This window comes from Moschus berezovskii, chromosome 4, assembly GCF_049115385.1.
Source record: "Moschus berezovskii isolate FMDL1 chromosome 4, NW_MosBer_1.0, whole genome shotgun sequence".
Taxonomy (NCBI): Eukaryota; Metazoa; Chordata; class Mammalia; order Artiodactyla; family Moschidae; genus Moschus; species Moschus berezovskii.
Window position 1 is genome coordinate 114,903,570 of NC_142463.1, and position 121,896 is coordinate 115,025,465.

Here is a 121,896-nt window from a genome sequence, read left to right on the forward strand (position 1 = left end):
CTCAGTTATGGGAAGAAAGGGGCTGGGACCATAGCCAGAATGCATCCACTAGGTATGAAATTGGAAGAGCTGCATTTCATTTCCACTCTGAGCTAGACTATTACTTTTGTAACAGTGCCTTTTCTCTCTAGGTCCTCAAACTCTGTACAATGAGAGCTTTGGCCTAAAACACCACTTTTCAAATTGTGTTACTTGGAAAGAAGTTCTCTGGGAAAGAGTTAGAGATTTCATCCATAGTTTCCGTCCAAAAACTTGTGAAGATTCAAACAGTTTAGAAAAAATATCTATTGCTTCTACCAGGTGATTTTTTGTTTGCTTGTTTCCTGCTTGTTTGTTTGGTTTTTTTGTAGGGCGTTCACATAAAGTCTTACTTGGTCTCAAGTTTTCAAAAACAAAAGTATGAAAACCATAATTCCATGAGGTCTCTAAGGTACCTCTAAGTTCAAAAAGATCCCTCAGTTCTGATTTCCAGTGATTATTGCTTCAATTTTTCCAGTAGTCAAGTATGGATGTGAGAGATGAACCATAAAGAAAGACGAGCGCCAAAGAATTGATGCTTTTGAACTGTGGTGTTGGAGAAGACTCTTGAGAGTCCCTTAGACTGCAAGGAGATCCAACCAGTCCATCCTAAAGGAAATCAGTCCTGAATATTCATTGGAAGGACTGATTCTGAAGCTGAAGCTCCAGTACTTTGACCACCTGATGCAAAGAACTGACTCACTAGAAAAGACCCTGATGCTGGGAAAGATTGAAGGCAGAAGGAGAAGGGGACGACAGAGGATGAGATGGTTGGATGGCATCACCGACTCGACATGAGTTTGAGCAAGCTCTGGGAGTTGGTGATGGACAAGGAGGCCTGGCGTGCTGCGGTCCATGGGGTCGCAAAAGAGTTGGACACGACTGACAGACTGAACTGAACTGAGGCAGCCTACAAATAAACAAACCCTTTAGGTGATGACACATTGAAGAGGGAGGAAAAGCCATCACAGCAGTGCTGAGGCAAGACTCCAGTACATTCAACAAACAAATACTGAAGAGCCTGACACAGAGGGAGAGAGGTTTAATCTCTGAGGCTTGCCCTTCAGGACCTGTATGCTGAGAAGAGCAGAACAGACCTCGGGGCCACACCCAGGGCTTGGTGAAGATTTCACGTGCACCTCCAACTTCCCTGGTGGTTCAGATGATAAAGAATCTGCCTGCAAAGCAGGAGACCCAGGTTTGATCCCCAGGTCGGGAAGATTCCCTGGAGAAGGGAATAGCTACCCTCCAGTATTCTTGCCTGAAGAATTCCATGGACAGAGGAGCCTGGCTGGGCTACAGTCCATGGGGTCAAAAAGAGTAACAACTGAGTAACTAACATTTTTCACGCTCGCATGCACCTCAGATATTGGTGTCCTCCAAAGTCAAGATGTCAGGACCAAAAGTCCCACCGTGACAAACCCATAACCTCAACTGGTGACAACACAGTCCCACAAGTTCACATCTCCAATGTCCCCACCAAAGACTGATTCTTATCAAAGTTATTACCAAAGGACTCCTGCTCCTGCCCAGGACAATGCTTCTGTCCTCATAGAGAATCCCTTCTTCCTCCAGACTCCTCCTCACTGTGGGGTTCCCATCCACCCATAGCACTGCAGTACCTGGGGCAGACTCCCGGCCCACACAGAGGTGCTTTGGACAAGGAGAGCTCTATAGGATCTTGAAAAACGTATCAGAACCACCCACAAGCCCACTACACATTTCAATCTTTCCTTTAAAGAGAAGGACCTCATTTTCTTATAAGTCTTAGACTATATCATGGGTGAGGTTAGTACAGACTCTGACACACGCCATGCACCAGGCCATGAGTGGCTTCTCTAAATCCACCGCCAGTGCAGCAAAGGAATAATGTGACTTGACGGGGAATACAAAGGCTTCCCTTCCCATGTCTGTGAGAGAGAAAAGGAGATAGAGGGAAAAAGTCAGACAATGTGGAACACAAAGATCCCTTCTCTCACTTCTCCATAAAATTAGGTGACTACACACCCTGCTCTCTCCCCTGTCCCTCTCCCATGCTAAGAGTTCCCTGGACCTGCTTTGAGCAACCTCAGTTCCCTCAGTCCAGACCACAGGCACAGTCTTGGCCAAATTCTAGCTCTTTTGGCAAAGAAACCTGGAGGTTAATGAGCAATATGGTAACAGCTTCACCACGTCTGCTGGCTGTGCCACATGCAATCGGGTCTTGAGGGCAAGTCCATGAAGAGGATGTGGGAGACTGATATCCAGGGCCTCAGTAATTCAGATGCCACTCTCTCAAGACCTACTCCTTTCTGAGTTTATACCCACAGCAGAGGGGCTTCCCAGGTGGCGATGGTGGTAAAGAACCCTCTACCAATGCAGGAGATGTAAAAGGCGCAGGTTCAATCCCTGAGTCAGGAAGATCCCCTGGAGGAAAGCATGGCAACCCACTTCAGTATTCTTGCCTGGAGAATCCCATGAACAGAGAAGCCTGGATGGCTACAGTCCAGAGGGTTGAAAAGAGTCGGACATGACTGAGACGACTTAGCACACTCACAGGCACATCTAAACACAGAGGCGTCAGTGCTGGTGTGTGAATGATTTCCCAGACTCACCCCTTTGGCGCCAGGAGTCAAGGTTCCAGGGCTAAAGGTAGCAGAATCATTCCACAAAATGTACATTGATGGGGCCTGCATTGCTGGAATCCCAGCTCTGGGAGAAAATGATAGGAAACCTGGGTAAGTAGGGGAAGCCAGTTGTGTCTTCCCAGGCTCTGCTACACGCTGCCCACATGGCCCCTCTTGGAGGTCTAGGGAGGTAAAAGCTGAGCCAAAAGCAATAAAGTCTTCAGTTCCATTTTATGGAATAGACATGCCTCCCTCCACCAAGGGCTGTGGCTGGGGTCCCTGGATACATACCCTGCACAGGCGTGGAAGGCAACAATCACTGTGCATAGAAAGTTTTAAAACTGCACCATGGGGGCCAGAATCAAAGCTTTATCAGAAAAAGGAAGGAAATCAACAGGAAGTCTGTGTGGGTTCAATATTAGAGATTCCTGTGACTGCAGAGTTCCTGTTCCAGGAGGTACAGGTTCAAAGTCAAGGGAGATAAAATGTACTGGGACAGGACCAAAGGAGGTCTCTGTCTCCATACTATGGCCTGAGTTCCCATCCTGCTCCCCATCTCTCCACTCCTGGGTCTCCAGGGAACAACCTGAACAGAGAGCTCATGCTTCAGGGGAAAACACGATTCAACATCACAGACAGAAAAGATGTTAGAGGTTATCTAGCCTCGATACCTCAGAGATGTCAGATGACTTGTCTGAAACCACACAGCCTGGTGTTCCTCACTGTCCCACTGCTATTGCTCTTCCCTGTCCTGGAAGGGCAGGGCACGTATCCTATCCACATTCAGCCGATGATGGGGCCTCCTTCAGAATGTTCACGGATGAATAGCAGCCTTTAAAGTACCCTTATTGTGCAACAACCTTGCCCAATGCTCTTCTTTTATAACTGAGGATCCTAAGGCCCCAACAGTTCTTACATCCTTATCACAGGCTCTGTGGATTCAACCTGTTTCATCTGTTCTTTGTTGTCTTAAATCAGAAATAAAACTCAGAAAAGAGTCAGTGTTGTCTTAAAGCAAAAGACAAGGTTTATTGTTTGTAAGGTTGTGCAAGGTTTGCAAATTGGAGATACATACTGAAAATACATCCCTGGAGGGTAAAGGGGATGAGGAATCTTTTAGAAGCAAAAGCTGCAGAAGTCACAGTTGGGGGAATTGCAAAGGGGATTGTGTGGCTCTTGCAGCCTGACCACAAGTCCTCACAATCTAACCACAAGTCTTCAATGATTGGCTATCACTGGAGCTTCTCACTGGAGGCTTTTTCAGGAACGACCCGTAGGAGAAGCAGACGTCCTTATAGCTGTTTGTCTGTGGTTTTTCTAAGAACACAGAACACATGACTGAACCCCAGATCTGTCATGACTGTCTGATTCCATTTTATTTTGGGTCCCTGATAGCCACACAAGGTCCATTTTCTTTGTTTTCCACAGGGGATTCCTCTTCTTTCTACTTTTCCTTAGGGGATTATTTTATTTTATTTTTACATCTTCAAAGACCTACTTCGTATCTTGGGCTTCTCACTTGATTTGTTACAGAGTCAATGTCCCTCAACAGTTCCATTCCATTTATTTGCTTCTCCCCCTCCAGGTATTACAGACTTTGGCTCTAGGTTTTGCTTTTGTTTGCTACAATAAATAGTAATGAAACAGATGTAAGGAAAGAAAAATAACTAACATGAGATGTTGCATGAAATCTGATAAAATTCTCGCAGAAAAAGTTGTCTAGATTCTTTCCAGGTTCTTCTTTCGCAAACGTCATTCTTTATAGTTTTATGAATTAGTCTGGCCCTCACCAAGGGAGTCACTTCATCTCTGGCTACAGGACTCAAGGATCATCTTACCTCCCTTCACAGGGATAGGACAACATCTCTATGGGTCAGCTACTCCAATTTCCAGGAGATTTCTAGACCACAATGTTAAATATCAGATACACACACACACACGCACACAGGCTTCCCCGATGACTCAAGCAGTAAAGTGCAATAGACTCAGTTTCAATCCTTGGGTTGGGAAGATGCCCTGGAGGAGGAAATGGCAACTCACTCCAATATTCTTGCCTGGAAAATCCCATGGACAGAGGAGCCGGGCGGGCCACAGTCCACAGGGTCACAAAGAGCTGGACATGACTGAGCGACCGAGCACAACGTCTCTGTCTCTCTCACACACACATTTAGGGTTAAGTCCGCTCAGCATGAAGCGCAAGGCAACAGTGTTGGTAATTTCTACTGAAGGCCACAGTGGTAAATTTTGTAAACTAATTTGGTTCACTTAATATCCACATCCTAACTTGCCTTCCTAACCTATCCTACCTGGAAAGCTAAAAGCTACATCTCAGATTTCATGTTGCTAAGGTTCCACATGTGACATAAGCTTTGCCAAGCAATAACACTCACAGATATTTGGATGTGCAAAGACTTTCTAGCGAATCGATTTGCAAACCCTCAACTTCCACGTGAGTCTTTCCTGGTACTGAGTTCTCTGAGCACACATTTATTCCTGAGGCATCTCCTAGGCTGTACTTTCCTACCTCCTGCTTCATGTTTATAAATAAAAGGCACAGCCCCACCGCAGCTTTCAGACTGATTAGCTTCTAAAGAATACCCCTTTCTCTTTCTTCACATGTAAGAACTAAGTTTAGTTACAACATCTGATCAAGTTAATGGAATGATTTCTGATATTAACACGATTCTGACTTACTTCCGAAAGTCAAATCCCAGAATTTGATATATGTGTTCACACATATTTGCAGAAGAAATATCATGCCATTTATGGAATTGTTTCATAACATTTTAGCTTCACATTACATTGGATTATTACAAATTAAGTAATGAGAATTAGCACAATTGATATGTTACCTGACTTTTATCATTTATTATATGTAATTCATTATAAAAATGAATAATCATTTTCACTCTACACCATTTTAATCTAGACCTTAATGATTTGAGTAATCTCTATCACAAGAGACTTTCCATAATTTATTTCTTTATAATAGATTTTGGAAATATAAATCTATGTAGTTAGATGTATTCCTTGAAAATATAAACTTAATTATTCATAAATAAAATGTACATTGTTATTGACATACACAACTATAATCTGGTTGTATGGTTGTAATGGAAAATTTTGAGATGAAATTTTTCCAATACCTCAGTAATATTAAAACTCGGTTCTAAAATTTTACCTTTTGATATAAAAAAATTTAACTAAATGTTGTGATGGGTTGAATTGTGTCCCACTAAAAGATAAATATTGAAATCCTAACACCCTAGTGCTCCCTTGGTGGTAAAGAATCCACCTGCAACGCAGGAGATGCAAGCGGTGCAGGAGAAGCGGGTTAGATCCCTGGGTAGAGAAGATCCCCAGGAGAAGGAAATGGCAACCCACTCCAGTATTCCTCTGGAAATCCCATGGACAGAGGAGTCTGGTGGGCTACAGTCCATGGGGTCCCAAGAGTAGGGCATGACTTAGCAATTAAACCACCACCACATCAGCACCTCAGAATGTACTTTTATTTGGATACAGGGTTTTAGCTACATCAGGATGAGTCCTACTGAAGTGGAATGGGCCCGCACTAACTACTGCTGGTGTTCCTGTGGGAAGACAGTCATGTGACGACAGAGACACACAGGGAGGACGCCCCACAACGAAAGGCAGAGACCAGAGGCATGCGAGTGCAAACTAAGGAAAACCAAGGACTGCTGGCAAACCACCAAAAGCTGGGAAGAGGAAAGGATTCCCCTGCAGGTTTCAGAGGCAACATGGCCCTGCTGACACCGTGATTTCAGGCTTCTAGCCTCTGGAACTGTGAGACAGTGAATTTCTGTTGTTTTAAGCCCTCCAAGTTGTGGTACTGTGTTACAGCAGCCCCCGGAAACTAATACAGATGGGTTTTATGCAAATGTGAGTTCTGTTTGTCACTTTAAAGTAAAAGAAGTCACCATTGCATATATATACCATATAAAATATTTTTAAATTGCCTGTTTGTAGCTAAGGAAGAATCAGATATTGAAGAAAGCAGACTGAGGATTCCGTTGGACACAGGAAACCAACAGTTTGGGCACTTCTATAAGAGACCAAAGTTCTAACAAATACACGACAGAAGTTTTTCGATCAACATTCCAAGAACTACCAAAAAAGCAAAACAGCGAAACTAAACATAATAAATTTTACACAGAACGTGTTCTTTTTTCCAATAACAATTCTGCTTTGTGATCTTCATCACAAAAATTGTCAAACAATAGTATGAAAAATATCTCTAGCGCAATGTGCAATCATTATTTACAGAATGTAAATCAATTAATTCTTTGTGAGGAAAGCTAAGGGCGCTGGTAAAATTATCACTAAGGTTAACATTTAATAAGTTATTAGAGTTGGCTTGGAGAGTATCATAAGAATTAACATTGCTCATTAGGTCACTGTTTTTCTAGTGAAAAATAGAAAATATTACATAAATATGGAAAAGGTTATAATACCAGGTGCACCTTTGATAGGTAAAAAGATTTTACATACCAAGTCTGTCCTTGCCATTCTTACTCTAACATTATTGTAATTTGAATACTTAATGAAATTATTGAATAATAATAATGATAATAGAAAACAGCTCTATTCCACCACAGCTACCATAGTACTACATGCCATACACTGTTCTAGGTGCATTCCCATAGTAACCCAATTAGTCCTTACAATTCAAGGGAAGCACATTATCCCCATCTTACAGATGAGGAAACTGAGGCACTGAGACCCTGTTCACCAGATTACGATAAAGGTTGTGACAGACAGGCTTCCTATGCCTTTCAGGTAAGGAAAATACACAGGTGCTTTCAGTTAATAAATTATGTCCACTTTTATGGAGAAGAAAATGCATGCACAGGTGGCTCAGTGATATTAGTTTTTAAATTTGGAAAGTTTATTCACATTGATTCAGCTTATCCTAGGAATGGGCATACAGTCTTTACAAACAAAACTGCTATTCAGGCCAGCTCGCTGGGTCTGTGACCTGCCCTTAGAAGAGACCCACCTTTTAAAAGCTACTGCTGGCTTTCAGGATCTGATGTTCCCATCCTGAAATACTTAATTTTTGAACAAAGGGCCCCACATTTTCACTCTGCACTGAGCCCTGCAAATTATGCAATGGGTCTTGATTGTTACAGTGAGTACACAGAAATTGGTTTTCTTTTTTTTTGAATCCATGCTTTAAACTTGCTTTAGCTTGGGAACATGATTTTATTGATAAACAAGCTTTGGCTGCAAAAAGAAAAAAGGAGTTCTGACTTGTAGGGAGTATTGAATGGTGCTATTTAAATTGTAAATATTATAAAATCAAGGGAGTTAAGACTGTATCTTTTTAAATTGATGCGTGAAGAAATGGGATCATCTTATCCCCAGCTAGTTGCTGAATTTAGAAGTGAGCTGGTTGTCATGGGGACACATAATAGCATGTTTATTTGGATCGAATATGAAGTCAGATTTTTTCTGACAGAAAAGAAGTTGATTTGGCTGAATGGTATGACAATGGATGGTGGCTCTGTTCATTAGATAATGTAAACATATGTCTCAGTTTGCCCAAGGCGGCTGGTTAAGTCTGTTGTACTGGCATGATAGTAGCCTACCACCATTAGGTTTTATGGTGGATAATTTCCATAAATTGACTGAGCTAAATTTCCAGAACCAATATTTTTTACCCAAAAAAAGTACATCTTGAATATATGTTATCAAAATGTTATAAAATTAATATTCAAAATTTTCTAAACTTTTCTAACTAAAACAGATACTTTTAAAAAGCTATAAAATGAAGTGTCATTATAAGTCTTAGTAAGTCTCTCCTGTGTAATTCAGAGAAATTGAAAATTAAGAAGGAAATACTTTTGCAAGGTAGGTTTTTTAAATGTTTTTTGTTTTCAACAAAAGGAAAAAGTTAATCTAATCAGCTGATAGAGCATTACATATAATTTTTATGACAGAATTTGTGATTTGCATATAGCTTGGAAGGAGTTCAAAGGATTAGCCAACGTGCAAGTATAAAACTTGTTTTGAACTCATCTATGAAAGTGAAAGAGGAGAGTGAAAAGGTTGGCTTGAAGCTCAACATTCAGAAAACAAAGATCATGGCATCTGGTCCCATCACTTCATGGGAAATAGATGGAAAAACAGTGGAAACAGTGTCAGACTTTATTTTTTTGGGCTCCAAAATCACTGCAGATGCTGATTGCAGCCATGAAATTAAAAGACGCTTGCTCCTTGGAAGGAAAGTTATGACCAACCTTGATAGTATATTAAAAAGCAGAGACATTACTTTGCCAACCAAGGTCCGTCTAGTCAAGGCAATGGTTTTTCCCGTGGTCATGTATGGATGTGAGAGTTGGACTGTGAAGAAAGCTGATCGCCGAAGAATCAATGCTTTTGAACTGTGGTGTTGGAGAAGACTCTTGAGAGTCCCTTATACTGCAAGGAGATCCAACCAGTCCATTCTAAAGGAGATCAATCCTGGACGTTCATTGGAGGGACTGATGCTAAAGCTGAAACTGCAATACTTTGGCCACCTCATGCGACGAGTTGACTCACTGGAAAAGACTCTGATGCTGGGAAAGGTTGGGGGCGGGAGGAGAAGGGGATGACAGAGAATGAGATGGCTGGATGGCATCACCGACTCTGTGGACATGAGTTTGAGTGTACTCCGGGAGTTGGTGATGGACAGGGAGGCCTGGCGTGCTGTGATTCATGGGGTCGCGGAGAGTCGGACACGACTGAGCGACTGAACTGAACTGAACTTATTTATGTGAACAAAGTTTCTCAGAAAGTACATTTTTAAATATGGGGAGTGGGGCGATAGAACTGATGCTGAAGCCAACTCATCATCACTATAAGAAATATTGACATAGAGACATAGAAACTGTTTGGGAAAAAAAGAATAAAACTGATCATTGGAAGTTCAGTTAGGAAACAAATATTTATAAAGTCTGAAACTCCAATACTTTGGCCACCTGATGCAAAGAGCTGACTCACTGGAAAAGACCCTGATGCTAGGAAAGATTGGGGGCAGGAGGAGAAGGGGACAACAGAGGATGAGATGGTTGGATGGCATCACTGACTCAATGGACATGGGTTTGGGTGGACTCCGGGAGTTGGTGATGGACAGGGAGGCCTGGCGTTCTGCGGTTCATGGGGTCGCAAAGAGTCGGACACGGCTGAGCGACTGAACTGAAACTGAACTGAACTAATCTGCAAAAGTGCCAATGTCGTAAAAGTAAAGTAAGTGCAAGGAATTCTTTCAGACTGAAGAAGACTAAAGAAACATGACAACTAAAAGTGATGTGAGAGCTAGACTAGACCCTTTGACTACAAAAAGGACATAATTGGAACAACTGGTGAAATTTGGAGACTGAGAATAGAATGTTAGCACAACATCAGCGGTAGTTTCTTGGTTTTGACAGTTGTATGGTTGTATAGTTACAGATGATTGGGTAGTCCTTGTTTATAGGAATTATACATTAAAGAATTGGGGGATACTAGGTTTTCATGTTGGTAGCTTGTTCTCAAACGGTTCAAAAAACAAAAAGTTCTTTGTATTAATTTGTAGGGTGGAGGAAAAGCTACCTTCAATGGATCTTACATTAACTCAGAGAAAAGCAAAGTTCTTCAAATGACCAGTAAGTCCATCCACGATCTACCCTCTCTCCTCCACTTGAACATCATCTCACAATTTCCCTGCTTATTCACTTCACACCAGCCACACAAGTCTTCTTGTTTCTCCTCAAACCCATCAGCCACACTCTTACCTTAAGGCCTTTGCCTTGGTTCCCTCTGTCTGAAATGCCCTTCCCCCGGAATTCCACCTGGCCGCCATATCCTTCAAGACTTATTCAAATGTCATCTTTCCAGTGGGGCCTACGAGAACCACTTTACTGTAAAAGACAAGCCAGGGCTCTGTGACAACCTTGAGGGCCGGAGTGGGGAGGCAGGAAGGAGGGGGTTCAGGATGGAGGGGCCACGTATACACCCATGGCTGGTTTATACTGATGTATGGCAAAAACCACCACAATATTGTAAAGTAATTATTCTCTAATTAAAATAAATTAAAAATTTTTGTTTTTAAGTCCAACTTTCTACACTCTTGATTCCCAAGCCCTGCTATAATTGTTTTGGGTCTTGTTCTTTGGTTGGTTTCAGAGGATTAGCTGCTTCTACATATCAGGCAGTATCATCACAAATTATGTTTATTACTCATTGTCTGCATCTCCCACCAGAATGTAAGCTCCAAGGGGAGAAGGACTTCTGTTTTCTTCACTGATTTATCCCAAGTTCTTAGGACAGTGTCTCACACATAAATATTCATGGAATAAAGAATTTCCATTTCTAGGTGAAGGTTAAGATATATTTGAAATAATACCTTGTAGCTTTTAATTGTTTTAATTTCTTGAAATAAAATTTTAAAAAGAGGAAGTAAAGAGTAGGACTTCCATTTCTGGCAACATGACAAACTTTAAAAGTTTTAAATATAAGAGATTTAGAAATTCTGGGTGAAATATAACAAACATACTTTAAAATGCATAGCTGAACTACAAAAAAGGCAAAGAAAGTCTCCAGAGACAAGATAAAAAGAAGAGGAAATGCTAGAGTGCAAAATAATAAGGCCGTGTGGTTATCTTAGTTGCCCAAGTCTAGGCTTCAGGGACAGGAGACAGCACTGTCTTCACACAGCTATGGAACAGGAACTGAGACTACCCCCTCACCCCCCACCTACAAGCCACACACAAGTACATGTCATGCCAAGACCAACCCGGTCCTACATCCTCACTGAAATGGTTACAGAAACAGGACAGCGTTTTTTTAAAAAATTAGCACCAGTTAGAAAAAAAATACCAAAGGCAAAGACTGGAAGACTCAATTAACAACTGCTAATGAAGAATCTTTTAAAGGGAGACATGCCAGAGTAAGGTATTGACCTCAGTGGTTTAAGAAGCCATGTAAAACTAGCCATCACATTTCATCAGATAAGGAAAAGGAGAGTAAATCTTTATGTATATACTGTTAAAAAATGTAATCTCCCCTTTCAAAAACTGAGGTAAATGGAATAAGTTTCTATTCCTTAAAAACCAATGGAGCCCAGAAACTAAGGAAATGCTCAAAATAAATAAATAATAACCCACAGTGATAGGGGTATGTCAAAGGAACACAGAAGCCAACTGAAAGCTGGAACAATTTCGCCAACAAAATAAAGTTGCATAGGATTATAGACCAACATGTAAAATAAATACCTATGTGTCCACATTGAGATAAATGATTGAGTAAATAAATACGTGGGAAGAAAAAACAAAGATCTCATGCAGAAGAATTTCAAATCGTTTTATATGCATATTCCACCCTCAGCTTTCCAGGTGGCTCAGTGGTAAAGATCTGCCTGCCAGTGCAGAAGCTACCAGATGTGGGTTCAGTCCCTAGGTCAGGAAGATTCCCTGAAGGAGGAAATGACAACCCGCTCCAGTATTATTGCTTGGAAAATTCTATAGACAGCAGAGCCTGGCAGGCTACAGTCCATGGGGTGGCAAAGAGTTGGACACGACTTAGTGACTAAGCACGCAGCATCCTCAAGGAGGAGAGGAAGCAAAGAGGAGAAGTATAACATCCCACTCCTTAAGTGTGGGCTGCAAGGAGTGTGGAGGCTGGGAGGGGAGAGTAACTTTACAGTGGAGAAACCTCACAACCACTACCTGACAACCACTGTCACTTCATGGTAAATAGATGGGGGAAAGTGGAAACAGTGACAGACTTTATTTTCCTGGGCTTCAAAATCATTGCAGATGGTGACTGCAGCCACAAAATTAAAAGACACTTGCCCCTTGGAAGAAAAGCTATGACAAAACTAGACAGTTTTAAAGAGCAGAGATATCACTTTGCCAACAAAGGTCCATACAGTTTAAAGGTTTCCCTAGTAGACATACAGATGTGAGAGTGGACCATAAAGAAGCCTGATTCCCAAAGAACTGATGCTTTCAAAGACTCTTTGAAAGTCCACTGGACTGCCAAGAGGTCAAACCAGTCAACCCTAAAGGAAATCAACCCTGAATATTCATTGGAATGACTAATGTAAAGCTGAAGCTCCAATACTTGGGCCACCTGATGCAAAGAGCTGATTGACTGGAAAAGACTTTGATGCTGGGAAAGATTGAGGGCAGGAGGAGAAGTGGGTGACAGAGAATGAGATGGTTGGATGGCATCATTGACTCAATGGACGTGAGTTTGAGCAAACTCCGGGAGATAGTGACGGAGAGGGAAGTCTGGCATGCTGCAGTCTACGCAGTTGCAAAGAGTCAGACACACTTAGTTACTGAACAACAGCAACCTCTACCCAGTAGTCAAAGTCAACATCACAGCCACAAATCATGTGCATAGTTTGTACTCTTGATATGATGAAAATGGCACTTTACCTCTGTAATCGTCCTCCCCAAAACCCATAAGCACAGTCTAATACTGAGAAAAACATCAGACTATTTCCAATAGATGAGGATCCTATAACATACCTGACCAGTACTCTTTAAAACTGTCAAGGTCATCAAAAACCAGAAAGGTTTAAGAACCTGTCATAGTCAAGGGGCGCCTAAAGAGACTTGACAACAAAATGCAATGCGTATTTGTTGGGAGCAATCTTGGAACAGAGAAAGGACGTTAGGTAAAAACTTTAAAAATCTGTGTAAACTATGAACTTAATTAATTAAATGTGTTGATGTTTGTTCATTAGTTATAACCAACACATCATATTAAAGTAAAAGGTTCATAAGAGGGGAGATAATTGGGAGGGGGAGTATATCGGGAACTCTTTGAACTATCTTCCCAATTGTTCTGTAAATCTAAAACTGCCCTCAAATATAAAGCCTATGATACAGACTTAGAGAATGAACTTATTGTAACCAAGGGAAGGATGGGGGAAAGGGATATTTAGGGGGCTGGGGATGGACAGGTACATACTACTGCACTTGAAATGGACAACAAACAGGGACCTATTGTAAGCACAGGGAATTCTGCTCAGTGTTATGTGCCAGCCTGGATGGGAGGGGAGTTTGGGCGAGAGTGGATATGTATATATGTATGGCTGAGGCCCTTTGTTGTGCACCTGAAACTATCCCAACACTGTTAGTCGGCTATCAGTTCAGTTCAGTCACTCAGTCATGTCCGACTCTCTGCGACCCCATGAATCACAGCACGCCAGCCCTCCCTGTCCATCACCAACTCCTGGAGTTCACTCAAACTCATGTCCATCGAGTCGGTGATGCCATCCAGCCATCTCATCCTCTGTCGTCCCCTTCTCCTCCTGCCCCCAATCCCTCCCAGCATCAGAGTCTTTTCCAGTGAGTCAACTCTGCATGAGGTGGCCAAAGTATTGGAGTTTCAGCTTCAGCATCAGTCCCTCCAAAGAACACCCAGGACTGATCTCCTTATGAAACAAAATAAAAAGTTAAAAAAATACTACCAAAAAGGAAAGTCTATGAAAAAATAGTGATAATAAAAATAAATGGAGCTTAACAATTTGAACATCTATCATTATTTTATCATCATTATTAAACTGAGAAATTTCTACCTTTCTATCCAACAATAACTTATAGTAAATACCACATATGGAGGAACATATTAAACTATGTCATGAGAAATTCAATCAGCAAAATGATCTAGTACCCTCAATAAATAAGTTTCAAAGAAAAAGTGACAAATGAGGACCCTAAAGATCCAGAGATTTAGGAGACATGTAAACCAATCAAAGGTGAGGACCTTATTTGGATCTGATTTAAACAAGCAAACTTCCTTGTTCCATTTTTCCATTGTATCATTTGTGTTTCTTCAGTCACCTCTGCCAAAGGAACCATCTGCGCCCAACCCCACATCTCAGGGTCTGCTTTGGGGAAATCCAAACAAGGACACCCATCATTAAGAGACTGGTTAAAGAATACAAAAAAGAATGTATCGAGATATATATGTATAACTGAATCACTTTGCAGTATAGCAGAAATTAACACAACACTGGAAATCAACTATCCTTCAATAATTCCTTTCCTTCCTTTCTCTGGATTGGGAAGATCCCCTGGAGAAGGGCATGGCAACCCACTCCAGGATTCTTGCCTGCAGAATCCCATGGTCAGAGGAGCCTGGTGGGCTATAGTCCATAGGGTTGCAAAGAGTCAGATACGACTGAAGCAACTAAGCACAAGCACACATCCTTTAATAAAAAAAGAAAAGAGGTTGACTAAGTAAACGATGTTACAGCCATGTAATAGCTTATTATAATTTAAAATAGTGAGTTGTTAGATCTATATGTGTTGATATGAAAAATCTCAAGAAAATTTCATAAAATATTATTCTCTTTTTAAAATTTATTTCAGTATTCTTACTTTATTTCTTAGTCATGCCTTGTGGCATGTGCGATCTTAGTTCCCATGCCCCCTGCATTTGAAGTGCAGAGTCTTCATGGACCACTAGGGAAGTCCCTTATTCTCTCTCTATAAATGAATTAAAATAATAACATGCACATGTACCAGAGTACAAATAATCATTTTTTTGGATGTTTTACATAAGAAAATTAACAATGATTATTTCTGGATAGTGGAACTTCTCATGTGGCAAAGATATTGTTGGGCCAGCAAAGAGGCTCTCTGATTTTTAAAAAAAAAAAGTCCTAATTTATAGTATTTGCTCATCTCCACAGTATAAGTATTCCCATCATGACTGATTTCAAGCTGCCAGTGACTTCACAACAGGCTCACAATAATTTCTGAATAACAATCCACTCTCATGAGCTAGCAGAATCAGCTCTAACACATCAGTGGGTGAGAACATGCATTCTTTATAACTTACATGATAGGTGAATTCACTCTATGGACTGAATCCCATGGACAAAGGAGCCTGGCATGCTACTGCCCATAGGTTCCCAAAGAGTTGGACGTGGCTGAAGCAACTTAGCATGCACGTGGCTATAAAGAGATACCACTAACTATGTGTCTTGTGATGATGGCACAACTGAGCATTTAAGGCTTCCCAGGTGGCTCAGTGGGTAAAGAATCCACCTGCAAAGCAGGAGACACAGGAGACGTGGGTTCAGTCCCTGGGTCGGGAAGATCCCCTGGAGGAGGGCATGACAACCCACTCCAGTATTCTTGCCTGGAGAACCCCTTGGTCAGAGGAGACTGGTGGGCTATAGCCCATAGGGTTGCAAAGAGTCAGACATGACTGAAGCGACTGAGTACATAAGCATGACAGGTTCTTAAAACTCACTGAGCTCTTTTCTCCCAGAGTGGCTACTACAGCCAGATAATAGATAATTCTTGAATCTGCCCTAACTCGCCTATTGTCATTTATCAAAAGAATGTCTTCTTCCTGAATACAAAAGATTCAGTAGAAAAGAGCATTTATTTAGAAATCAAGAAACCTGCATTATCATCCTAACACAGATACTATTGTGTGATAAAAGCTTGAACAAATCATCTAATCTCTCTGGGCCTCCATGTCCTCATGGGTTTCTGAGGCCCTCTTCTGTTTTAAAAATCCTACAATTCTATTTTTTCTAGTGACCAAACCCTCTTAAAGAAGCTCATCGCTCTTGAGAATTCCTAAGACTCTGAAGTATTCCTGGGTCAGACAGAGAGAGGGAAGAGCCAGTCCTTCAAGGTGGACACCAGTGGGATAGCCCTAGACCCCGAGACAGCAGAGGGAGGAGCGGTCTCCAGCAGGTACAGGAAGGACCAGGCCCTCTGAGAGGTCCAGGGCTCAGGACGGCAGCTGGGAACACCATCACGTGTGTCCCACATCCGCACCGGCCAGTCCAGGATGTTAGGGCTAAAGTCCCCACCGCCGTGGACGTTGTTAATCCCTTCAGGGACAAGAATGATCCCATCTTCGTATCTCCTTTGCTGTTGTTGTTGTTTTTTCACTAAGCCGTGTCCGACTATTTGCGACCCTATGGACTACAGCACACCGGGCCTCCCTGTCCCTCACCATCTCCCAGAATTCGCCCAAGTTCGTGTCCATTGAATTGGTGATGTGATCCAACCTTTATCTTCCTCCAAAGACTGTTCTTTTGAACTTTTAAAAAAATTATTTTTTTTAATTTGGCTGCACCAGGTCTTAGTTGCAGCATGCAGGACCCAGTTCCCTGACCAGGGAGCTAACCTCAACCCCCTGCACGGGGATGGCAGAGTCTTAGCCACCGGACCATCAGGGAAGTCCCCAAAGACTGGTTCTTAAGAAAGTTCCACCAAAGAACCCTCCTCCTACTCTAAGATCATCTTTGCCTCTATCTCTTCAAAACGTTCTTTTTTCAGGATCTTCCTCACTAGAGAATTTTTATTTGTACAAAACTCAACAAAATACGTGCTTGGCTCTGAGTCACATAAAAATAAAATAGGAACACAGGAGGGATCCTTGTGACTCTTGGTAGACACACACACACACATACACACACAGATAGTATACCTAAAAGGGATGATATTATTACCGTGGTCTCTAGAGGCAGAGCAGAGAGCTAACTCTAGCTTACAGTGAGATCAGAGAAGATTCAGACACTGGGGAAAGCCAACAGAAGCTTCATCAGCTGTAGTTTAAAATCTCGTATTAGTTGACTCTTTCAAAAGCTTAAAAGACATTCCCCTGAGGTTTGTGGGAGAAGCAAAACAGTGAAGGAAAGTAATTTTCTCTAAGAGAAAGGGCCTCACTCTGTCACTAGGATTGTTAGGGAGCATAAATCCCTAACAATAATCACAGAACACTTCATGTCACTTCTCAGAGCATAAAGGGCCTTTCAGCACATCATCTAATCTGATTTCCACAACAAGCTGGGAGTTATTGTTGTCATTGGAAAAGATATGACGAGGGGGCTCAGGAGGCCTGAGTGCAGGCCTGAACTCTGCCACTGGTTCCCTGACATGGGCTTCCCTGGTGGCTCAGCTGGTAAAGAATCCGCCTGCAATGCGGAGACCTGGGTTTGATCCCTGGGTTGGGAAGATCCCCTGGAGAAGGGAAAGGCTACCCACTCCAGTATTCTGGCCTGGAGAACTCCATAGACTGTATAATCCATGGGTTCACAAAGGGTCGGACAGGACTGAGAGGCTTTCACTGGTTACCTTGTGTTTTTTTTCTCTTTTTATTGGAATAGAGTTGATGAACAATGTTGTGTTGATTTCAGGTGTACACCAAACTGATACAGTTATACATATATATATGTATCTATTCTTTTTCAAGTTCTTTTCCCATTTAGATTATTACAGAATATTGAGTAGACTTCCCTGTGCTATACAGTAGGTCCTTAATGTTTATCTATTTTAAATATAGAAGTGTGTATATGTCAATCCCAAGTAATCCCAAGTAAATTACTTATCCTCAGGGCATGTTTTGGCCTTCATTTTACAAATGATGAAACAGAAACTCACATGGGATAAGTGACCTGTCCCTAACAATGGATAGCAACAGGGACAGATTGGAAAGAATGAAGGCCTGAAGCAACACCTTCTTTGTTATGTGTGATTAACATGAAAATAATATCCAGAGGCTGAGATGGGCAGGGTGGGAAGAAAGGATCCCTGAGGCTAAGAAGATAGGAAATTCATTATCAAATAATTAACATGGGTTATTTTTCTAAGAAATGACTGTGTAAATGCTAGTCCCAATGGACTCTATAAAGAGCAAAATAGGCAGATGACCATGACTCAGACGTGTGACTACCCTTGAACCCTAAATCTGGGAGACAACTTTGAAGTTTCCAAAGAGTCACAGACCCTCCCCCACCTGCCAGTCACAGCCAGTCATCAAGAGTCTCAAGAAAGGGCTCACGTAGGTACATCCTCCGGTCTTTCTGGGCACTCACTAGCTGAGAACAAGGACCTCGAAGTGTAGAGACCAGACAGTAACTCCTTGTTTAAAGCAATCTCTTTTCACTTTTATCCTAAATATACTGCTTTTAAAGTTTCTAGTCATGCTTTCCAGTCCTGATGGGACAAGAAAAGGTGATTTTTATGCCAAGGTAACCACTTCCAGTAGTCATGTATGGATGTGAGAGTTGGACCATAAACAAAGCTAAACACCAAAGAATTGATGCTTTTGAACTGTGGTGTTGGAGAAGACTCTTGAGAGTCCCTTGGACTGCAAGGAGATCAAACCAGTCAATCCTAAAGGAATCAACCCTGAACATTCATTGGAAGGACTGTTGCTGAAGCTGAAGCTCCTATACTTTGGCCACCTGATGTAAAGAGCTGACTCATTAGAAAATATCCTAATGTTGGGAAAGATGCAGGGCAGGAGGAGAAGGGGGTTACAGAGGATGAGATGGTTGGATGACATCACTGACTCAATAGACACGCGTTTGAGCAAACTCTGGGTGACAGCGAAGGACAGGAAAGCCTGGCCAGCTGCATCCGTGGGACTGCAGAGTCAGACATGACTTAGCAACTGAACAACAACAACCACTCTTCCTATCAAGAGATTTCAGTCACACCCTCCTCAGTCTTACTCTTTACAGCCTGAAGAGGCCTTAGCGGAAATGTCATTCATCTGAACACTTGTCCTCTCAGGGGACCCCTTCCCCTGCTCCAACGTGCTGAAGCCTGGGGACAGGGCACTTGCCAAAAGAATAAGGAGGAAGGGAACCAGAGCAGGAGTTTCACCCAGCCAGTCCCCAAGGACTCTGATAGCAGCTGAGATGGCAGAGGTGGGAACGAGCCAGGGCCGCTGCTCTGCACCTCTCCAGGGGGCACCATTCACGTGATACCCCTTTATGGGGTGGGTGGTGCTGGTAAGCCTGTATTTTTCCTTCCTGCTTTCCAGTTGCCATCTCCCTACCTTTGCTTTGTTTTTAATATTTATTTCCTTATTTATCTGGCTGTGTCAGGTCTTGGCTGCAGCATGCAGCATCTCCCATTGTGGGACACAGACTCTAGTGGTGGCCCTCCACAGCACCATCCTACCCCCTGTGACAGCAGAAGTAGCACTAAGATATGATTTGGTGCTGGCTCAGGGGAGCAGAAACTACTGATCTCAAATCTATCTGCACTACCTACCTATTGGTTTCTGGGTACAACTGTGTTGTACTGGTTTAGCTTGTCACCCATGTATAGAATGGGTTTTAAGTACCTCAGAGATTCTGGTCCATCCTGGTTTATGCACTGGGATAAGTCAAAAGAAAAATGAAGAGACTCATCTAGGCATTAAAAGAAAAGATGATTGATTCACTTATGCAACATCATGGTCAAGTGATAATATGCAGAGTACACACTGGCAAAGGGGGATGGTAAGTACATGTGTAGTCAGTGTCAGCCTGAAAGAATGGGAAGAGGTTGTATCACTAAGAACTGCCTTCAGTCATAGTAACAGAGATCCAAATACAGTGACTTATGCAAAACTAAGGGTTCATTTTCTCACAAAAAGAAATTAAAAGACAGAAGGCCCAGAAGTAATATTGTAGTTTCACAAAGTCATCAAGGACCAAGGTCTCCTCTAACTTATGAACCAGCCATTCTTATTAGGTGACTTCTATTCTCAATGTCACAAGACCACAGATGAGATCTGACCATCATAATATGTCTTCAAAACTGAGGGGGAAAAAAATGCAAAAACTAAGAGCAAAAGAGCCCAGCATTCTGTCTCATTTCAAGAAACCTTCTCAGGAGTCCCACCCAACAAGTTTTGTTTAGGTCTCGTTGGCCAGACTTAGTTACATAACCAAATGTCACTGCAAGGGAGGCTGAGAAACGTGGTCACTTAGCTGCACATACAGCACAACCTTGAATACAATGGGAAATAGGTGCAGCAGAAAGCAGGAGCTTCCCCATCAGTGGATAATCCACGTGAAGGCAGTAAGCTGGTTTGGCTGATCTCATCAGACTGCAGAACATGGCTGATGTCAGATCCCTGAAACGGCAGAGAGAGTTTTAGTTGGTGTGAGCTTGGCAGGTCAGCGAGAAATGCACAGAGGTGTGAGATTAACAACGGGGTGGCTGTTATACAGTCTGTGTGGGCTCAGTGAGAGGGTGAGGGCCATGCGCAGCTGGTGTGAGTTCAGATAGTTACAGTTAATGTCTGTTTGGCCTACACCGAGGAACCTTCACTGAAGCCTTCATACCCATTCTGCAGCTGTTTGAGAGCATCAGTCCATAACAATTCCTCAGCAAGATCAGGGAAAGGAGGGAAACACCATGCTGTTCTAATGGAGGCCACGCCTCCCCTTCATCTGTGTCATGTTTTATAGTCAGGGTATGCCTTCCCTGGAACAGATGGTACGTTGCCAGGTACAGGTGGCCCTCTTGTCAGTTCCAAGCAGGCTCCCCTTTGCTATTGTCCTTCTACAGCCAAGTCTCCTCAGGTTAGCAGGCTTCATACATCATAGCGGGCAGGTTTACACACCTCGACCCAAAGCCAGGACTGCTAACAAATTACCTTGACATGTTGATTGCTTGCCTTATCTCACCCCGGAGGCCTCCAGAGCCCTGCTTCACATCGCCAGAAACACTTCCAATTACTGCACTGGTTTATCAGGGACTGTTCCTTGGTGTTCCTATTCTGCTCCCTATGACCTTGGTTGTCTGAGTGATGGATCCTTTGAGTTGTGGCTTCATCCCTCTTAGAATGGCCCCTACTTATCTCTGCCTCCGTTCCTTTAGGATATGTTTTATTGCCACACGAACTTGGCTTGTGGCCTCCATTGCATCATCCAGCACTAACTGTCATTCAAGCAACTCTAGAACGCCCATAGGTGGCCTCTGTAAAGAAAGAGTTCCAGAAACAGAATGCCAAACATAATACTTTATCAAACTTCTCGAGTTACACAATAGGAGGAAATCTCTACTTGGAATTTCAAAGGGCAACAAAGAATTTCAACATAAACCGGGAATAGTGCTCTGTTTTTGATCCAGTCAATGCCAGAGAGATGACGGGAAAGGACAAGTGATGTGTCACGGAATTGCCAAGCAGTGTCTCAGATCCTTCCTGAGGTCAGAATTCCTGGCCCCACCAAACTCTACAGGTCAGAAAGCAGCTACAAGTACGGGGTGAAGTGTGACACTGTGGAAAACTAAGAGCCACATCTAAAATTGCTTGATTTTGGCTAGAAATGCGGTTGATAACATGCCCTTAAAACTATAATGAACTTTAAGAGATGATGTTGACTCATCAACTTATCTGTCATAGTCAGTTATAATTTCGGAAATAAGCTTACTGTGAGTTCTTAAGAACAGTGGTCTAAAAGAATTGATATTGGAGAGCCCACGCTACCCTTCATTTGCAAAAGCGTCTATATATTTCCAGAAAATGGTGAGAAGTTAATCTTTGTTTTGTTAGCCCAAGAAATTACCCAAGGTTATGTATACTTTCAACAAACCTGTAAGACAAAATACCAGAGCTTTGTGGGGATCAGATAGTAAGTTTTGTTTCCCAACCAAGGACCTTGACTTGGGTTAGTTATTTTGGACGGTAAATTCTCCTTCCTTTAATAGTAGCCTATTGAGGTACATTGGGATTTTATACAGTAAAGTTATTTCAAAAATCTAGGCTCTGTGGGGAAACTGAATTTTGTTCATTTTTAGAATGAGGAAGGAGCAGTAGAAATTATCACCCGTGAACTCTATCAAATATTCTGCAACACAGGAACATGTCTGGTCTTCTTTGGAGAGGTGGTCTGACCCCAATTTCAAGACACTGCAGGAATGCAATAAAGCTTGAAACACTATGTTACAATTTATAGAGGCATAGCTAACTCAACAACTGGAAAGAATAACAATTATTGCCCCCTTGATTATAAAAGATTTCTTCTGTTTAAGCATCCTTTGAACCCTTATAACATGTAAAAGCAACTCCATGATCAAAAAGACCTTGAGACTCGTGCCAGGTGCTGAATGATGATGTAAGGCTGTCAGCTCCTTCCACAGTCCTTGTGTCTACCTGACTGCTCAATGAGACTGAATCTCCCTGTTGAGTCAGGACTGGTGCTGATGAGAATTGTCGGATCCCAGATCCAGGGTGGGAAGCCAGGGAGAAAACCAATCTAAGAATCACAGGTAGGGGCTGGGGATGGGACAAGTCAATAGGGCTCAAGCCAAAGGAACAGTCAGCAATCAGATACATATCAGGAGTCAAGATCAAGTATGAAGGTTAAAAACCAAACCAGCAGTTGGGAATCAGGAAACCCCCCAGGCACTGGAGTCAGGCAATACAAATTAAAGGACCAGAAACCAAGTTAAACTTGTGACGTTGGACTAAGAGGCATCATCACACTGATCCTGAAGTTGCAGTACCAGCTATTTTGGGGAAGACTCTTCTCCCAGTTTTGTGAGAGCAATCTAAGATGTGGCCATCCTCAGTTGTAGAGATGGAAGTAGAGGGTCCATGTGAAAAGGAATGGAGTCAAATAACAGAAGGATAGTGTTTGGAGTCAGACTTAAAGACACATCATGACACCTCTGTGCACTGCCTGATGAAGGTCAGAACTTGAAGCCAGTAATTAGCCACCTATGTTGTATCAGGATTTGGCAGCATGCTGGCCAGCAATAGCCAATAAGGGTCAGGGGGAAAAATGGAAATTGAGGAATTTCACATTGACACTTTCCCAGCTCCCTGTCAGTTCTATTTTCCCATTTTCTGGCAACCTTCCCTGCTGGTTTTAAGTAACAAGCAATTCCAAGCTTCCCATCTGTGTTCCAAACCCTTCCTTGGATGGATGGTACTCAAATTTCTCCATTTCCTAAAAGCTTTCCAAGTTTAAAAAAATGCTCTTTTAAGGTATAGATGATCTTATTTGCAAAACAGAAATAGAGACACAGACATAGGGAATAAATGTAAAGACACCAAGGGGGGAAGGGGAGATAGGATGAATTGGGGAATTGTGATTGGCATATATACATTACTGAAAATATGCATAAAACTGATAACTGCTGTGGAGCTCAGGAAACCCTACTCAGTATTCCATGATGACCTAAATGGGAAGGAAATCCAAAAAGGAGGGGATATATGTATATATACGGCTGACTCATTTGCTGTACAGTAGAAACTAACACAACATTATAAAGCAACTACACTCCAACAAAAATTTATTTAAAAAAAAAACGTGGTGAGATTCACCTCACATTTGTCACGATGGCTACCATAAAAACAAAACAAAAGCAGACAGGTGCTGGGATGGGCAAGGAGAAATTGGAATCCTTATACACTGCTGGTAGTAATAAAAAATTATCTGCCTGCTATGAAAAACAGCATGATAGCTTCTCAAAAAATTAAAAATATCATTAAAAATGTTCTTTTAAAACAAAATTTGGAAGGCATATCACAGATGCTAAAAGGAAAGCAGGTGTGTCAAAGTACTCCAACTGGAATATAAATGATGAATATGCTCAGGGCTCCTAAAGGTAAGATAATTTGAGGGAAGAATAATTAATACAAAAGAACCTCTAGAGCTCTGTCCCTAGCACTCTAGATGAACAGGGCTTTTAAAAAAAATCCTCTCTTCTAAAGAAATTATTTAAGCATATGACTTGAATTACAGTCTTTTTTAAATGTTAGATTGCTTCACAATAAAAAAAATCCTTATTAATCAAGACTTCTAAGAACTGTTTAAAAGTGATAACTAATTCATCTCCCTTATCTCACTTTTTCATCAGATACATTCTAGGAATAAACACAGATAATTTGAATTTTAATGATTTTCCAAAAGTGATACTTGACCATATAAAAAAAAAGTTCAGACATTTCTGTTTTCTAGGACAAGACAGAAATTCTTACAGAGATGGCACTGCACAATGTAGAGTATAACTCAGTATTGCCTTGGCAAATCCCTCCTGAACCCTGGTCTCCATCTCCTTACAGAGATAATAATACATACTTTGCAGAATTGTTGTGAAGATTCAAAATAATGTATGTGAAGGATCTAGCAGAGAACTTGGCACATCACAGGTGTTGCAGAAATAGTAGTGATTGTTAACATGAGCTAACTTATCTAAGAGTGCCCAATTATCTTTCATTGTAAACACATTTCTACCTGGTGAAAGGGAGAGAGCATGTATCAGAAAGTACATTTGGGTATAGCAGGAGAAATTCCAGTAAAATACAGAAAACTAGATAACAATCCCAGTTTTGTCATCAATTACCTGTGTAAGTCTTTGCAAGACATTGAATTTATCTGGGCCTCAGATGCCACACCTGAAAAATGAAGGATTTGAACTCCATCATAGCTTTGGTCACTTCCAGATCTGAGGGGCATCTGTCCATAACTGATTACCTTCCCAGACAGAGAGAAGGCTGGCAAAAACACACCCCTAGATGATCAAATGTTGGCCCAAGGGACCTCTGCATCCACTCTTCCACCTACAGTTCCCAACCTTGCCTCTCATCCTCAGACCTTGCTCAAACACACAAATGGACTTAGAGTCCAAAGACCAGATGTAAACCTTTTCCACTGATACATGTTCACCCCAAGATTTAGGATAATTTGCTTAAATTCTCTGGGTCTCAGTTTTCTCTTCTGCAAAAGTACAAGAGTGATATAAACATTGAGTTTGGGAGAGGATTAGGTGAGATGCTATACATGAAAATGATTTATAGGCTATATGTGCGTGCTAAGTCACTTCAGTCGTGTCTGACTCTTTGCGACCCTATGGACTGTAGCCTGCCAGGCTCCTCTGTCTATGGGATTCTCCAAGCAAGAATACTGGAGTGGGTTGGTATGCCGTCCGCCAGGGGATCTTCCCAACCCAGGGATCAAACCCACATCTCTTACGTCACCTACATTAGCAGATGGGTTCTTTACCACTAGTGCCACCTGGGAAGTCCTATAGGCTGTACACTTTCATGCAAACAGCAGCTATGATTGTTGGTGGTTTAGCACCTTTGGGAAAGTATCTCAAGAAATTGGACTCTAAGTTAGAACTCTTATGAGTCATCCACCTATTCTGGTGTACTGTTGGGGTTTTACAGACCCAGAAGAATGCAACAGAATGGCATTAAATTTTGCTGCAATATGGTATTGACTTTGGTTTTCCCAATCAAGAAAGGAGGTTTGTTTAGACTTTCACTTACAGGCAAGTGGCAGGATCTTGTTTTAATTGTCTGGAAAGTTTTCACCCTATTAGCAATTTCCTAGCCATGTGACCTGGGATTTCCCTATTTGCAGGGGCAATTGTGGAATTTCAGGAGAGCCACCTATTACTAATTGTAACAAATTGAAATCTAGAAATAGGAAGCTCTGTCCCTACAGAGTTGCACTCTTTAGCTTTGCTGGGCTTATTTCCATGGAATAACAGGCAATGTCAAGCCACTCCAGTACTATTGCCTAGAAAATCTCATGGACAGAGGAGCCTGGTGGGCTGCAGTCCATGGGGTCGCTACTAGTCGGACACAACTGAGCTACTTCACTTTCACTTTTCACTTTCACACATTGGAGAAGGAAATGGCAACCCACTCCAGTGTTCTTGCCTGGAGAATCCCAGGGATGGCGGAGCCTGGTCTGCTGCCGTCTATGGGGTCGCACAGAGTCAGACACGACTGAAGTGACTTAGCAGCAGCAGCATGATCACAGGAGGCTGCAAGAAATGCAAGGCAGTCTAAGAATGTTTTGGGGTTCCTCACAAGTGTCCTGAAATGCCCCTGCTTGCAGGGCTGAGCAGTGCTGTAGAATCTCTTCCAGTATTTTCTCTGTGATACTGAAGTCCACGAGCAATTTGTTGCTAAAAGGTTTTAAGCAGGTTACCTCAGAACTTAGTCCCAAGTGTTGAGTTTTCTAAGCAGTCAGCTACGTGGAAACTTTAATCAGCATTTGTGTCTCTCCCAGGGTCAACCCCACCCACATGTGCAGGTCACACGCCCCTGGACAAGGCTGGTCCCCTAAACAGAAGAGTAAGCAAGTACTCACACAGTATAATTTGAGATGTGCCACAGCCCTCTTTCAAAAATATCTTCCCCACCAAATGCCACAGAGCCTAGAATTCCCAGCATTGAACTGACTGCTGCTAGTCAGCTCCATCATCCACCCCACCCTCTCTGCAGTGTCTGCACGTGTGAATCACATCCGTCCTTCCAGGACTAGCTCAGAATCATTCTTTCATGAAAACTTCCATGACCCTCCCCTTGGAAGCAATCTCTCATTCCCCTGAACGTTTAATTCGTACCTTATTTATGATGTACAGTGGACCCTTGAACAACATGAGCTTGAACTCCATGTCCACTTGTACGTGAATTTTTTTCAGTAGGAAATACTATAGTACTACATGATTCACAGTTGGTTAAATCCATGAATGCAAAACTGCAGATAGAAGGAACCATATATATGGAGGACCATGTATAAGGAACCATGTTTATAAACTGCAAGTGGATTTTTTGACTGCAGAATCAGCAACGCCAATCCCCTGTTGTTCGAGGGTCAACTATATATTGCTTTTTTTTTTTTTTGGTTGTACTGTATGACTTGAGGGATCTTAGTTCCCCAATCAGGAGTCAGACCTGTGCCCCCTGCAGTGAAAGTGTGGAGTCCTAACCACTGGACCACCAGGGAAATCTCCAACTGTATACTCCTTTCTGTTTAAAGACAGGCATCAGCCCTACCAGGCACAAGCTTGAGAGTCAATCCCTCGGCAAGGTCTTACTTATCTCTGTACCACCATCCCACCCCCAGTGTAAAGAACAAACCTCTGACCAATGGGTGCCCTGTCAGTGAAGAGATGGTCTGATACAGCTCCAGCTGGGGTAAGGTCTTGCTGCTCACTAGCTCTGTATGTCTCAGTAGTTACCTTACTCTCAGGGCTTATTTCCTTTCTATAAGATAAGACCATTTGAGAGTCACACAATTCCAGCATTCTACTGGATGATCTGTAGCTCTCACATTGATTCAGCAAAGGCCCAACATTAGTTTCACTCGGTTTTTGAAGAGGTTTGATCATGTATATACTGCATTGGGGGTTTTAAAAAGAAAAATTGGTAAAGGGAATAACAGGATGAGGCTAAAGGAAAAACACAATCCTATTACAAAAAGTGGGGCATGAATTCAACTTTGAGCTTCCTAGCAACCAAAGCAAAAAGGTATTAAAGTAAGAGACTGTAGTTGTTCAAGAAAGTGCAGCTCTCCCTGATACTAAAATCTATGAGAAACTAATGTCATAGACTTTGTCCTCAAAACAACCCAACAGTGAATACACAAGGGCATTTACTAGAACTGCTTTCTGCTGCATCATTGCCCACGAGACGGTTCCAGTTATCTCACTGAGCAACAACCTTAAAACGATAGTGATCATTTATTACAGTCTCACTGGGGACTGACTGGAGTCAGCTAAGCAGTTCTCTAAGCTGGGGCTGGAACAGCTGGTCCTCTTGAGATATCTGTAGGTGGTCTCTCCACGTGACTTCAGGATGGCGGTGTGAGAGCAGCCAGAGTCCTTATGTGGGAGCTCAGGCTGGGACGGAGAGAGACAGGCAGACTGTCTTTCATAAACTAGCCTCGGAAGTCACGCAGCGTCACTTCCTCCACATTCTGTTTGCCAGAAGCAAGTCACTAAAGCGGGCCCACATTCAAAGGAAGGGTAATTTGTCTCCATACTTTGATGGACGAGTGTCCAAGAATATGAAAACATGTTTTAAAGCCATCTATATAAATGATAAAATAGAAATTTGCAATTCAACAAGTGCTATTCTATTGAAAGCAAAAGGCCAGTCAGACTTGATCCAGGGATAAAATCTAGGATATCTGCCCAAGATATTAGTTTCTAGCCTACGAGGCTATTTAAATTTATTTGCTTATTTTAGTAGGTCATTAAGTTTACTTTGAATTTTTTATTTTTCTCAAAAAAAATATATGAAAGTTGAAATAGAAAGCAAAAGCTAAGGAACAATGCATCTAAGAAGTGCTAAATCATTTCTGAAATCAGTTACCCAAGACATTTGGTGTAATTTTCAGCTGTGATTAGTGAGAAACAAATTATTTGTAAATGCTGATTGTAGTACTTCCTTCAGAGGATTATTATGAGGATTAGTTGAGATAGAGCAGAGCCTGGCACATAATAAATTCTTTTGATTCCCTCAGTTTTAATTTTTTGTTGTTCCTCTTAGGGTATTTTTTTAAACTGAAGTATAGTTGATTTTAACTTTTATTTGGCCTCGCCACATGGCTTGTGGGATCTTAGTTCCCCAACAAGAGATTGAACCTGCACCCTCAGTGGCAGTAATCCAACCACTGGACCACCAGAGTATTCCTGAAGTATAGCTGATTTTAAATTTAAATTAATTGAAATTAAACTTAAAATTGTAAATGCCTTTCTTCAGTCTCAACAATCATATTTTAAATATTTAATAGCCACACAAGGCTAGTGACTATTATATTGTACAACACAATTATAGAACTTTTCCAGAATTGCAGAAAGTTCTATTGGACAGTGTTAATCTAGAATAATGAAAGAAATGTGCATTCTTTAGGTGTCAATCAGAATTCCTCACCCATCTTATTAAGCTCTTGGTAGGCACTAGGCACCAGAAGTGTCCAAATTTTAACATTTGACAAGAGTATGTGCTCATGAAATCTGTAATGGTAATAAAGGAGAGTCCCATACACCTTAACAATCCACAGGGCAGGAGACAGACTCAAGGAAGCCTCTCTTCCTTTCAGTAAATTAAGGCTCCTAACCAAGACCCATTCTACAGGAGACCAGTCCTGGGTGTTCACTGGAAGGACTGATGCTAAAGCTGAAACTCCAGTACTTTGGCCACCTCATGCAAAGAGTTGACTCACTGGAAAAGACTGATTCTGGGAGGGATTGGGGGTGGGAGGAGACGGAGACAAAGGAGAATGAGATGGCTGGATGGCATCACCGACTCGATGGAAATAAGTCTGAGTGAACTCCAGGAGTTGGTGGTAGACAGGGAGGCCTGGCGTGCTGCAATTCACGGGGTCGCAAAGAGTCAGACACGACTGAGCGACTGAACTGAACTGAACCAAGACCCAAGGGCTTGCCAAGTGACTCAGTGGTACAGAATCTGCCTGCCACAGGGGACTCAGGTTTGAACCCTGGGTCAGGAAGATCCCGTGGAGGAGAAAATGGCAACCCACTGCAGTATTCTTTACAGGATAATCCCATGGACAGGGGAGCCTGGCTGACTACAGCCCGTGGTATATCAAAGAGTTGGAAACGACAGATTGACAGAACATACACACATGCAATCAAGACCCAAATAGCCAGCCACCCCGACCTCCATGTGGGGATTTTCAGTTCAAGATGGTTTGCAAAAACTGTCTTCTAAAAACAGCTGAAGGAAAGAAAGATAAAAATCAAAGTTACAAAGTAAATCCCCTCACTCTTTCATTCAACCAAAATATATTGAACAGGCATGCATGTTACACTTTGTACCTGAAAACATTTTCAAAATAGATTTCACCCATCTCCTGGGCCTCAGAAACAAATATCAATAATGCACCCAAGAAATATCTGCTTTTAAGAAGCATAATTTTCTAGTGAAACCACCAGAGGAAAATGGTTGCAAGATGTCCCCTAAGTAGCTGAAAAAGTTGGCTGGCTATATATAAGCATTAGATGTAAGGCAATTAGATTGAATATACTACCTGCCAAAAACGATGATTTGGGATTTAGAGAAGTTGAAATCAAGCCACTCTGTTTTCCAGTAAGACAGAGAGGCCATTTCTGGTTAGTAACAATAAAATTATATCACCAGCATAGAGAATAGTTATTTTTATACTTTTCATAATAGGGGTATATGCAGTTAGACCACGCGCAAATTGTTTCAAATCGTTAAGAAACAAATTAAAAAGAAGGACTGGAGAAAGCAGAGGCAGAACACATACCCATTTCTTGAAGACTGAAATTATTATCTGATCTATTAGACCATTCTCATGAATGTTTGCTGTGGTCGAAAGCTCAGGTTGAACATAAACATTAGTTATCAGATCTTGCATCCCAGCTGTGCTGAATGTCTTCCATTTGGCCTTCTCCATCTCCCCTCCACACTTCTCCCCCACCGCTCTGTGCCCCCAGAACTGTCTGAGCTGCATCAGTAAGCTCCCTTTCCCTCTGACTTCTGGAGGAGTTCAGCCAATGGGAGGCACTAGCAGGAGATGAGATCCTCTCATCCTGAGAGGGTAGAAAGGTTAGACTATCTGCCCCCATTCCCTCCCTGTCTGGCCACTGGGGGTTGATTCCACTCCCTAAACAAAGGCTCTCTATGCCAGGCAGCCTTCTCTATACAGCTGTACTCTTCGAATTTCAGTAAACCCTCACTTTCTTTGATCATTTGGGCTTGTGAGTTGCAACATACCCAAGGGACTACAACAACCCTTGTAGGTTTTTCCTTAACCTTGCTCATACCTTTGTATATAGTTCCTTTCTTAACTTCTCTTTCGTTATTCAGTTAGTATGGACTATCTCTTTACAAGCACTGACTGATAAACTAGTCCATTACTAGTTTTCATGCACAAACACCAAATCAAGGTCAGTTATATCTATAAGCAATGTTAAAGCTATTCTTCACAGATTTTTCCGACACATAATAGCAAGGTTAGCGATGGAATATTTTACCTAAGCCCAACCTTGTTCCTCATAGAAAATATTAGTCAGGGAAAAAAATACAGAACTATAATTTATGAAAGACAAAACCAGCACAACATTTATATGAAAAGTCTACCAAAATAATATCCTTATGACTTGATAGAGCAATACTGTCCTTTTCTAAAAAGCAGAGGAAGGAAGGCTTCCACCAGGTAAAATTAATGAGAGTAAACCAATTCGCTCCCAATCAGAGCAGAATTTGGGCAGTTCTGGTAGTGGTAAGTCTTCAGAAAGCACTTTGTATTTAAAGTACTAAATGAGGAAGCAAAACCAGAATCTAACTGGAGGTGAGACTCGTTCTCCCAAAGATTCGTGTAATTGTTCTTGACTTGAAGGCCTTGCAGCTGCCCTACCTATCACCATGGTGCAGGGAATGAACGAAGTCCTCACAGTCAGGCAAACTTGCTTTCAAATCTTTCCAGGTCAAATTGTTTATAAAGTGGAAAATAATTTCTCCAATGTAGAGCAGTTGGGAGGATCAAGTAGAAAAACAGATATTAAAATACCTAGCACAGGGATGTCCCTTGTGGACCAGTGGTTAAGAATCCATCCCTGGTGGGGGAACTAGGATCCCACATGCTGTGGGGCAACTAAGGCCACATGACCCAACTAGAGAAGCCAGTGCACCACAAGGAAAGATCCTGCATGCCACAATGAAGATCCTGAGTGCCACAAAGACCCAACGCAGCCAAATAAATAAATGCTTTATAAATTAATAAAATACCTAGCACAGCATCTGATGCATTAAAAGTTGCTTAACAAATGGAAATTCAAAAACAAAATCAGCAAAAAGAAACCAAAGACTTATAACTCAAGACCAGCCTGAAAATCAGCAAGTGGGTCAGGGGGGAAATAAAAGGTTGTTGATAAAGTATCCACTCTCCGCCTCCCAAGTCTCCTGTGTGTCATGAACATTATTTTGAGGAACTTTGTAACGGATGAATTTCCTTGTCAAGGGGACTTAAGAATTATTCTCATTCCCTGCCCTGGAAGAGCTTCTACTTTTTTTCTTCCATCATTTCATGTTTTGATGGTAATTAACTTTTTTTTCCCAATGCACCATAGTGATCATTTCTTGCTATCACAAACTACCCCGAAGGCCAACAGAGTCCAAGTAGGTACTAGACTGAAGTAGGCAACTCATTGGTAGCCTTGTACCCTTCCAACTGGCCAAGAATTCCCCCGGTACCTTGTTTTAGAATTGTCCTAAATGGGGGACTTCCATGGCAGTCCAGTGGTTAAGACACTGCGTTTCCAATGCAGGGGACATAGGTTTGACCCCTGGTCAGGGAACTAAGATCCTGAATGTAGTATGACCAAAAATGATAGACAGATAGACAGAAATGTCCTAAATGGAGTGCCCAGCTGGGTCCTCTTCTACATTTTTTAAGACCATACCATCTGAGTAATTAAACATTGCCTTTGCCTGGGTTGATAACACTGACCATCTGGAAGTAAGATCATCATTTTCTCACAAAAAGGGGATCTTCTTTTGTGTGTCCTGGGTTGTGTCAAGAGACAGCTTACTAGCTTACTGACTCTACTTCTGAGTGGAATTCATATTTCAAGAGCAATTGTAAGACAAAGAGGTACTTCAGCAGAACCTTAAGGAAATGGGACTAAGAAAGGTTATTTTGACAAGTGAGAGAGGAAGAGTGTTCCAAAGACAGCTGGGACACAGCAGTCAATGAAGGCACATAGAAAAGAACCCTGAAGACAAATCAGCTCAGAAATTCTGCCCTACCCCTGGAGTTGGTTTATAGATCCCTAACCCTGCCATCACAGACCCAATTTCCCCATTTTTCCTAAGCCTGAAATTGCTGTTCTACTATCCCATGGCCAAGGTCCGAGTGCATTCCTCAGAGAAATGTTACATAGTGAAGAGAGTGAACTCAACTCAAGAAGAACACCTGCCATGTGCCAGGCATTGCATAGCATATTTTTATACATATTATCTCTGCTAACCCTTATAGAAATCACATAAAATATACAACGTAGCTCTTATTTCACAGGTACAGAAACAAATATTTTGAGATGCTAGGTAACTCGCCCAAAGTTCAGTTTTAGAATTATAATTGCGCCAGACCGCCCTGTTCCCATTCTCATTCCTGCATTCCGCCACTCACTCATGAACTGGGGCTGTTATTCAGCACCTTTGTATACAGCTGTGGAGGTAATGTGCCGCCTGCCTGTGATGCACTATCTTCTCTCCATCGTTAGTTCTTCCACTCGTACAGAGGTATGGAGGTAGTATCGGTGACTTTCAGAAATCCATGCAACCCAATGGACTGCATCCTCCTTTGCTATAATTTACTAGACAGAGCTGCAGTCTTAGTAATAAACACCTATATTGGTCATCTATTGCTACATAATCAGCCATCCCAAGATTAATGACTTAAAACAACTATTTATTTTATCTCATGATTCTGTGAGCACTAGGGCCATTCTTTATTGGCCTGGGCTCACTCATGAAGCCACATTTAGCTGACGGGTTGGTTGGGTTCAGGGTTAAACTGGAACCATTTTAGGTGACTGGGCTGATCTCTCCACATGGGCCTTCATTAGATTTCTTCACAGCATGGTGATCTCAGGGCAGCTTCCAAGAAGACAAACACCAGTGTAAAAGCACTTTCAAGCCTCTACTTGCATCACATGTGATGATGTTCCACTGATCAAAGTAAGTCTGATGGCTGAGCATAAAGTCACTGTGTACCCAGGGGCGTGGATACCATAAGGCACAATTTATTGAGGCCTATTACTATAATGAAGAACCACAGTCTTCCCCTTGGCCCTACTGATTCACATCTCTCTTATTTGAAAAACTGACTTCTCCTCCCCAAACTATCAAGATCTCCTCCAATCATGTCATCAAACTATAGGTCCCGGATCTCCTGATCTGGCTCAGGTCTAGATGTGGTTAAGGCTTCTCAGGTACAGTCCCTCATGAAGCTTCTCAGGTGTGGCTTCAAATTATTCAGAGACCCATGGACTGAAAAAATAACTTATCTTCTTCCCACATACCCAGCACGCAATTGTGACAATGGAATACCCAATAGGCACTCCCATTCACAATGGGGAGGACCAGGGAGCCACATAGCAGTCACTGGTCCATTCAGTTCAGTTCAGTCATTCAGTCGTGTCCAACTCTTTGAGGCCCCATGGACCGCAGCACACCAGGCTTCCCTGTCCATCACCAACTCCTGGAACCCACCCAAAGCCATGTCCATTGTGTCGGTGATGCCATCCAACAATCTCATCCTCTGTTGTCCCCTTCTCCTCCTGCCCTCAATCTTTCCCAGCATCAGGGTCTTTTCAAATGAGTCAGCTCTCTGCATCAGGTGGCCAAAGTATTGGAGTTTCAGCTTTAGCATCAGTCCCTCCAAAGCACACCCAGGACTAATCTCCTTTAGGATGGACTGGTTGGATATCCTTGCTGTCCAAGGGACTCTCAAGAGTCTTCTCCAACACCACAGTTCAAAAGCATCAATTCTTCAGTGCTCAGCTTTCTTTATAGTCCAACTCTCACATCCATACATGACTACTGGAAAAACCATAGCCTTGACTAGACGGACCTTTGTTGGCAAAGTAATGTCTCTGCTTTTTAATATGCTGTCTAGGTTGGTCATAACTTTCCTTTCAAGGAGCAAGTGTCTTTTAATTTCATGGCTGCAATCAGCATCCGCAGTGATTTGGGAGCCCAGAAAAATAAAGTCAGCCACTGTTTCCACTGTTTCCCCATCTATTTCCCATGAAGTGATGGAACCAGATGCCATGATCTTAGTTTTCTGAATCTTGAGCTTTAAGCCAACTTTTTCACTCTCTTCTTTCACTTTCATCAAGAGGCTCTTTAGTTCCTCTTCACTTTCTGCCATAAGGGTGGTGTCATCTGCATATCTGAGGCTATTGTTACTTTTCCAGGCAATCTTGATTCCAGCTTGTGCTTCTTCCAGCCCAGCATTTCTCATTATGTACTCTGCATATAAGTTAAATAAGCAGGGTGACAATATACAGCCTTGATGTAATCCTTTTCCTATTTGGAACCAGTCTGTTGTTCTATGTCCAGTTCTAACTGTTGCTTCCTGACCTGTATACAGGTTTCTCATGAGGCAGGTCAGGTGGTCTGGGATTCCCATCTCTTTCAGAATTTGCCACAGTTTATTGTGACCCACACAGTCAAAGGCTTTGGCATAGTCAATAAAGCAGTAATAAATGTTTTTCTGGAACTCTCTTGCTTTTTTGATGATCCAGTACATGTTGGCAATTTGATCCTTGGTTCCTCTGCCTTTTCTAAAACCAGTTTGAACATCTGGAAGTTCATGGTTCACGTATTGCTGAAGCCAGGGTTGGAGAATTTTGAGCATGACTTTACTAGCGTGTGAGATGAGTGCAATTGTGTGGTAGTTTGAGCATTGTTTGGCATTACCTTTCTTTGGGATTGGAATGAAGACTGACCTCTTCCAGTCCTGTGGCCACTGCTGAGTTTTCCAAGTTTGCTGACATATTGAGTGCAGCACTTTCACAGCATCATCTTTTAGAATTTGAAAGAGCTCAACTGGAATTCCATCGCCTCCACTAGCTTTGTTCATAGTGATGCTTCCTAAGGTCCACCTGACTTCACATTCCAGGATGTCTCGCTCTAGGTGTTCATGATTATCTGGGTCGTGAAGATCTTTTTTGTACAGTTCTTCTGTGTATTCTTGCCACCTTTTCTTAATATCTTCTGCTTCTGTTAGGTCCATACCATTTCTGTCCTTTATTGAGCCCATCTTTGCATGAAATATTCCCTTGATGTCTCTAATTTTCTTGAAGAGATCTCTAGTCTTTCCTATTCTGTTGTTTTCCTCTATTTCTTTGCATTGATAGGTGAGGAAGGCTTTCTTATCTCTCCTTGCTATTCTTTGGAACTCTGCATTCAGATGCTTATATCTTTCCTTTTCTCCTTTGCTTTTCACTTCTTTTCACAGCTATTTGTAAGGCCTTGGAATGGTCTTGCTCCCTGCCTCCTGTACAATGTCACGAACCTCTGTCCATAGTTCATCAGGCACTCTATCAGATCTAGTTCCTTAAATCTATTTCTCACTTCCACTGTATAGTCATAAGGGATTTGATTTAGGTCATACCTGAATGGTCTAGTGGTTTTCCCTACTTTCTTCAATTTAATTCTGAATTTGGCAATAAGGAATTCATGATCTGAGCCACAGTCCACTCCCAGTCTTGTTTTTGCTGACTGTACAGAGCTTCTCCATCTTTAGCTGCAAAGGATATAATCAATCTGATTCGGTGTTGACCATCTGGTGATGTCCATGTGTAGAGTCTTCTCCCGTGTTGTTGGAAGAGGGTGTTTGCTATGACCTGGTCCATAGTAATTCTGAAATCCAGGCAGGCAAATGTTGTAGAGCCTCCTACTCTGATTATGGGAAATGGTTCTTTGCTAGAGCCTCGTTCTATTCCCTGAAAGTAGTTAGCTCTGCCCTCTGAAATGGTGTTCCTTTTCAATAAGAAATAGTATTGTTTGAAGCTGAGTAACATTGTCAACTTCATTCCTGCACCATTTAGTCTAAACTGGTCCAGTTCCTTGAAAAACTTCATGGGTTTACCGTGTACAAGGTTACAGTCCATTTCATTACAGAAAATCTATACTAACAGTTATTTTTAAGACTAGCCTCTACTTTGGTCAGCATGTCAAGGTCCTATGGGGAAAATGCCCTTAAGATTCTTAGAAGTCCTTTTATCTGTCTAAGAGAGTATAGTAGGCAACATTTAAAATCTTACTGTGGTGTTCACAAAGTTTTACAGCTACATTCTTGATTTGATCTGTATCCTCTGGTCATTTCTTACTTTGAGAATTTTTGGCCAGTTGAAACATTGGACATGTGAAATTCTGAAACTTTATTTCCCAGCTCAATGTATCCTGGGGCCCTCTATATGTGCTGTAAATTCTGCTTACAATTATGGCAGTTCTTTCTTTAGCTCATCCCTCTCTTCTCATATCACATTATATATAACATTTTTAAAATTTAATTGACCCCCTTCAACATTATAAATGGAAATCTGAAGCTGAATCCACAACTTCATGAAGTACATTTTCTGTCCTCCAGGTTACTGGTGGTGACAGCGTGGTCAGTTCGGTCGCTACTACACACTGTGGGTGCCCTTTATCAGCTGCCAGCAGCAGCATCCTCTCAGGTCTTCCAGATTCCGCCAGCATCCCGCTTGCTGTCACCATAACCTCCCACCAGACACTCAGTCCCAAAGCCCATGCTACATAATTTAGGCTTTTATTACAGCAATGTGCAAATTCTGGATGTCAATTTTTATATCAGCTTTCCATCTCTGTAGCAAATGTACCCAAAATGTAGTAACCTCACGATTATTATTATTCCATCAGTTAACTGGATTATTCTTCTGCAGGTCATGTCTTTGCTCACTGATGCAACTGAATTCAGCTAACGGGGGGTGCCCTTGGGGACTGGATTCAAGTAGCTTCTCCTATCATATAGTATTTAATTCCAGACTTCTTCACTGCCTGGTGATCTCAGGGTTCTAGGAGGACAGGCCTCAGTGTGCAAGTACTTAATCAAATCTCTGCTTCCATCACAATTGTTTATATTCATTTGCAAAGTAAGTTACATGGACGAGGCCAATGTCAATGTAATAGAATATATAAGGGTGTGGGTACAGGGAGGCCTGGCATGCTGTGGTTCATGGGGTCACTAAGAGTAAGACACGACTGAGCAACCGAACTGAACTGAACTGAACCGGTAGGTATAAATCACTGGGGTCATGGCTATGATAATTGTCTATAGCAGTAAAATGTAAGTTTTGTGAGGGTTTTTTCTGTATCTTTATTCAAGTGTATAGCCCAATATATTTCATTTACCTAGGCATATCTAGTATATATTTGCTTAATTGAATTGAAGAAGCACAGAGTTCTGGAAACAAAAGGATCAAAAAGGATAAGACTATTATATCCTTGGAGATCCAAAATACTATAAAACAAAGCCAACCAGTAAAAAACCTTTCTTCCCACCATCTTTCCACATTCTTATGAATCAACTATATTTCTGGCCAAACATGGTCTTTAGAGTATCATGAATTTCATATGAATAATTCATTAATCCTATTTCTGTTATGGTTATAATCAATCTTAGAAATAAATTCCATATGAATATGAAATTTTTTTCTGATCCTAAATAACTGTTTGAACATCAGAATAATCATATAATGTATATCATATTTGTATAAGAGGAAGAGAATTGAAAAGAATTATTGGTATTTCAAAGCCAGGATTTTAATTTTTGCAAACATGAAACTTGATCTGTCTTTCTCATCTGGGAATATAGGTATATTTAGTTTTTCACTAAAATAAAGAAAATTAGGAATGTGTTTTAATGGCCTCCATGGAGAAGGAAATGGCAACCCACTCCAGTGTTCTTGCCTGGAGAATCCCAGGGACGGGGGAGCCTGGTGGGCTTCCGTCTATGGGGTCACACAGAGTCGGACACGACTGACGTGACTTAGCAGCAGCAGCAGCAAGGTCTTTCCATCAATCATTTTCTCCAGAAGAGATTGGGATTTTTCATCAACAGTAGTGGGTAATGATGAACACAGTTTGAGACTGGTTCTTGATTAATGATTTCTTGCCTTCAAGGACTGATAGACTATAACACCTGTGCTAAAAGACACATTCTTCCCTTGCTACCAATTGTGATTCTAAGAATCCAGACATGTTTGCACTATTTTTTCCCCCATGAAGCAGAATATACTATCAAAGTGTAACAAGAGGATTCACTGAGACTTTTGTTTGCGTGTGGTAGTTTTCTGTTCTGTGTGTTTGCTTACTTGCTTGTTATACTATTAACCTTCTGCCTAAGTTTCCAGTCCTAGTGCTGCAAGTAATCTTCCTAACCCAAGTTATGGAGCCACAGAAAGAATTCCTGAGCCTATTCCTTGGGACCAGATGGGGTCACTAAAGAACTCCAAGCTGAGGGCAGAGAGGAAAAGGTATCCCTGTTGGTCTCTGATTGAAAGACCTAGGACCAATTAGTCCTGATAAGTACATAGAACCTACTGTGATGATGATCATGAGAGTCAGCGCTTATTGATCTCGCTGTGCCCCGCGTTGTTCAAAGCACTTTACGTGGATTAACTCATTGTATCCTCACAAGCCTATGAGGTAGGTATTATGACTATCTAGACTTTATAAATGGAGAAGGAAATGGCAACCCACTCCAATATTCTTGCCTGGAGAATCCCATGGATGGAGGAGCCTGGTGGGCTACAGTCCATGGGGTCGCAAAGAGTCGGACACGACTGAGCGACTTCACTTCACTTCACTTCACTTCACTTCAGACTTTATAAAGGTAAAGGAGGGCCCTGAGATGTAAAGCAATTTATTCAGGGTTATATAGCTTTAAATGGCAGAATCGGATCTGAACCCACCACCAGCACTATTGCTTCAAAGATAATGGCCTCATGCCAAACTCAAAATTCCTTCTGGCATCTATGACCTTAAGATTGTACCTTCAGCACCAAGTCACTTGCATTTATACACGTATGATGTAGGTTGATCTACTTTTCTAATGATTCACACAAGTTGTTAACAGAAAGGCTATTACAGAAGCCTCTGGCAAGTCATATAAGGCCAGTGAATCTTAGACTAGGTTTTTTTATCTTTGACTGTCTGGGCATCCACACTCTCCTGGAACTTGAATGGGATTGGTACCCAGACCCTTATCTCCCAAAATACCTCTCGGCCTCCAACCCTACAGAGACAGAGCTGGAACTCTGATGAGCCGTGCACCCTGCTCAGCCACCAACACTGTGTCCTGCCCAACATGCAATCAGCTAAACTCTGTTTCCTGAAGATGCCAGGACCTGTGGAGACATAGAATATATAGACCTGCATACAGGAAGCTTTCAGCCCCCGCAGCCCTGACTTCCAATTTGAGAAACAGGATTAATCTGGGGGAAATACAAACCTGGAAGTAATCAGAGGGGATGTTTTAGAAAGAGTCTAACTAAACCACCTTTCTAGTCCCTTCCAATTCCACTCCCATCCTCTTCATTTCTAAGGAGAGCATTTATTAGTTTGATTTCAAAACACACACTTGTACCTGTAATTACTATATAATGTCTGTTTACTTTTTTAAATGAAAATGAATTTAAATTAATCTTGTTTTGTGAATTTCAAGGCACCCCCTGAGATAAATGAAGACACTCCAGGGTGTCATCAAACCAGTGCTGGGAATCCTTGCTCTAAAAAGTAGAGAAACAAGCTCATTAAACCTTCAAGAAGCCAGAGGGGAGAAATGTATACAGATATAAAGAGAGAGAGTGCACATTAGAGAGAGATTTTATATGTGTATTATTCACTTATACACACACATGCACACACAAATAAACACGAAAAGCGGTGCACCAAAACGCAGTTTTCTTTAGGTGAACTGTCCGTTGCAAACTTAGCATCAGTGACCCTCAGTATTAAGACCACTCTACCACAGAGGAGATGCTGGGAACAATCTTTCCAAAAGAGAGAAGAGGCCATTCTTTTCCAGAGATAGGCAGATGGGAAAGCAGATAAGAAGTTCAAAACAGCAAACAGGTGAATCTCTTGAGTCTCCCCACATTAGTGCCATAGACTGAGATAACTGGTGGGAATTTTCCAGTTCTTGAGCTTTATAGTGGAGTAGCTTCCAGGCAAGGTCTCTGAGAGCCTCTCACTTAGATGTCACAGGCTAGGATCACCGGGGACCTTTGCTAGGACACCCCTCTGACAGGCGTGTAAACCTCTAATTTCTTGTATTACTTCCCCTCATACTTGGAAAACATAGTGTGTCTTCTCTTTGAACACTAATATAAATAGGTAATAAGTAATCTTTTTTTTCCTTTTTGTGTGTATATATGTTAATGCTTTTTTTAGTATTCAACTTTTTTATTTTATGTATTTTCTTGGCCACACCACAAGATATCTGGGATCTTTGTTCCCCAACCAGGGATTGAACCAGCACTCCCTGTATTGGAAGCACAGAGTCTTAACCACTGGACCACCAGGGAAGTCCCTATATGTTAGTGCTCTTAAAATAAAGATACGGTATTCATATAATAAGGGCTTCCCAGGTGGCCTAGTGGTAAAGAATCCGCCGGCCAATGCAGGAGACCTAAGACACACGGGTTCGATCCCCGGGTCGGGAAGATACTCTGGAGGAAGGCATGGCAACCCACTACAGCATTCTTGCCTGGTGAATCCCATAAACAGAGGAGCCTGGAGGGCTACAGTCCAAAGGGTTGCAGAGTCAGACACGATTGAAACAACTTAGCACAGCACAGCACACGTTTCTATTATAAAGCGATAAATGCTTTCAAATATTTTTGATATGTGATGTCATAAATGTTTCCATAGAGATGCTAAAGAAGGACACAAAACATAACTGAAGGGGCACAGGGAAGGCTTCCTAGAGAGAGTGGTGTGGTCCAAACTGAATCTTGAGGGAGGAGAGGAGCTGATGCAGGGTAAAGGTAAGAACAGGACAGGTAAAGGGAACAGCATGTGCAGAGGTACAGAGAGGGCTCTGCTCTGCACCATGTGTTGGAGACTCACACTGACGCCAAGAAATGAGGTAAGATGAGGCTAAAGAGAGAAGCAAAAGGCCTCGTTCCAGAGGGATTTTATGCCAGTCTATACATGTCGGGATTTTTCTTTTCTTGAAGGCAATAGGAGTTACTGAAGAGCTGGGAATGTTAGGACTATGTTCTGCAAAGAAGCACCCCAGCTGCACAGAGGGAAAACGTGTACAGGCAGAAATAGTGGACGCCATGGGGGTGATGGTTCCTAAGGGGATTCCAGAAGGATGGGATGTGGAAGGGAGGAATTTCCACTGGAGGGATGAGGGGAAGTTGAGGAGGTGGTCCAGTGGTTCCTTCTCCTCTTCCCCAAGTGGCAAGGAGGCTGGGACACGTAAACTGAAGGATGATGAATCAGGCAATTGCAGCCCTGCTTGGAACGGACTTTAAAGGTGGAGACGGTAGAAAGTGATGTTTCACGAATTTCTCCAGAAAGGAAATCAAGGAGCCAAGCGCTTCCTTGGAACAAAGACAGGAAATTCACAATGTACATCTAAGCATACTTTTCTTGGATAGCTCCCTAACCAGTGGAGAAAGCAACAGATTGTTCCAACCAGGGACGTTAAGTGTTTGGAATTAACCTCACGCATTTACCCAGGCCAGTTAGGTCTCTTTGAGGCCTTTCTTCCTGTGCTAATTGTGGGCTCCTCTGCCCACTGCCCCGCTCATCCAAAGACACCCAGAGATGTCAGGAACCACATCTTATGACCAGGCTGTTTCAGGGGCTACTGATAACTGTCCCACAGAAGGGAAGACAGAGCTGCAGGATGAAAAGTCTCTCAACAGGGCTTCCTTCTCAGGCAGAGGTGGGCATATAAGCCACCTGGGATCCCACAGGTCTGGGAGGGGGCCTGAGAGCCTGCATTTCTCACAAGCTCCCAGGCCACGTGATACTGCTCAGCTGTACATAACACTTTGAGAAGCGCTGGTCTAACAGTGGTCAGAGGATGAGCCGGGAAGTTGGGGAGGTACCTAGCGGAAATGAGACGATGATAATTCCTGTGCTCCACTGATTCACTGTATTTGTCACATCTGCCCTGGAAAATGAACCCATGTGATCTAGAGTTTGAAAGACTGGGAGACTTGAAGGGGAAAAGGGACAAGAAATAAGACCACACTTTCTGTGTTCTGTTCTGTTCTGTTCCGTCGCTCAGTTGTGTCCGACTCTATGTGACCCCGTGGACTGTAGCCTACCAGGCTTCTCCATCCATGGGATTCTCCAGGCAAGAATACTGAAGTGGGTTACCGTTTCCTTCTCCAGGGGATTTTCCCTACCCAGGGATCGAACCCGGGTCTCCCGCATTGGAGACAGAAGCTTTAACCTCTGAGCCACCTTTAGAAATCTCAAAAGCCTAGTATTGCAACCAGCATATTAAAAATAAAAAAATAAAACAATAAAGCATCTGTATTAGTTTTCTATTACTGTATGATCAATTGCCGCAAGCTTAGTGGCTAAAAAAAATACCCATTTGTTAACTCACATTTCTGAGGTCAGAACTGAGGTCAGAGTTCTGAGGTCAGAAGTCCAACCACAGGTTAGCCAGATCCCCCGCTCAGGGTCTCATCGGGCTGAAATGAAGAAGACAGCCAGGCTGTGCCTCACAATGGAGGCCCGGGTCCTCTAAGCTCACCCATCTGGCAGGATTCACTTCCCTGAGGCTGTAGGAGGGAAGCCTCTGCTTTCTTAGTAGCTGTCAGCTGGGAATCAGCTCCCAGAGCCGCCTTGCTTAGTGGGCCCCTCTCGCCATGCTCTGTGACATAATCCTGGGAGTGATATCCCCTCATGGAAGTGTGCGCGTCATTTGGGGCCATCTTAGATTCCACTAACCACAGCATCCTATGACCACCCTTCATATTAGAGACATTAGAGACATTCCCATTGGTCTAAGTCATGTTATGATGATGGTGATGGCAGCAGCAGCTTCCATTTGTGAACACCAATTGTGTGCCAGCATTCTTCCAGGTTTTAACATATTTCTACCTTATTTCACCCTATCAATAATCCTTGATAATCTATATCATTATAGACATCTAAAATGGAGACTTAGAAATTTAAAGTAATTTGGGCCAGGTCACATAGTTTAGTGACCCAGTGACGTTTGGTAGTATGAGGATTTCATATATATAAATTTATATTCACCTGTGTGTGTGCATGTTAGTCTGTCAGTCATGTGACTCTGCGACCCCATGGGCTGTAGCTCACCAGGCTTCTCTGCCCATGGGATTTTCCAGGCAAGGATACGGGAGTGGGTTGCCATTTCCTTCTCCAGGGGATCTTCCTGACCCAGGGAACAAACCCGGGTTTCCTGCACTGAAGGCAGATTCTTTGCTGTCTGAGCCACCAGGGAAGCCCATATATATATATATATATATATATATACACACATACATATATATATAACTGAAAATATATGTATTTCATATATATATCTGCATCATTTGCTTTACACCTGAAACATTGTAAATAAACTGTATTTCATTTCTTTTAAAAAAATAAGATAATGATTCCATCACTGCTGAAAATTTTCTCATTCCCTTTCCAGCTTATTGTCCTTCCCACACAAAGGCAACCATTATTCTGACTTCTGTCACCATTGATTTACTTTGCCAGGCCTTGAACTTCAGAGAAGATCATACTTACGTTCTTGTCTTGTCTGACTTCTTTTGCTCAGCTTAATGTTTTTGAGATTCATCCAGTGTTACTTTCATCTTGTTACTTGTTACTTTTATCAGTAGTTATTTCCTTTTACTGCTAAATAATATTCTATTTTATGGATATACATAAGAGTTTGTTTATGGATGCTTTTCTGTTGGTGAATATTGGTTTTCCTGACATGTTTTGGTTATTATGAATAAAGCTTCTAAGAATATTCTTCTACAAGTGTTTTAGTAGACAAATGATTTTGTTCTCTTGAGTAATTCTTAGGAACAGAATTACTGGATCACAGGGAGGTGTATATTTAACTTTATAAGCAACTGCCGAATTTTACACTCCTACCACCAGTGTATGAGAGTTCCAACAGTCCCTTATCTTTGCCAATATTGGGCATTATCAGTCATTTTAATTTTAGCCATGCTGAAACTCCAATACTTTGGCCACCTGATGCAAAGAGCTGACTCACTGGAAAAGACCCTGATGCTGGGAAAGATTGAGGGCAGGAGGAGAAGGGGACGACAGAGGATGAGATGGTTGGATGGCACCACCGACTCAATGAACATGGGTTTGGGAGGACTCCAAGAGTTGGTGATGGACAGGGAGGCCTGGTGTGCTGCGGTTCATGGGGTAGCAAAGAGTCAGACACGACTGAGCGACTGAACTGAACTGAACTGGAGTGGGTATATTACTGTGGTTATAATTTGCACTTCTCTGATGACTACTGATGTAGAGCCCCTTTTCAGGTAAGTATTGGCCTTTCCTATATAGTCTTTTAAGAAGTATCCAAGTCCCCTGCCCAGTTTTTATTGGGTTAGTTTCTACTTCTTAGTTACAGGGGCTTGAGTCCTCGTCTGGACCAACTGAGTGACTCAATGAGATGAGTTTCCTCACCTAGAAATAGTGAGGTTAAACCAGATCTCTGCGGTTCTTTCTGATTTTTACACTCATGCTGTGAAAAGTGCAATGCCAAGATTTTCAGTAATTTCTTCTCTCTGGATCCAAGGGAAAGCAGTTTATAGAGCATGAATCCTAGAAGTAAGATAGTTCACCAAAACTATTCTCATCTCAAAGGTGTCTCTTACTGATTACTCTCTCTTCTCTGATTCTGCTCTCACTTGACTGTACTGAACAGCTTTGCAAAAACTAAAGCCTGGTCCCCAGTTCCCTCTCTATCTCCAACCCCGCCTAATCATAGCTTCCAGTATAAGACCTCCCCCTAATATCCCAACATGGTCTCAAGTGTGCTCCTGGAATGGTCTAAAGGAAAAACAGAATTTTAAGTGTCATGAAGGTGATAGAATTGTCAGAAAGTAAATGAAATCAACTAGTAAGTTATGAGCTATCTGTCACGGTATGTTCTATAACAATATACAAATCAAAATACAAAAAAAGACAGAGGGAGAAGAAGTGGGAGAGAGAGACAGGGAAAAGCTATCAGTGCCATCTTGTGGAAAGACCTATATTAAAATCTCCAAGGTAATCTGGCCACACCCCAGATCACGTCAGAGCCTGTACACTCAATACCGATGAGCACCCAATAGACGGCAGGATAGTATCACCATTCATTTATAGGCAATAGTGATGGTTGATAGAGAGTCCATTCCAATCGCTTGCTTCCTGTGCCATGGCCAGTTATTAAATAATTTGTATATCATCCATAACTATATGAACACCACATAAAACCCAAATACCTTCAATACCATATTTACAAAACTCACACCCAAACTATTCTATTTGGTTCCTGCATACAGCACAATTGTCCAAATGTAGAAAATTTGCACTATCACAATAATCCATCCCCCAAACACACACACACACACACACACTTAGACCGCAGTTGCTTAGAGTATAACTTTTTCTTTGAAAAATAAACTTGATTTTATTTCACTTCTTAAGTTTATCAGCAGTTATTTCTCAGGACTTCCTTGATGATCCAATGGTTAAGATTCTGTGCTTCTACTGCTGGGGGACGGGGTGGTGGAGAGGGCATGGGTTAGATCCCTGGTCTAGGAACTAAGATCCCACATGCTAAAATACATGCTAAAATACATGGTAAAAAAGAAAAATTATTTCTTTTCTTTCCTTTTATTTGAATATTCCCATCTGTTGCTGCTGCTGCTGCTAAGTCACTTCAGTCGTGTCCGACTCTGCGTGACCCCATAGAAGGCAGCCCACCAGGCTCCCCTGTCCCTGGGATTCTCCAGGCAAGAACACTGGAGTGGGTTGCCATTTCCTTCTCCAATGCATGAAAGTGAAAAGTGAAAGGGAAGTCGATCAGTCATGTCCGACTCTTAGCAACCCCATGGACCGCAGCCCACCAGGCTTTGCCATCCATGGGATTTTCCAGGCAAGAGTACTGGAGTGGGGTGCCATTGCCTTCTCCCATTCCCATTTGTACTGGTTTCCTATTGCTACATAAGAAATTACCCCAAAATTTGATGACTTAAAATATTATTATCTCAGACTTTCTATGCATGAGAAATTCAAGGGAGGCTTAGCTGGGTGATTCTGGCTCAGGGATCCATGAGGCTGTTGTCAAGATGTTGGGCAGGTAGTCTAAAGTCTTGATGGAGCCAGAAGATTCACTTCCAAAATAGCCAGTCCCCTTCCATTAGGTTGATATGAAGCCTCCCACATGGATCTCTCATGAGACTCCTCACAACACAGCAGCTGGCTTCTCCCACAAAAGAGCAAGTCAAAAACCATACTGCCTTTTATTACTTTACCTAAGAAGTCACATAGGTAGGTAAAGTCATAAAGGGCTTCCCAGGTGGCTCTGACAGTAAAGATCTGCCTGCAATGCAGGAGACGCGGGTTCCATCCCTGGGTGGGGAAGATACCCTCCAGAAAGGAATGGCTACCCACTGTAGTATTCTTGCCTGGAGAATTCCTCGGACAGAAGAGCCTGGTGGGCTACAGTCACAAACAGTGACTGGGGTCACAAACAGTCAGTCACGACTGAGCGATTTTCAGTCACAGCAAACTCCCACTTGAGTGTGCCTTCTCTCTTCCATTCAGAACGTCACATACCATCACTTCCACAAAATCCTGTTGGTGACACAGACCAGCCCTAACAATGTGGGAAAGGATTACACAAGACAGGAGATGGTTCCCTACAGGGGGAGCATCTTTAAGGCTGGCTACCACACCATCCCTTCTTAAACTCAGTTTCCACATCACAGGGTCCCACATCTGAACTGTATTAAGACAAAAGGAGATGAGGACATCTAAGACACTGGGAGCTCTGGCTGCAGTCCAAGGGCCACAGGAACACAAATGCAAGCAATCCTCTGCCTTGGTAAGACACAGGGACTGACTTGGAGGAAGGAATTCTCTGACTCTGGCGTCAGCTCCAATTGCCGCTGGTATCAAGCCCTCAGGGAACTGAGGCTTTGCCATCAAAGAGGACAAGGTCAAAACATTCTTCTCAGCTGGGGAAGTGGGAAGTGTAGAGCCCTAAAACCATTATATTGGACTTTCAAAGAATGTTACTTCCAGCATTTCACAACAGACAGTGAACAAACCGGAAGGAAGACCCTGGCCTCCTAAGACCGTGCTGGTGCCTCCAAGCCAAGCTTACCTCTCCCTACCGACTGCTTCTGTGCCTGTTATTTTTACTGCACAATTAATTTTTCAATATATATGATCTGATTGTCTTTGATGAGTAATTCAATACTTTATTATATGCTATGAGAACAATTACTAAATCTCCCCCCAGTATGTTGTAAATTCCTTGAAGTCAGGAAAATTAAGCTTATTATTCAGCCTACCATCAGTGTCAACAGATTGTTCTCCAGGAAAATGTGCCCCTCAACACACTCACATATACACGTGATCAAACACAGGCACGCAACAGCAGCAGGGCTCTGCAAAGAGCAAGGCTTATTCATACCTTTTTACAAAACAGTAATTAGACTTCCATTCCATCGCTCAGTCGTGTCCGACTCTTTGCGACCCCGTGGATTGTAGCCTACCAGGCTTCTCCGTCCATGGGATTCTCCAGGCAAGAATACTGGAGTGGGTTACCGTTTCCTTCTCCAGGGGATCTTCCCGACCCAGGGATCGAACCCGGGTCTCCCGCATTGGAGGCAGACGCTTTAACCTCTGAGCCACCAGGGAAGCCCGTAATTAGACTTAGGCAGGATCATACTGACATAGTCATTCTCTTCTTAAAAGCACAGACATGTAAAAAGCATATCTCAGGAAGGTGCCAAACAGCACCTAAATAGTCCTCAAACTCATGCAATCAAAAAGGCTCACAAACAACCCAGCAGGAAGAAAGATTTCCTTCTGGCCCATCAGCAACAATTTGCCCACCAGTTGTAGCCAATGAAGAACCATCACTGCCCTCCTCATTTTTCTCCTTTCCTCTATAAAAGCAAGCCCCTCTCCTCTGTTCCCTGGACTTGCCTATCAGTTCAGTTCAGTCGCTCAGTCGTGTCCGACTCTTTGCAAACCCATGAATCACAGCACGCCAGGCCTCCCTGTCCATCACCAACTCCCGGAGTTCACTCAAACTCATGTCCATCGAGTCGGTGATGCCATCCAGCCATCTCATTCTCTGTCGTCCCCTTTTCCTCCTGCCCCCAATCCCTCCCAGCATCAGAATCTTTTCCGGTGAGTCAACTCGTCCCATGAGACGGCCAAAGTATTGGAGTTTCAGCTTTAGCATCAGTCCTTCCAATGAACTTGCCTATAGTTTGTCAGAATTTTGTTGTTGTTGCCGTTTAGTCTCTAAGTCTTGTTTGACCCTTTGCAACCCCATGGACTACAGTCCACCAGGCTCCGCTGTCGATGGAATTTCCCAGACAAGAATACAAGAGTAGGTTGCCATTTCCTTCTCCTGGGATCATCCCAACCCAGGGATCGAACTCACATCTCCTGCACTGCAGACAGATTCTTTAATGCTGAGCCACTGGGGAAGCCCTTGCCATAGTCTGCTTGTCTCAAATTGCAACTCTTTACTATTCCTGGATAAACTCATTTTGCTGGTGAAAAAAAAAAAGACACAAACATCCATTGTCACATAGTCCTGGAGACTTGCCTACACTCCCAGAAATGTAATTTCACAGTCTTGCATATACATATTTTTTCATTCATTTAACATTTTTGAGCACTGTGTATCAGGCTGTATATTAGATGTATGAAATTCAAAGATGGAATGACACAAAGAGATAACCCCAATTCAATAAACTAACTGCTCTACCAGGAGTACATATTTATACAAAATGAGATGGGGATAGAGATTAAATTTTCCTGAAGGTCAGGTAACTCTTTACAGCAGAGTAAAGAAAAGAAGCTCAGTATTGCCTGGGGCTGGGGCCTATGTGTGGGAAGCTGACATTGTTTTAGTTGCAAGAATCCTAGCCAGGAAACCACCATAAAGGAGTTTTTCTTTCAGTGTGAGGCCCCAGGCCCAAGACAGAAAATTAAATAGTATTCTTGACAATGGGACATAGACCAAAGCAGAAACCCCTTTCACCCAGGGTCTGTTAAAAGCCAGAGGCAGAGCAATAGAGATGGAGGAGTAATTCCTACAAAGGAAGCCCGAAATGGGTCTATGGATGCACTGCAGAGACCCCTGCAGAGACCGCATAGGAATCTCTGTCTCCCCTAGAAATGTCTTCTTTCTGGAAAAGATGGGCTTTGCCCTGGATCTTAAGGAGGCAAGGAATGGGCATCAGGAGGTGGGGGGAGATGTGGAATCCCCTAATGAGTGAGGGAGGGAAGAAAGGACAGTAAGGAAAAGGAACTAAGCAAAGTTCAACCTGAAAGCAGCAAGCGCCTCCTGTCACTGAGGGAGTGCCATCAGAACTGCTGAGCTAGGGGTTGACTGAAGTTGCTGGAAGGGCAGAAGGCATAGTAGGAACACACTGGGATGGGCCAGAAAGAGCCATGGCGAGTTGTGCAGGAAATGGGAGTGCAGACAGGAAGGACTTGATTGTTCAAAAGAAAGGAAAAGGGTAGATCTGGAAGCTCCTGGAACCTGAGGAGAGTAGGTGGAGGCAATGCTTCAGTTGCCAGGATAAATGGTTAAGTGCACTTTCCACAGGGTCAAGCAGGCTTTGATCTTTGGAGGAAGAAAATTTCCTTTTTCATTTTGCTGGAACCAAGTGTGTGGGTGAGGGGTAGACAGGGACAGGGAGGGGCGTGTGTCTTCATGGTTCCCTGGGCTTGGAATGAGACAGACCTTGGCTCCACCAGCCCAGCTACTTACCAGCTGTGTGTGCCAAGGTAAGTTAACCGACTTCTTTAAGCCTCCTGTGCAGAAGAGATATAAAAATACCTTCCCCGAGCGGCTCTTCCAGAAAGCACCTGGCACGGGGCCTGGTACATAGGCAAATTCAATAACAGTTAACTATTTTCATGATTACAATTAGTCTGATTACTAGAAGCACATTGTTCAAATGAGGATATGAAACATTCAGATCACAGTTAAAACACTGTGTTCAAATCTACTTCCCCACCTTCTGTGAGTGACACACATAAACTTTAGCCTCTCCAGGGAAGGGTGACTCACAGAACCTGGGACTTAGGAAACGTGAAGAGAAATTAAGAAATCCTGCAACTGTTTAAAATAAATTAATTAAATAAAATAAAGAAATCCTGCAACTGTTTAACCCAGCTGAGGGGCATGAGGATGGTTATGTAAAGAGGCAGTAACCTTCTGTTTGACTTTAGAATACGATACTGTTTTGTTAAAGATTCTGGAGCCAGAGTGCTAGGCTTCAAATCCCCTACCATCAGTTATCTCTTGGTCAAGTTCCTGAACCTCTCCAGAGCTTTAATGTTCTCATCTGTAAAACAGAGTTAATTAGATTACCGACTCATAAGTTTACTGTGGCAATTAAATCAGTTAATACATGTAAAGTACTTAGGATAACACCTGACAGGTAGTAAATGTTCAATTTGTTAATCCTTTTAAGTTGCTGGGGGTTTTTGTTGTTGTTGTTGTTGTTATATAATTACTACCCCGGGTAAGATTTCAGGGCACCAGATGGCAGCAACACGGTTGTGTGTTTGTTTTTAATAATTATAGCAGCGGAAAAATGAGAAGAGTCCCCTGTACAACAGTGATTCTCCCTTGCTGGACAAGTTCTAAAAGTCACTGATAATTACTTGTGAGAGTCGCTGTAGAGGAGATTCCTCCCTTAAGGATGATGAAGATTTACCATCTCTTAAACTCTTGGGCATCCACTGAAAGGAAAGTTATGACAGGGCCAGGCTCTTGGGCAGCAGGGGGCAGATGGCCAGTGATGCAATAACTCCCACCGACCGCCAGGGTGCAGCAGAGCTCGACCCGGGGTTGCTTCATCCACAGAAAACAATTCTGAATTCCTTCTAGGTTTTCCTTCTTAGCTGTTTCTGCGGCCCACCAATCTCCGTGCGCACCGCTGCAGTAATCCCGCCCATTACTGACAATCCAACCAATCAACGAGTGTCGTGGAGAGCTCCTCGCGGTCACTCGGAGCCGGGAGTTGGGCGTTCTAGCCCCGCCCCTCAGGCGGCTTGGCCAATCCCCCGCGGAGGCGCAGGACGTCGCCCAGGACCTGTCCCGGCGACCACGTGGTCCCGGGAGGCGCCACTGCCGGGTGGGCAGAGGGTTACCCTGCCTGAAGGCGGGTGGGCGGCGCGGGACCGACCGGCCCCACCCCCGGTGACTTGCTGTCCTGTGCCCTCTCTCGGCCATGGGCGTGCAGCCCCCCAACTTCTCGTGGGTGCTGCCCAGCCGGCTGGCGGGGCTGGCGCTGCCCCGGCTCCCCGCCCACTACCAGTTCCTGCTAGACCAAGGTGTACGGCATCTGGTGTCGCTGACGGAGCGCGGGCCCCCGCACAGCGACAGCTGCCCCGGCCTCACCCTGCACCGCCTGCGCATCCCCGACTTCTGCCCGCCGGGCCCGGAGCAGATCGACCGCTTCGTGAAGATCGTCGACGAGGCCAACGCCAGGGGAGAGGTCAGCGGGCGGGGCCGGCGCGGGAGGGAGGGGCTTGGGAGGAGTCGGCGGGGACGCTCCGGGCTGCGGACGTCAGGGCCAGGGCTAGTTTAACCGGGTTCCGGGAGAAAGGTTGGGGCCAGAAGACCGCTGTAACCAGTACACCAGTACAGAAAGCCAAAGCGGTAAGAGGGAGGGGTAAACAGAGGGCCCAGCGGGAGAGTTGGGTTTGAGGAGAGGCAACAAAGAACGAGCTAACGTGAGTTGAGAAGGAGAAAGGGTGGACAGACTTTCTCTGAAAAGAAAGGGAGAGATGGGGGTTGCAGTCAAGGGCTATTGAGCAGACTCCAGAGCAAGGTTCTGTCCAGATGTAATGGAGCCTCTTTTAAAAAGGTAAACAAGCAGCAGGAGAAATTCGTCTTGATAGTATAATTTAACCCAGTCCAAAATATTCTCCCAACATATAAGCAATGTGAAATAAATTCTTAGCCAGATATTCTCACTCCTCAGTGCCCTCCATCTTTAAACCTTGGCTGTACTTCACAAATGAGGGGTGGGAGGGTGCCGGGAGGGTGCCGAGCTCCACGCTACCCAGCTCCCCTTCGCAGGCGGTGGCAGCGCACTGTGCCCTGGGCTTTGGCCGCACTGGCACCATGCTGGCCTGCTACCTGGTCAAGGAGCGGGGCCTGGCTGCCGGAGACGCCATCGCTGAGATCCGGCGCCTTCGACCCGGCTCCATCGAAACCTATGAGCAAGAGAAGGCGGTCTTCCAGTTCTACCAGCGAACGAAATAAGGGGCTTCCGTACCCTTCTGCGAGACCCCGCGGCCCTGATCTGTGCGTTAGATGGGGCCAGAGACGCAGAAGTGGACTAAGAGTGCTAAGCTCTCCAGTACCAAGCTGGCTCAAGAGACTGAAGGAGCCCTTCCCTGCAGGCAGCTCCTGGTAGGAGGAATGGCTGGAGCTGCACTGATGTGGGGGGTTCCCTCTGCTGCTACCTTGAATAAATAACTTAAAGAACAGTTCTCATTGTATAGCACTTTACAGTTTACAGAGTGCTCCCACACATCAACTTTTTTGAGCCTCTCAGTAGCCCTGTAATAAACAAAAAGCTGGCTTCCCTGGTAGCTCAGCTGGTAAAGAATCTGCCTGCAATGTGGGAGACCTGGGTTCAATAACTGGTTTGGGAAGATCCCCTGGGGAGGGCATGGCAACCTACTCCGGTATTCTTGCCTGGAGAATCCCCGTGGACAGAAGAGCCTGGGGGGCTACAGTCCATGGGGTCATGAAGAGTCAGACACGACTGAGTGACTAAGCACCACACAGCACAAAGGAAAAGCAGAAACCATCCCTGTTCTTTGGATGAGGTGGCCAAGGATCAGAAAGCTCCAAGGTCACACTTCTGGAAAGTAGAAGTGTGGGCCAGGACTATAGCAGGCATTTTCATCCTTTTAAAGGCGCTGAAACTCTAATGTATCTGCCCTCTGAAAAGATTTGATGTGTCTTCTGGGGAACTGGTCAGTGAAAAGGAAACCAATCCCTGGCAACCCAGGGTCTCTGATGCTGGCAGGCCAGGAGGGCACCTGTGGACACAGCCCTTCAGTCCTGCCCACATGCCCCATGTGTGTCACCCCTTTAGCCCTCTTAAGACAGAGAAGGCCAGGATGCTGTGTTCACAGAGAATCACCATCTCTTTCTTCCTGGGTCTGGGCGCCTCTCCCCAGCCTTAGGCTGCTCGGCTCACCTGTGACCTCCAACCCATTGTGCTGCCCCACATTCTGAGGCTGAAGAGTGCCAGAACCTAACCTCTCTGGGCAGAGGATATTAGATGATTAAATGAAGACATTCAGGGCTATGAACCTTGGCCATGTTTCTGAGATGTTACCTTCACTTCCCCCATTGAATCCCACCCTGCCAGCACCACCACCACCACACCTGCAGCTTCGAGAGATAGGATGAGTGGGATAGAGTAGGCAGGTGAACACTTTTTGCTTTAACTCCGGCCTGAGTCCCTGTCTTCTCTTCTGGGGTGGCCGACCAGGCTAGATCAGGTCGGGTTCATCATGAAATGTGTACTCGGTGCCTGTGGACCAGGCTTAGAAGCCGGGACTCTCCAGCTGCAGAACACGTAATTCACAGCCTCCTAGAGGAGGTGGGGTCAACGGAGTCCAACCACAGAGAACAGGTATTATGACAGACACACACTCCATCTAGTGGGACAGAGAGGAGGAGAGGGCCCCTCCGGAGAGCCCATTCTTCATAGCCTAGCCACCACTCGCCCCAGGCCACCCACTCCTCACTGCATCTTCCTGCCACTGCTGCCCACTCAACTCCGCCCTCCTCCAACTCTTAGACAAAAGGAATATTCGCCAGTTCAGTTCAGTCACTCGGTCATGTCCGACTTTGCGACCCCATGGACTGCAGCACGCCAGGCCTCCCTGTCCATCACCAACTCCGGAGCTTCCTCACATTCATGTCCATCGAGCTGGTGACGCCATCCAGCCATCTCATCCTCTGTCGTCCCCTTCTCCTCCTGCTTTCAATCTTTCCCAGCATCAGGGTCTTTTCTAATGAGTCAGTTCTTCGCATCAGGTGGCCAAAATATTTTAGTTTCAGCTTCAGCATCAGCCCTTCCAATGAATATTCTGGATTGATTTCCTTTAGGATTGACTGGTTGGATCTCCTTGCAGTCCAAGGGACTCTCAAGAGTCTTCTCCAACACCACAGTTCAAAAGCATTAATCCAACTCTTAGACAAAAGGGATATTTGCCAGAGTCTTGCCAATCTAGGAGTGAGAGAAAAGCTGTAAAGTGCCCTAGCCATCTCCGCCCCCCATTTTCTCTGTGTGTCAAATCTAGGTAACCAGGTTCTTCATTCTGTTCCCTTGGACCCCACCCAGCTTACTCAGGTGAGCGCATCTCTCAAAGAGAAGAACCCACAATTCCAAGCATTCAGGCCAAAACAGAGGAGTGAGAAATAGATGACAAGAAGCACTGAAGCCCTTACCCTCCTCCCATCAAAGTCTTCTCTTCCCTGCCCTCCCCCAACAGCATGGCCCGTTCTATTTCCTGATGCAAACCAGAGCCTCTTCCAAAGGGGTGTATTGAGTGTGTGTGTGTGTGTGCATGAAGGTGGTGGGGAAGGAATGGAGTGAACAGCCCACTTCCTGGGTCTGTTCCCTCCGATTCCCGGGATTGGAGGAAAGCAGGGAGGCTTAAAGCTGAACTCCGGAGTTCCAACCTATGGAGGTCACACAACCACTGTTCATTCTTTCTGCCTCTCGTTCCTATCTTACACCATCCCCCCCAGATCCTCTGCACTGCAAGAAAAGAATCTGCCCTTTCCTTCCCCCAAGCCTCCTTCAAAGGAGAGAACATTTTTCTAACCCCATTAAAGCCCTGTGTGCAGCCTCCATCCCCATAATTTAAGCAGGTCTCCTCTGCCTCAAGAGTTCCACAGGGAAATAAACATATAATTATGTGATTAAGGAAGTCAGTTTTTAAATAAGTAAGGGTTGACTTGAGATGAAAAACTCTGCCCTTCTCCTACTGTCTACCTTGGGAGGTGAGCCCGAGTCTCCCTTTGGGCTTATCCCCACCCCCCAGTTTTTTGCCTTCCCACCACCCCCTCTTCTGTGTATGGCCACCAGTGAGGGACCGCAGGCTAGCCGTGACCCTTCCCCATCATCCCCCACAGTGTCAGGTGGGAGGAACAAGCCACCTCCTTCGATAGAATCTCCGTGTCAATCAGACCAGGCTTGCTCAACCTTAGCACTTTTGACACTCGGGGCTGGGTAGCTTTTTGCTGTGCTCTGTGTTCTGTGAGATAATTAGCAAGACCCTGACATTTACCCTGGCTTCCTGGTGGCTCAGACGGTAAAGCGTCTGCCTGCAATATGGGAGACCCAGGTTCAATCCTGGGTCGGGAAGATCCTCTGGAGATGGAAATGGCACCCCACTCCAGTACCCTTGCCTGGAAGATCCCATGGACAGAGGAGCCTGGTGTGCTACAGTCCATGGGGTCACAAAGGGTTGGACATGACTGTGCGACTTCACTTTCCTTATCCCCACCCACTCCACCCCTCCCAAAAAATGTGACAACAGAAAGTACCCTCAGACATTACCAAATGCCCCCTGGGAGGACAGAGCTGGTGCAGTTGAGAACCACTGCATCAGACCGACTAGCAGCAGGCATAGGCTTTCACTTACTATGGGAGCAGAGGTGGGGACATGCATGGGGGTTTCTCCTGTAGATTCACACATCTTGATAGGGGAGAAAGGGCCAATCAGACACCACTACACACCATTACTTTTTCAAGCAATGTTTGGCACCCATCCCCAGTTCTTCCCGTCTTCCCAGGCTAACTTTCTACACTCAGGAGGGCTTTATTCTCAATGAGTTGCTGGTGGGCGTCGCTTTAATGTAGGCTTCCACCCTCATATTTTTAAAGTTTCACTCGTATTTATTCTCTGGCAGATGATCTGAGTTCCCTGCTGAATGGAAGCTTTTCTATGTGGAAAACTTGCCCCTGTGTCACTTAGGTTCCTCTTCCTCTCCCAGGAAACTGTTCTGATGCAGAAGCAGCTGGATTCAGGACAGTAGGGGCCCTTCTCTGAGACCTTTCCTCCCCAGCCTGGTTCTCCCACCTCCACCTCACCTGCAGCACACCTGGGCTGGGGTCTGCTTGCTCTCTGGGCTGCAAGTTCCATGACCTCCCACTGCAGAGACAGGCTTACATCCTGTGTGCTCACATCCACTACCCTCGCTTCCCTTGGGGCTGTGGTTTGTCATCACCCTTACAGCCATTCATAACATCCCATAGGACAGCTGAGAAATCTGGTCCTCATGCGCACCCTCTCCAGCTGCCCCTCATGATCCCCTAGATCAGGTTTTCCCAGAGCAGCGATTTGATCCAAACCATAAGCCATTTCCCAGAATAAAGTGCCAATCTTCACATCAAACCTGCTGTCTGTATCTTGCCATTCTTTCTAAAAAAAGAAACGAATCCGGTCTCACAGGATCGCTTTGTCACAAAACAGTATCAGTTACCACTAATGCATCTCACGCTTTGCTGTGACTGTGCTTGCTTGTATCACCGGTTACGAAGCATCTATCATACAGCAGGTACTTTACATTCCACTGTTACCAGTTCATCCTGAGAGTCACTCTGCAAGCCAGGTATTTTCCCCTTTGAGCAGATGAAGGAACTGAGACTTAGAGACCACCAACTTGCCCAACACGTCGTACTTGCATTAAAGAAGCTATGCACACTTGTAGAAAAGGAGCTGGGATCAAACCCCAGTGACAACTCCAAACTCATGCTCCTTCCACTGGACATCACACCTGCCAAGACCTCCCCCTGGTTCCAGTCACACAGGGGTCTATCTCCATGATCAGAACTTGACCTTGGGGGCCATCTCAGCACAGCCTCCAACGTCCACTCTCTTCATCCTCTTAGGAAGCAAAAGAACAACCTTGTATCTAACACTGAAGCCAACAGCACCTGAGTTTAAAATGTAGCCCAAGCATCAAAGGCCAGAATAGTAAAGCTGATTCCTCAGGGCACTTCGGTCGCATCCACTGTTGTCTACCTCAGAGCATGGGGATGTCCTCACCCATCATGACAATCTTGAGGCATATGTGACTGGCATCGAGCCCTCAGAAATGTCTTCTTATGTCTGAGAATTTATTAAAAACTTTAACATCCTTTCTGGTTGTGTTGTTATTTGAGCCCTTGATGCATGCTAGGAGCTGTGAAAATTGCTTTACATGCTTTATCTCATCCAGTCTTCAAAACAACCCTATGAAGAAGGTTTTCTTAGAATGACCCGTGCACAGGTGGGTAAGCTGAGGCCCAGGAGTGTCAGTAACACACCCAAAGTCACACAGCCGGAGCAGGGCTCAAACTGGGGTTTGTCTAATATAAAGCACCTTCCCTGTCAGGAACAGAAAGGGGAGACTTTGCTGTAATTACAGACTACATAACATCATCCTGTGTTCCCCAGAACCAAGGCACTTGGCTTACGTGGGCTCTGAGATCACATGACCCCCCCCAACTCCCACTGCTGCCCCAGGGCTCAGCAGCATGGTTCTGACTGGGGAGTGTTGGGCCGCCAGCACAGCCATCGCCTCTAACAGGCTTCTGCCTCAAGCCTCCTGTACCATCAAAAATATAGTCCCTCGTTGATTTAGAAATGCGTTACATAAGCACTTCTTCCATTACTTTAACATTTTTCTCTGGCTATTATGGATTCCAGGCATACTCTTGAGAAAGCAGCATGCTTGTCTAAGCAAGCAGAAATTTGAGAAGCACTTTGGTGCACGTCCACGCCTGAAGTTGATGACTTACTTGCAACCTTGGTAACTGAGTCCTCTGTGCCCACAAGTTGCTTAAATCGCTTCCACCACTCCCTCACCCTGTGTTTTCCCTTTCCTTATTCTGTCACCGTGGGTACGTGATCATGAAACAGATTGGTAATGTCACCTCTGAGTTTTCATTATGTGGGACTCAGTACAGAAAACAGTTCTGGGATTTCCCTCCCCACAGGCTTTTATAATAAACACACCACTGTTTCTTCTTTACCGATATATACTGAGCAGTGACTCTGCTTCAAACCCAAGGTGGGCCATATGAGAAATAGTGGGTGCAGTCATCCAGACAGGTGACACTGCTTGTCTCCAATAGGTTTTATGTGCCCTTGGCCCCCCCCCAACCCCACCCCAAGCAAATTCACTGATTGACATGTTTTCTGTAGGTACATTTGGTGATATCTAGGGCAGGATGCAACCTAGGGCCATGGAATGGAAATAAAGTAACCACGCTGGACTCAATCCCACGGGCAGAACTGTGTCATTCTTGACCTTGAGACTGACCTATCAGGCTCTGACAAATCCGGCCCCTTTCCCCGTCTCCCTCCTCACCGCTGTCATTCCCCTCCCCCAGCCCCTGTTCTCTGTTCTGCCTGCACTTTGGAGGGTTCCTAAGACCACTCTCGAGCTTCCTTGGTGTAAAGAACCCATCTGCCAATGCAGGAGACATAAGAGACTCTGGTTTGGGCCCTGGGATTAGAAGATCCTCTGGAGGAGGGCATGGTAACCCACTCCAGGATTCTAGCCTGGAGAATCCCATCAACAGAGGAGCCTGGCTGGCTACAGTCCATGTGGTAATAAAGAGTCAGACACGACTGAAGCAACTTCGCGCGCGCACACGCAAGACCACTCTGATGATTTGCTAGAGGGACTCACAGAAAAGTTGTCATCCTCTCCATTGTGGTTTACTGCAGTGGAAGGACACAAATCACAGCCTGCAAAGAATACAGGCACATGGGACAGAGTCCAGGAGAAACCAGGCAGGGGCTCCAGGGATGCCCTCTGAGTGGAGTACTGCATTCTCCCAGCAGCAATGTGTGACAACACGTAAGAAATACTGCCAACCAGGGTGGTTCACCCGGGCCCTGGTATCCAGGGTTTTTGTTGGGGGTCATTTGTGTTTCATATAGGCAACATTTGCATCACTGACTTTAGCTGCTCAAATTGATATGGAAGGCCCCCAAAATCCTCAGGGTATAAAATAAGGCACTCACCGTGTCACTTTGTTATCATAGACTCTCTGGCCCGGCCCAAGGTTTCAGGTGTACAGAGGTACTCTTTTCAGGCAGGATATTCCAAGAGTTCAGAGGTCACTTTACAGGAGCTGATCCAGAGGCAGTCCTGAAGACCTTTGGAATGTATAAGGTTGGGACAACCCACGCCAGCTGAATTAACCTTTTTCTGCATGTTACCAGATGCTTTATGCTCTCTGCGTGACAGTCTAGGCACATGCTATTCCCTTTGCCTGAGATGATTCGTTCTCCAGCTCTGCCTAGCTCCCAACTTCTACCCCCACTATGGGCCTCAGTTTAACACCATCTCCTGGGAAATGGCATCCAACCACCCCCACATATACTCACACATATTCCCAGAGCATCTGTTCTACTTTGTGGCCCTTCGCTTACCTATAATGATTCACTCAGCTGTTCGATTTCTCTCTTTCCTACAAGAGTCTCAGGACCATGCCCAAACCCCGTACCATTCAACATAATGCCTGGCACCTGGGTGCTCAGTAAGCATGTGGTGAGTGGTTAATTGACATGCCCCCACCCGCCTGGGTATCTGCACACAGAGGCAGGAATGGGAAGAATATAATAAATTTAGGGGAATGTATAATCTACTGGGGGATACATGACGTGTACACCCCTAAGTGTGCCTGCAAAGATGATTGCCTGTAATTAGAAAAGATGCAATGTATAAACACTTAGTGATTAGAGATAAGAGGAGTGTGTCTGGTAAAATTCACGAAGTTGAACCTTCAGTGAGATGTGGAGGGTGTGGTCAGTGTAGAGGGATATACAAAGGTTGGATGTTATTAAAAATTCAAATATTATGTATCAGGTAATGAGTCCACACATGGGGGCTTAGAGAGAGAGATGGACAAGATGAATGGGTGACACTGAGGGGGAGGGAAAGACGTAGGGTCACTTGGCATAGGTGAGGCAAAACCTCCCCGGTAGCAGGAAGCACATGGTTAGACTAAGACAGTAAAAGGGCAGCAGAACCTCACACCAAAGGGATAGGATCATACCTGGTCCACAGTGTGACGTCACCATGGCTTCTGAGCAGAGGACACGTCACCAGGTTCGGTTCTTCTTAGGTTAGACAGTGACAGATGGGCCCCACAATTTAGCAGCAGTACGATGCTCTATGATCTAATACCGCCAATGACAGACAAGGTCTCACAGCAGCTGATTTTTAAGACTTTTCAGAAGAGAAGAGTTCAGTAAGAACCTTTCCCTGCTTGCTGAAAGTTAATGACTTTAATGCTTTGCAAAAGAAAGTAAAAGGGTTGTTAAGTCAGAGTGCTCACCCTCTGGGCTTGCAGGTTATACTTTTTTAATGCTTTCCAAATGGGAAAGGATCTCAAGTGTGTGTCATCCTACATGCTAGAAAAGTGGGCCTTTCCGATGGCAGCTGGTACTGGCTCCTGCACACCCACTGCTCTGGCAGATCCGCTGGAGTCTCATTTCACATCTTGAGCTATTGACCCAATTCAAAGGCCCACAGGGGAGGTGATCCCTGGTGCTGCATTCAGCACCTGGTATTTCTCTCCCTACTGTCCCAAAGCCAAGGGGTACCCTGTGAGTTCATCTTTCCACCTCAGTCGCACCCTGCTCCCCAGCCCTCTCTCCCATTACACCCATCAGCTTAACTTTGAACTTGCCTTGTTTTCTCCCAATAGTGGTCAGTTTGTGAAATACAGAGGAGCCAAACAGACCAGATGGCATATTCTCCTTTAAGTAAAGGGCATGCTGTGTGCCAAGGAGTGGCAGTGCCAGGGACACCAAAGACACCTCCCACCACAGGAACACGCAGGCTCCTCAGACACATGGAGGCTGCTACAAACGCCAGACCACCCTGGGTCCCAGGGCTGTCCTGGCTGGCGCTTGCCAGCTGGAAACCCAGAAAATAATAAACCTTGGGGAGTAACATGCTTTCACCTGAAAATCCAGCCTCTTCACTTCTATATGTATATTCTAGGCAAAGTCTGCACGTGGGTCACCTAGAAACATGTACGCGGCTAGTCATTTATTCATCCACTCAATACAAATTTATCGAGCACCTTCAGGCACACTTGTAGGGGCTCAAAATAAAGCATGAACAAAATACAAACATCTTCACCCTCCTGAAGAAGGGAGGCCTGGCGTGCTGTGATTCATGGGGTCGTGGAGAGTCGGACACGACTGAGCGACTGAACTGAACTGAACTGAAGTGTGCATGCAGCATTGTTTAAATACGCAAAAGCTGAAAACGATATAGAAAATACAGTGTTAGGAGAATAGATAAACACTGAATGAGCTAGATATATCTTAGAAACAATGTGTGCATAGGAAGTAAAACTGAAGGAGCATTAGGTACAGAATACCACTTGTGTAAAAAATAAATAATACTGTACATTGTTTACCGATACATACATATGTTAAGCAAATTTATCGTTTGGATACCCGCCAAACACGAGATCTTAACTGCCTCCGGAAGGAGGCAAGAATTCCAAGTGTAACTGGAATGTTTTGTGTCTTAAAAAGAAAACATCTGAAGCAAACATATAGGTTAAAATGTTAGCATTGTATATTTTGGATATTAAGCATATAGATGTTTCTTTTAGGAACCTAGGTTCTTGCTTGGTTTTAGTTCAAGACGGAGAAGTTTTTGTTTTGTACTGCTTTCAAATTTTAGAAAAGATTTGGAAAAGAGGAGGATTAAGACCACATCTCCCAGCGACCCAGAGGCTGGAACTTGCCCTAAACGCGTCTCTGGGATACCGTCTTCAGCATTGACTGCGGGCCCAGCCGACCACGAACTATGAATAGCAGCGAGAAAAGCCGAGTCCAACAGCTGTGGCGCGGCCGCCACGAATTACAGGGAGCTGCACGGCGCCCCCTGGAGGCCTGACCGAGCTCGGCAGCTCGGTAGTGAGAATAAGGAGCCGGGGAAACGTCCCGGCTGCGGGCGGGAGTGGAAACTGTTCAACCGCTTTGAAGAGCAATCCAGCACTATCTAGTAAAGTTGCGGAGATTACTCAGAAATTCCGATTTTAAGGTTTTACTTTAGAGAAACTCTCAAGTATGTGTACAAAGAGATGTGTTCAGAAGTTCTTTGCAGCCTTGTTTATAATGGCCAAAAATTGAAAATGGCACCATAATTGATCATTAGGAGAATAAATCAAGTTAGACATTTGTATCCAGTATGCCTTCGTAGAAATGACAGCCAGAACCACCTGCTTCAGTATGGATCCCTCTCAGAAACCATGCTCAAGAACTGGGTGAGTTGCAGAATCTTCCCACAATTAAACCTTCGCTCAGTTGTGTCTGACTCTCTGCGACCCCATGAATCACAGCATGCCAGGCCTCCCTGTCCATCACCAACTCCCGGAGTTCACTAAAACTCACGTCCATTGAGTCGGTGATGCCATCCAGCCATCTCATTCTCTGTCGTCCCCTTCTCCTTCTGCCCCCAATCCCTCCCAGCATCAGTCTTTTCCAGTGAGTCAACTTGTCGCATGAGGTAGCCAAAGTATTGGAGTTTCAGCTTCAACATCAGTCCTTCCAATGAACACCCAGGACTGATCTCCTTTAGAATGGACTGGTTGGATCTCCTTGCAGTCCAAGGGACTCTCAAGAGTCTTCTCCAGCACCACAGTTCAAAAGCATTAATTCTTCAGCACTTAGCTTTCTTCACAGTCCAACTCTCACATCCTTACATGACCACTGGAAAAACCATAGCCTTGACTAGATGGACCTTGGTTGGCAAAGTAATGTCTCTGCTTTTTAATATGCTATCTAGGTTGGTCATAACTTTCCTTCCAAGGAGTAAGCGTCTTTTAATTTCCTGACTGCAATCAGCATCTGCAGTGATTTTGGAGCCCCCCAAAATAAAGTCTGATACTGTTTCCACTGTTTTTCCATCTATTTCCCATGAAGTGATGGAACCAGATGCCATGCCAAAGTCTTTGACTGTGTGGATCACAATGAACTGTGGAAAATTCTGAAAGAGATGGGAATACCAGACCACCTGACCTGCCTCTTGAGAAACCTGTATGCAGGTCAGGAAGCAACAGTTAGAACTGCACATGGAACAACAGACTGGTTCCAAATAGGAAAAGGAGTACATCAAGGCTGTATATTGTCATCCTGCTTATTTAACTTAAATGCAGAGTCCATCATGAGGAACGCTGGGCTGGAAGAAGCCCAAGCTGGAATCAAGATTGCTGGGAGAAATATCAATAACCTCAGATATGCAGATGACACCACCCTCATGGCAGAAAACCCTCCCACAATACCTGAAAACTAAGTATTGTTGATGGATACAAAAGCGTGTAAGGAAAGTAAAAAATAAAATTAAAAAGGTGGTGGGGGGGGATGATAAACACCAAATTCAGAAGTTAGAGAGACTAGAATTAGGAAGGAGTCCGTGGGTGAGATGTCTTCAGCTAATTCCGTACTACTTTATTCCTTTAAGAAAGACGAAAATCTGAAGCAAATAAGACAGCATTTTGGATTACATGGACCTGGGTGGTGGGTGCTCAGATGCTTCTTACCTTATCTGCGACACTTTGCTTAACTTTGCGTCATTGCACACAGTGGAGCGGGAGGAGCGGTGGGGGCGGGGCAGAGGCTGGGGGCGAAGGGAGCAGCAGGTGCCGGCCGTGAGGAGGGGGCTGTGCGGTCGGCCACAGACCCGAAGGACGATCCACAGCAAAGGGAGAGAGGTAGCGGCGCCCCAGGAGGCTGGAAGGAGAGGCAGGGCTCCCCCTTCCGGGCTTCACAGAACTGGGTGTGTTTCATTCTGGTGCAAAGGAGAGACACTGGACGTTTGGAGTTGGGGAGTGTTGACAATGGCTCTGTTCATATTTCGTGTTAAGTCAGGGCTTTCTTCTCTGTGACATGCACGGGACGGCAAGAGCAGAGGTGCGGAAAAAATCAAGAGGCTTTCCCAGTGACGGAGGCAAAAGATATCAGGAACTCCATTACAGGTAGCAGTAAGGATGGGTTGCAGACATATTTTGGAGAGGAACCAATAGAACTGGATAACAGATTAGCGGTAAGAAATGGCTCTGAAGTTTCTGAGTGGTGGTGCTTACTGAGATGAGAAAACGTGGGGAGGAGTGTGGGAACAGTGGAAGGGTAATTTGTTCCCAGCAAGAAGAGGGACAAACGGTTTTCTTTTGGACATGCAGTTTGAAATATTTGTGAACCACCCCAGTGGAGGAGGAGGACCAACAGTTGTATATTCGGGGTCAGAGTCCACCAGAGAGTTCGGGTCAGGTCAGTTCAGTTCAGTTCAGTTCAGTCGCTCAGTCGTGTCCGACTCTCCGGATACATAAATTTGGGGTTGCCTTGCACTGTTTAATGCTGTGGGGCCAGGGGAACAGCATAAACAGAGAAGAGATGGGAAGGGAGGGGATCCCAGGACTGAGCTCTGAGGACCCCTACGTTCAGTGTCAGGAAGAAGAGAAGCACCCAGTAAGCAGACCAAGAAGGAGTAGCCAGAGAAGCAGGAGACGATCAGACGAGGGGGAGGTGACCGATGTCAGGAAGAAGGGTTTCAGGAGGGAAGCAGCCCGACTGCGGGAAACGCTGCTGAGTAGCCAGGCGATCAGCGGGCAGGTCTTTGAGGCTGGACACAGAGGAGCCGCGGTGAGTGACAAAAGTGGGTCAGTGGTATGGTGGGGGCTGAAGTCAGGTCATCCGAGAGTGAGAACTGGGGAGGGACTGCAGAAGAGGAGACGGAGTGTGGGCCACTCTTCTGAGAAACCTGGCAGTAAAGGGAGGAGAAGCATGGGTGGAAGCTGAAAGGGATGAGGAAGGCAGAGGGCAAGCTTTGTTTGGTTTGAGATGGTACTCATGCACGGCCACATGCAGACGGAAGGAACCCAGTGGAGAGAGAAATCGGTGCAGGGAGGAGAGGGGGGGTGAATGCAGCAGGGAGGAATCAGAGCGAAACCCAAGGCGCACAGTGAGTGCAGCTGAGCCGGGACTCGAACTCTGGTCTGTCCGGCTCACACCCCGTGCTCTCCCAGATACCTCGTTGCCACGTTTTAGTTTTTATTTGCTCACAGGCGTCCAACTCCAGGGTCCAGTGCACCCAATCCTCTACCACCATCTTCTCTAAATACACACATCTACCGTCTTCCCATTATGCAGGGAACAGGAGGAGAAAATAAGCAAACTGAAGAAAATGAAATCTGACCTATTTTATGCATTCTGTAAAAATGCATGAAATAGATTATGTTTGACAATGGTAAACAAAAAACCTCAAAAAATCCAATTTATTGCTTTAATTACATATGTTTTTCTTCCTCAGTCTCCAGGGAAGAATGTGTCTCCATCCGTTTCCAGTCATTTCTATGAAACCAATCCCTAATTTCTAAGGCTGCTTTTGGTGACCACAGGCTTCTAGGAGGCCCTATCTGAAGCACAACTGAAATAAACGTTAACATACTACTTAGGGGAAAAAAATGCAAGGAAGAAAGTAATGAGTATGTGTACAGTCAAAAGTAAGGAAACTGAGGTGGGGTGGAGTTGTGATTCAAAGAAACATAGATTAAAAGGGACCCCCCCTTCAAAGAAATTGATGATCTCTCATTGCCAGAAAGGCAGGAATGGAGGTGCTGAATTATGTGGATACTAGGCTAACTCAGAGACAACCAAGCACATTAGGTAGGGAAATCTCAGACTTCCCTGGCAGTCTAGTGGTTGAGGAAGTGAGAAAGTGAAAGTCGCTCTGTCGTGTCTGACTCTTTGCGACCCCATGAACTGTACAGTCCATGGAATTCTCCGGGCCAGAATACTGGAGTGGGTAGCCTTTCCCTTCTCCAGGGGATCTTCCCAACCCAGGAATCGAACTGGGGTCTCCTGCACTGCAGGTGGATTCTTTATCAACTGAGCTATCAGGGAGTGGTTAAGACTCTGCATTTCCACTGCAGGGGCAGGTTTGATCCCTGGTTGGGAGAACTAAGATACTACATACCATGTGGTGTGGCCAAAACAAAACAAAACCCTCAACAACAGAACCAAAAACAAGCAAATAAACAAAACCATGCAAGGTAGGAAAATCTTACCATAAGACCCACTTATTTAAGAGGAAGAGAAGCGAGGGGAGGGATGAGAGGACCCGAAGAAGGTCAAATAGGGTGACAATTCAGCAGCCTCCTGCTGGCTGCTACTGGACATAGGTAGGACCCATAGGCGGGGGGCCTCTGCTGTACCTCAGCCTCCATCCCACACAGATTTGTTGAACCAGGCACTGAATGCCCAGCACAGAAGACAAACGTGGCCTCTAACCTCTGAGGGCTCACAGTCCTTTGCGGGGAATGCGCGCAAGAGGTGATACATTGCCAGGTAGGTGTGCTAAATGCTGAGACACATACGTGCCCCGAAGCCTGGTCAGGAAAGAGCTTCCATGAAGTGAAGCGCAAGTGTTAGTCACACAGTTGTGTTCAACTCTTTGCGACCCCATGGACTGTAGCCTGCCAGGCTCCTCTGTCCATGGGATTTTCCAGGCAAGAATACTGGAAAGGGTTGCTATTTCCTTCTCTAGGGGATCTTCCTGACTCAGGAATCGAAGATGTAAGTGTAGACCCCAATTGCAGGTGGAGAGATGAGTGTACAAGATATTGTGTGAGCAAAAGCATAATCCTCTCCACAATATTAGAAATCAATGTCATTATCACCTTGTTAGAGATTTAAAACCTGAGATTAAGCCACCCCTCCCACCCCCATCTTCCACTTAGTAAGCAGCAGAACCAGAATTAGAACCCAACTCTTTGACTCCAGAACTTCTAAAAAGTATACTTTGTTGTACCTTGAAGATGTTACTATGCTAGGCCTGGAGACACAAAGATAAATTAGACTTGGCTCTTGGCTTTAGGGAGACCAAAAACTGGAATTAGAAAAAGACAATAAAACAAATTGATGAAAATAGGATAATGGAGGCATGAAACAATGCTTTAAAAAACACAAAGACTATACTGAGTATATGCCTGTCTCCTCCTGAGCTCCTGAAGGCAGGGATGGACAGGGCATTGAGCAAGACCTAAAAAATAAAAAAATAAAACTTCCTGGATGGGTGGGTAAATAGAGAATGATCTTTCGATATTAATCAAGATGCTCTCGTTAGGGCAGTTGTCCATGTAACCACAAGGGGTCGCTGCCTGCCTGATACAAAGTTTCCCATTGGCCCGTCCAAGCTCATTCTCCAAGTCTCTCTGAAGAAAGGGAAAGAGGGTGATCAGATGCCTCACTGTGTCTGCCCCCTTCAGGCCAGGCTCAGAGTTTCATTCCCAGTCTAGCTCCATCTTCACTGGACGCCTGGTCTTTACAAATCCTGCCCTCTTTCTAAACTAACTCTGAAACGTCAAGTCTTTCCTTGGGCCTCCAGTCCCAGCTAGGGATGTGACTCCAGTCCCAGCAGGCTTCATGGCTGCGTACCTTTGCACAAATTACTTCACCTCTCTGGGATTTACCAATACAAGCTAAGGTTGAGAGGAAGGCTCTGCTGGCTCAAGGCTTTTACTCTTCCTTACAACAGTAGCTAATCATCAAGTACTTGCCAGGCATTATTCTAAGCCTGCAATATTCAACAAGGCAGCCACTAGCCACATTTAGCTTTTTAATTTTTATTGTGGTACTGAAGAAGACTCTTGAGAGTCCCTCAACAAACAAGGAGATCAACCAGTCTATCTTAAAGGAAATCAACCGTGAATACTCACTGGAAGGACTGATGCTGAAGCTGAAGCTCCAATACTTTGACCACCTAACGCAAAATGCAAATTCATTGGAAAAGATTCTGACGCTGAGAAAGATTGAATGCAAGAGAAAGGGGCCACAGAGGATGAGATGGTTGGATGGCATCAGCGACTCAATGAGCATGAGTTCGAGCAAACTCCGGGAGTTAGTGAAGGACAGGGAAGCCTGGCGAGCTGCAGTCCAAGAGGTTGCAAAAAGTCGAACAGACTTAGCAACAGAACAACAAAAGTTTAGAACAATGAAAATTTCAGTTCCTCAGTCTCACTAGCCAACCACAAGTAGCTACATGTAGCTGGTAACGGCTGACTGAACAGCCCAGAGAACATCACCACCATTGCAGAGAGGGCTGTTAGAAGCACTGTCTAAGCATTTCTCACAGTGTTATCTCCTCTAACCTTCCTAACACCCCTACGATGCAGCTGTAATCATTTATCCCACTGTAGAGTTAAGGACTCTGCAGTGCAGAAAGGTTAAACACTTCACCAAGCTCTCAGCAGATTAGTATCCAGAGCAGGGTTTAAGCCCAGGTGAGTGGCTCTGGGGCCCATCTACATGCCCAGAGCTGCCCCCTAACCCCAGTTGCCTATCTGACTCTCCTCTCTTACCTCTTAGGAGTGGGACTGAATCTTCCCATTCCCCAGAAGCCATCGCCTATCACCACTGTTCCCCTGTGATCTGACCCTGAGGAATGAGGACCCCTGGCCACAAACCCGTGCTGGCGGAGAATCCCCTCTCTGTTATCTCCCCACCTCCTCTGAGCCTCTCGTTTCCCTTCGAGTATTATGGGTTTTGATCCCCCGCCAACCCATCCCAATCTTGATTCCGTTCAGTCTGGGTCCTGGAAGAATCCTAACCTGGGAGCAGCCCTGCTCACCTCTGGTGATCTTCACCCCCGATAAGCAGTGTGCAGCCAGTTAAGCTCAGAGAGCCAATGTCACTAACACCTTTGAAGGTGCAACGAAACCGCCCTCTGCAAGGGTAGGGTGAGAAGTGGGGGAAGCTTCACACGGTCAGGCAGCCTGAACCCAGTGGAGGTAGAAGCAGCCAGGGGCCAAGGCTTCATGGGTTCTGCCTGCAAAGCACCCTCAGTGCTTGCACGCTAGACCATTTGCGGTTGCCCCGTCTCCTACCTTAGCTGCAGCCCTGCAGAGGCGTCACATTACCCTCTAGACCTGGAGCTGAACAAAGTTAAAGATGACTCAAGTCAGGAGATCTGTTGGAAAGAGAACGAAAAGAGGAAAATGCATACATGTTAACATCTTGAGCTGAGCCAACAAGGTATTCAAATCCTACTTTACTTCCTCACTCCTTTTAACTCCCTCCCAATCAACAGAGACTCAAAAGTAACTCCTGGCACTGCCAGATCGGTTGTCCATTTCTGCTGAATCAGAGAATCTTGGGCAGAAAACAGAAAGTTCACCCTTTCCATTTCCACCTTCAGCAGTGCGTATGTACTAAGTCGCTTCAGTCATGTCCAACTCTTTGTGACCCTATGGACTGTAGCCCGCCAGGCTCCTCTGTCCATGGAATTCTCCAGACAAGAATACTGGAGTGGGTTGCCATGCCCTCCTGCAGGGAATCTTCCCAACCCCGGGATCAAACCCAAATCTCTTACATCTCCTGCACTGGCAAGCAGGTTTTATACCACTGAATGCCACCTGGGAAGCTCCTTCAGCAGTCAGCACAGCAAATTCTTTTCAGATTGTATGAAAATTCTCACCTAAAGTCTTCGAGGAAGAGCTCACTGTCAGAAAATGCTTCCTGGCATTTTACCCAGCTCACCACACTTCGCCTTAAATTCTTGTGTTCACTTCTCAAAGGACACGGGGGCAGGGGGATGGTCTCCTTCTGTGCTGAGAGACCAGTGGTTTCCAGTTTCATCTGTTACAAGTGACGCCGCTATGAACATTCCTGCACCGGAGTTGTGATGCCCACATGTGTGCAAATACCTCGGAATGAAAACACTGGGCCATCAGGATCCGTATGACCAGTTTTATTAGATTCTGCCACATAGTTTTCCAAAGTGGCTGTACCAATTTATATTCCCTCTGGAGGGGTACATGAGTTCTAGTTACTTCACATCCTCACCAGCACTTGGTTGTCTATAGTTTTTGCCAATCTTATGGGAGATGTAGTGGTATCTCATTGCAGTTTAGGTTTGCATTTCCACTGTGATTTATGAAGTCAAGGTCCTTTATCCTGTGTTTATTGTACACTTAGATATCTGCGTTTGTAAAGTAGCTATTCAAAATATTGTCCATCTTTCTAGAGGGCTGTCTGTCTTTTTCATATTGAATTGTAGAAATCCTTGCATTCTGGATACCAGGCCTTTGTCAGCCATATGTATTTAAAATATCTTGCCACTCTGTGGCTTGCTGTTCACTCTTTTAATGGTGTCTTTTAATGAACAGTTCTTCTCAAAATAATTACCTGATAGTCTTAAAGCCTCACGTTCAACCTCCATCCCCATTCCACCCCAGCCACATTGATCCCCGATTCTCTGCTGAGCTGATGGCCCTGTGGTATAGCTTCAGGATTCCACTTGTCTACCTGATTGCAGAGGCCAGGCACATTTCTCCTTGAAGAGGAGGGCACCTTGGAGAACTAGCGGTCACTCAGAGTACAGGTGGGGCAGTGTGGGGGATCTCAGTGTTTCCCTCGCTGCGCTGCCTTCCAGACTGAGTGATGCTGAGGCCAAGCAGATTCTGGCAGCCTCTGGGTCGTTCCTTAGCCATGCCCCACCCCAATTCCTAGCCTGAGCCTTTTCAAACCACCAAGAGGGTGTTCAAAAGTGCTTGCAAGTGTAAGGGAGTGCATTCATCCCCTCCCACAAGAGCACCAAAATCACAGCTAGCTGTTGAACAACCACGGACAGGGGGATGCTGGGGCCCACCAGAAAAGATACCCCACGTCCAAAGACAAAGAAGAAGCTGCAGTGGGGCGGTCGGAGGGGCACGACCACGGAAAAGTCAAATCCCGTACCAGCCTGGTGGGTGGGTGGCCCACAGACCAGAGAGCAGTAACTCCAAAGACGGTCTCCACTGCCCCGAAGGTTCTGAGCCCGCGTCAGGCTTCCCAGCCTGGGGACCGCCAAGGGACTGGGGATCCGCAGGGAGTCTGACCTCGAAGGCCAAAGGAGTTTGATTATAGGACTTGCACGGGACTGGGGGAAACAGAGACTCCAGTCTCGGAGGGCACAAACAAAATCTTGCGTGCGCCAAGACCCAGAGGAGAGGAGCAGTGACCCCACAGGAGACAGAACCAAAAATACCTGCTAGTGTTGGAGGGCCTCCTGTGGAGGCGGGGGTCAGCAGGGTCTCAGGACACTGGCGGCAATTTATGTTTTCCAATTTCTCCATCTATTCTTTTTTTTTTTTAATGTTCTTTCTCAAGCCTTAATCAAATGTAGTAGATATGTACATACATATATGTATATAAGTAATATGTATTATATATATTTTAGAAGACATGAATTTTTGCCTAACACATTAATGACATGTTGATTCCACTTGTTTGATTTAGTATTAATAGAATGCTAGATTTCTCGTTAAAAAATAGATATGCAACAAGTAGCAAAGGTTTACGGTACAGCACAGGGAAGTATATGGAGAATAATTTCATAAATAATATATGTGTTTAAGTATAACTGAATCACTGGTGCCCAGGAGAGGCACCTGAAACATTGTGAGTCAACTATACTTCAGTACAATCTATACATTAAGAAAAACAACAAAGTGCTTGCCATGGCTTATCTGACTACCTTATGCTTTATAGTCAAGAAAATCCATTTGTGTTACGCTCCTTCTAGCAAAGAAGAAATACCAACTCGAGCTTTTAGTTTCTTCCCCACTTCCTGTATTTAGATTATCAAGCGCTAACACAACCCACGTCAGAGGGGGTCACCCACCCACCCCTGGGCCTGTGACCTCGAAGCTCTCCCTGCCATCCTCGCCCCGACTTTGCTCTGAGTGCCCTCTTCCAGGCCAGGCCGGGCCCCATGCTGCTCTGGACGGTCGCGCTTCTCTGCGGTAAGTCACCAAGTGCCAGTAGCCTCTCCTGGGCACCAAAGACTGTCGTTCCTAGGATGCAAAGTTCCTTATTTCACCTTTCCTAGTTCAAGTGGGTTTATGGCTAGAGCTTGAGACCAGTGTGTGCGCACGGGTGTGCCTGAGAGTGACGGAGGAGAGAGTGATGGGGAGGAGGCCATGTGGGGAGCCCCGGGGTTTCCTACCCTATTTTCCCGGGTCCTGGGGAGAGCAACCATTTGATGTGTCAAAGCTAATTTAGGGAGCCAAAAAAATCACATGCTGAAGTCCAATGACATTTTTCACCCTGTGAAATCAAGTTAAAATATCCATCAGGTCTATCTCGAAAGGAAAATAAAATCACAGAAGGAAAGGAGGCTGCTGGGGTGTAGAGCAAAGATCAGGGAAGTGGACAAAAGGCAGTTCCACACGTTTTGCTCAGCAAGCGGAGCTAAATGTGGGGTTGTACAAGGAGATGTATTTTTAAGAAGCCACAGCCTTTTCTTGGAACCGGTCAACAATGACAGGGCTTCTTCCCTGATCAAGAGGTTTATGCCCTGAGTGTCCAAAGCCCTCTTCAAAATGGCCATTCCTATTCTGCCTACTTCCTCTGTCGGGGGAGGTTCTGACTGGGGTCTGACTGGCCCATGGGGACCCATGTTATTGTTACTGTTGCTGTTGTTGAGTACATCGTGTCCAACTCTTTGCAACCCGGTGCACTGTAGCCCACCAGGCTCCTCTGTCCATGCGATTTCCAAGGCAACAATACTGGAGTGGGTTGCCATTTCCTTCTCCAGGTGATCCTCCTGACCCAGGGATCAAACCTGCATCCCTGCACTGGCAGGAAGATTCTTTACCGCTCAGCCACCTAGGAAGCCCACGGGGACCTATATGAAGGCTCAGATCCATTCTTCTGAATCCACAGCTGCCTCCTTGATCCACTGGGGCCAGTCACACATGCCAGAAGGGACCCGGCTCCAGACAGAGGATTGCAGTAGGAGTGGGTTACTCGGCTCCTCTAGATTCAGCACAGTCTCAGCCATTGTCAGATGCCACACTCAAAAGGAATGAGTCTGGGCACGTAGATCACTTCGCTTCACAGTTTCTGAGTTGACTTGCTTTTTGTTTTAAGCTTGGTCCCCGAAGTTTGTTTTCATTGAACCAGAAAAACAAAATGTGTTAGTCAGTCAGTCATGTCTGACTCTGCAACCCAGTGGACTGTAGCCCGCTAGGCTCCTCTGTCCATGAAACTCTCCAGGCAAGAATACTGGAGTGGATAACTATTACCTTCTTCAGGGGCTCTTCCTAACCCAGGGATTAAATCCAGAATCTGCATTGCAGGCAGATTCTTTACTGTCTGAGCCACCAGGGAAGCCCTGAAAAGCAAAAGCATTCCTAAAAGCACTTCCTTCCTGGGTAGAGTTTGTGGGAATTTAGCTTCTGAGAAGAAAATACTGTTCCACTCAAGGCTCTTCCTTCCCCAACATCACCATGTTGCCCTGTGTGTTCCATGAATGGTCGTTTGGACAAGTGAGAAGGTCAGTGCTCGCATTAGGGCAGGGGCAGGATGGCCTCGTGCCTGGATACACTCCAGATGGGAGATTCTTAAGGGCACATCCCTTCCTTGTGAAAGGAATAGAGTCCTTGGACTTGACTAGATAAAAATCTAAGAGCTTCCCGGCATGTAGCCCAGGATCTGGAAGGGGGAAAGCAAAGGAGAAGGGGTGGAGAGTCAGTAACTGGCTGACTAATTGGATGGCATATGGGAAACCCAGGCAGGACTGAGTCACATCTGATGCTCAGGACCCCAGAAAGCCAGCCTGAGATTTGGACCCCCTGGCTGAAAGTGTCAGAACGAAGTTACCGTAAGGGTAAAGCTGCTGTTTCCTCTCAAGTGCTAGTTCCTCTCAGATGTGGCCAGAGAGACAGAGGAGGGAAAAACACTAAATGTGCAGTACATGCATTATCTCATATAACCTTCAGAGTCGTTATAGGGGAGGGTTTAATTTTTATCCTTATGAAGCAGTTGGGGAAACTGAGGTTCAAAAATGTTAAGAAACTTGCCTGGAATTACCCTGCTAACAAGCAAAACAGAGATGCAAACCCAATCCATTCTGTCAAACCCTGTGCTTTCTCTGTTCTATCTCACTACCTCTAGTCTGGATGTAGTTGGATTTTAATCAGGTAAAACTAGAAATTATATTCATTTAAAGTGCCTGGCAGGACATGGTCACACAACAAATGGTACCTGTTGTTAGTATGAGCTATCACAGATTCTAGAGGCTAGAAGCCCTGACACTGAACATGCTGGTACATGGCTGTATCCTGAAGATGTATTTGGGCTTCCCTTAACCTTGATAGAATATTAAAAAACAGAGACGTTACTTTGCCAAAAAAGGTCCGTCTAGTCAAGGCAATGGTTTTTCCCGTGGTCATGTATGGATGTGAGAGTTGGACTGTGAAGAAAGCTGATCGCCGAAGAATCGATGCTTTTGAACTGTGGTGTTGGAGAAGACTCTTGAGAGTCCCTTGGACTGCAAGGAGATCCAACCAGTCCATTCTAAAGAAGATCAGTCCTGGGTATTCATAGGAAGGACTGATGCTAAAGCTGGAACTCCAATACTTTGGCCACCTCATGAGACGAGTTGACTCACTGGAAAAGACTCTGATGCTAGGAAAGGTTGGGGGCGGGAGGAGAAGGGGATGACAGAGAATGAGATGGCTGGATGGCATCACCGACTCTGTGGACATGAGTTTGAGTGAACTCCGGGAGTTGGTGATGGACAGGGAGGCCTGGCGTGCTGTGATTCACGGGGTCACAGAGAGTCAGACATGACTGAGCGACTGAACTGAACTGTGGCCCAGATGGTAATCTGGCTGCAACGCAGAGGACCTGAGTTCAATCCCTGGGTCAGGAGGATCCCCTGGAGAAGGAAATGGCAACCCGTTTCAGTATTCTTGCCTGGAGAATGCTATGGACAGAGGAGCCTGGCAAGACCCAGTCCATGGGGTTGCAAAGAGTAGGACACAACTGAGTGATTAACACACACTAAGATGTGTTTAAGATTTAGGCGATGAACCTTGATCTTCCGCAGAGCTGTGCTTCGGCAGCTTCAGTCCTCGTGCTGGAACCCACCCCCCACACACACAGCATCCGTGACACACAGCCCTCCCGGTGCACGGCTGCCACCCCTTGGCAGAGTAGCATGCTGCAATGCGGTAGAGATTTACTGTGAAGTAGTTCCTCGTGTGGAGCTGAAACCTGCCTCTCTGATCTAACTAGTTCCACTTCCGCCCTATGAGGGCTTCCCAGGTCGTGCTGGTGGTAAAGACCCTGCCTGCCAATGCAGGAGATGTAAGACAGCCAGGAAGACTCCCTATGAAGTAACAAGTCTCTCCTTTCTTTTAAGCTTAGCCCATCAGGTATTCGCTAGCCACTGACTATCCCTGCTGTGTCTCATCTTTCTCAGATAAACGTCTCCCAATTCCTCTAGTAGGAAATGGTTTCTAGGCCCTGCTCGTTGCCCTGGTCTGCTCGGTCCTGCTAAGCTTTGTCAGCGGGCCGGGAGCCGGGCTTTCTCATCCCTCCCAAAGTGGCCCGATGAGTGCAGAGTTCACTGGGGCTGTGGCCTCCGCCACCCAGGACTCCGCAGCTTCACAGCAGCTCTTGGTTCACACCACACTGTCACCGCATCTTCAGCCTGTGCCTGACCGCAGCCCTCGGGTTCTCGTCACAGGAACTGCTGTAAGCAGGTGTCATCCGCTCTGTCCCCAGTTGGTGGCCATTTGATTATCCACAGTGGTTCTACAGTCACAACCCCAAGACCTTGCAGCGCCCTGGAGATCCCTTGTGCCTTGGGAGCTGGGGCACAAGCTCACTTGAAGCATCTGTGCTCACTGGAGCCTCCCTCTTGTTACAGGCATCAGTCACCTCAGCCTTGTTTCTTCATCACTTTGTAGCTGCGAAACTGTTTTCTGGTGGGGAAGGAACAGGAAGGGGCGCATCACTACCCAGTGAGGCCTCAGTCACTCTGAGGTCAGGCCTTCTTTCTGCTTTCAGCTAACGTAGAAACCACCTCCCCATGCGGGAGGTATAATCTGTGTAACTGCTCTGTAAGGGAAAAATGACTTATTGTTACCGAAAGGTACGCATGGGGGGTCTGGCTGCTTGCCACTCAAAAGCCAATAAGCAGGCCAGGTTGGTGGAAAGGACCGTGCTTTATTTCAGGTGCCAGCAACTGTGGGAGAGGGTAGCGGACATCTGTCCAAAGGCTGACTCTCTCTGACAAGCAGCGGGTGACAGCTTTTATAGACAGAGTGGGGGGTGACAGGCTACATGCAGAAACAGCACAGTCATCTCTGACAGTCATCTTCAAACTGGACATCAGTGGTCTAACTGGCATCATCTTGGTTGTTTTAGGCAGGTAATCTTCAGTTTTGGGGTCCATTTGTTCCCATTTCTTTGCGGTCAGTTCTTGAAATTGTGGCAGCTCATGTCCTGGGCACAGTCTGGTCATCACATCGTTAATTTCTCCACCTGGGGTTTTGTATCTATAAGACAACTCACAGGATATGGCTCAGAATATTGTCTATAGCCCTTGAGACAGAACTAGAGGTCCTTGACTCTGCTTAATGACTGCATTATTATTATTTGGTCCCCTTTGACTGCTTTCCTTTGTTTCAGCATTTCTCACTTCTCTGATTAAGCTTATTCTTTGATGAAAGTTTTCCAGAGGCAAATGGCAAACAGAGAACCTGGTGGGGGGAGCGGCAAAGGCCATACGGTCCCGCTCCGTTTCACTGTTATTTCCACTATGCAGACAGAGCCAGGAATTGGAGGCTCTTGAACTTTAAACAACCTGTGCCAGTTCCCACAGAAAGAGATGGACTCATGAAATCAGTCCATATCATCTGGCTCCAAAGCCTGTGTGCTTCCCACTACACCAAGATCACAGCAGGTGCACTTAGATTGGAGGCAGGGGGAGATGAAGGGATGGACTCATAATCTTATACGCCCTGAGAACCTGCGGGGGAGCTGACCTGAGCTGAGTGGGTAGAGAATAGGTCCCAAATCATGTGGACAGCAAGCATGGTAGCCTGTGAATGAACATGCCAGATCTGCTGGAGGGATCTTCACCCACCCCTCCCAAGACCATTCTTGCATTTCTCAGGATTCTGCACAGCACCCAGCAAAGAAAGGTACAAGTAAATGCCTGGGGACCAGCTGGACTGACTGCACTCAGCCCTACATCATTCATTCTTTTGCCTCTTGCCCCAAAGCCCAGAATATGCTCCACTGCTTTATATCCAACTCTGTCCCTCAGTTTAGGGTCTCCCATCCCTTAGGCTGATCACACCTGCCTAACCTCATCTGTCATCATTTGGTGGATTGGCCTCTCTTTCCAGGCCACCTGGGCTTCCCTGGTGGTTCAAATGGTAAAGAATCTGCCTGTCATGCAACAGACCTGAATTTGATCCTTGGGTCGGGAAGATCCCCTAGAGAAGGAAATGGCTACCCATTCCAGTATCCTTATTCTGGAGAATCCCATGGACAGTGGTGCCTGCCTGGCTATAGTCCATGGGTTAACAAAAGGTCAGATATGACTAAGCAGCTAACACTTTCACCTTCCTGCCCACTTACTCTCCTCAAACATTCGTTCATCTAGAAGCATTAGTGCAACGCATACAAGGTGCCACATGGTGTGATAAGCATTAGTACAATGCATACAAGGTGCCACATGGTATGACGCGCTGGCCTCTTGCATCCAAGCTGCCTGCCCATGCCCCACAATCTTTTAATGACTACTTCTCCAGGGAAACCTCACCTCCTTCCTATGATCACGTCCATACAACTATTCTCACCTCCTTCCTAGGTGGACTTCCATATACTCTATTCCCCAGAGCTCTGTGGGCAGATGGGCCACAGGAATTCGGTCCTGCTTTGCTGAGTTTTTCTGTGTGTGTAAACAGGCTCCTCAGGCACAATGGTGCAAGAATCTAGTCCTGTGTCTTCTACTTTTTGTTTCCTGCCCTGCACGAGTGGGGGAAGCATTTGTGCATCTATTTGGTATATGCTTATTGAACACAGACCATGGTCCAGGCACGGGCCCTAGGTGTAGGTAATACGGCAGTGAACTAGACAGGCAGAGGACCTGTTCTCATGGAGCTTAAGTTCTAGACAGAGCGGGGGAGACAGTTGATTCAGTTCAGTTCAGTTCAGTCGCTCAGTCGTGTCCGACTCTCCGCGACCCCATGAATCACAGCACGCCAGGCCTCCCTGTCCATCACCAACTCCCGGAGTACACTCAAACTCATGTCCACAGAGTCGGTGATGCCATCCAGCCATCTCATTCTCCGTCGTCCCCTTCTCCTCCCGCCCCCAACCTTTCCCAGCATCAGAGTCTTTTCCAGTGAGTCAACTCGTCTCATGAGGTGGCCAAAGTATTGGAGTTTCAGCTTTAGCATCAGTCCCTCCAATGAACATCCAGGATTGATCTCCTTTAGAATGGACTGGTTGGATCTCCTTGCAGTATAAGGGACTCTCAAGAGTCTTCTCCAACACCACAGTTCAAAAGCATCGATTCTTCGGCGATCAGCTTTCTTCACAGTCCAACTCTCACATCCATACATGACCACGGGAAAAACCATTGCCTTGACTAGACGGACCTTGGTCGGCAAAGTAATGTCTCTGCTTTTTAATATACTATCAAGGTTGGTCATAACTTTCCTTCCAAGGAGCAAGCGTCTTTTAATTTCATGGCTGCAATCAGCATCTGCAGTGATTTTGGAGCCCAAAAAAACAAAGTCTGACACTGTTTCCACTGTTTTTCCATCTATTTCCCATGAAGTGATGGGACCAGATGCCATGATCTTTGTTTTCTGAATGTTGAGCTTCAAGCCAACCTTTTCACTCTCCTCTTTCACTTTCATCAAGAGGCTTTTGAGTTCCTCTTCACTTTCTGCCATAAGGGTAGTGTCATCTGCATATCTGAGGTTATTGATATTTCTCCCAGCAATCTTGATTCCAGCTTGTGCTTCTTCCAGCCCAGCGTTCCTCATGATGTACTCTGCATATAAGTTAAATAAGCAAGGTGACAATATACAACCTTGACGCACTCCTTTTCCTATTTGGAACCAGTCTGTTGTTCCATGACCGGTTCTAACTGTTGCTTCCTGACCTGCATACAGGTTTCTCAAGAGGCAGGTCAGGTGGTCTGGGATTCCCATCTCTTTCAGAATGTTCCACAGTTTATTGTGATCCACACAGTCAAAGGCTTTGGCATAGTCAATGAAGCAGAAATAGATGATTACAAGTAGGCAATTTAATGGTAAGGTAATTTTAAATGAGGATAAGTGCTCTGATGGTAACACAATAGGGTATTATGATAGTTGTGCTAAGTTGCTTCAGTTGTGTCCAACTCTTTGCGATCGTATGGACTGTAACCTGCCAAGCTCCTCTGTCCATGGGATTCTCCAGGCAAGAATACTGGAGTTGCCATTTCCTCCTCTAGGGGATCGTCCCAACTCAGAGATTGAACCCATGTCTCTTGCATCTCCTGCATTGGCAGGCAGGTTCTTTACCATGAGCACCACCTGGGAAGCCCAGCAAGACCTGCCTAAGGGAGTAATATTTGAACTGAGATTGGGCAAAGAATTCCAGGCAGTAGGTCCACCATAAAAGTTGAGTGGCTGAGTGGCTGGGTAGCTGTTTGGTTAGATAGCTGGGTGGCTGGGTGTTGAGTGGCTGGGTGTGTGAGTGGTTGGGTGGCTTAGATAGTTATGTGCTTAGGGGGCTGGGTGGTTGACTGGTTGAATGAATGTTAGCATCTGTTTATAAGGTGACAGGCCCTCTCCTCGTCAGAAAGTTCTTTCTGCTACTTAACCTATCACTTTTTTTCTCTTGCAGTTCCCTGTGTTGGGAAAATTGGTGAGTCTTGTCCATGTCTCTTTCATCTCCAAGGGTGTCTCTGGGCCAAAACTTAATAGATAGGTAAAATCGGGGCCATTGGGTCGATCCTAAAGGAAATCAACCTTGAATATTCATTGGAAGGACTGATGCTGAAGCTGAAGCTCCAATACTTTGGCCATCTGATGCGAAGAGATGGTAAAGACCCTGATGCTGGGAAAGATTGAGAGCAGGAAGAGAAGGGGATCACAGAAACTGAGATGGTTGGATGGCATCAGAAGCCTGTGAGTAATGATGAGTAATAGACTAGGAAGACCTAAGAAGAGCCCCAGCACATCCTGTCTTCACCTGGTCCACCTGGATCCCTAGGACTCTTCGCCTCACAGAAGAACTAATGATGCTCACAGTGTAGCTGAGTGACAGACCTTACTTCCTTGGCTGCTCTTTCTAGTATCACTGGGTATTGCTAGAAATGAGTCTGGACATGAGTCTGAGCAGACTCCAGGAGATAGTGAAGGACAGGGAAGCCTGGCACACTGCAGGTCTATGCAGTTGCAAAGAGTCGGACACGACTGGGAGACTGAACAACAACACTGGGTCCCCCAGCAACATCTTCAGAGCAGCACCAGCCTAGATCTCTTCCTCAGGAGTCTTCACTAATGCCTAGGAAGAGGAGAAACCCAGGACCTAACTGTCTCATGCTGAGAAGAGTTACAGGGTGACTTCAGGTTCCAGAAGAATGGCTCTAGGCCTCCATCCGGCTGCCTCATAAGTCTCCTCTCGGTGTGGCTCTGGAGCTCCTGCCATCCGCATTCATCAAGGTTTGGGTTTGCTTCCATCCTGCTAATGTTCAAGGAAGCAGGCATCTTTGTCTGTGGATCAGCCTTCTTTCTCCCTTGGCTACCTTTCCTTCCTGCTCATCCTGGCCCACTGACCTCTATGGAGCTTCTGTCAAGTGGGTGAAAACTCTGACCTATGAAATCTTGACCTCTAGGGGCATGTTCTGTGATGCCCGAGAGGAAGATTCCAAACCAATACTTAGTGGTGCTAGAAAAAGCAGCCAAGGAAGCAAGGCCCATTATTCAGCTACACTGTGAGCATCATTAGTTCTTGGGTGAGAATAAGAGTCGGAGGGATCCAGGTGAACTAGGCAAAGGTAGGATGTGCTGTGGCTCTTTTCAGGGCTCCCTATCTGATTACACATCATTACTCTCAAGCTTCTGAGGTTGTCTGGGACCAGAGGTACCTGGTTTGCCAAAGACGGATGTCCCGGGGCCAGGCCAGTCTGGGTTTGCCCTGCAGATGATGCTGGGTCCCCAGGAGGTCTTCTCTTGTCCACATCAGGGCATAAAAGGCACTTTAGAAATGAGGACAGAGGTGGCAGATCCCACACCATGACTGTGGTGGAGACAAACCTCGCTGCTGGGAATGCTGATGGAGGCTGGGCCTGGGGAAGCCTGATGAGCAAAGCAGGCGGGAGTGAGCCCAGGCCATGGCACGTCCAACACCCACCCCTTCAGCTCCTCTTTGGTGGGGAGGGGTACACATACCATCCGAAGTGGACGCTGCAGAAAGAGCTGCGCTGGGGTCACCAGGGGAGAAGAAACCAAACTAGGAGAATGGGGATCCAATCAGGAGGAACAAAGAAGAACAATGGATGGAAGGAACCCAAGTTGCCTCAAGCTTGTCAAGGTGGCAGAGGAAAGTGCCTTGCAAACGCAAACAAGCAGGGGGACTTCCCTGACAGTCCAGGGGTAACACTGCAGAGGGCAAGCGTTCCATCCCTGGTCATGTGGGGGGGGATGGAGGGAAGAAGGGTAGGAGGGAAGGAGGCCAGAGAGAAGGCACAGAGAGGGAAGAGGAGGGAGAGGAGGGCAGAGGACACAGGGAGGAAGGGGTGGAGGAAAGCAGAGCGCAGGCCCTGGTCTGGCATGACGAACTGGGGACAGCGACAGCTGTGAAGGTGCCATCCAGGAGCCTCCATCCCAGGAGTGGGGGGGGGGGGTGGTGTTGGGATTAGGCTGGGGAAGAGGGAGAAAATGGACTGAGGGACCCACAGCTCCAGGGTGACCCTGTTCCTGCATCTTACAGTCTGGCTGAGCCCCCAAGCCCAGCCATACCTCGTGTTTGAGGGGGATATACTGATTCTGCAATGCCGGGGAAGGAAGAATGCAGCGCTGTCCCAGGTGACATTCTACAGAGATGGAAAATTCCTCCATTTCTCTAAGTACAACCAGCCTCTCTTCCTGGGGACAGCAACAGCTAACAGCAGTGGCCAGTATAACTGCACTGGGCAAGTGAAATATACCCGAAACATGGACTCATGGGATTCAGGGACTGTCACGGTTCAAGTCCAAGGTGAGTCACCACCTCGGGGGTGGGCCGGTTAGGGTGCTGCTTGGGGGCCTGGCCTTAGAGAACACAGGGCTCGGGGCCGCACCCCTCTCTCTGGCTGCCCCTGCTGCTGGGTCAGTCAGCAGGGCCCTAAGATGCCCGAGATGCTGTCCACATACCCTCCCCGACCATGGGACATGTCTGGAGTCAGGGAAGGTGGTGGAAGATGCCCTGGGCGGGCAGGGCGGGAAGCAACCCTGACGCTCACCGCCCCCTTGAGACCCTGAGCCAGACTCTTCCCCTCTGGGGGCTAGGTGACCGCTAAGGCCCCTCCGGGTCTGGCTTTCTGGGACCCCAAAGGGGCTTGGGAGCATGGGCGTTGTTTCAGGGTTTGTGGGTGGGATGAGCAGTGAGGTGCTAGGAGACCGTGCTGCTGTTTCCCGTGGGGCCAGGAGTGGGCCGAAGCTCAGACCTCAGCCTCCCTGGGCCTCACCGTCTGGACTCCCATCCTGAGCCCCCGGCTGCCTCTCCCCAGAGCGGTTCCTGCCTCCCATGCTGACAGCCCTCCCCTCTCCCGAGCTCCGCGAGGGGAGCCCTGTGACCCTGAGATGCCAGACGAAGCTGCACAGTCAGAAGTCAGCCTGGCGGCTGCTCTTTTCCTTCCACAAGGAGGGCCGCACCCTGCAGAACAGGAGCCCCCGCCCAGAACTCCGCATCCCAGCAGCCAAGCAGGGAGACTCCGGGCCTTACTGGTGCAAGGCATCCCCTAAGGGTGGCGGGGTCCAGAAACGGAGCCCTCAGCTGGAGCTCAGGGTGTGGGGTAAGTGGGGCAGGGGAGACGCTGCTTAGACGCCTGGGCAGTGGGCAGTGGGGCCCCTGATTGTGTGGGGAGGGGCTCCTAAGGGAGGACCCTGGGTAGTCCACTGACCTCCCAACTGTGTGCTCCCCAGCTCCTGTGTCCCGTCCTCTGCTCACCCTGAGACCCACCAGCCTAGTTGTGGGGGACGAGGTGGAGCTCCTCTGTGAGGTCCAGAGGGGCTCCCCTCCGATCCTGTACTCTTTCCACCTCAATGGGGACATCCTACGGAACCACGTGGCTCCCCATGGGGGACCCGCCTCCTGCCTCTTCCGGGTGATGTCAGAGCAGGATGCTGGGAACTACTCCTGCGAGGCTGGGAACCGCGTCTCCAGAGAGACAAGTGAGCCCGAGGCACTCTCTGTGGATGGTAGGTCTTTATCCCCAGCTGGGTTCTGAGCCCTAGACCTCACTGTTCTGTGTTCCTCCTGCCGTGCCAGGCTTAATGCTGGGTACAGAGCAGGCACTGCGTGACTGACTGAGCATGGACCCTGCTGGGAACATCCACACTGAACCTGGTGGGGAAATAGTGAAGCCCACGGACAGGGAGGGGCCACACGGTCAGCCATGGGGGAGGGGCCACGCGGTCAGCCATGGGGGAGGGGTCACGCGGTCAGCCATGGGGGAGGGGCCACGCGGTCAGCCATGGGGGAGGGGTCACGCGGTCAGCCATGGGGGAGAGGCCACGCGGTCAGCCATGGGGGAGGGGTCACGCGGTCAGCCATGGGGGAGGGGCCACGCGGTCAGCCATGGGGGGAGGGGTCACGCGGTCAGCCATGGGGGAGGGGCCACGCGGTCAGCCATGGGGGAGGGGCCACGCGGTCAGCCATGGGGGAGGGGTCACGCGGTCAGCCATGGGGGAGGGGCCACGCGGTCAGCCATGTGGGAGGGGCCACGCGGTCAGCCATGCGGGAGGGGCCACATGGTCAGCCCCGGGGGCGGGGCCACATGGTCAGCCATGGAGGAGGGGTCATGTGGTCAGCCATGGGGGAGGGGTCACGTGGTCAGCCCCGGGGGCAGGGCCACGTGGTCAGCCATGGGGGAGGGGCCACGCGGTCAGCCATGGGGGAGGGGTCATATGGTCAGCCATGGGGGGAGGGGCCACGTGGTCAGCCACGGGGGAGGGGCCACATGGTCAACCATGGGATGCCCATCCACGTTGACATCCTTTGGTTCTTCCCCCGTTCCCATTGGCCAGGCTTCTTCAGGCCAGGCGTTTGCCACTAATGCCAGCCACTCTGACTCTCCTGCGCTTGTCTGGGGTGCATTTGTGAATTTCATCCTCAATGCTCATGGTCACCTCTGCTCACCCCCCAGATCCTCAGGTCTTATCTGCCCCCACCAGTAGCAACTGGTTGGTTCCTTGGCTGCCTGCAAGCCTACTTGCCATGATGGTCATTGCTGCTGCACTTCTCGGGTATTTCAGACCCTGGAGGAAAAACGGTTAGTAACTCTTTTTGGCCTTCTTAGTTACTGGATCCCGATTCCAGGCACAGTCCAGCCATTGGAAAGTTGAGTCTGATGGAACCAATTGCTTACTTCTGGGTACTGGGCAGGGAGAGGGACTTTCCTTCACATGTCACACAAAGGGGCCCACGGAGGGACAGTTACAGCTTCCAGAACTCACACACACCCAGGAGTGTGTTGGTGCAATCACACAAACACACTGCTGCACGCTCAGGCATGAATAAGGCACAAACAGAGGAATTCTTACAAGCCAAACGAGATGTAGACCGGTGTCCTTCACATTTGAAAGACCGTCTGTGCCTGTGAATGTGACAAACCCAAGGCCTCCAACTCTCTCCTTGAAGTCAGGGGAGCTCTGGTCTGCTTAGCAGGGGAGAAAGAGGACGTGAGAACTCCAGTGCACGTGTGTGCTCACGCACACACACTTCTGTGCTGTCCTGGGCTCTGGGTGAGTGTCCATGTATGTCAACTCAACAGGAAGGAAGTGTGGTGGAGAGGACTGGGGAGTGACTGGTCCCAGCACTGCTATTTACTAATTCGGTGACCTTGGGCCAGTTCCCTCGAAGGTTCACTAAATGTCTCCCTCTAGGGATGTTGTAAGGTCTGAGATAATGAGGTAACATCTATCTCATACCTAATGGATCAGCCTGGCATTGAGTGGGAGCTCAGTACGTTCTCATTCTAGTTTGAGCACATCACCTGCAGGTTCCCAGGCTGCCTTGGCTCCTGCTATCCTCTCTCCAATTCCTCCGATCAGAGTCTTTGAAAATAAAAAGTTTAGTTAAGTTTCAGGTGAGATGTGAAACTATTCCATAAGATACTGTCTACCACATGCCAGCCTCCAACTTACATTTCAACAAGGCTCGTTTCTCTTAACAGCATGGAAAGACTGAAATATGTTCTCTTGAAATAAATCCATCACGTGCTTTTGTGGAACAACAACAACAACAAAAATCAGATGAGACTAATGCTATAGGCAGAGGACTCTATAGGGAGAAAGAGGCTGCCCTGATAGCTCAGTTCATAAAGAATCCGCCAGCAATGCAGGAGACCCCGGTTCAATTCCTGGGTCAGGAAGATCCCCTGGAGAAGGGATAGACTACCCACCCCAGTATTCTAGGGCTTCTCTAGTGGCTCAGCTGGTAACGAATCCACCTGCAGTGAGGGAGATCTGGGTTTAAGATCCCCTGGAGAAGGGGAAGGCTACCCACACCAGTATTCTGGCCTGGAGAATTCCACGGACAGTATAGTCCATGAGGTTGCAAAGAGTGGGACACGACTGAGCAACTTTCCCTTCCTATAGGGAGAAAGAAGTGAAAATAATTAGATAAATGGGATTTCTAGGTAATCTAAGGGTTTTGAAATTCAAGACTCTTCTCCTCTTCCTGTCTTGGTCATGATAATTAAGCAGGAATGTTGGCTTTCAAAGCAATCACCTTGGGTGGCTCCAAGTTATTCCAATTTTAACCTTGGTTTGCCTGAAGCCATGTTGAAGGGAATGGTTCCCAGTGCCAAAGCTATTTGGTGCCAGTTTATTCCTAGGGCACCTACAGCGGTTCAAATCAATCTATTTCTTCCTCCCCCAGGGACAAATTTTGCCAAGGGTGAAAGTAATTGGTGTCATAGACCTTCAGCTACATTTGCTTATTCAAGTATGTGGACCCCTCCGTTAAGGAATCTGTGATGAGTTTTCTGGGAGCTAAGCCAGTCTGCTGTTTCAGGAAGACCACCCCATCCTGCAGTTCCAAGTATTCCTCCCTGACCACAGCCGGGGTACCTGAGCTTAGTCAGCCTCCAGCTTCCTCTCCCCTTCTTAATTTAGCAGACTTTGTCCACCCAACTCCTCATCTCTGCTTTCCTTTAGTCTTGAGTCTAGAGTCCATGTAGTCAGGCCAGGGGGTACCAGGGGGTTTCCCTGGTAGCTCAGCTGGTAAAGAATCCACCTGCAATGCAGGAGACTCCAGTTCGATTCCTGGGTCAGGAACATCCCTGAAGCAGGGATAGCCTACCCACTCCAGTATTCACGGGCTTCCCTGGTGGCTCAGATGATAAAGAATCCGCCTGCAATGTGGGAGACCTGGGTTGGAGACCTTTGACTCCTGGGTTGGGAAGATGCCCTGGAGGAGGTATGGCAACTCACTCCGTATTCTTGCCTGGAGAAGCCCAATGGACAGAGGAGGCTGGCGGGCCACAGTCCATGGGGTTGCAAAGGGTTGGACACAACTGAGCGACTAAGGACAGTGGCGTAGGAGAGAGACAGAGGCAGGCCCAGGGTCAGATGGGGAGGCAGCAGGAGCAGGGACCATGAACTGATGACCTGTGAGTTCCACTCTCCCTGCACCTGCGTAAAACCTCCTTCCCTGGCCTGGCCTCAGTAACATGGCTGTTCCTACCCACTCAGCTCTGGGTCAAAGCATTAAAGGCAAAGCAACACATCACAGACTTCTCCCTCCCAGCCCCAAACAAGATGGTGGAGGAGCAGTCACTGGTGAAAGATCTTCGAGAAGATGCCTTTCACGCGGGACAAAGGGACATCCCTCTTCATGTGGAGACTCTGCCTCCCCACGCATTCCCACCCCCTGCTCCGCCCCCACTGTCACCTGTGAGCATCTGGACTCCATTTCATAAGAAACTTGCCTCTCATGAAAATAAGACTCCCGGTGGAGGTCTTACCATTTCAGAATCTCAGGGGCACAAAGCCTTCTTTATGTCACTCAGAAAACCAGCTTCAGGCTAAATTCCACAGTTACCCAAGAAACACTGTCCAATAACTTTTATCTCCATGCTCAATTTTCCAAGACCCTTAATCCTTTCCAGACAGCATATCCATTCCTCGAGAAATGAAAACATCCCATAGACTGTATCTCTGAAGGCGATCTACGAGCGTTTTGGCCAGTGATGGAATCACTGAGCCTAGGATGTGGTCACACAGGAGGTCTGCTTCAGAGTAGCACTGACATGAGCGTGCAAGTTCTGGCTGCTTTGTTAAGTGTTCATTTTACTTCCTGTTGTCACGCCTCCCATAAAACACAGTTCCATCAAATTCACAGAGCTCTTTGGGAATGAAAACTCAGAATCACAGCCTTGACAGACGAGCATCAGGGAATGCTTAATAATCAGGGGCTTCTCTGAGTCTCCACAAATGCCCTCTTCATTTTACAGAAGGAGCCATGTCCAAAGGCACTACCTGATGACTCTGATGCTTTCTTGCTATTAGAGCTGATGAGTATTTCTTGGACATCGGGCATGAACTGGGTGTTCTCAGATTTACCTGTGACCCAATTCCCATCCCAGAACGTAATTTTTAAAGTTCTGGAAATGCCTGCTATCACAGAGGCGGCAGGCTAATGGAGAAAATGGATACACACTGGATTAAGATTCTGTCTCTACCAGCTTTCTGTGTGACTTGGAAGAAGTCACCTCTCCCAATCAGTCACCTCATTTTAAAAAATGGAAATCATAGTATTAACCTTTGCAATGTGGTTGTGAAGAATGTCAGACACCAAAGAATTAGAAAGGGGGCCTTTTTGACATCCAGCTCTGTGCTGGACCCTGGGTGAGGAGCTTTGCTGTTAAGTGGATGCTGTATTTGAATTCCCTGGTCCTGGTGTGTTTCTGGCACATGGTGTGTTGTCAAAGTTATTAGCTTTCCTCCTTCTGAAAAGCGGCCTGACTGGTGGATCTGCGCTGTTTCCACGCAAGGGTGTAATCCATCTTTTCTGACCCTGCTTCCTCCAGTTTGTGATTCCTATGCAGCCATCCTATCCGCTAGGGTATTTTTTTTCAAAAGAAACATCCCATAAAAATTAACCAGGTCCAGACCTGTTGGTTAACAATCATCAACAAACCATTCTCAGACCTCCAGCAACCCACTGTTGTGTTAGTCGCTCAGTTGCGTCTGTTTCTTTGCGACCCTCTGGACTGTAGCCCGCCAGGCTCCTCTGTCCATGGGGTTCTCCAGGCAAGAATACTGGAGTAGGTTGCTGTGCCCTGGGATCAAACCCGGCTGGGATCAAACCCGGCTCTCCTGCATTGCAGGCAGATTCTTTACCATCTGAGCCACTAGGGAAGCCTAGCAACCTCCACTGACATTTTTTTAAATTTAATTGTTAAATATTTGACACAATTTTTAAAGGTCATTTTATACAATTTGTAAAGGTAAACTGACTGTCTAACTCTCAGCCTCTCTGCACCCTCTGCCTAGTCTGCTCTCTGAGGGTGCTCAGTGAATCATACCTTTGCATCTCCTAGGGCCCCTTCCACCCTGGAATTTACCCTCAGCCCCAGGTGGAGAGCAGCACCCACTGTATGTCAATGGTAAGGACTTGTATCAGGACCAACGTCTGTCCATAAAGGCAAAGAAGGGCCTCTCCAGGGGAGTCAGGAGAAAGAAGGCCTCATGAGCGTCAGTCTCAGGAATCAGTCATTTGGAGAAAAAAGCAGAAGGCTTCCGGGGAGAGCTTGAGGAGCAAGGGCATGGAGCTGGTGGTGGGAGAGGGAAGCAGGAAGGGATCCCAGCCCCCAGGGGGGAGGTTTAGACCAATGGTTAGCAGATTATGTCACGTGAGCCAAATCTGGTCCACCAAGTATTTTTGCATGGAATATTGTGTATGTACTGTGTATGGTTGCTTTCACACCATAAAGCTGGGGTTTGCAAAAACTAAAATATTCACTACCTTTCTTAACAAAAAAATCAAAGCCACCTCTAGTTGCCAACCTCGAGTTTAAACAATATCAGGGCTGGGGAAACTGCTAGAACCTGCGTCAAGGGGCACAGTCCTCCAACCAAGATGGATATCTCACATTAATAACCACTTCCCACTGCCAGTTATCAGCATAACAGGCCCTGACTGGCTTCCTTCCATAAGCGTCCTCAGAACACTTAGGTCTGGAGGTGGGAGAGCAGGTGGGTCCCAGTTAAGCCACGTTCCTTCTTTCAGTTCATCGCCAGAATGAAAACAGTGACGGAGTTATCTACTCTGAGATTCATATGATCCCAAGGGAGCACGAAGGTACGTGATCTCTGGCCAACCTTGGCCTCTTTGTTAATGTAAAGGGGAAGTTTGGGGCCTCGGGTGAGGTATCACTGCCACCATCCTCACCCTGACCACCATCATCATAAATACCAGCACTTTCACCACCACCACCACCACCACCATCTCCTCCTTCACGACTTCACAACCAGCATCACCACAAACGCAGATATGTCAAAAGTTCAGTTCAGTTCAGTTGCTCAGTTGTGTCCGACTGTTTGCAACCCCATGGACTGCAGCACACCAGGCTGCCCTGTCCATCACCAACTCCTGGAGCTTGTTCAAACTCATGTCCATCAAGTCACTGATGCCATCTCATCCTCTGTCGTCCCCTTCTCCTCCTGCCTTCAATCTTTCCCAGAATCAGGGTCTTTTCAAAGGAGTCAGTTCTTCGCATCAGATGGCAAAGTATTGGAGCTTCAGCTTCAGCATCAGTCCTTCCAATGAATATTCAGGACTGATTTCCTTTAGGATTGACTGGTTTGATCTCCTGGCAGTCCAAGAGACTCTCAAGAGTCTTCTGCAACACCACAGTTCAAAAGCATCACTTCTTTGGTGCTCAGCTTTCTTTATGGTCCAACTCTCACATCCATACACGACTACTGAAAAAAACATAGCTTTGACTAGATGGACCTTTGTTGGCAAAGTAATGTCTCCACTTTTTAACATGCTATCTAAGTTTCCCATAGCTTTTCTTCCAAGGAGCAAGTATCATTTAATTTCATGGCTGAAGTCACCATGTGCAGTGATTTTGGAACCCAAGAAATAAAGTCTGTCACTCTTTCATTTCCCCGTCTATTTGCCATGAAGTGATGGGACCAGATGCCATATTCTTAGTTCTTTGAATGTTGAGCTTTAAGCCAACTTTTTCACTCTCCTCTTTCACTTTCATCAAGAGATTCTTTAGTTCTTCTTTGCTTTCTGCCATAAGAGTGGTGTCATCCACATATCTGAGGTTATTGATATTTCTCCCAGCAATCTTCATTCCAGCTTGAGTTTCATCCAGCCCAGCATTTCACATAATGTATTCTGCATATAAGTTAAAAAGGAAGGTGACAATATACAGCCTTGACGTACTCATTTCCCAATTTGGAAGCAGTCCGTTGTTCCATGTCCAGTTCTAACCACTGCTTCTTGACCTGCATACAGACTTCTCAGGAGGCAGGTCAGGTGATCTGATATTCCCATCTCTTTGAGAATTTTCCACAGTTTGTTGTGATCCACACAGTCAGAGGCTTTGGCATAGTCAATAAAGCAGAAATAGATGTTTTTCTGGAACTTTCTTGCTTTTTCCATGATCCAGTGGATGTTGGCAATTTGATCTCTGCTTCCTGTGCCTTTTCTAAATCCAGCTTGAACATCTGGAAGTTCTTGGTTCATGAACTGTTGAAGCATTTTGAGCATTGGAGAATTTTGAGCATTACTTTGCTAGCATGTGAGATGAGTGCAACTGTGAGGTAGTTTGAACATTCTTTGGCATTGCCTTTCTTTGGGATTAGAATGAAAATTGCCTTTTCCAGTCCTGTGTCCACTGCTGAGTTTTCCAAATTTGCTGGCATATTGAGTGCAGCACTTTCACAGCCTCATCTTTTAGGACTTGAAATAGCTCAGCTGGATTTCATCACCTCCACTAACTTTGTTCATAGTGATGTTTCCTAAGGCCCACTTGACTTGAGACTCCAGGATGTCTGGCTCTAGATGAGTGGTCACACCGTTGTGGTTATCTGGGTCATTAAGATCTTTTTTGTATAGTTCTTCGGTGTATTCTTGCCACCTTTTCTTAATATCTTCTATTTCTGCTAGGTCCATACTGTTTCTGTACTTTATTGAGCCCATCTTTGCATGAAATGTTCCCTTGGTATCTCTAGTTTTCTTGAAGAGATCTCTAGTCTTTCCCATTCTATTGTTTTCCTCTATTTCTTTGCAGTGATGACTGAGGAAGGCTCTCTTATCTCTCCTTACTCTTCTTTGGAACTCTGCATTCAAATGGGTATATCTTTCCTTTTCTCCTTTACCTTTAGCTTCTCTTCTTTTCTCAGCTCTTTGTAAAGCCTCCTCAGACAACCTTTTTGCATTTCTTTTTCTTGGGGATCATCTTGATCACTGCCTCCTGTACAATGTCATGAACCTCTGTCCATAGTTCTTCAGGCACTCTATCAGATCTCACCATCATAAACATCATTTCCACCACACCTTCACTGTGACCATCCCAACTAGGGAAGTGGTTTTTGTTTGTTTGTTTGGTTTGCCCCTTTCTGAGCATTGTGAAAGAACAAAGGAAAAAGAATGATAGCTTGTCTCTGCCCCCAAGTATAAGTCTAAACAGGACAGTCCCAGCTCTAAGATGGAGCCAAAAAGACCATGAACCCCAGCCAAGGATACGACAGTGAGGATGGCAGAATGGGGAAGACTAATCTGTGGTGTTGGAGAAGACTCTTGAGAGTCCCTTGGACTGCAAGGAGATCCAACCAGTCCATTCTAAAGGAGATCAGTCCTGGCTGTTCATTGGAAGGACTGATGCTAAAGCTGAAACTCCAATGCTTTGTCCACCTCATGCGACAAGTTGACTCACTGGAAAAGACTCTGATGCTGGGAGGGATTGGGGGCGTGAGGAGACGGGATCGACAGAGAATGAGATGGCTGGATGGCATCACCGACTCTGTGGACATGAGTCTGAGTGAACTCCGGGAGTTGGTGATGGACAGGGAGGTCTGGCGTGCTGTGATTCATGGGGTCGCGGAGAGTCGGACACGACTGAGCGACTGAACTAAACTGAACTGAATCCTCTCTCAGACAAACAGGCAACATGGAATTGTGGGGAAAGTGTGGGTTTCTGAGTCAGTCAGAATTGAGTTCAGAACCTGACTCTGTGTTCTGTGTGACTGCGAGAAAGTTATATAAGCTCTCCGAGCCTAATCTATAACGTGTAGATAATGCCTGCATGTGTGCATGCTAAGTCGCTTCAGTCATGCCCAGTTCTTTGAGATCCTATGAACTGAAGCCCACTAGACTCCTCTGTCCATGGAATTCTCCAGGCAAGAATATTGGAGGGGGTTGCTGTGCCCTCCTCCAGGAGATCTTCCCCACCTAGGGATCAAACCTGAGTCTCCTATGGCTCCTGCATTGCAGGCAGATTCTTAACTGCTACACCACCAGGGAAGCCCAGATAATGGCTACTTTGTAAAGTTATTATGAATGACTAGGAACAGAACGTGGGTTGTGGAAACCATAAAGATTGTCTGGTATGCAATAGGTGTTCAAAAACGGGGAGCCTTCTTTTATGTCTCAGCTGTACAGAGATTTCAGTTCCTGGTCTATAAAAGGGGTTTGAATCAGCCTAGGGGCTCTGCTCCCCCACCGCCACATTTCCCCCACATGAGGGAAAGTGGACAGCCAAGGAGTCTCTTGGACACAGGGCTCTTCCCTCAGGACCTGATCAGTTGTGCCCGTAACATGGCCAGGCGGACGGGAAGCCCACGTGGGCACAGTTGCTTCCCATGAAGAGTCACAGTGAGGATGTAACCATAAGGAAAGAAAGAAAGAAGCCAACCCCAGACTATGTGGTTTTCACGAGCAAAATAAGGGAAGTGAGGAAATGGGGTCCTTGGATCCTTGCAGACAACAAAGATGAAGGCAGGGGTGGGGGTGGGGTCGGTCTGTTTCTCACTCAAGCTCTGAACAGGCTTTACCTGATGGTGGGTACAGGGATCTGAAAGCCAAAGGAAAGAGAGTCCTTATGTTCCAAGATGCTGGAATTTTTGTCAGTGGGCGAATGCGTCACATTCTCTAAGATTCAATATTCTTATTCTTGCCTGGAGAACCCCGTGGACAGAGGAGCCTAGAAGGACACGGTTCATAGGGTCGCAAAGAGTCAGATATGACCGAAGCGATTCAGCACAGACCACTTCTTATGGAAGTGACTGGGGAGTTACTCACCTCGCTGAGCCTCGGTTTTTCTCATCTCCATGTGAGAAGGGATCAATACCCCCTGCTAGACAGGACTGATGTGAGATTAGACATGTAGAATTAGACCTCTGCTTGTTAGATGCTAGATAGACTAGATATACAATTCTCACACCAAAAGGTTGCCCCATGCACAACAGATGTCTAAGGGAGGAGTTATTCTAGAAGTACCTTGGAGACCTTCGTCCCCCCTGCTTCTCACTGGAATCCTACGAGGCAGTCCCTGTCATCACCACCACCTTCTCCTGGTTGAGCAGCTGAGGCTCAGAGGCCAAGTCAGTGGCCTCAGGTTGCACAGCTGGGGTCTCCAGACTCCACCTGCTTTCAGACTGAGGGCGAGAGGCCCCGAGAAGTAACGGGGGAGCAGCCCAGACCCTGCCAGGCCGTGTTCTCTAGAGGAAGGTGCCAGCGAGGAGGTAGGAAGGGGACACCCGGTGAGCCCAGTGCCCTAACCTGAATGCTGCTCTTCCCCCACAGCCAGGCCTGCCCAGCCCGCCCAGCAGGAAAAGGTGAGATGGAACTCCGGCTCTTCCCTCCTCCTCTGTGTGACATCGGCTTCCTTACCCTGACCCCACCCTCCCACAGGACATTTCTGTCGTCTATGCTGAGGTGAGGCACCCGCAGCTGAGCGAGGATCCAGACAAGGGGCTGGATAGAAGAAGCAGGACCCACTGAGATCCTACCAGTGACTACAAGGAGGCCCTCTGATGGCAACAGCATCCCCCACCCCCAACACACACCCCTGCAGCCCCCAGTGCTCCCCAGGAGGGAACCCCAGCCTCTTCTGTGTCTTCCAGTTCCCCAGCCTAGCAGCAGGTACCCCCGTTTGTGGAGCACAGGAGAAAACGCCTGTGATCCCTCCGTATTCAAAAAGATACAGGGTGGTAGACCTATTTGTTAATAAACGTGTATCAGTTCGTTTCGTATTGTCCATCAGTAGCGATCATTTGGGCTGCATGATTATTTGGTCTGGTTTATTCAAGAATAGACTCCATGTGAACCAGCCTGGTAATGAGGGTTTGGGAGGGCGAGGAAGAGGAAGGACCCGGGGAGGGAAAAGAAGGGGAGTCTCAGTGCAGTCCACAACCAGAGTGTTCAGTGAAGGTTGTTGTTGTTCAGTCGCTAAGTATGTCCGACTCTTTCTGACCCCATGAACTGCAGCATGCCAGGCCTCCCTGCCCCTCACTATCTCCTGAAGTTTGCCCAAGTTCACGTCCATCGAGTTGGTGTCAATGAACAAAGTGAACGTGTTAGTTATCCAGTCGTGTCCGACCTGCAACCCCATGAACTGCAGCCCACCAGGCTCCTCTGTCCATGGAATTACTCCGGGCAAGAATACTGCAGTGGATTGCCATTTCCTTCTCCAGAGGATCTTCCGGACACAAGGGTGGAACCCAGGTCTCCTGCATTGCAGGCAAGTTCTTTATTATCTGAGTCACAAAGGAAGCAGGGTCAATGAAGGTTCAGTTCAGTTCAGTCGCTCAGTCGTGTCTGACTCTTTGCGACCTCATGAATCACAGCACGCCAGGCCTCCCTGTTCATCACCAACTCCCGGAGTTCACTCAAACTCATGTCCATCGAGTCGGTGATGCCAACCAACCATCTCATTCTCTGTTGTCCCCTTCTCTTCCCGCCCCCAATCTTTCCCAGCATCAGAGTCTTTTCCAGTGAGTCAACTCTTCTCATGAGGTGGCCAAAGTATTGGAGTTTCAGCTTTAGCATCAGTCCTTCCAATGAACACCCAGGATTGATCTCCTTCGGAATGGACTGGTTGGATCTCCCTGCAGTCCAAGGGACTCTCAAGAGTCTTCTCCAGCACCACAATTCAAAAGCATAAATTCTTCGGCAATCAGCTTTCTTCACAGTCCAACTCTCACATCCATACATGACCACTGGAAAAACCATAGCCTTGACTAGACAGACTTTGGTTTTTAATGTCTCTGCTTTTTAATATGCTATCTAGGTTAGTCATAACTTTCCTTCCAAGGAATAAGCGTCTTTTATTTTTATGGCTGCAATCACCATCTGCAGTGATTTTGGAGTCCAAAAAAATAAAGTCTGACACTGTTTCCAATGTTTCCCCATCTATTTCCCGTGAAGTGATGGGACCAGATGCCATGATCTTAGTTTTCTGAATGTTGAGCCTTAAGCCAACTTTTTCACTCTCCTCTTTCACTTTCATCAAGAGGCTTTTTAGTTTCTCTTCACTTTCTGCCATAAGGGTGGTGTCATCTGCATATCTGAGGTTATTGATATTTTTCCCGGCAATCTTGATTCCAGCTTGTGCTTCTTCTAGCCCAGCGTCCCTCATGATGTACTCTGCATATAAGTTAAATAAGCAAGGTGACAATATACAACCTTGACGTACTCCTTTTCCTATTTGGAAGCAGTCTGTCGTTCCATGTCCAGTTCTAACTGTTGCTTCCTGACCTGCATACAGGTTTCTCAAGAGGCAGGTCAGGTGGTCTGGTTTTCCCATCTCTTTCAGAATTTTCCACAGTTTATTGTGATCCACAGAGTCAAAGGCTTTGGCATAGTCAATAAAGCAGAAATAGACGTTTTTCTGGAACTCTCTTGCTTTCTCCATGATCCAGCGGATGTTGGCAATTTGATCTCTGGTTCCTCTGCCTTTTCTAAAACCAGCTTGAACATCTGGAAGTTCATGGTTCACGTATTGCTGAAGCCTGGCTTGGAGAACTTTGAGCATGACTTTACTAGCGTGTGAGATGAGTGCAATTGTGCAGTAGTTTGAGCATTCTTTGGCACTGTGTTTCTTTGGGATTGGAATGAAAACTGACCTTTTCCAGTCCTGTGGCCACTGCTGAGTTTTCCAAATTTGCTGGCATATTGAGTGCAGCACTTTCACAGCATCATCTTTCAGTATTTGAAATAGCTCCACTGGAATTCCATCACCTCCACTAGCTTTGTTCGTAGTGATGCTTCCTAAGGCCCACTTGACTTCACATTCCAGGATGTCTGGCTCCAGGTGAGCGATCACACCATCGTGATTATCTTGGTCATGAAGATCCCTTTTGTCCAGTTCTTCTGTGTATTCTTGCCACCTCTTTTCAATATCTTCTGCTTCTGTTAGGTCCATATACCATTTCTGTCCTTTATTGAGCCCATCTTTGCATGAAATGTTCCCTTGGTATCTCTAGTTTTCTTGAAGAGTTCTCTAGTCTTTCCTGTTCTGTTGTTTTCCTCTATTTCTTTGCGTTGATAGCTGAGGAAGGCTTTCTTATCTCTCCTTGCTATTCTTTGGAACTCTGCATTCAGATGCTTATATCTTTCCTTTTCTCCTTTGCTTTTCGCTTCTCTTCTTTTCACAGCTATTTGTAAGGCCTCCTCAGACAGCCATTTTGCTTTTTTGCATTTCTTTTCCATGGGGATCATCTTGATCCCTGTCTCCTGTACAATGTCATGAACCTCCCGTCCATAGTTCCTGTTGAGGCACTCTATCAGATCTAGTCCCTTAAATCTATTTCTCACTTCCACTGTATAATCGTAAGGGATTTGATTTAGGTCATATCTGAATGGTCTAGTGGTTTTCCCTACTTTCTTCAATTTAAGTCTGCATTTGGCAATAAGGAGTTCATGATCTGAGCCACAGTCAGCCCCGGTCTTGTTTTTGCTAACTGTACAGAGCTTCTCCATCTATCAGATCTAGTCCCTTACGTCTATTTCTCACTTCCACTGTATAATCATAAGGAGTTGATTTAGGTCACATAGTTATTAATATATGTTTGCTCTGTGGGCCCCTGCAGTGGAATCACAGAGAGTGGGGTCCAAATTACCAGAACTGGCACCTTCCTCTCCTAGCAAGAAATTTATGTTCAGAGAACTCCTGGCCCCTCAGAGCTGCAAACTTCTATCATTTCCCCTTGAGTTTATTAGAAACACAGACGCCCAGACCTGCTGAATCAGAACTTGCATTTCAATAAGATCTCCAGGCGGACAATTTGCATGTACATGAAAGTTTTAAAAGCCTGGTCTACCTCCAAAATACATACTTCATGGAAGTGAATCAGTCCGCTTGCCTTTGGGAGCTTAATTGCTTGCAGTTCTCCCCTGGGAGGAGATAGTGGGTAAGGCAACCCAGGCGAGCCCTTTTTTCTCACTTTTCTACTCCCCGTTCTCCCTCCAGCCCCACCCTTCCTCTGCCTGATCCTCTGTCTCTTTCATCCCCATCCTGTCCACAGCCAGAATACACCAGCGTCCCCTCCCCTTCGCCCCCTTGGTTCCGCCAGGATCAGTGAGAGGCACACACCACCGAGAAGCCCAGGGTCTTCACTGGACCATCAGGAAGTAACCCTCCCCCAACCCCAATCCTTTACCAGGCCCCCTGTAAATGAGCCACCCCTTTCTAAAAAGGCAAAACAGAGGTGAGACAGCTCATGAAGGGAACAGTGATGATGGGAACCGGAAGGAGCTAGCCCTCCAGTCGTCCCCACAGACCATCTCCATCCTGAACTTTCATACCCCCTGCCCACACCTGCTCCTGGTCCAAGAACTGGGGTCTGTCCATGAATTGAATTTACCAGTCCAGGTAAAATAACAGAACAATTGAAAACAAGAATTTAGGAACTTTTATATCAATCTGATAGAGTAATTTTATGTTTGTTAATATAATCATTAAAACGAGGGCTTGTGTTTTGTATTTCTCTTTCAATGTTTTTTTAGGAATTAGTTTTTATGGTATTGTACAAAAGTATAGCTCCACAGTGGATTGGGAGTAATAAAGAAAAACGGGTCCTTCAACTCAGGAGAGAGGAGTTGTATCTCTCTCTCCCTCCCCAACCCCCCCCCACACACACACACACACACTGCTGGCCTGGTGTGTCTCAGACACTTTGCTCTCTCCTCAGACCCTTAATTTGTAAAACAATGAGCTGGAATTTTCCAAAATGAACAATTACTAAAAGAAGTAAAGGAAAAGAGAATTCCCGAAAGAACACAGAAAAAATAAAGCTTTTAGAGGAAACCCACATTCTTCAGCTTAGACTCTCTCTGGTTTACCTAATATCAGCACATGTGAGTGCATGCATGCCAAGTCACTTCAGTCGTGTCCGACTCTGTGTGACCCTCTGGACTGTAGCCCACCAGGCTCCTCGGTCCCTGGGATTCTCCAGGCAAGAATACTGGAGTGGGTTGCCATGAGCTCCTCCAGGGGATCTTCCCAACCTGGGGATCAAAACCAAGTTTCTTTGGTCTCCTCATTGGCAGGCAGGTTCTTTACCACTAGTGACACCTGAAGCCCTAATATCAACACATCCAGCCCCAAATCCCTTCTCCAGTTCTCAGAGTAGGTACCTGCTTCTGTTCCCAGAGGATGCTAGTGGGCAGGGGTGGAAGGACTGCTGCCCAGGGAGGGCCAGACCCTGCAGAAGGGATCCCACAGCCTGCTTCAGTTCTGCTCCCCACAGGAAGGCCCACAGCAGCCTCCATGCTTGATCAAGGCTCTGAAATATGAAACATTCTTTTCCTTTCTGAGTCAGAGCTAAATGCAAACACTTATCCAGCAGGGGTGAGTTAGCTGTGCCTCATCTAGGGACCTGGGCTCTGTGGGGTCATGTCATTTACAGGGTAAGAGAGCTTAGCTGGGATAAGGACCAAGAGATAGTCTGGAGCTGCCCCTTAATGTGGAGAGGAAGAGGACATCCAGGAGCCTCAGGGCTGCTCCCTAGTGGTCCTCTTGGGCAGTCAGGGACTTGGACATCGGCCTACACTGTGGTCTGATCGATCCATTCATTGGACAACTTCGTTGTTAGGTCTCATTAAACACCCCACCCTTGTTTTGTATGTGGCTATACCATTTAGATATGAACAATAAAAACTGACCACAGCCCTTCCCTGAACCAGGCAGGTTGCACATGCTGGAATTTCTTTCAATTCCAGGTCATTTTAAATTTGGCTAGGAAATAGACCCCCTACATTTTTATTTAAATAAGCACCCACTAAACAGTTCTGCATCCTTCATCTTTGTCTCAACTGTGATGACAGTAAGTGCAGACAAGGGGCACAGCATGGGAAAGACCCAGGCTTCCCCATATTGTATCTCTGTCTACACGGCCGGAAGAAGTTGTACCTGGCAGACCTGGAGCATCACCAAGGCTGCTTCTTCAGCACACACCACTCTGTGAATGAAGATCCTCTGTTGTGCTTGTTTCAGGAATTCACTCCCATGTGAGGTGCAGATCAATCGTGACTGTTTCTTTCATGAGCATGATCGCTGTCGTCATCAGCCTGTGTTCCTGACCTCACAGGGCTTACTCATGCTAGACTCTCGATAAACATGTTTTCAGTACATTAGTGTGCACGCCATGGGAACCCAGCAAATACGGTGTAAGCAAGTGAGTGAAGAAACGAGTTTCCTTCTTCCCCGTCTCTACTTCAACACAGCACAGGCACGGCTTGCTTCCGTTTCTGTGCCATCTTTCTTCCACCCTCTGAGAAAGTGTGTCTTTGCCTCAAAAGCAGGCCCTGCCTGCTGAAGCCCCAGACCCCTCCCACCCAGTCTCCTGAGAGCGGTTTCATAGGCTCCCTCTTTCTCCCCTCTCCTTAGTCTTCCCACTTCCAGCTGTGAGCACCAGCCCCATTCCCTCTACCAACTCCCAGCGAGGCCAGGATGAGGGTGAGGCAGGAGAGGCGCCCTGGGCACCAACACTGAAGCAGAAGCCACCCTTGGCCCGGGCAGACACTAGAGTGTCCTCTCAGGGGAAGTAAGATGTGTCCATTTCACACATGTGCACACGGTCTCAAGCCTAGTCTCCCCGACAGGGCAGCGCCACTGACCAAGCTGGCTGCCAAGGGAGGGGTGCGCACAGCACACCCCCTCGCCAGGGCAGCCTTTGGGCTGCCACAGCATCAGCTGGCAGGTGGTGCAGGCAGCTGGTCCACTCCATGGGAACCGTGTAGGCGAAGGTAGACACAGAGAGGGCTCATGTGGGTTCTACCTGCCCCTCGGCCCCATCCTGCTTAGAAGCGGTGCCCACCCAAATCCGGTGCTCTGGGACAGCCTGGAGGGATAGAGTGGGGAGGGAAGCGGTAGGGGTTCAGGATGCGGGGACACGTGTATACCGATGGCAGATCCATGTTGATGTATGGCCAAAACAATCACAATATTCTAAAGTCGTTATCCTCCAATTAAAATAAATAAATGAATTTTTTTAAAAAAGAAGCAGTGCCCAGAGACCCACCTACCCCCAGGAACACCCTGCTTTCTGCCTTATATTCCAGAAGCCTCTAAAGGCCCCCCCACCCTTTCCGGTCCGGTGCTCTTCCTCTGCCAGCTCCCTTCTCTTCTCAAACATTCTGCCTTCCTACCCCCCACCCCCACCCCCGCTATTCCACTTGTTTCCCGGTGCAGGGAGGGGGCGGTCGGGGGGCGAGGAGGGGAGGAGGGAGCGAGGCCGTTCTGCCCAAAGGCCAATCCAAGAAGAACAAGTGTGAGTAGGCAGGGACAGGGCATCGCTTGGGCCACCCTTCACACTGCATACAGTTCCACCCAACCCTGAATCTGCACCACCACCTGACCTGAAATCTGCTCTCAGGGCTGAGGGTTTCGGGCTCAGATGAGCCACAGTTAACACCTGCTCCCCCCACCCCCACAGTTAACACCTGCTCCCTCCAGGCCCACAGTTAACACCTGCTCCCCCCAGCCCCCGACCCCCAGCCCACAGTGAAGGCGAATGCAGACCACTCCACCTGGCAGACAGGGCTGCCTTTTCTGCCCGGGCCTGGGCAGAGGCGGACTCGGACTCAGCCGCTAGGGTTTCCCTGAAAGGCCCCAGGGAGGCTGCGTTCAGCCCAGGCTGCCAGCTGCTCTCTTAATTAAGAAATGTGGGGAGTGGCCCCTTTGAACTCAGCAGTTAATTTGCTCTCTGCACTCCCCCTGTGGCTGGGTAATTAATGTGGTCTGAACCAGTGATTAGCAGTGGGGGGAGAAACTGCCGCCACGACTTAACCCTTCCTGTGCCTTTACCAGTCGGTTCTTCTCCAGCTGTCTCAGGGCTGCGAGTTCTCTGAGGGGAGGTGCGTGAGATATTTTCAGGTCCTCACCCAACCTCCTCCTTCCCACTTTCTCAGCCCCCCTGAAATTCCCCTCAAGAAAAAGGGCTGGTGTACTGGAGACAGCAACTCATGTCCTGCTGGGATGGACCACTACCGACCACCCCTTCTGCTAAGAGGGACTGTGACTGCCCACTGTCTCCCCCAAGGGAATTCCGCATCTGTATTTCCAGCATTCACATGCTGGCCAGACTCCTGCACCCCAGGGCCACCCCAAACCTGGCCTTGACACTTCAGAATCATTCAATCCACTTCAACACCTGTTTGGAGGGCACCACTTGGTAGAAAGCCTGTCCTTGGTGATATACAGGGTGCAGACATGAAGGGGGCCTGATCCCCACTCTCAGGAGCTCCCAGTCTGGGAGAAGAGAGTTACAGCAGGGCTGCACGAACCTCAACACTGCACTACCTGCACTTGTCCAGCTCGCCTTCTTCCCTCTCTCTGACCACGTAGTGACAATGGTTAATTTTTTCAAGTGCAGACTATCAACTGAAATTGAATTGCACAATGTGAGAGCTGAGAGACTCTGTTTTATTTGGAGACTCACTGAGAACTAGAGCCCAGGAGACAGCCTCTCCAGTTGCTCTGAGAAGCTGCTCCGAAGAGGTTAGGGAGGTCAGCATATATGTGGTTTGGGAGAAGGGGTACGTGCAATCCAGCACACACCTTGGTAGAAGGTTGCTGCTAGGCATGAGGCACAGCCATCTTAGTTAATGATTTTATTGCTTTTCCAAGTATGGGAAGATGCAAGAAATAGGGTTCATAAAATTTTCTCCCAATGTATCTGAGGGCCTGTTCCACCTGTTTTCCCAGAGCACAGAGGGCCTCATCCTGATTGTCACCGTGAATTCCTTTCAGGGTAACAACTGCAGTAGCCAATGACTTGATTCTTGTAGAACTGGATGGTGGGCAACATTCTTTATTTCACGTGACTATGCACCAGACCCCATTCTAAGTGGTTTCCCCTGAGGGCACCATGAAGATGTAGATAATGTTATTAATCTCTATTTCATGAATGAAGATGCCAAACATAGGGCAGTCACTTTGCTCGTTTCACAGCCAAGATCTGAACCCACAAAATCCAACCCCAGAGCTTGAGTTAAGGCCTATCCTCACCCTTGACTGTTTATATCCTAAGGCTCACCTCAATTACCACCCCAGCTCCACAGGGCCCTCCCAGCCTCCTGCCCACCCTGCTGGCTCCTATCCATCCACCCTCTGGCTGCCATAGCGTGCTGTGCACACAGCTGGCTTTGCTCTGGCCACGCTGATTGTAATTATTGGGTTACATGTCCATCTTCTCATCTGAACTGCAGATTCCTTGAGGGCAGGGGCTGTGCCTTTCATGTCTGTGTCCCCAGCACCTGGCACCTAAGTAGATGCTCAATAAATATCTGACACATGGATGAGGGAACTGACAGTGGAGTCATATAGCTGATCCCCTCCTTTGGCCTCTCTGCCTATAGGCAGGTTAGGGTTAGTTTCATCATGACTCCAGCTCTGCCCCTTTCTCTCTAGAGGGTTCCTTTCTATTTCAGTCGGGATGATCACAACAGCTGCTACCCAGGCCATCCTGCCTCTTTTTTCTTCCCCGATCAGCCCTGAGGTAGCAGAGTGGTACAGTGAAAGTGTGCTGGGCCCATAACCCAAGGGTTAATGGATCGAAACCATCCTCTGCTTCAGTGTGACTTTGGGCTTCCCTGGTGGCTTAGTGGTAAAGAATCCTCCAGCTGACACAGGAGATGTGGGTTCCATCCTTGGGTTGGGAAGATCTCCTGGGAAAGGAAATGTCAACCCACTCCAGTACTCTTGCATGGGAAATACCACAGACAGAGGAGCTTGGAAGGCTACAGACCATGTGGTCACATAGAGTCAGACACGACTTAGCAACTAAAGAACAGCAATCAGCCCTGCACGCTGTCCTCCCACTAGCAAGCTAGCCAAAAATGGGTAACAAACAGCTCCGTCCTTTCAAGCAGTGCTTCTCAGAGCTCCCTCCATCCGCCAGCTCAGAACCGCCCAGAATGCAGTGATTGTAAAAACGACAGGCTCCTGAGACCCAGCCCAGCCCCACTGAACAGAATCCCTGAGAACCCAAGTTTTCAGCAAGGATGAGAACTGCTGGTCTCGAGTAAAAGCCTAAATTTAACTCCACTCAAAGCCTCCACAATCTGACCCCAAACCTCCCTTTCCATTTTACCCACAGCAGCCTTAGAGGGTTCCCCCTTCTGGTCCTTCATTGTCCCTGGAGCCTACTTGGGACCTCCCCACTGTCAAGCCTTACACACTGCTCTCCCCTCATGCTCAGAGCACCCCCACCCCAACCTCTGGCCCACCCTGCTTTCTCAGACTATCTAAAATATATCCATATTCAAGATGCAGCTCGAATTCCTCCTTTTAAGGAAGCAGCCCCTGCCCACCAGGGGCTTCCACGACGGTTCGATGATAAACTGCTCGAAATGCGGGAGACAAAGTTTCGATTCCTGGGTCAGGAAGATCTCCTGGAGAAAGAAATGACAACCCAGCCCAGTATTCCTGCCTGAAGAATTCCATGAAGAGAGGAGCCTGGTGGGCTACAGTCCATGGGATCGTGTGGGGTAGGCCATCTGTGCTGCTCTTTTGCCCAGACCCATGTCTGTCCGTGGTGGGTCTTCCCTTCCTAAGCATGTGCTATTCCTACCATTTGGTGGTGAGTACCTGGAGGGCGGGAAGCCTATCCTGGAATCCTCCTGCTCATCCGCCACCACATCTGCCTCCTTATTGGTCCAGAGCAGAGTGTCCAATTTGACTGACAGGTCAGAAGCTAGGCAGGACTAGCCACCACAAGCGACATGCAGGAAGCTCGGGGATCTTCCCTATCTTCTTGCAAAACCTTCCTCTACTCAAGAAACCAAGTAACTTTCAAAAGTGAAAAGATAAAGGTAGTGAGGATGGGGTGACTGGCAGAATGGACCATGCTCTGAAGCTCAGCTCACAGCTCTGCTTCTCTGTGACCCCAGAAAGATGCTAACCTCCTTCTGGCCTTCAACCTCCCCCATCTCTAACAGGGAGATAATCAGATCCTCTCGAAGAAGAGTTGTAGGTCTTTCAGGAAGCAAAATATGTAACCATCTCTAGAATTCATGCCCTCATTTAACAAATATTCATTCAGTTCAGTTCAGTTCAGTCACTCAGTCGTGTCCGACTCTCCGTGACCGCATGAATCACAGCAAAGCATCCATTAAGATCCGGCCTCACAGCCCCTGATATGCAGTGGTGCAGTGGTAAAGAAACCTCCTGCTAATGCAGGAGACGCAGAGAAGCAGGTTCGGTTCCTGGGTCAGGAAGATCCCCTGGCAAAGGAAATGGCAACTCACTCCAGTACTCTTGCCTGGAAAATCCCACAGACAGAGGATCCTGGCAGCCCACAGTCCATGGGATCACAAAGAACAGGACTCCACTTAGCAACTAAACAACAAAGCATGTGTGACTTGCCCAGCACCAAGGGGAACACAAGGAATATGAGACCTTGGCAGTAAAGAGTCTATGGAGATGAGAAAACGGTTACAGGACAATGTGTTAAGAGTGATCATAGAACAGGTGTGCCCTGAGCACACAGAAGGGAAGGTTCTCCACACCGCCTGTGGCCAGGAAGCCCTGAGTGGGAGTCTGGTCAGCTGCATAGCCCACATAACCTCAGCAAGTCCGGGAGGATGGGAGGGACAGCTTGCCTGGTGGAGGATCGAGCACAACGTGAAAGTGTGGAATTGGCAGTTATGAGAAGAGGCAGCACTGCTTGGCGTGGTTGGGGAGCGGAAGGGCATGGGACGCCAGGCTAGGAGAAGCAGGTCGGAGTTGGACTTAGGAGGGCCTTGTATCCTAAGCCAACAGTTTAGTTGCTCTTAATCCTGAGGGCAGCTGAAGGTCATGGAAGAATTTTAAGCAGAGGAGAAGTGACAACGGGAATTGCAGTTTAGAGGGTTTTCCGTGGCTTCAACAGGAAAGGAGGGGCAGCCAGGCAGAGTGGGATGGGGGCTGTCCGGCGAGACTCAGTGAGAGGGATGTAGGTTTGTGCGGGGGCGCTTGCCGTCTGCCTTAGCTGACCATAGGCATTGAAAGAGGCTGACTTACAAGAACTGGCTCCTGAAAGAGCCCAGCTAAGTCTGAGGCCAACTTCCACTTTCCTCTGGATATTTTCACTTTCGGGGCATCGTGTTCTGAGTCACGATTCCTCCTTCTGAACATGGGACTTTCCAGAAGGACCACAACTCCTTCCATGCATCCACTTGACCTGGGATGTTCTGGATTTGGGTCGTCGAGGGAGTTCGTCTGCCTCTCTGAAGTATGGCTGTGTGGTCTCTGTGGAGTCTGCTTCTCTGGGAAGGTAAGTGGGGCAGGCCTAGCCTCAGAGACCTGAAGGCCCCTCCCCATTCCAAGGGAAAACCCAGGAGCTGAGGAGGGGTAGGGAAGATGGAAGCAAGTTCTCGGGCAGCCTTGAAAGCCAGGCAGGGGCAAAGAGACACAGGAACTTAGGAAGAAGGGTGGAAGCACCAGGAGCCTCTGTGTCCATGAGACATGAGCTGTTTTGTGGTCCAGGGAGGTTAAAACTGAAGCTGGTAGGACCATTGGTTTTGTTAGATACGGTGGTGAGAACGTGAGGGTCTGGCAGCATGCAAATTCTAAATATGGTCTGGGGGGAGCAGGGGAGAGTGGGGCTCTTGCAGTCTAAGGATGTCTTTTCAGCTGCCTGTGGGAAAACTGAGCCCCCACCCCAAGGTCTGTGAAAGTGGACACCGAGGAGGGTAAGAAGCAAAAGCAAGTTAATATAGTGCATGCAGATTCCGGGTGGCCGATAACAGTGTGATGTCAGAAGAGACCTCAGGTCTCCTCAGCACTGGGTGACACCCCTTGTGTCCTGTCTGATGCCTGACACCCCCCCTTCCCCTGATTGGTCAACCAGTGGTCAGTGTGACAAAGGCCAGCAGTGCCAGGCCAGGGGATGAGAGTCGTGGGCGCAGCAAAGACTCAGACTCTTCTGTTTGCATCAGAGACTCACAGGGCCTTTGAGACGACTCTGTCTGGGTTTCCCACCTGAGTTCCTGGCTCCAAAAATCTGCAAGTGTCAACATTTTTAAACATGTGAATGAAGTCCTGCCCTAAAGGACTGTTAGGTTCTGTTAGGTTCGAAAATCTTTCAAATCCCTAGACATGGGAAGCTAAAATAATTTTTCTGAGTGGTGAAAGCACCACTGACTGAATGCACCCCCTAGTTTTCTGGATGGGATGACAGAAGGGAGGAGAGTGCCCCAGAAGATTGCTCAGTTTATTCATGGCAGAGCTAGAGTAGGATAGAACAGGAGTCTTGACTGACGTCCAATGCTGTGCTCTCTGGATGTGGCATCTCCGATGTGCAGTAGCTCTGGAGCCATCCCCAGTTCAGACTGAGGTTCCTGGGGCTGGCAGGGCAGTGAGATGGACTGGGGACTGGAGCTACAGTGGCTGGCTGAGTGGGCACCCAGAATATGGCTTCCTAACCAACCTCGCAACACTTGGGTATGTTCCCTATCTGCACTTATTCTGCTCTGCACCCCTGCGCACACCGCTGAGTCAGGCGTAAGGGAAATCCTCGCCAGTTTCATCATGCAGTAAGTAAACTTGCTGGCTTCTCCTGCATCCTCTTCCTAAACAGCAGTGGTCACGGGGAGCCCAAAGATCAGAAGAGGAACTCAGGGTCTCGTGGGACTCGTAAACAAGCGGTAACATAGAGGGATAAGAGCATTTGTAGAGGTGGCCCCAGGCTGCTGTGAGAACACAGAGAGTTTGTAAACAGCAGTGAGGAATAGGGGAGGTTGGGGAGGCAGGAATGCTTCAAGAATGAGCAGAAATTAGCCAGCAAAGGAGTCAGAGTGGGAATTCAAACAGAGGTGTCACCCACACACGTCGAACGCGGTATGTTCCCAACAAAACAGCCTCTTGCCATCTCAGCTCCATTCTATTTCTCCTTGTCTTCTGGATCATGGAGAATGGTACCCAGTGGGTCCCACGGTCCTGGGAGCCACCCTTGACTCCTCACTCCCTCACTTCCAGATCGAATCTGTTACCAGATCCCACTGACTACACACCATAATCCCACGTCTGCGCATTCCCATTGCTCCCTTCCGTGGTACACGTTTCCATCACCCTCCTTGGGATTAGTAGCCAAAGCCTCAGTCTGACGCCACATCCTCCGCGTCCTCCATAGCTCTGCTGGAGCTGTCTTTCTAACCATGGATGTAATCATGTCACTCGCTTACTTGAAGCCTCTCCGAGGCTCCCCATCACTCTAAGGATTTGCCCAGACTTGAGAGTTGCTTTCAGGGCCCTGCAGGCTCTGCAGTGCAGTTTCTTACCCTCTGCGGAGAGCTGCTTTCAGTTCCCTTGCTGCACTGAGCTCTCTCACCCTCCGGGCCTTTGCTTGTCTGTTCGCTCAGCCTCTCACACTGCCCAGTCCCCACTGCAGGCTGCCCTCTGCTTGGCCTGGCCAACTCCCATTCCGCTTTCAAGTCTCAGCTTAACCTTCACTTCTCTGAGCTCCTCAAGGCCAGACAAGTTCACCCGATCACCCCGCCCTTGTTCTCCCCATTGTGGCAGAATGCTTCCGTAAGAGTCAGAGCTCCGTGAGCACAGGGACCGAATTTCTCCCTCACTGATTTATTCCCAGGCCCTGGCACAGTGCCCCCTCAGCTTGGGTGGAGGGGGCATGGAGAGAAGGGCCCTCTGCTCCATAGCAGCTCAGCTGAGTGCAGAGAGAGAGAAGGTTTGGCACAGGCAAAGTGACGGAGCTCTGTCCTTCCAGCACTACTTCCCATGGTCATCACCAGTGCCCAAGTGCAGGGCCAGGTGGGTGGCTCGGCGCTGCTGGCGGCAGATCAGCCTCCCGGTTTCCAAGTCCGAGAGGCCATCTGGAGATCCCTCTGGCCTTCAGAGGAGCTCCTGGCCACATTCTTCCGGGGCTCCCCAGAGACGCTATACCGCTCCCGCTTCCTGGGCCGAGCCCAGCTACACAGCAACCTCAGCCTGGAGCTGCGGCCACTGGAGTCTGCAGACAGCGGCAACTTCTCCGTGCTGCTGGTGGACAAGCAAGGTCGGGCCCGGACCCAGACCCTGCAGCTCAAAGTGTACGGTGAGTGTGCCTGACGCAGACTCTGCCCCACACCTTCCCACCCAACTCCGGAGAGGCCTCTTGAGTCCTGGGAACTGGGGAGAGCGGAGTTCTGGAAACCTCTGGCCTCTGACCTCATGGCTGATTCAGGGAACACCCACAGGTAAGAAAACTCCTGGGGCTCTCCCACTTGAGTTTCTGGCTGGGGCCGCCAGACTCTGCCACGGGACAGCCCTGGTCAGAACTGTAGCTCTGTCTCCTTATCTCAGTGGCCTTAGACACGATACTTAGCTGCCTGACACTGACCTTTCTCACTTGCAAAACCAGCACAGCAATATTACCGTGGAAATGCCATAAAGGTAAAATCAGTTGACAAAGCATCTAGGATAGAGGCTAGCCTAAGTCCCTCAGTCGTGTCTGACTCTTTGCAATCCCATGGACTATAGCCCACCAGACTCCTCTGTCCATGGGGTTCACCAGGCAAGAATACTGCAGCGTGTTGCCATGCTTTCCTCCAGGGGATCTTCCCAACCCAGGCACTGAACCCATGTCTCTTACATCTCCTGCATTGGCAAGCGGGTTCTTTAGCCTACAAGTCATCAGTTCTAAGATATCAGGTTATAAGGTGTGCCATTATTTTATGCACCACAGAAAAGAAACGTAAATATTACAATGAAACTATGACACAGCATTTTAAATTTTAATTTCAAAGTGTAGAATTATTTCATATTTCTTTAAAGAACTCTTTTAGCTGTATTGAGAGATTTCAAATTTATATCATTCATGGGTTCTCTTTATTATGTATTGTTGCAAAATAAACCATCCCCAAATTTACTGGCTAAAAACATCAACTACTTTTATTTCTCACGACTCTGAGTTGGTGGGGGCTCAGCTGAGCAGCTCTTCTGCTCTACCTGGGTTTGGTAGGGTCATTCACAAAGTTGCCCTCAGCACCTCAGCAGGTGTGACTGAATTCACTGGGGGCTGGACGATTCTTTTTTTCCAGCAACTTTACCTCCCCCTCCACAGCCAATAACATCACAACCACCACCGCCACCACAACCACATTCACCACCCACCATCACCCACACCACCGTCACTGCCGCCACCCCTACCGCCCTCCCCATCACCCCCCCATCAGCGGCACCACCCTCACTGCCTCCATCACCCCCATCATCTCCAGCATTACCCGCACCCCGTCACTGCCTCCATCACCCCCATCACCCCCCATCACCCACACCCCCGTCTCTGCCTCCATCACCCCCATCACCCCCATCACCTGCACCCCCGTCTCTGCCTCCATCACCCCCATCATCTCCAGCATTACCCGCACCCCGTCACTGCCTCCATCACCCCCATCACCCCCCATCACCCACACCCCCATCTCTGCCTCCATCACCCCCATCACCTGCACCCCCGTCTCTGCCTCCATCACCCCCATCACCTCCAGCATTACCCGCACCCCGTCACTGCCTCCATCACCCCCATCACCCCCATCACCCACACCCCCGTCACTGCCTCCATCAGCCCCATCACCCCCATCACCCACACCCCCGTCACTGCCTCCATCACCCCCATCACCCCCATCACCCGCACCCCCGTCTCTGCCTCCATCACCCCCATCACCCCCATCACCTGCACCCCCGTCTCTGCCTCCATCACCCCCATCATCTCCAGCATTACCCGCACCCCGTCACTGCCTGTGCCTCCATCACGACCACCTCCACCTCCACCACTGCCACCTTATTTTTGCTGGTCAGGATAAAATTGCCTTTGAGCTCCTGTTCATCTACCTAGTGGCTTGGAAAAGATGTGTCAGTGACCCCTATTTTAGTAAAACCTCAGAAATTTGGATAGAAACAGGGAAAAGAAAAGGCCCCAGTGGAAGAATAGAGAACAGAAGTGAGCGCTGGGCAAAGGGAAGCGCTGAGGGAGAGAGGGGAGGTGGTCAACTGGGGAGGAGAGACCCTCCGTGCCCAGAGGGAGACAACTGCGTCATCACTCGCTGAGCCCCTTGGGCTGCGCTGTGTGACTAAATGGATGCACACCGCCCTGACCCAGGTTGCACGGTTTGGCAAGCCAAGTGCCACCTGAAATTCAGCACCCTCCTCTCACCTGTTCCAAGGCCCTTGTGCGGTGAACAACCTTCACAACCATACAGCAGCCAGGGAGCCTGCCTCCTGCTCTGAGTCTCAGCACATGTGAAATAAGGACGTGGAATGTGATAATAGATGCAGCACCCACACCACTAAGCTCTAAAATGCCTTGTTCTCAGCATCTGAATTACAGATTTTAAGGAAATTGCTGTTTTATTGCTTCCAAATACATAGCATGATTAGAACTAATTGCACAAAGCTGCCAAGCAGCCGTCCTCAGGAGCTCTGCTTTGACAACGGATGAGAATGATTTGAATTAGCAGATCAGTTCCCAGAAATGTCAGTGGGTGTTTCTACTGCCTGATCGTGTTGGGATGCAGCTTGTCCTCTTAAGTAGTGTAAATATCCCCCCCTGTAATCTTTGTTTATACTATTAGTGCACCCAGCAAATCTTTTCTTTTTTCATATCACAAATCCCACCAGATTGAGCTGGCATTAATGAGGTTTTACTCTGCTTGACTCTGGAATGCTGTCAGAGACAGCCCTCCCGTTGTGTCCAGAATGGTCTCCCGCTGGCACTCATTGCCATGAGACTCATGATCTATTCATCAACCAATATAGCAAAAGAGAGCCATGGTCTGGACACCAGGACACCAATTTGGCATGCTGTGATTCATGGGGTCTCAAAGAGTCAGTCACCACTGAGCGACTGAACTGAACAGGTAGCTGAGCACCTTGAGAGTGAGGGTTATGGAAATAACAAGGCAGAGCTTCTACCCACTTGTCTGCTCCTTCACAGAACTTTGCATTCTTGTAATAATTTTCTTAGTTATTCACAATCACTCATTAGTATGTCTTCCTCACCAAACTCCAAAAGCTCCAAAAGTCCAGGAATGTGTTTTTGTGCCTACCTTAATAAACGCTTATTGTCTCTCTGACTGACGTACCGTGTATCAGGGAAACACTGTGATACACAGAAGGGTACTCAGAGCACTTGGAGGGCTCAGAGCTATGCCTGGAATATCAGGGAAGGCTTCATGATCAGAGCAGTAAGCAGTGTGTCCACACTGGGCCTTGAAGGATGGGTAGGAGTTTTCTAGAAGGATGAGAAACAAAAGGCATATGGGTACAGCTGAGCCATATGAAGATACAGAAGAGCATGACACATTTGGAGAATAGGTAATTAATCAAGATGGGTGAGGAGGGGATCAGCCGGAGGTACAGTTGGAAAGGTTGACATCAACTATCTGATGAAGGATGTTAAATACCAGACTTAGGAATTCAGCTTCTGTCCTGTGGGCAGTGGGAGAAAGACAAGGTTTTAGAGCCAGAGAGGCTTAGTCAGAGGCAGCTTCTAGCCCTGCCTGGATCCCAGAGCTGGAGCTATGGGATCCACGCACACAGCAGCCCTTTAACCCATGTCGGTTCTGCTGTTCTTGCCCAGATGCAGTGCCCAGACCCGTGGTCAAGGTGTTCATCGCTGTATCAGGGGATGCTCAGCCCCCCAGGACCTGCCAAGTGTTCCTGTCCTGCTGGGCTCCCAACATCAGCGACATAACCTACACCTGGCGACGGGAGGGAACTGTGGACCTCGGCATGGAGCCAGGTGGCCTCTTCACGGATGGACAGGTGCTGAGTGTGTCACTGGGGCCGGGAGACAAAGGCGTGGCCTATTCCTGCATTGTCTCCAACCCCGTCAGCTGGGACCTGGCCACAGTCACCCCCTGGGAGAGCTGCCATCGCCAGGCAGGTATGCGAGGGCTGGGGAGCAGTGGTTGAGGGATAGTGAAGCTTCTGGTCCACCTGTGACCGTGTCTCCTCCATGTCCAGCTCCAGGGAGGGCCTCCTACAAAGACGTGCTGCTGGTGGTGATGCCCGTCTTGCTGCTCCTGATCGTGGCTGGTCTGTCTGCCTGGCACTGGGGCCCCTGGTCAGGTAAGGGTCCTGTGGGGGCTGGGGATGGATGGAAGAGGCAGGTCTGCAGAGGAGGACGGCCGAGTTCGGACCTCCTCTTACTTAGGCTTCACATGTCTGCCCTCCTTACCTCTCCCACATCATCTCTTGGCCCTCTCCATCGAATATTCTGGTCTTCCTTCAGACTGAACTATTTGAAATTCCTTTAGCAGTTTTCAAATGTGCTACTCTCTCAAGTAACTCTGTAGGCATTTGCACATTCTACTTTCTCCATCTGGAAAATATTTTCCATGATTTCCTGCCCAACTTGCTTTCTTCATTTGGCTGTCAGCTCCACCATCCTCAAGGCATGCCACCTCCAAGAAGCCTTCTGGGACTTCTCCTGCACACCCAGCCTGGGTCTGTGCCCCGCCTTGACCCTCCAATGCTCACCCCAGTCACAGCACCTACTGCTGTCACTCTCCATGGAGTTCTCAGCCCTCGAAATACAAACTCTGGGTCACCTCCAGGCACCCAGCAAGGGTTCCTGGAACATAACTGGTACTGATAAAGCTGTGCTGGGTGTAAGTCTAGATGAAACCCAACCCCTTCTTGTCAGCCATCCTAGGAAGTACTCCCTGAGAGAAGTACCTCCCTGGGTGGGGGCTCACAGGGCTTCCTTTCCCAGGAGAAGAGAGAAGGAGGCGCTCTGGGTTCTGAGGTCTACAGCCAGTCCTGGGATGTGCTACCCCTGAAAGAACTGTCCTTGCTGACCTGAGCCTCCTGGACATGTCCATCCCAGGCTGTCTGGGCTGGTCCCAGGATGGAGAGAGTGACCCAGCAAGGAGAAGGAGGCATAAGACCCTGTTACCGTGGATGTGTCCTCAAAGGCAAGAGTCTTGGCCCAGCAGCTGAGCATGTGGTGGGGCCGCCAAGCTGCCTCCAGCGTCTTCTTTCCACTAGTACAGGAGGGAGGAGGGGACAGCTGAGGTCACTCTCCATCCAGGGGCCCTGTCTCTGCCTGAGAGCGTCTGGCCTGGCCCTTTGGCCCAAAGAGTCCCCAAGATTCATGGTAAGAAGTTAGAAGCCAGGAAAAGAGCAGCTTTTTGTTTTAACAGTTTTATTGGACTATAATTCACATATCATATAATTCACACATTTAAAGAGTAAAACTCAGTGGCTTTTATTACAGTCACAGAGTTGTGCATCCATCACCACACTCAATTTGAGAACATTCTCAGTACTCCAAAAAGAAATTCCCAAGCCCCTTAGCCATCGCTCCCTAACCCGCTTTCCCTTCCAGCCCCAGGCAACCACTAATGTCCTTTCTGTCTCTAGACTGTCTATTCTGGACATTTCATGTAAATGGAATCATAAGCTGTATGGTCCTCTGTGACTGATTTCTTTCACTTAATCTGATGCTTTCGAGGCTCAGTAAAGAGCAGCTTTGTCCACCAAGAAGCAGCAGAGAGAATTCAACTATCTGGGAAAGTGGAAAGGCTCCATTCAGGGCATCTGGAAGCCAGCCCTCGCTCTGTCATGTGGTTTCTGCCAGTCATTTAACTGGGTCTGTCCCAGCTCTAAGTTTCTATACCTTCTACAATTAAATGTGTGCCGCAGTTGCAGAGGAAGACTAGACATTAGGAAGAACTTCCTGTCCTTGAAGCATCTCCTTTTCCAGGGTCTTAGAAAACCAGGAGAGATATCCCTTTGCCCGAGATGATCTTGGACAGGACAGTTAGGATTCAGGGGCCTTGGGTACAAACACTGGAGGAGTTACCTTCTTTCTTATCTCCCTGCCAGGGAAAAAGAAAAAGGATGTCTGTGCTGACGAAGTGGATCAAGAGACAGAGAGCCCCCTCGTGTAGGGTCTGCCATGAGCAATGCCTGGATGGTGAGGAACCCCACTGCCCAGCCACATGATGGTCTGGGACGTAGCTCGTGCCTGGAAACCACCTTGGACCTTGGACCTCCCATGAGGCTCCTGTACCGCCTCCCAGGAGTGGCCGGGCAGTTGGCACCACCTCCCACACCCACCCCCTTCTCTCTCTACTGGTACATGTTCTGGCCCTCCTCTGGGCAACATGGGCCTAGCAGGACATCTCTTCAAGAACACCAGAAGGTCTCCAGGACCCATAGATTGATTATCCATAGCACTCACTGCCCCTCCTCTGTTCATGAAGTGTTGTTATGGATTTGTTCCCTTTAAATTACATGTGAAAATCCTAAACCCCACCCCCAATATTTCAGAATATGACTGTGTTTAGAGATAGGGCCTTTAAAAAGATAATTAAGGTTAAAAGAGGTCATTGAGATGACCCTAAGCCAATATGACTGGTGTCCTTACAAGAAGAGGGGGAGACACCCGGGAAGCATGCACACAGAAGAAAAACCATGGAAGGACACGGAGAGAAGGCAGCCCTCTGAAAGCCAAGGAGGGAGGCCTCAGGAGAAACCAAACCTGCTAACACCTTGGTCTTGGACTTCCAAACTCCAAGAATGAGAAAATAAATTTCTGTTAAGTCACCCATTCTGTGGTATCTTGTTTTGGCAGCCCTAGAAGACTAATACAACTATTAACCAGCCAGCGTCAAAGGATTACCTCCAGCCTGGGTCCCAGCCTCTAAAAGACATTAGAAAATCACCCACTTCCAGTCCCAACCCCAGCCCCTATTACCTCAGACCCTGATGGTTACTGCAAGCCAAGGAATTATCATAAGAAAAGGTCTGGAACCAGATGAGGAGAAATGGGGGTCAAGGGTTTCTCTTTCTGGCCTTGAAGAACTTTCAGGTCGTCCAAATTCATGGTCCTCATAGGTAATTTACAGTACTAGATCATCAAGGAATGGTTGACATCTCTTGCTTGAGCTGGCTGACATTTTGCAGGTAACATAGTTTTAATTGACATCTTCACCCTCAAGACTGACTATCATGCCTCCTGCAGGAGCTGGGGTGGGGAGGGCGGTTGAGATTCTCTCCTCACTGTCTAGCACAGTGATCAGAAAAAGAGAGATTAAATTTGCCCCAGCCATGGGACTTCCCTGGCAGATTAGTGGTTGGGGCTCCATGCTTCCACTGCAGGAGGCACAGGTTCAACCCCTGGTTGGGGAACTGGGATCTCATAGGCTGTGCACAGTCAAAAAATAAAAAATTGCCCAGCCAACAGGAAGTTCTTTCACAACTTTCAGAAAAGCAGCTCAGCTCAGAATGAGTGTCTCTGTCTGACACTGAGAGAAGGAGGATCCAGGAAAAGCTAAGCAGAAGGGAAACTATGGAGGGACAGTGTGCTGAGGCATCCTAGTGTCTGTCACGTTCATCTTCAGATGCAAGCGCAGACGGTCCACCCAAGTTCAAGGGACTCACCCCTCAATGGAAAGATGTTCAAGGTCACTTCGAAAGGAGAGCATATGGGATGGAAGGTATTATTGCAGCCATCTTTGCAAAACACAGCCTGCCACTGAGCAGTTCTATCCAGAAAAGCTCTGGAGTACTGTCACTGGAGAAAAAAAAAAATAGAATTGAAGAGCTAAACTTATACTTGTTGTGTTCAGTCACCAAGTCAGTTCCGACTCTTTGAGACCCCATGGACTGCAGCTCACCAGGCTTCTCTGTCCCTCACCATCTCCTGGAGTTTGCCCAAGTTCATGTCCAGTGAATTGGTAATACGATCCAACCATCTCATCCTCTGTCACTCTCTTCTCCTTCAGCCTTCAATCTTTCCCAGCATCAGGGTCTTTTCCAGTTCACATCAGGTAGCCAAAGTATTGAAGATTCAGCTTCAGCATCTGTCCTTCCAAACAGTATTCAGGGTTGAGTTAAGATTGACTGGTTTGATCTCCTTGCTTTTCAAGGGATACTCAAGAGTCTTCTGCAGCAGCACAGTTTGAAAGCATCAGTTCTTCAGTGCTCAGCCTTCCTTATAGTCCAACTCTCACAACTGTACATGACACTTCAGTTCAGTTAAGTTCAGTTCAGTCGCTCAGTCGTGACTGACTCTTTGCGACCCCATGAATCACAGCACGCCAGGCCTCCCTGTCCATCACCAACTCCCGGAGTTCACTCAAACTCATGTCCATCGAGTCGGTGATGCCATCCAGCCATCTCATTCTCTGTCATCCCCTTCTCGTCCCGCCCCCAATCCTTCCCAGCATCAGAGTCTTTTCCAGTGAGTCAACTCACCGCATGAGGTGGCCAAAGTATTGGAGTTTCAGCTGTAGCCTCAGTCCTTCCAATGAACACCCAGGATCGATCTCCTTTAGAATGGACTGGTTGGATCTCCTTGCAGTCAGAATCAGTAAATGGTGAGGTGCAGAGTTCCTTCCTCCCAGGTGTAATAGGACTTTTTTCTGGGACCTCACTCCAGTCTTAATAATAGAGGAAGGAAGCATTGAAGAAACTGGGGTAGATTTTGAAGTATTTTCCCAGGGATGCTTCAATCCCTCCTCTCAGGATGCCAGCTCTGTGCAAGGAGTTTCCCTCTTCTCCCCAGTTCCTGGGCAGTCACTTCACCTTGGACAAATGGTCAGCTCAACTGGCCTCTAGATTCACATGACCACTCCTCCACTCGACTGGTCCTGGAATTTCCCTGTCTGTTGGCCCTGCTCAGAGGTCCTCTGCTGCTCAACGGCTTCACCGAGACCTCATGCTCCTGCATCCACTTCCCCCTCATCACCCTCTTCCAAGGCCACGTGAACGGGGCACACGGCCACGGCAGCTAATACTGCACCCCCCAGCCCCCCAGGGGCATTCCCCTTGCCTGGTCAGTGAGTCATGCAAAACTGGCTTCAGTCTCTAAAACTGATGTGAAAGAGAAAGCCCAAGGTCTAGCAGTGAGCCACGGTGGTTGTACGGGGGAAACACACACACACACCACTCGTCTTCTCTCTTGCCTTCATCTCTGGAGCCTCGCCTCAGACCAGAGCAGCTCTGGATGAGGTGAACTCACAGGTCTCCCTTCACACAGCAACCCTTGGTGACTTCACGTAGATGGTGGTTTTGTAGAGGGGTGCACCAGAGCCTTTGAACAAATCCATGCTGCTCAAATCAACGGAGGTTCCCATCCCCGGTGACTCACTTGCCCACGAGTGGACTAATTAACCAGCTACTGAAAACCTCAAAGTGCTTTTGTGAGAAGAGTGTCTGTGTTGATAAGCATTGGGATTGACGTCACATAAGAACAAATATTGAGGGCACAGCATGTGCTGGGTATACTTCAAGGCACTGGGGAATCAGTAGTGAATAAAGCAAAGTCTTTCCTTCATGGAGTTTCTATTCTAGATAATATAAGTAAGCACATGTCACATGTGGATAGGCTTTGTTAAGAAAGCTGAGACAGTAGATGGCAGAGTAGATGACAAGAGAATGGTGTGTTGGGGAGAAGGGGACCTCAGAGAACAAATGGGGTGATGTATGAACAGAAGTCCAAATGCAGTGGAGTAAGCCACGAAGTGGCTGGGTAAGGAACATTCCAGAAAGCAGAAGATACAAAGGCCGTGAAGTGGGATCATGATTGGGGTTTATGGTGAGCACGGGCAACTGTATCAAAACAAAGGGGGTGGGGAAGGAAAAGGGAGGGCCATAGTGATGGTGCGGGGCCACAGCACTTGGGATTCCGTGGTCTTCAGAACATCCTGTCCCTGGACTTAGGGAAGCCAGACGGTCCTCTTCTGTTTGAGGGTCAGAGTCCTCCCATGATGATTTTGGCATCATCATCTCTAGTAGGCTCATGGACAAAGCAGAATCCTCTCCAAATCTGCATTTGTTTTTCCTTGTTTTCCTTGTATTTCCTGTGAGCAAGAACCTTGGCACCTGTCCTTCTGTGTAAACACAAAAGCCACTAAGGCAAAGGAGTCACGTGCCACAAAGTCAGAGAGAATGAGAGCGGGGAGCAGAATAGCAAAAGAGAAGGGTCAGAGACACATTTTCTCACCAGTGGAGGTATGAGCACCAACGCCTCATTTAAAGAACAACAACCAAAAAAAAAGCACTGGAAAGGAAGGAGAGAGGGGCAGGATAAAGGTATAGAATTGAGAAGTACAAACTACTGTGTATAAAATAAATAAGCTACAAGGATATACTGAACAGCACAGGAAAGTACAGTCATCATTTTAGAATAACTCTGCTGCTGCTGCTGCTGCTAAGTCACTTCAGTCATGTCCGACTCTGTGTGTGGAGTATAACCTATAAAATACTGAATTGCAGTCTTGTACACTTGAAATATATAATATTATAAATCAACTATCTTTTCATTTTAAAAATTGATCAATTAAAACCAACCAGTGCAAACAACATCTCTGGCAAATCTTTCTTCTGTGTTTATCAAGAAGCAGCACATGTTCCGTTAACCATCACTTGGCTACTTCCTGGTCTTCAGAGGGAGCACCGTCTCCGGTCAGATGTGACTCCATGGCCCCCTGCATCTGCTTTGCAGGCAGTGTGAAGGAGGGCCTCTAAAACATATAGCCCTCGATTCAGGAAGTTTTAGTGTGCTGTGCACTGGTCAGCACAGGTCCCACTGGCCAGGAGGCTGAGCACACGGAGTGGGGATGCCCCTCTGTACCACTAGCCCGGGTCTGGTCTGGGAGCCACACCTCCAGGGAGACTCTGGAAAATTCATGTCCACAGGAGAATAACCAGAATGGTAAAAAGCCTGGAAACCTCATCATATCAGCCATGATTAAAGAAACTGGTCATGTTTAGCAAGAACAGAAAACTCAGAAGGCCAACATCTGAAGAGCTCTGACAGAAGCCTGGCTGTGTAAGTGAACACATGGAACATGTCTCTGCGAGGCAGATGTTGACTCATCTGAATGATAGGATCTTAAACCTGGAAGGAAACTTTGTGGTTACTCAGTTCAAGTTTTTCATTTCTCAGGTGGAAAACCAAGACCCAAAGAGACTGTTACTCCCTAGAGTCACATAACTAGTAGGTGTCAGAGTCAGAGCTGGCTCTAGGTTATTTAAATCAGCCGAGCCCCCTACCTGCACCATACTCCCAGGGAAGAACTCAATAACAAATGGAGAAATCCAAACATGAAATGATCTGTTCCAAAGAACATGCTTAAGCAGAAACCATCTCAGAGTAATATTATAGACCAGAGACTTTTCAGACAAAGTGGGAAGTTGCATTAGATTGGGAATGACAAATACGTGGTACATATATCCAGACTTCTGCCTTTCATGACCATGTCAAATCCAGAGAATTAATTATGACATACTTTTCCCACTGAGTCTTTATGGAACACTCATGTAACTCTGACCAATCAACTGAAGCTGGAAGCCAAGATGCCATTCCTGCCCTAGACAAACCATAGGATCCTCCCAACAACATTAAGTTCCTCCCAGTCTTAAGAATGAATTCTAAGTTAATGAATGAGTAAACAGTGGGGAAAATGCACGATGAAAGGATTCCACCAAGGTGTCAAAAACAAGCCATGCTTCCTATAAAGAATATTTACTCTAGCTTGTCTGCTTCTGCCATTTTGCTAAGTATGTGCTCAGGAAATGCATCCGAACTGACAAAAAGGAGAGATGGGTCAAAAGTAGTAATGCTCTTGGCAGGAAAGCACAAAACAGCAGGCTATCAGCCAAATGAGTGAATGCAATACATATAGCATTTAAAAAACCACATTCTTCAAAATATTTAAGAATAATGGGATGCTATCTTCAGATCCAAGCAGCAGAAACCAAATCTGGTTCTAACTAAGGCAGAAAAAGAATTTATTAGAAACTTGTGGGTAGCAAGTCATAGTCAGTTTAAGCTGCTATAAAAGAATATGACAGAACATATAAACACTAGAAACTGATTTATGTTTCTGGAGGCGGGGAAGACTAAGGTCAAGACACCAGCAGATTCAGTGTCTGGTGAGAGCCAGACTTTCTGGGTCACAGACAGCTGTCTTCTTGCTGTGCCCTCACATGGCAGAAGGGGTGAGGGATCTCTCTGGGGTCTCTTTTTAGGGGCACTAATTCTATTCCCGAATGGTCAACCCACTTCAGTATTTCTACCTGGAAAATTCCATGGACAGAGGAGCCTGGTGGGCTACAGTCCATGGTGTCCCAAAGAGTCAAACATGACTGATCACACATGCACAGTTCTGTTCCTTAGGGTTCCATCCTCTGGACCTAATCACCTCCCAAAGTGACCTCCAAACACCATCACACAAGGGACTAGATTTCAGCATACGAATTTGGGGGAATGTAAACATTCAGTCTATAGCACTCAGAGAACTGAAGAAAATCCTGACCAACCTGGCCTCGGAAAGGATGAAGCCAGGAGGCCTTGGAGAGTGCAGGCCTCAGGACCACCTCCTCAGGAGCTACCATGGGATAAATCTGTCCTGTTTTCTGTTCCCGTGCTACTCACTGAAGATTAAAACTCCCAACAAAAGAGTGAGCTGGCCTTGG

General features: G+C 46.7%; 3 protein-coding genes across 6 annotated transcripts; all 3 read left to right on the forward strand.

Annotated features, from left to right (window-relative positions):
- The first annotated feature begins 51,984 nt into the window (after window positions 1–51,984).
- Window positions 51,985–61,894, forward strand: DUSP23 (dual specificity phosphatase 23). Of its 2 annotated transcripts, none has more exons than XM_088835933.1 (2): window positions 51,985–52,411; window positions 61,664–61,894. In XM_088835933.1, exons 1-2 carry the CDS (start codon window positions 52,145–52,147, stop codon window positions 61,892–61,894), a joined length of 498 nt encoding a protein of 165 aa, XP_088692059.1. In that variant the 5' UTR covers window positions 51,985–52,144. The 2 variants fall into 2 exon arrangements, with proteins under 2 accessions (XP_088692059.1, XP_055259296.1); XM_055403321.2 differs by lacking the exon at window positions 61,664–61,894 and adding an exon at window positions 52,999–53,411 and having other exon boundaries at window positions 51,998–52,411.
- Window positions 61,895–72,619: 10,725 nt separating this feature from the next.
- On the forward strand, window positions 72,620–95,232 carry FCRL6 (Fc receptor like 6). Of its 3 annotated transcripts, none has more exons than XM_088834966.1 (10): window positions 72,620–72,757; window positions 80,661–80,681; window positions 82,917–83,018; window positions 83,530–83,814; window positions 83,945–84,220; window positions 85,168–85,293; window positions 89,569–89,634; window positions 90,258–90,329; window positions 94,791–94,822; window positions 94,899–95,232. In XM_088834966.1, exons 1-10 carry the CDS (start codon window positions 72,727–72,729, stop codon window positions 94,986–94,988), a joined length of 1,101 nt encoding a protein of 366 aa, XP_088691092.1. In that variant the 5' UTR covers window positions 72,620–72,726; the 3' UTR covers window positions 94,989–95,232. The 3 variants fall into 3 exon arrangements, with proteins under 3 accessions (XP_088691092.1, XP_055259107.2, XP_088691091.1); XM_055403132.2 differs by having other exon boundaries at window positions 72,624–72,757; window positions 82,752–83,018; XM_088834965.1 differs by lacking the exons at window positions 89,569–89,634; window positions 90,258–90,329 and having other exon boundaries at window positions 72,624–72,757; window positions 82,752–83,018.
- An 11,390-nt stretch (window positions 95,233–106,622) lies between these two features.
- Window positions 106,623–116,062, forward strand: SLAMF8 (SLAM family member 8). The gene is made up of 5 exons (XM_055402922.2): window positions 106,623–106,744; window positions 109,196–109,522; window positions 113,042–113,347; window positions 113,428–113,532; window positions 115,294–116,062. The coding sequence occupies exons 1-5, from the start codon at window positions 106,705–106,707 to the stop codon at window positions 115,356–115,358; spliced, it is 843 nt and encodes a 280-aa protein (XP_055258897.2). The 5' UTR covers window positions 106,623–106,704; the 3' UTR covers window positions 115,359–116,062.
- The last annotated feature ends 5,834 nt before the right edge of the window (window positions 116,063–121,896 follow it).

What these genes read in the sequence shown, in the direction of transcription:
- DUSP23 (XM_088835933.1), top strand. Translation starts at nt 52,145, where the DNA reads ATGGGCGTGCAGCCCCCCAACTTCTCGTGGGTGCTGCCCAGCCGGCTG. An exon ending in AGGCCAACGCCAGGGGAGAG is followed by an intron (nt 52,412 to 61,663) that starts GTCAGCGGGCGG and finishes TTCTCCCAATAG; the next exon opens with TGGTCAGTTTGTGAAATACA.
- FCRL6 (XM_055403132.2), top strand. Translation starts at nt 72,727, where the DNA reads ATGCTGCTCTGGACGGTCGCGCTTCTCTGCG. An exon ending in GACGGTCGCGCTTCTCTGCG is followed by an intron (nt 72,758 to 80,660) that starts GTAAGTCACCAA and finishes TTTCTCTTGCAG; the next exon opens with TTCCCTGTGTTGGGAAAATT. An exon ending in AGCCCGCCCAGCAGGAAAAG is followed by an intron (nt 94,823 to 94,898) that starts GTGAGATGGAAC and finishes ACCCTCCCACAG; the next exon opens with GACATTTCTGTCGTCTATGC.
- SLAMF8 (XM_055402922.2), top strand. Translation starts at nt 106,705, where the DNA reads ATGGCTGTGTGGTCTCTGTGGAGTCTGCTTCTCTGGGAAG. An exon ending in GAGCTGCCATCGCCAGGCAG is followed by an intron (nt 113,348 to 113,427) that starts GTATGCGAGGGC and finishes CTCCATGTCCAG; the next exon opens with CTCCAGGGAGGGCCTCCTAC. An exon ending in GCACTGGGGCCCCTGGTCAG is followed by an intron (nt 113,533 to 115,293) that starts GTAAGGGTCCTG and finishes TCTCCCTGCCAG; the next exon opens with GGAAAAAGAAAAAGGATGTC.